This window comes from Vulpes lagopus, chromosome 3, assembly GCF_018345385.1.
Source record: "Vulpes lagopus strain Blue_001 chromosome 3, ASM1834538v1, whole genome shotgun sequence".
In the NCBI taxonomy this organism is placed as follows: Eukaryota; Metazoa; Chordata; class Mammalia; order Carnivora; family Canidae; genus Vulpes; species Vulpes lagopus.
This window is the reverse complement of record NC_054826.1, coordinates 12,305,177-12,449,355: the sequence shown is the minus strand read 5'-3', so window position 1 is coordinate 12,449,355 and position 144,179 is coordinate 12,305,177. Positions and strand designations below refer to the sequence as shown.

The window sequence follows — 144,179 nt, the reverse complement described above, 5'->3', positions numbered from 1 at the left end:
CAATATATTCAAACTTCTGGAGTTTTGGTAAATTAAGTCCCAATCTCATATTTTGACTTTAACCCCATTCTCAGTTTGATGTTATTAGTAGTGTGCAATGCATTCCTTCAGAAATGATATGCGTGTTACAGGATATACTCTGTAACGTATGTGCTTCATTCAGTTTGAAGATGGAAGATTGAATACATATTTGCCTTTTGACATTTCCCAAATACCATTGGGGGAAAAAGGATATAAGTAATTAATCCATAGTGAGAAGACCAGGTTAAGGGGAAAGAGAGATATGTCACCAATGGATAAGAAAGTTCAATGAATTTCTAGGAGATAGAGAATGGAACTGTGTGGAAGGAAGGAAACCCAGAACATGCTATGGAAGGTAGCAGTGCAAGTAAAAACCAAGAACCTTGAAAAGACTCCAGGTTCTGCATCAAATTGTGGGATAAAACAGGAGAAAAGGCCATTAGTCTAGGATAATATGGAACAACTGAACCGGTGGGTCCCACACTTCTGTATGTAGGCTAGGACTTATCTGTAAACCAAACCAACCACCCAGCCAACCAACCACCCAACCAACCAACCAGCCATCCAGTCCACCAATCCAACAACCAATCAGCAAAAACAAAAAGCTTTTTTCTAAAACAATTATAAACTCAGGAAAAAGTTAAGGTCCCAGCTGTTAATGCCTAGAGTAGACCCCCCTTCATTCTGCCCCTGGCTAACTGCAGGCCAACAGAAGCTGACCTTTCAGTCATTGTAAAGCAAGACTGGCAGCTGACATATCTCATCCATGTGAACAGACTTCCCAATCAGAATTCCCTCAGAAAAGGAGAGGGCCTCTGAGAATATAGCTCTACTTATACAATAGCAGGAAAGCCATACCAGTCATTCTGGTTTCTGCTCTCAAATGTGAATTTACATTATCAGTCATTGAACAAAATAGGACAAATCATCAGTCCTGGACAAAAACCAGTCACATGGAAAAGAAAGATCAAGTAACCTCTATCAGCTAGGATGCATCCAAGTGTGAGTAACAGAAAAGTCAACTAAAATGGACTGGAGTAAGGAAGATGTTTATTTTCTCATATAAAGAAAAATCTGGAGATGGAACAGTTCTTAAATGGAGTATCTCCACAATGTCATCAAGGACTTGGGATTTTCATCTTTCTACTTCACTCTCCTCAGCATGTTAGTGATCTCTTTCTTCATGGTTATGGCTGGCAGGAGGTATTACATGAATAAAATTGCTTTTAATTTTTTTACCAAGTGTTACTTATTATTAGTGATAGTATCTTTCCCATAAATGTTGAAGGAGATTTTTCCCTAGGGTCACATTGGAGCTCATGAATTGGGTCTCACCCCTATAAAATCACTAGAAATGGGAAGGAGAGTATTGTGTATGGCCTAGACCAAATTCTCCCAGCCTTGGCACTATTGACATTTTGGACCAGGTAATTCTTTGCTGTGGAGGGTTGTCCTGGACATTATAAAATATTTAGCGTCATTCCTTGCTTCTACCCACTACATTCTAGTAGTACCTCTACCTTGTTGTGACAACTAAAAATGCCTTTAGACATTGCCAAAGTCCTCTCGGGGGCAAAGCCACTCCCATTTGAGAACCTCTACGTGACAGTAATTCCCAGACCTTTGATTTTGCACTGATAGGAAGTAGACTGCAAAGTTCTATATCATTCTAGAGGAGTGGGTTCTCAATGAGTCTCAAGTAGGCCATGAAACACAATGAACAATGAGTTTCCTAGAGAGCAGAACCAAGGGTAGGAGAAGGACCATCAAAGCTGCATACAGAAAGCAGAGCCAAAGATCAACTTTGCTATAGTAGGATTTGATATACACAGCAAAACAGTCACCTCTGTACACTTCCCATTCTGCCATTTTCCAGATGGGCAGTATTTGTCCTGTTTTGTCTTGTTTTTTGGTTTGCTGGTTTTATTTTTATTTTTCAGTTATTATGTTTCTTCTTCTCCAGTGTGTATCAGGTGTACTGTTTCTTAGCATAGACCGCTTGACCCCAAGGAGAACCCTCTACGCCTGGCAGAGAATAATCACTTAGGGACTGAGAACTTCAAGCTTGACACAGCATCTGAACGACACTCTGTGTATGTCTCCCGTGGTGAAGGGATGAGTGTGTTCTGCTAGTGTATGTGGATATTGATGAGCCAAAGGGAAGACTTTGGCAGATGCTGTAAATTGAATTACTCAACATTTATTTCCAACCTCCTTCACTTTATAGATTTAGACAGAGGTTGTAAATGTACATACTTACCCAGTCACCCACACAACTAATGGTAGCCACATGACACAGTTCTGGTCAGTAAGACATAAGCAGAAGTTTATGGAGGGGACAAAGCATTTGCTTTGTTGATAAAGGAAGCAGATGCAGATGGTCCCAGCCCTTTCTTCCCTTTTCCACTTCCTCCTGCCTGGATCCCAAATGTGATTCCTGGCTCTGCAATCACGTTGCAGCCATGGGACCACAAGCCAACATGCTCAGAATGGCATGATGGGAAAACAGAGTCTGGATTTTCTATGATCTCATTACTGTTCTATCGGTTCTGGCTTGTCTTTGCTGGACTTATTGATAATTGATTTATAAGTCAGATATTTGAGTCATTATAAGTCAGGTGTTCTGTCCTTTGAAACTGAACAACAACTGATCAATGGCATAAAAGAAGGTCGAGTGAAGGAGAAAGGGTGTAATGAAGGATAGGGATGCTAATAGCTTCACCTTATATATGGTGGAATTGAGATATTGACTTCTGTCTTTGGAATCTGGCCCATGATAATATTTGGTAATTCCCCATCTACCCTCACCTTTTTTTTTGTTTTTAATCTCAAGATCTTTTCCCTATTAAATATAGTCTATTTGGCTGAGGCATTCTGGGCTTATTACCTGGAGGAAGGCTGACATAGTCAAGTGCATCAATCAAGGTCTTGGCTTTTGAAATTCTAAGTATGCTTTTGAAATTCATTTTCTTGAAATCCAAAGATTTTCAATTTGTAAGAGCCAGACTTCTTGAGAAAGAACATGTAGTTAAATTCCAGAGGCTGGGTTTTAATTATCCAGAGAAAAATCTCTGAAGGAATGGGGACATAAAGGAGGGTGTGCCTGAGGTAAGAGGGAAGGCCAGAGGTTTAGGGAGTTAGGAGGAAAGCAAGTACTTGGGAAGTCACCTGCACTCTGCCCAGCACTCTTCACCCTAGTCCTGGAGGGGGAGAGGGTGGGTTTGAAAATGTAAGAGTAAAAAGAAGCAAAGCATTCTTTTATGCATTCCAGTCCTGGCAGGCAGCAAGCCAAACAGCAAACCTCACACAAGTCCCCTTAGTGCCTAAAAGAAAGATGCTTCAGCTGTACCGTGGGCATTGTGGGAGGTCAGGCCAAGGGAAAGAGTTAGACAGCCTCATTGGGTCTGCTCTGTCCTCATATATCATAGAGTCAGAAAACTGCTTACGGCCCCAAAAAAGGATCAGAAAAGGGTTAGGATGGCTAGTAGATCTAAAAGGATCTTTTATCAGAACACAGATATACAGTCCATGTGAACTAGTGATCAGAATTTCTGCTGTTGCCTGGATTAGCTCAGTGGATGTTAAAAGACATGCTGATGACCAAAGATCAGGAGATGCCAAGGAGGACAAAGGTCAACCATAGATGGAAGGCTACCTACTTGGAGAGCTTTGGTACCACATAAATACCTTAGGAACAACGTTCACTCCCATGAACATAGGCAAGAGAGGAATGAAACCTGAAACCTGACTACATAAGAGTTTACATGTAAAATGATTGAGTTTGCTTGGAATTGATAATGATTAAGGTTTCTGCCAGCTGGTGCAATAGGATCTTTTAGTTATAGAAATGAAGTTAATCCTATTTATGCCCAAGAACACAGCCTGAGGAAATTGAAACTCTCTATGTAAGAAACTGAGGCATGAGTTTGTTACTGAAAGTAGTTAAGATATAGAAGTAAATAAATAAAAATGATAATGCACAAAATATTTTAAGGAGGAATGGGTGGGAGAGAAGAGACAGTGGTTGTAAAAGTTAATTAAATCCTCATCTTTCATTTCTGAAAGACAATAGACTAACTATAAATTTGATACATTCAGAAATCACATATTCATGTTGTTTAGTATTTTGAAGGTAACAAGTGTAAGAATAAAAAAAAAGAATCAGATTGGAGGTTGCTTTCTGGGGGAGGGGCTGGGGGTAGGCAGGAGATTTTCTTTTCATCATTAATTGTGCTTTACTATTTGATTTTTATTCTTACAACATACTCATGTTACTTTGATATAAATTAAACTAGATAAAAAACAATCATGAAACTGTGTGTGCTTGTGCTATATACTGTAGTGGCATATGCTAGTAGAATACATACACGAAAGATAACAGCAACATACGGAATATAATCAATGGTATTGTAATAGCGCTGTATGGTGACAGATGGTAGTTACACTTATGGTGAGTTTGTCATAGGGTATGGGGATGCTGAATCACTATGTTGCACACCTGAAACTAATATAGCATTGTGTCAACTATACTCAAATGAAACAAAAATTAATGATAAAAGTACCCTTAAATTTTCTAAGAATATGGAATATTATGCACTAGAAAATGGTTTTGCAGAGCCCTGTAAGAATTCCTAGACTCTGTGGGTAAATATGGCAAACACTAGGCCATGAGGAAATGGATACTATGGATCAAGAAAGAGAAGGATAAATATGTATGAAGTTTAGATAGGGAGACTTTTCAAAACAGTTATTCCGAGAGAGATTGTATCAAAGGTTGTGTCCTGGTAGCTGGAGCTGTGAGATAACAAATGTGGAATTCGAATGGTCTTGTGTGAAATGTACTAGGAGCATTTAAGGCATAAATATACACATGTGTGCACATCCACCCACCCACACACACGCATACACACACACACTCATATTGGGTTTAGCTTGCACTGTAGCCCACCAATCTTCTTTTTCTCACTTGACCTTCAGATCGGATACTGGGAGCCCCATTTGAGGCCTCAGAAATAAGTCTGTGATGCTCTCTGATCTCCCTACTTCATCCATGGCCCCACACAGACAGAGGGCTGACAGACAAGGGCTAGGAGGTCATGACTGCAATCAGTGGTCACTTGACCCATGCTGAAACATGCAGTTCCTGGAACAAAGGACTGAGACTTCAAGGGGGTCTAGGAAACAGACCAGCAATCTTTGTAGTGTTAAGCACATGACCCTGTGCAATCAAATCTCTCTCTCTCTCTCTCTTTTTTCAGTTTGGGTAACTTTTGTACCAATAACTTCAGTGAATAGCCTTCATTATTATTTTCGGGCTGATGGAGCCGTAAAAGTAGAGAAACATTCTGGGACAGGTGAATTAGTGATGTGGATGGCATCTGCTAATTGCTTTCTTCAGGGCAATCAATGCAAAGTAGCATCTTCAACATGCTACCAAGTTCATTCTCGTAGCGTCTGAAAAGCAAGTAAGGGTTATATGTATTTGGAGCCCAAATCAGTTCAAGTTGATTTATGTCTGGTAACAACAATTAGTGGGACTAATTAAAATTTTCAGCCTGACAAATTTCCTGAAAGCATTTGCAGAAACTCTTGAAAATCAGAGAATAAGCCAAGATTTGTTTTTTAAAATTGATTTCAACTTGTGACACCAAGGGTATAATCATGCTGTTCACAACTATATTAATGGTCCCACCAAAGAAAAATTCTATTCATGTGGCTACAGAGAGGTGAATGGGAACTTCTGACCTCTAACAGTGCAATTTTGCTTTCCCAATAACAGCATCCTAGAAGCACTGGGGTAGATTGCTTTCGCTGGAATGCAATACCTGAAAACTGGCCTTTGCTTTCTGGCCATTCATTTGACCACCTAGGAGAGGGCTTATTCACAGCTGACAATACAGAAAGAGATTTAATCAAAATCAGGCTCCATGCACATATTTTATACCTACAACAGGGTGCTTTGGTTGAAATTCAACCCTAGGATTTTTGAAGTCTTGATGGGTAGGAGTTGGAAAACCTGTCATTTAAAAACTGCCAGCAGCTGTCTAGTTCATTGGAAGCGTCGGAGCTCCTTTCTGCACAAGATGGTTCTTTTGTTCTGGGTGAACCACCTGAATGGACTGCCTAGTCGACTAAGCACAAATACACCTAACCCTCTTCTATCAATTTGAATTCTTTCCTGAAACCCCTGCCATTACGTGAAAACCTGCTACATGAAAAATACTTCCATTAGTTGTAATGAATTCTGTCCTCACCTAAGGTTCTCAGTTTCATCTGAGAGAGACATATGTCAATTGGATAATTAAAATAAGATTCAATAGTTAATGAACAATTATAAAATACACAGAATTTGCACATAAACTGTAACATAATGGAGGTTTATTGTACTTTTTCTTCTTACACTATTTTCTCCACCAATTTTTCAACCGTTTTAGAGCTCATGGTTATCTGGATCTCAAACCACATTTAAAAATAAATTTAAGCACAGAAAAATATCTTTAGGGAGAAATAAAGGCTAAACATGAGAGAGTACTTTGAAAGACATGAAAGTATGTAAGACAGACTGAAGATCAGCAGATGCCACCTTTCCATTTTTCTTGCTCTATGTGGTCACACAAAGCAAAACATTGAAGCATACAAATATGTGTGCAGTTCAGACTTGTTCCAGATAATATTCTCTAACCAGAAGCTATTGGCCTAAGTAAATTAGTGAATGTGTCTTTGCCTGAAAGTAGAATTTCAAAATATCACTACTTATGGCTAATTTATTTAGCCTGTTTTGGGATATGAAGTCATTATGCTGGAAAAAAAGAGTATGGTGGGCAGTATAATGGCCCCCTCTCCAAGATATTTAAGTCCCAACCCTCCAAATCTGTGAATATATTACCTTACAAGGCAAGAGATTTGCAGATGTGATTACATTAAGGATCTTGAGATGGGAGGATTGCTCTGGATTATGTGGTTGGGCCAGGTGTGATCATGAGGGTCCCTACTGCGGGGAGGCATGAGGGTAAAGAAAGAAGTGTGATAATGGAAGCAGAAGTCAGAGTGATGCAAGGAAGGAACCACCGGACAAGGGGCAGACCAGTGGCCTCTAGATGCTAAGTAAAGGCAGGGGGATGGATTCTCCCCTGGAGTCTCCCCCAGAAGCATAGTACTGCCTGCCATTCCATTTTAGATCTCTTGCCTGAAAAGTTGTAAGAGAATTAGCAACTTAAGTGTCCATCAGTGGATAAACACATGAAAAAGGTTAAGTATAGCTAAAAAATGGGATATTCTTCTGCCAGGAAGAAGAAGAAAGTTCTGCTATTTGCAATAACATGGAACTTGAAGGCATTGCACTGAGATAAGCCAGAGAAAGACAAATACTGCATGATGTCCCTTGTATATGGAATAATAATAATAATAATAAAAAGACAAACTCAGAAACAGAGAGTAGAAAAATGGTTGCCAGGGGCTAGAGGGCAGGGAACATAGGGAGAAGTTGGTGAAGGGGTGCAAACTTTCAGGTATAGATAGTCAGATTTTAAGAATTGATTACTGTTGTACATTAGGTCAGAGAATCATCTTTCATTTTAAAGACTTCTAGTTGAACACAAAGGGTCTGCTGATTACTTACCTAAACAACCAGCAATTTAAAACATGGTTTTGAAAGCTATTTTCCATAGCTCTTCCTGGGCTTGATACAATGTGGGCTTGACAAGTAGCAGTGTATCCAATTCGGTTCAGCAAACCTTTAGTGGATATTTGTTCTATTTTCCTCTTTCAAAATTCTGTCTCAGGAAATTCATGGGAACACTTTTCCCCATTGCAAAAATCAATCTCATTAAAAGATGTCTGTTAAAAAGCTGCTATGTGAGGTACTATGAGATCCACTACTGTAACTTTAAACCTGGCCCAAGGAGAAGATACCATATGTCTGGTACGAAGAAGAAAAAAATTATTGTTGGAGTCAGAAAACCAAACTCAGATAGGCTTAAACAAATTTAGAAATTTATTGACTTAACTGAAAAGTATAAAATTAGGCCTGGCTCCAAGCACTGTCTTCCCAGAGTTTCAAAATATCACATTTTCTTCATGATTCTTTTAGTTGTCCCTCCTTTTTGTGCCAGATTTATCTTCAGGCTGGCTCCCCTCATGTTAGCAAAATGACTTCTACAATTCTAGACCTCACACTCTCAGCACACCATCTGAGAGAGAGAATATGTCTTCTTGGAGTTCCTTCAGAAGATAAGGGAGACTTCTGTTCTCAAAGCCCCAGCAGATACTTCTTAGGTCTCAAGGGCTTTAACTGGATCATATCTTCTTTTCTGAACAAGATATCAAGACTTCGGGATGGAGGGCAGGGTGGGACTATTGGATCCTTTATGTTCCACTTGAACCACAAAAGAGGAGTAAATTCCACCCAAATCACATGGCTGAGAACAGGACGGGAACAATTGTCCAAGGAAAAATGTGGGTGCTGCTCGAGGGAAGGGATGAATCAGTATGTGTCTACAGAGGAGAGTAAACAAAATGCAGTGAGATAAGCACAAAGTGCTATGATGCTATGTTATCGAAAAGAGAAGGGCTCAGTCTTTTGTCAGTGCTGGGGAGATAAGAAAAGATTTCATTAAATAGCTGTGATTTGCCTATTGATTCAGAGGTCCATCTTAGAGAGGGGAAAAAAAGACATCTTTTGAAGTAGGAACACAGCAGCAAAAGGAAGGAGGCAGAAAACTGTAGAGTTGTGTTATGGTGACACTAATTAATGCAGCTTGACTACAATACAAAACATTGGAAGACAGCTGAAAAGGGAAGCTGGAGCCTTATTGTGTAGGACTTCCCTTGAATTCCAGCAGGAGGAGTCATATTTAATTTAGAAACCAAAGGGGAGCCATTGACAGGTTTTGAATAGGGGAAAGATATAACCAAATATGCCTGCTGGAAATATTAATCTGCCAGGAATGAATTGGACGAATTGCAGCAGAAAGAGACACAATTCATGGAGAGCAGTTAGGAGGCTATTGTAGTATTCTGATTAAAATAATGAAGTAAGGTGGCAGCTAAGAAGTGGGAGGAGAGGCTGGGCATGAGAGACTTAAGATGGTGGGATCTTCATACTTGCTAATAAATTAGTGGTAAAGCGTTAAAGGAGGAGGACTAGCAAGTGACACAGAGCTCTGATGTCACCGTGATTAGCAAGACAGTGGTATCGTTCATGAAAATGGACAACTCAGAACCTTGAGATGTTGTGTGAGCAACAAGCCCCCCAAGGAGGGAGCCACAAGACTGCCTACCCCTGTGCCAGTGGATCCTTAATTGCTTGAAAAGCAAAGGGCCCCTCTGCTATAATTCACTTCTTTTATGAGCAAAAGTAGTTAACTCTGACCTTTTTTTATTGTGTCGATTCATTAGCTCTTAACATCACAGAGCCATAACCCAGGGGCAGAATCACGAGCCTCCAGGAGTGTTAGGGTTTGAGTGGGTTAGAATGACATCTGTTTTTTTTTTTTTTTTTTCCCCCCGAAGCAGCTTCAGATTTGAAAGTCTAGACTCAGGAGATGGAGATCAAAATATTATCTCTAGTGCTGAATAAAACTGTAGGAGAATGAGGCTTAGTGTGAGGGTCAAATGGACTTCCTTAGAATTGCCCCTGAGAATTAAAGCAATTGCCTGATATACCGTCAGTGCTCGGGATCAGGTTTTCTCCTGCAGGGACAGAGCCTCTGAATGAAGACTTACTCCACGTCCTAAGAGAATGACCCTTTCTCCATGAGCAGACAGGTCCCAGAGAGAAGAGGGAGACATACTAGCCCATTTCTTTTATTCAACAGTAGATCCTTCTTCTTCCCTTGGGAGGAATGGGTGAGAGGGGCAGAGGCAGGCCTGGGGTTTTGTTCTCACTGACAATGGGACTGTCTTGTGACCCTGTGTAGAACTTGTCTTCCTTTTCTTCATCATCAAAGACTGATGTCCCTGACTCATGAGGGGCTCTGGATTCTGACTGCCCCTGGCCTCAAAAAGATGTAGAGGAAGCCAGATTAGGCAGATTTCCTAGTGACTATAAGGGGCTTGAAAGATTTGAATTAATGACCTGTTGTGCTGAGGTCGGGGTTTTAGAAGATTCACTCTGGTGACAATGTAGGAGAATGGCACATGGTGGACAAGCCAGTTAAGGAGTTTGGGATGGGCGGTGCCTGGGAGCTCAGTTGCTTAAGTATCCAATTCCTGATTTCAGTTCAATGATCTCAGGGTGGTAGGATCCAGCTCTGTATAGGGTTCCTTGCTTATTGGGGAGTCTGCTTCTCTCTTTCTCCTCTTCTCCCTCTGCCCCTCCCCCAACTCGTGTTCACTCTCTCTCTAATAAATAAATCTTAAAAAAAAATTTTTTTAAAAAGGAGATTGGGCTGGAATCCCCAGGGAAGGTGACAAGGAGATGTACCAAAGCATTGACCATGGAGTTGGAGCTGGGGAGCCGATTCAAGAGCTAGTTAAGAAGAGGAATCCACAAGAATACAGGTAGACAGAAAGAAAAAGTGAGATAACGCCAGGTGACTGCCTTGGGCCCATGGTTGAACAATGATGTCACTATTCAAGAAAACTATAGGAAGATGAACATATTGAAGGGGGGCAAAGTGAGATTTCATTTCGTGGCCTTTTAGCTGCATATGGTGTTTCCAAATGAAGATGACCAGAGATGACTTCGCTTCTTTTTGAAGTACAGATGAAAAAGCTTGAGATGGCTTGAAGTGGGAGTATGGAGACACTTATTTTTCTTTTCTCTTCTCACATTTCCATAGAGAGGAGGGAGTTACACTGTCCCACCCAGAGGAAAAAAGAACACTCCCAACCTCTCTCTAATACTTTACTCACTCCTTTGAGGGCATCCTCCCTCTTCCTCACTGGTTTTGTATCCTCTTTCTTTCAGATCCGTCTGCCTATCCAGATAGTGCTTCTTCAGCTCCTTCAGCCGATGTTTCCAGGCAAGGCCTGCTGCTTTGGTTTCAGTGCAGGCTCTATTGACTACCGATCCAAAGCCACATTCTTAAATCAGTTTTATCTGTATTATAGCTTTGATCCCATCTCTGTTTCCTGTCACTTGTTTCTCATTTGGCTCAGAACTCTGGAGGAGCATGTCTTAGCTTGCTAGGGCTGTTATAACAAAGTATCACAGACTGGGTGGCTTCAACAACAGAAATTTATTTTCTCACATTTCTAGAGACTGGAAGTTCAAGATCAAGTTGTTGGCAGGGTTGGTTTCTTCTGAGGCCTTTCTACTTAGCTTGTAGATGGCTGTCTTCTGTCTTTCTTCACATGATCTTTGTTCTGTAGTTGCCTGTATCCAAATTTCCTTTTCTTACAACAAAATAGTCATATTGGATTAGGACTCACTTTCATGACCTAATTTTTAACTTATTTATTTATTTATTTATTTATTTATTTATTTATTTATTTATTCATGATAGACATAGAGAGAGAGAGAGGCAGAGACACAGGAGGAGGGAGAAGCAGACTCCATGCCGGGAGCGCGACGTGGGACTCAATCCCGGGACCCCAGGATCGCACCCTGGGCCAAAGGCAGGCGCTAAACCACTGAGCCACCCATGGATCCCTTAATTACCCCTTTAAAGACCCTCTCTCTGGGGCACCTGGGTGGTATAGTTGGTTGAGTGTCTGCCTTGGGCTCAGGTCATGATCTCAGCATAATGGAATTGAGCCCCGCATCAGGCTCCCTGCTCAATGAAGGGTCTGCTTCTCCCTCTCCCTCTGCTGCACCCCCTGCTTGTGCTCTCTCCCTCTGTCAAATAAATAAATAAAATCTTATAAATAAGTAAATAAGTAAATAAATAAATAAATAAATAAATAAATACCCTATCTCCAAATAAAGTCACATTCTGAAGTACTGGGGGTTGGGGCTTCAACATATGAATTTGGGGCATGGGAGAGAGGTCACAATTCAGCCAAAAACAAAGATTGGTATTTATTGACCCTCTAAAACTGTATAAACCACCCCTATCTTGTCTTCTTTCTTAAATACAGTCTCATACACAATTTTGAGACAGATTTTTTTTTTTCTCCATTTATTTCAGTGCCAAGAACTAAGAAAATTTTAATCAGGGCACTGTTTAGTTTCATTAAAGAAAAAGCAAGGCCGTAATGCTCAAAGGCTGGTTCCCAGGGTGGGGGTGGGGGGGTTTGCTAGGTTGTGTATCACACAGAATTGGTTCAGGATAAGACCTGGTAAGAACCTGATCCCCTGATAATCAAGGCATCTGTAAACCTTCCCTCAGAAACAGTATGGAGCAATGAGATCATTGTTTGTACAACCGTATGGAATTTACAATTTGCCAATATACTCACGGTCAGTATTGTTGCATATTTAGGTTCATAAGTAATTATAAGGCTATAATCCAAGACTGTTTCTCCCATTAGTTTTGCTCTTTGATATTTCTCTCACCAAGTTTGAGCTTGAATGGTTTTCCCAAGGGGAATATGCCTCTGGGGTGATGGCTGATTTTGTGGAATTCTGTTAATATCCTATGTGACTGAAGATGGTCATTCAGAGCTTTGTTTCAGGGACATAAAACCTTTAGGCATCTTCGCACAATGAAAGGAAGAAATGACAGATCTGTGGCGAGGAAGCACTTTTTTTGATCAGTGTGATTATATTAGAATGCTCAACTTGGATATATTGATTTGTCTTTGAGAGCGCTTTGTGCCACATAAATCTCATAGAAATATCTTTAAGGAGCTGCCCCAGAAGGCCACTACTTCCCTCCTCAGCAAAGAGAAGCAAAGCCAGGGAGTCATTTGTCAAAGTTTCAAACGGAATGGTCCATTTATGAACTGACACTGCATGGTTTCCTATTCTGACATTCATGGGATTTTAAAACAAAGATGCATTTTATGATTAACCTCGGCATATAGAAGCAAAGAGCTATATTTGTCTCTTTTGAGTTCAGCAACCTGAATTTTTAAAAAATCACCTTCAAGGAGAATCATATTTATTATACTTCAAAAATTCAGTTTATATGCACCATCGTTCAGAGCAATTTCTTTTTTCCTACATTTAATAGCCAAGTGGTCATTTGTTTTGAAGTTGCATTCATGCTTCGGAAGATTTGGCCACCAATGGAAAAGAACATTCTTGAGGGTGTTTTTTTTCCTCTCCCACTGCCTTAGTACCGGGAAAATAGGTCTAAAGAATTATACATGAATTTAAAAATATTGATTAAATGTTATCACTTGCTTTGTATTCTGGGACATATAACCTTAATTTTCTAATTTTTAAGAGCTGTCATGAAAAGATCATCTTTTTTCTCTCTCTCTTTTGAATTGGATGACCTTGAGCAAATTATTGAATTGAAATTTACTTTTTTCCCCTCATAAAATGAGTATTATGATGTTCGTATTACTAAGCAGGCAATATTGGAGAAAGAGGAGGGTAGGTTAGCACATTATTTATTTAGGAACATGGATTTTGAGCCAGTGTGGCTTGGCAAACCTGTTACTTACTATTTGGATGATGCTGGACATGTGACTTCACCCCCTAATCCTCAGTTTCCATATCTTTGAAGTAGGCATAACATTGTTCCTTCTTCATGTGGTTGTTTGAAAAGAAAATGAAATTATTTACAAACATAGTGCCTAGCACACTATAAATGTGAGCTTATCATCATCATCATCATCATGAATATAACAAACAACTATTAACTGGTTTAATTATTTTATTTCCCTTAACATAATGAGTAGGATACAGACCCCAAAGGAAAGTAACCATAAAATTAAAACTATGTGCTGGGCAGAATGGATTGAAACCAGATTTATATAATTTGGAATATATCTCTTGAATATCTACATTCATATATACATATACATGTGCACATATATATACACAGATACATACATAGATACTTAAATAGCAATATGAAAAATATATCTATTTATAGTCAGTTGAAATTTCACAGAAGTTTTAAATAACATCAAACGTATTTACCGAGATTTTATATTACAAATACATTTCCGTTTCTAATGCAAAACCATTTTCTAAATAAAAAAATATTTAGTCACAAGTACAAAATTGGAATAAGATTTAATAATCTCCCCCTAGGAACTGATTTTAAGGTTTAAACTGTCCTTTTATGAACACTGCATTAACTCTTAAATCCTTCTTATAATGTCTTCATATTTAAGCTTCAGTGGAGAGAGGGGCGCACCGTTCTCTCACTTATTTAAAAATATTCCTGGATTTAAAAATATTAAGAGGTGCTTGGAGATGGCAGCATAAAGATAATTGTATTAAGCTCCACTCTCTAATATCAACTGAAAAAACGACAAATTCTAACAAAAGAGTCCATCTTTAATGAAACCAGGAGACAGATACAGCCCCAAACTATGAAGAATTGCTTCTAAATATAGGGCCATTTGGCCCCAATTCCAGGCGGATGCCAAAAGTGAATGCACACTTTACAGTCTCTGCACACTCTGCAGAGCGTTCCAATAGCAGGTGCCACAGCTCGGAAGCATTCACCAGTTATCCCTTACTGGAAACCATCAGTTCCACATCCCACACCAAGGCAATGCACACCAGATGGGATTGGCAGGAAAGGAAAAAAAAAATCCATTAACTTTGCAGGAATCATCCTGGAGGCAGCATATATACTGGGAATGGTAATACCGCAAATAACAGTATCAACAATAACAGTGGCCAGTATTTGTCAAGCGCTTACTGTGTGCTAGGCCCTGCTCTAAATGGCTTTCATAAACCAACCCAGGTGATTCTCAGTGACCTGATGAGGCTACTATTACTATGCCAGTTTGACTCATCAGTTACAGAGCCTGCACTTTGAACCCTCACGCCCTGCGGCATTTCTGCGGTGTGTACAGAGTCAGCTCCCACCAGTGGCTCAACATCAGTTGAGGAGAATGAAAATAAATGTCCAGTCCTCACAGGAACTGAATTCTTCCAGTAACCTGCATGGACTTGGAAGCAGATTCTTCCCCAGAGCTTCCATATGGTAGCCCAGCCCGGCTGACCCCTGATTCCAGCCTTGTGAGACCCTGAGCGGAGAACCTGAACATGCCATGCCAGATAGAGAGAGAGAGAAAGAGAAAGAGAGAGAGAGGGAGAGAGAGAGAGAGAGAGAGAAAGAGAGAAGCAGACTCCTTGCTGAGCAGGGAACCTGACGCAAGGCCCGATCCCAGGATTCCAGGATCAGGACCTGAGCTGAAAAAGGCAGGTGCTTAACCGACTGAGCCTCCCAGACCACCCTCACCATGCTAGACTCCAGGCCTTACAAAACTCTGAGCTAATAGGCGGGTGGTTCAAGCCACCAACTCTGTAATAATTTTTAGATAGCCGTGGAAAGCTAATACATAAACATTTTCTAACTTAATAGGTCTCAGAGAAAAATATGATGGTAAATTCTAGATGGGAAGAGGTTAAGGGAACACTGCAGTGCTTTTGCAAAGAGTGCAAAATATAACTAGCTCTTTTCCTTCTTGCCTGTCCATTGTCCTCATGGTCACCAGACCAGAAAAAGCTGGTAGTCTTCAGAGCCCCTGCTTCTTTCTGTTCCTCTCTCTTGGGCAACTGGTTCTGTCATGTGTACACCCAAAATATTTCCTCTAGTTCTTATTCTCACTCAGTGGTCTTACTTAGAAAACTTCATTACTTTTTAAATTTTATTTTTTTATTGAGACATAATTGACATATTATGTTCTATTAGTTTCAGGTGTGTAAGATAGTGATTTGATATTTATGTATATTGGGAAATGATCGCCACAATAAGTCTAATTAACATCCATCAGCACATATAGTTACACCTCTTCTTTTCTTGTAGGGAGAACTTTCGTGATTTATTCTCTTTGCCTTCGTTACTTCTTGATTAAATTAGTATAGTAACCTCCTAACTCAGGGCTATACTCAATTCTCTATCTTGTTTTTGTTTTGAGGTTTCTGAATCCCTAATTTGATTCCATAACTTTTCTACTTCAACTCTTTTAAGGACCTCTTGTAGCTTTCAGATGAAAATTCAAACTCCTTGGCATAGTATTGCCAGCTTGAATTTCTCCCACACTTATCATTGGCTGTAGTCATACTAAATTACTTGCTTTTGCTACAGTGAGGCATATTTTTGCACCACTCCATGCTTGGAAGACTACTGCCAATTCTTTCTGGAAAATTGCTATTCATCCTTAAAACTCAATTTGAACATCCTCCCTTCCAGAAAGTGGTTTATGAGCTAGATATGGACACTTCTTTCACAGGGTCTTCTTCATTAGATAGTTCAGTGCCTTCTCACTGGGTTTCTTCCCTTCCTCATTCACAGATTCTGACAACCACTTTCACAACAGGCAGAGGGACCCTGAATTCAGATCAGGGTCACACAGATGTGCATCCAACAGGGTCTAGTCCAGGCCCAAAAGTGTAACTCAATCTCTATTGTTGTCTTAGGGTATGACCAGCTTTGGAGCAGAGATGGGGAAATTTGTGTAGGCAACTCAGAGGTGTTGGGAAAGATGGTCTAATCATTCCTCCACTTCTTTGCACTGAAATTTGATTTTGTAGAGACATTAGGGTTGATAGGCTTTACCTGATGAACATCTAATGATAGAGAAGAACAGAGAGAGTTGTGAAAGGTTTAACACAAAGGAATGGTGGTTCTGGTCTAGTAAGTGCCTTGGATGGGTTCATGTGCATTACGTGGGAATGGAGAGGATGGTGATGCAGGCCCAGCAAGGCATGGCCCATCTTGATAGACAATATGGATCACCTTCCCTTGAAGAATGTCCTCACAAGCACCACCAAACAGGATGGTCAGCTGCTGCAGCCATGCCTTGCATTTTCACTCCAGGATGGCTCTTTAGTCTGAGGGGGCAGCCTTACACCCGTGTAAGTGGCTGAAGAATGGAAAGAAAATGGATGCGACCTGAAGGTCTTGGCTGGTATCCTTCATACTGAGGGAACATTGGGGAATAGGCAGGCCCCCTTGAGGAGCTATTATTGCTTTGATAGTTGGTAGCATGGGGTCTTTGTTCTACTTGTGGTGCTTTGGACATGATCTGCCCTAGCCAGCTTCTACTCCTGAGCCATGTTGCAGGTGGGAAGACACAGTGGACTTCCCTCTGCTGTCAGTATATTAGTGTTTGAGCAGAGTGCTCTGTGACCTAACCATTGCCTATTGTCACCCCAAACTTACCACTTTTTATAAGTTTTCTTAGTAACATTTTGTTTGATTAACAGAAACAAAAGTCACCCTTTTACTTTCCTCACTCCATGCAAAATAATACCAATAAAACTATGTAAGTACCTCTGTAAGTAACAGAAACAAAGCTTGAGCCGCCAAAAGCAAATGTCTAACCAACTATGGGAAGGAGACCTTAGTTGTGCTGAGGTGGAATTGTCAGTGTTCAGCCAGTCACGGCTGGGCACATGTCTCAACAGGTGTCTACGAGAACACTGACCTATATTCATTGGTTTGCCTGTTGGTTTACCCAGCCAACTTTTTAGCATTTTAAAGTCATTCATTTTTTTCTATTTCTAATGAGTATCTAATTCACAATAGGCAATTCAAAAAATGTCAAACCAATTTAAAAAATGCGGCATTTTATATCATGTATTTTTGTTCTTATGTTTTATTATGATACCTGGTTTTACAGACATAATATGCATTCTCAAAGGAAGATGAACTCTGATAATTAAGTGTGCTCCTTAATTACAAGTTATTTTGATACTTGAGAAAAATATTTGATGCAGATTTGTTGGTAACATAATTTTGTTTAATCAAATGAATACCATGAAAGTTATAATAAAAACACTGCTCTATTAACACATTTAAGGTGTACTGTTTTCCTCCAACTTTGAAAATTATCTAAAAAAAAATACAAAGCTTTCCTCCATAGAAAATATAGAACAAGTTAGCAATAAAAAATACATATCAAATGATTGTAGTCCTAAATGATATTTAGTTACATCAAATGCTATCTCACACCAACAAGAAATGTTAAATATTTATTTTTTATCATAATTTTCCCTCGATTTCTGTGAAAGGAATTAGTAATTCAAATGATAAAGCAGGGACACTAGTGATTTGGATTATTAATCTCTTAAAAATTTTACTACAGATGCGAAAAATACTTTCCATATAACCTTTTCCCTTTCCTCACACTAAGCAAAATAATGCAAAGTAAAAGGCTTTGAGATACTTAGAAGCATGATTCAATGTATCCAATTCTACAAATGGAAAGGTAGCCTATTAATTTCTCCTTGGGAGTTTATTAACTCAAGCCACACAACAGACTAGTTAGAAAAGCATCCATTATAGGTAAAATAGCTAGAGGTATCAAGTAATTTTTTCTTCTAACTGGTAAGAATATATACAACCATTTTTAATGAACAATGCTGAGCCATTCCCAGCATGAAAATATTTAACAACTCTTTCAGGATAAACAAGAATCCTACTCCCTTTTTATCTCTGACAAGGCTTTCTAAAGAACTTTGCATGGCGCAGGTGCATGACAAATGCTTTTAGAAACAAATAAATAAATGTATGCAGAAACAAAGAGAAGTTAGTACAAGAGTTTGCTTAAAGCAAAACCCACATTAAATATCTTGGATGTTTGGGATGTTGAGAGTAAACTTAGAACAAAATACTTTTTGCATGTAAAAGTTTTCCATTTCATTAATGCTCCTTTGGAAAACCATTATTTTTATTATTATTTTTAATCTAAACCAGTGATTTAAAACATCTTTTTTTCCTGGCCTGAACTTTCTGGCATTGTGCCTCAATTGTTTCTCTTTGTCACACTCTCCAACAATAGACCAATAGACATAGTTAGTGAAATTCAGAAAACAGTGTTTTCTTTTCACAGAGGGCCCCAAATTCAGAAACAATATTCATCCCAAATCTTTAAAAGAAATAACCTATTTTTGAAATTTCAAAAAAGTATTTTCAAAGCTTCTAGATGAGACGTTTTCCCATCAGCTTTGATTGTGCAGCATTTTCCGTGGTCCACACGAATATCCTAAACATTCTGCTTGCTCAGCACCATTCTCCTCTCCATTATCATGTATTCAGAAGAGATGAGCATTGCCTTTCAGTGAATGTATAACACTTGTCCCCCAGGTATTCAGCCTCTTTTCTCTTTATTAAGAGGCCCAGCTGCAATATTCAACATTAAAAAAAAAATCTAACGTCTTTTTCTGAGTCACCATCCAACATTGTGCCCAGGGATTTCAAGGTCAATGTGTGTGATAGCCCAACACACACACACAAGCCCAATCTGGATTTGGGAGATCATTGCAAACGGGAAAAAAGATGCTTTATGCACTTGCTATCTGAAAGTGAATGTGAAAGCATGTAAAATTTAAGGTATAAAAGCTTAAGAAAATATTACAGTTGTCATACTTGATTACTTTTAGACACAGCTTGATATTCCTGAAGAATAGGTATTAAAGAGTAACTCTTCTTCAAAGATATAAAAATTCACTCATTCAGGTATTCAATAAATATTCATTGGGGGCCAAATGCGTACATAACACAGCAGGTACATTGATGGGTAACAAAGATGTATAACGTATCGTATTGACCATGCGTATCATTTCCTAGAGGGCTTTTACCAATGAAGCAGAAATAAAGAGGACTGATTACGTATTGTAAATGGTGTTGAAAATTATTCTTTATGTACCATAATAACATGACCAGGCATACCTTTAATAGCCTTGTCCCCCCAAAGATACATTATATACTACTCACCAATAACAAAGGAGAATCTTAAATAAAGACTCTTTGATGATGGAAGTAGATCCAAACCAAATTTGATTGAGGATAGGTAATCTGAGCACCAGTGCTTTAAAAAATTTCCAAGTGAAATGAGATAAGCCTGACTTGATTATAGAGGTCATCTGTTTTCTGAGAATCATACAGATTTAAAACAATAAGGTGTCAGTGCAGTGCAACATTGGGATTCCAAGATTAGGAGGGGGATTTTTGCCATTTATAGGAAGCTGCTCATTTCTAAGGACCTAATGAATAGCCTTTGAAACTAAGGGAGCAAGAATAATCAAATAGGTTGTTTAAAAGAATCATTTAAAGCCTTTCCCCTGAAGAAATATGATCTTTCAAACTGTGAACTAGTTTGTCAAGAGACTGAAATTTTAACACTGTTGAATATGTCACTGGATTGTTCTGTAAAATACAGTATTACTATTTCCCTAAAATTTCTATGTAGCTTACAAGTTTGATGGAAAGGTGAATGGCTTTATATCACCTTCCATCTTTTAGGCTTTTGGAAGTAAGGAGATGGTTCAAATTTCACATCAGGCTGGAGACTGGAGCTACTACAAATTCATGGTCTTGAACAACTTGGACCTTAACGCTACCTGGAAAGCTTTCTCTCTTCAGTCATCTCTTTCTCATATTCTCTGTAGAAACTCTAGAAAGCTCCTGACCCTAAATTTGTCGTCTTAGCAGTACCTCACATCCTTGCCATTATACTCTCTCACTACTCCTTAATTTCTGGAGAGTTGGTAAAGTTAGGACTTCACATCCTTACCCAACAACCTGGCTAATGTCCCATCTCCACTGCAACTGCTGTATCCAAGGTCATCTACTCCCTCTTTTTCTCTGTGTCCACTGGAAACTTGTCAGTTCTTATTTTAGTTAAACCCTGGGTAATATTTTATACTGTTGACTTTTCCATCTTTATTATAACTCTTTCCCTAAATTGGAAACAGTGACACCCTGATTTCTTCCTAGTTCTTTTTTTATTAGAGATTTTATTTATTTATTTATTTACTTATTAGAGACACACAGAGAGAGGCAGAGACATAGGCAGCGGGAGAAGCTGGCTCCTCGCAGGGAACCCAATGCAGGACTCAGTCCCTGGACTCCAGGATCACACTGAGCTGAAGGCAGATGCTTAACCACTGAGCCACCCAGCCGTTCTTCCTCCTAGTTCTTGAGAAAATGTTTCTCAACCTACATAGCAGGTTCTTTTGTTTCTGTCTATCTCTTAATTGCTGGTATTCTGATAGGTTTTGTCTTGTCTCTCCTTCCCTTCACAATCTACAGACTTTCCCTGCAGTCTCATCCATTCCTACCTTGAAATTGTTGCCTATATACAGCTGGCTCTAAAAGCTACATCCGTATCCCAAATCACTTTTCTTAAATTTCAGATCTATATATTCAACCACTGCTTGACTTCTCCTCTTGTCACATGAATGCCTTAAACTTAGCGTGCTTAAGTTGAACAGGTTGCCTTCCTTCAAATCCCTTCATTTTATGGGACCTTGTCTCTGATGGTATCACAAGCCATGTAACTTAGTCCAGAAACATGTAGGGATGGCCCACAATCTAGTCATTCAGCAAAACCCTTCTAAATCTCTCAGGAGTCTGTGGACGTAAACATAAAATCGTTATTACCCCCATGCTGGTACCAGCTGTTTTCACCTCCTGTCTAAATGACCACACTAGCCTTCGACTGTGTCTACTTGCTTTTAGTTCCATCTGCCTTTCAAGCCTTTTTCCATGCTAGAGCCAGAGGTTTGCATTTCTTTTTCTTTCTTTCTTTCTTTCTTTCTTTCTTTCTTTCTTTCTTTCTTTCTTAAGAAAGCTTCCTTCCTTCCTTCTTTCTTTCTTTCTTTCTTTCTTTCTTTCTTTCTTTCTTTCTTCTTTCTTTCTTTCTGATTTTATTTATTTATTTATGAGAGACATAGAGAGAGAGGCAGAGACACAGGCAGAGGGGGAAGCAGGCTCCCTGCTGGAAATCCAGTGTGGGACTCCATCCCAGGACCCTGAGATCATGACCTGAGCCAAAGGCAGACGTCCAACCACTGAGCAAGCCAGGTACCCCAAAGTTATCTTTCAAAAGAAAATCTTATCACTCCCCTTTTCTAAGTCTTAACATGGCTTCCATTACAGAATACAGTCCAAACCCTTTAAAATGTCTTCTGCTCTTTATGACCTGGCCTCACTCCCCTCAACCTTTCCTGTCTCAGTGTGTGGCTTCTCCCTCACACTGTGCTCCAATTATACCACACTTTTAAAGTTCTCTAAATGTACCATGGCATCTGTCAATTTTGAGTCCTTTCATAGGCTGTTCATTTTGTTTGGCTGTTCTTTGTCTCATCTCATACTTCTTTTTCACTGTTTAGCATAATCATTTATTCCTCTCAGAAGCCATGGTTTATAGTATCCATACCCCCCATACTTCTATCATAGCTCTTTATTACAGCTGCTTATTTATCTTTTCTCTGTTATACTATAAACCCCCTATTTTTTATGTTCAAAGTTGTAGTCCCAAATATTTATCTTGATAAATATGTATTCATATTCACTGATTGAATATAGGAAAAACACGTTTAGAAAAACTTTAAAAAGATGAAAGGAAGATAAATGAGTGGCAACTTCCTTAGTAGAATGGAGAAATTGAAGCCTAATTCCTAGCATGGGGTGCGAATCAGATAAGAAGCAAGCTGATCCATAATGATCTCAGGCAAGGTCAGAAAGTGGAGGTGCCGGGACCTCTGACTGCCAGGGTGTGGGGTGTAGCTGAGAACAGATTAACTGTAAATCTGTATCAGGAGCAGGTAACCTCAAATCCTTTTCCTACCCTGCATAGCCAAGGTGACTTTTCTTCACTATTGTTTCTCCATCCTAGAAGAAGGCAAGAGATTTACCCTCTAGAAAAGCTGAATCAAAGAGATTGCACTCAGGAACAGCAGGTACGGTTGAGAGTCGGAGGGTAGCTGTACCTTAAGATTAAGTGAAAAATCTAGATTATGAACATTGAGATCCTCCCACTTCCTACCCCACTTAAAGCTCTCTGAATATTGACAGCTAGGATTGGACCTTCAGGGAGAAGATGAGAGGTACAAAAGATTTACAAATGCTGACACATTTGGATGCCCCAATGAAACCATCAGTGTCCTTCGTAGAGCCTGTGGTCAGGCCCACCCGCTGACAGCCAGAGCTTCTAATGAACTTTTCGGGAACTCATTATTAAGTATGAATAGACAGCTAACAATCACTAGACATTTGAGGAAGACTTTTAATATGAAAAAAAAATGCCAAAGCAAACACTGAAATGAGATTCAGAAAAAATAGAGATAAGCGGCAGAGAGCAGAAGAAAATGTTTTAAAAAATTATTCATGACATCGGAGAGATGGAGAATTTCTGGAGTCATATTGCAAGCAACAGAAAACTAGTGGAGATTACGTGGTTTAGAGGAATTTTAGAATCACATCAGGAAGTTTTTGACTGAATTATGACAGGTATGTAAAACATTAAGCAATTTTTTTTTAAAAAGAGGCAATTATGAATTTCAGGAAAAAATTAAGTTGAATGAGAAAGAAATTTACATTGCAGTATAGGCTCAACTGTGAGCAATATTTACATAGGGCAAATGTAAACTCTTAATTACCAATTGTGCTATAACTATATTGGAAGGATGGGAGAGAAGTGAGCAATATGTATGCGTGTACATATTTAGGATGTTGTAGTAAATCTAAATTTTTACTCTAGCAGGAAGAGTAAGGTAGACAATGTTCAAAACTGTAAACCCAAAAAGTGGTAGCTTTAGTTTGAACTGAGGTTGTTGATATTCACCACATTTTACCCACAAAAATGACCATTTCTTATGATTCAACCTAATATGAACAGCCTTATTTAGAAATGTGGGAGTAAATACTAGAAGAACTATCTGGGAGAGTTGAAGGAGATTACCTCTGGGTAAGAGAATGGGATCGAGTGGTAGGTTTTTGCTATAAGCTTTCTAGAACTATTTGGCATTTTAGACACCATACATATATTAATTTAATAATAATTAAAATTAATAAAAGAATGAACAGGTGGCTTACTTCCAAATTACCTAATTGAAAAGACCCAACTTTACTTCCAGGAATGATTAGCAGTGGTAATTGATCTGATTATGCTCACCTTTTCTCCTTTAAGGATTTTTACCTTTTAAAAAATGACTATTAGGAGAGCTTTCTCTGAAGAGACAAAAATAGCTGTTCTAATAGCTCCTTTAGAACTTTAATTGGAAATTTGGTTGTGTCTTCTTCCAATTAAGCTAATTGAAGTGGAACTCTGATTGGGCCCTGGGAGAGGAGGTACTCCCCAGCTGAGGCTCATAGAATAACAGCTGACTTTAAGAAGAGAGAAATAGAAGCAAATGCTTGGGAAGACTGGTGAATCAACTCTGGAGGGATTTCAGTTATTTACTTACTGACTGACACATACAGGGAAAGTAGCCAGAAAAGTTCTGGAAAAAACGGTGGGGGAGTGGAGAGCTTCCCTTGAGGCTTTAAATAGGTATGTATGGACTACTGGCATTTAACTGAAAAGTTGCAAACTTTTCTAGGGAGGGCTCCTGTGTTAATCCCTTTATCATTTGCTAGACAAGTACATGCTTTGCATCCAGTAGGTAAAGGAAAATCGGAAGGCATGTGTGAGAATATTAGCACTTAATCTGTCCTCATCCCTTGCAGAGTCTCTGTGCTAGTCAGACTGACCTACCTCCAGTTGCTCGAGTACAATTTTGCCTTAGTTACTTCACTAGCTTCACGTCGATCTTGAATTCTGGTGTGTATAAAAATCACTGGGGAACTTGCACTAAGTGCAGATTCCCAAATCCCTTCTTCACTTTAGGATGTCTTTGCATACATTAGGCACAACACACACAGTACCTATTTGTTCTCAAATGAACTATAACCCCCCAAACCCAAATTTTAGAAAGGGAGACTTCAAAATACACAAGGAAAATTACAAAAAAAAAAAAAGCCAATAAAAGTCTAATGGTGTATATATTATGTAAAGTAGTAAACTGCAACTTGATTCATGTCTTTGAGGCAAAGTGTGGGTACATTTTAATATGTTTCCTATAATGAAAGATGGAGAGCCTCCAAAATTTGGAATGGCCTATGGTCAGTGAAGAACATAAAATAGCCCTCATTGATTCTGGAGTGGGACCGGGGAATTTACATTTTCGAGAAGCATCCACATGACTTTGCTGTAGGTTCCAATGCTCCTTTGGAGGCCCAGCTCAAGTCTTTTTTTTTTTTTTAAATTATTTTTTTTTTAATTTTTTATTTATTTATGATAGTCACAGAGAGAGAGAGAGAGGCAGAGACACAGGCGGAGGGAGAAGCAGGCTCCATGCACCGGGAGCCTGATGTGGGATTCGATCCCGGGTCTCCAGGATCGCGCCCCGGGCCAAAGGCAGGCGCCAAACCGCTGCGCCACCCAGGGATCCCGCCCAGCTCAAGTCTTAATGCTGGAATCAATCAGCCTCTCAACCTTTCTCACCCGAGAGCTATCATTTGAATTTTGGTGTCATTTTGTCAAATTCTTTTAAGGTAGATATATTTCTTTGGCTCCAAAGGGAACCAAACAGTCTGGATTTAACATGCTTATTGTTTTCAGTATAAATCATTTGTTAAATATACATTCAATTGTGATTTAATTTTTGTAACTTTGTGAGAGTTTTCATGTAAATGTATTCACAAATCAAAAAACACTTTGTCATGATCTTCTTGACTTATGGTAAAGAAAAACTATATTTTACATATAAAGTAGGTAGGAAAGTTCTCATCATGTAGTTGTTCAGAAATCATTGAAAACTGGCTCAGTCTTAACATATTATTTAATATATTTTAATACTATAAATGAATACTTTTTGTAATGCTTGAGACAGTAAAGCAAAAGAAAATACCATTATAAATTCCCATTAAATTTGAAATAGTGACATTCCGTGGTAACTTTCAGCTCTTTCTGAACCTTTGCTGCAGCCATAAGTCAGGAGACAATCAGGTGTCTTTCTTAAGCTTTTGATCCTGACCTTCTGAGAATGAGAAATAATGACAATAACATAAAGAAACATTTCTGATCAATAAACTTCAGCCTTCCCATTTTGTGATAGGTGGAAGGACCAACAGGGAGGGCTAAGAGAATTCTTCTGGTTTTTTGTTTTGTTTTGTTTTGTGTTTTGTAGAATCCACCCACCCTTCCCAGATCCCTGAGCAGGTTGGCTTTAAGCCCTGACTGCCTTCTCTTCCTGCTATCCCCAACTCTCTATGTCACCATAGCTTCTTAGAATTAGTGGTAATATCAGGAAGGCTTGCAGAAAGAAACCCCAAATGACTAAAGTTGACTTTCCGCTGCTCGCAGGAATCAAGGTTCAAAAGAGAATTGAGCTCAGTTATAGAAAAATATGGAAAACATTACTTGTTTATAAACAAAGATTTGTAGCTACTGTTCTGCAACAGGGACACCACCTCACTGGGCTGGGGATTTTCTGGGGCTATCACAGACACCATATTACTGGAGAGGGTACCAGGATTTAATGGGTGCTCGAGGCCAGAGCAAGTCCCTCTCCTTCCACAGCTCCTGCTTCAGTTATGGAATCTGAAATGCTTAAGGAGTGCTAGGAAGTCCTCATTCCTTGCCTTTTCCCTGTCCTGTTAGAGGGCATTGCTGCCCTACAGAGGGCTTACCACAATTTGATGTCTGAAATACCAATACTGTCAAGATTATTATCATAGGAACAGCTACAGCACTTGCTGTCTCGGGTGGAATTTTATATTTCTTGGGAATACTTTTCTTTGGGAACACTTCTAATTTTATGATGGAAATCAGTTGGATAATTGGGATTAATAGGCAGAATTTTCTCAGGCTTTTTTTTTTTTTTTTTTTCCTTCACAGAGCATTTGGACTGAACTTATAGGTAGAAAGGCCTTTGAGGCTACTACAGCCATCGGCGGAATCCAACCTCATCTGAATTTGTATAAAGAAAAAAGAACCCTTTTCCACTCCCAATAAATATTTCTCTCAAACGGATGAGATTGGATTATGTATACAAAGAGGAAAATGTAGGGTCCAGTGGCAGGCTTACAGCGCTTGGGTTAAAAAAGTGATTTTGATTCTAATTCCTGTGATGAGACCTCAGGACAAATGACCCCACTTTGTTTGTTTGTGTAATGGGAATGATACAGCCTATTGTGCAGGGCTTTAGTGAAAGTTATATTAAGTCATATATATAACAGTTATTTCTAAAGTGCTATATAAAAGTAAGGCATTATTATCAGGCAGCTAAGCAAAGTTAAAAGCCTTAATAAAACCTATCCTTTACTGACTATAAGGAGACATTTTCTTACCAATGTGCAAACAAGACATATTTGCCATTAAAAGTTTAGTTTTTGCGACTAAATGGCTCAGGAAGCAATAAAGATGATCTAATATGTCAAGAAAGACATTTAAAAAAAGGAATAAGTATATTATAGACAGAAGTAGGAGACAATCTACTTTTTTAAAAGAGCCATATCTATTCATAGCATATTTAGAAAAGTATTGAATTCAGGAATATGAGACCTAGAAAAGCGATCTAAAGAATTAGGGTGTCATTCAGTATAAAATGTTTAGTCAAGCAAACTAAGATTAATAATGGGAGATTAAATCATGGCAGTCCTTGAGAGAAGGGTATGCATAGAGCAGGGAGTGTATCTGTCTCTTACCACTATAACCCTATCACCTTGATTTGTGCCTGGCCCATTATAGATTCTCAAATGAATTTTGCAGAATGAATGCAGAAATTCAGGAGTATCACTGAGGGGATATGCATTCCCCAAGCTGAAATTAATATCTGAATTGTTCAAAGAGACATATGCTTGCTGGCTCAGATTTATGAAATAAAGATGTGGGCTACTTATAATGGCACGTGAAGCCTTTTAGCTTCCTTAATTATTTCAAATTTTTGACAATCTCAGGATCGTAATTCTGTTCCCAAATATCACTGGTGGGTAGTCAACAAAACTTAGAGTGAAAGAAAACTAGTCTTTCACTGGAGAACTTAATCTCTTAGGTTTGGGGTGCCAAATGGGTCAATATTATTCTATGGTGGGGGCATTCCTGTTAGGTGTTCTAATGCTATATCTGGAAGATCTATGAATGCACTGATTAGAAATATCTGCCATGGGCATTGAGATCAGGGATGGTAGACGAACTTCCTTTAGAAGGGTTTTCAAGTTGAAGGTTGAATTTGTGCATGATTTCCTAACTTTCTCTTTTGATAACAACCTCATGATTATTATGAGATGTGGCTTATTAGGATGACTGAAACTGGAGGGATTTGGGAACAATACTGCAAGACTGACAGACACTGAGCCTGTAAGTGGCAGATGCATATTAAGTATATCTTACATGTAATAAAAAAAATTAAAAAAAAAAAAAAAGGGATCCCTGGGTGGCGCAGCGGTTTGGCGCCTGCCTTTGGCCCAGGGCGCGATCCTGGAGACCCGGGATCGAATCCCACGTCAGGCTCCCGGTGCATGGAGCCTGCTTCTCCCTCTACCTATGTCTCTGCCTCTCTCTCTCTCTGTATGACTCTCATAAATAAATAATAAAAAAAATTAAAAAAAAAAAAGTATATCTTACATGTAAGTTACACTCACCAGAATGTATCGCCCAATACACAGGTGTTTGTCTACATCTCCCAGCCTCTGTCCATGTAGTGTGGGACCATACGACTGAGTTCTGGCCAATGAACTGTGAACAGAAGTGCTATAAGTGATGACTAGGTCCTGCCCCCTTAGAAATATCTCATATGATCACCCAGCAAACTCTCCTCTCCTGCCATGTAAACCCTGGAGGCAGTGTGCTCCAAATGGCAGAGCTACAAGGAGAAAGGCTCACAACCAACCCAAAACACCATAAGGGTAAGACAAACTTCATGGAAATTTTTTTTTATGGAGATTTTGGATTTTGTCTGTTGCAGCAGCTAGAGTGAATTATTCTAATACATACTAATACAAACCACTGTTACGGGAAGTGGTTTGTTTTGGTGATGGGAGATGGGTTAGGCTGTCTAAATGTTTGCAGGAAACCGGTTCCTGATCTGGGTCCTTGACAGCACATTGCCCTTCCTGCCTACCTTACCATCACATCAAGGAAGTTTCCTAGGTCCTGCAGATTCTGCTTGCTTTGCAGTGGTGAAGAGCTGGGTGTGTGTGTGTGTGTGTGTGTGTGTGTGTGTGTGCAGGGGAGGGGCTTCGCTCTAGCACATTGTGCATACTACTGTGCAATGTACATATCCTTCAAAAACGTGTATTTCTAATACCATCATTACTTTCCACGGGGTTCTGGCTCCCACCAAGTTAACTTTAAACCCAATGGCAAAAGCCCCACAAAAAACAACAAAAATCAGCTGCTATGGTAAGTGACCCTCTGTGTTCTGGTGCCCCGTGACTTTTCCAAGCTTCTTCCCCTTCGAGGGAGCCTCAGCTAAGATCAGTGGCATTGCTTAAACATCCCTCTCTCTTCTTTCTTTCCCCTGCCATTCTTCTTTATTTCTTATCTCCCTTTATCTCATTCCTATGAATTCCTAAACCTCCCACACATTCCTCCACCTGGGCAGAAACAGTTTCTTCTTCCTGTGAACATTTGCATCTCTCCCTCTCTGAAGACGTCTCCCCACCACCTTCTGGTGGACACTATAGTTAGGAGTTTGTGGCAGCCCTTCCTCCTGGACCATGAACTTCTGAGGAGAAGGGAAAATATATCTATTTGGCTTACTGTAGAATATTTCATGGCACACAGTGGATTGCCTACTACTGAACAAATGAATGAATTAATGAAAGTCTCCTTTGCAAAGCTATGAATTCTCTCAGTTAAAAAGTTACGAAACAGCCTCTGTAAAAATAGGAGAATAGGAGACAGCTTAAAAGAGAGCAAGCATATGAAATATTATAGTTCTGAATATGCTAAAAACATTTTATTTACTCATAGTATCAGAATTCTGGAAGGATTTTATCCTTATTTCCCTCTGGTCTGGCTCTTGCTTTTTCTTTTTTAAATCAGAGATCCATAGACATTTTTTTTTTCTATGGGAGTGAAATAAAGGATGGAGATTTGGGATGGGCAAAAATATAGAACTGTCTTTTTTTATCTAAAGCAATTACCATGAGGAAAAACAGCTTTCTTCTTAATACAGCAATTCCATAAATAACAGTAAAATTCTTGATGCCCCAGCAGTAAGGAGTCTGCAGGGCAGCACCAATGATGTATATTGCTGGTTGGGAGAAACTATTGTTTACAAGCTAATTATCGTATAACAAGTTGGCTTTAGTTAGCTATTTGAGAGGTTCAAACAGCAGATTTGGAAAGCTAAAGTGTGTATCGGCAGGTACATTTTTTTGAAATCTCTGATTAAAAACAATAGCTTGAGAGAATTGGAAAAAACAACTTAGAAAAAAACAGTTTATTAAGTAATATCATATAAATAACTTGTTACAAAAATTGATTTGCAAAAGGCATATTTACTCTTTGTGAGAAATCACTTTTTAAATTGCATTCTTTTCAAATTTATAGTCTAAGAAAACAAAGGAAAATAAAAGAAGCCATTTCAAGGAGCGTGTATTTGCCATTTGACTACACAAAAGGCCCGGCCACACTGCGCTTGAAGGTAATCATCTTACCTCTCCTTCTAATACAGGAAGCTTTCTCATGTAAACTGTGAAGTTATGAAAATCTCCCCAACTAGAAATGTTGATGAAAGCTGAGCAGTGGTGGTTTCTCTCAGGTGTTCTCATCGCCAGATATAGGAGATACTGAGAAAAACTGTATGACTGAGCATTCCAGCCAGTAAATCTTCAAGGGTGGCATCAGCTTCAATTTATACTTGGGAGTATTTTTAATTAAAAACAATCAATACCAAAAAGCTTTTATTTTCTGGATTTAAAATCACAAATTACAGTAGGAGAATGCCAAATTGCCTTAGCTTGGTACTACTGAAGACGCACGTAGCATTTATTATAAGGCCTATTCTTATGCAGTTTACTTTCAAAGCAATGAAAATAATCACAAACAAAACAATATGGTGGTTTTGAAGTGTTCCTATGTTTTTTTTTTTTTCCGAGAGCAGATCGGTTTGTTTGCTACACAGCATTCCCCCTGAATGCCTAGCAATTCTATACATCTGATTCCTTAATAAACACTAAACTAATAGATCATAGAAAACTAAAAGCTTATAGAAGGTGCCTCTAGACATATTTACATAAATAACATAGTCTCGCAAGAAAGACCAAGATCTCATTATAGTGGAATGCTTTTTCCACAACGCTGGGTCCATGCCTCATTTGTCAAATTAACCCCATTTGAAGAGAAATTTGAGTTTGTGGTCCATGGGTTTAAAAAAAAAATGGAATTAGGCAACTTGTAAAAGCTCTTTTGAAATTAATCTAATAACCCAGTGGCTCTCAGGCTAAGTGCCTCGGTCCTGTCTGAAATACAGTGGGTAATAGGCTTTGTTTCCATTTGACCTCCTTTTGGCACTTTCATCTGCTGGCTTCTGTCGGACTAACGTTCCCCCCAAATTAAAAAACGAAAATGCATCATAAATAAGGTATTACAAAATGGGGAGTAGATTAAAGATCGTCTCAGCAATGCTTAAATTAAATTGACGATGCAGAGACCATAAACTTCTGGCTTTAAAAATGAGCTATTTCTTTATTAACTTTTAACAAGTGTGTGAGTCAATGTCTTTCCTTTCTAAGAGGGTTTTCTTCTGCACATTGAATATGATCAGGGTCTGATGTTTTTTAGTAGAGAACTGCCCCTTTAGAAAACTATTCCATAAAGATGCCAAAGGGAGATGAAAAATGCTGCAAACGTAATAGTCACTGAACTTTTAAGGTGACCATACTGTAATTCTGTATTCTCTGGAAAAGAAAGCTGCTTGTTGGACTTTGGAAAATAGTTCGTCTTCCTGAAGGTCTGTACACTAAGTCTTACTCTTTCCACTCTTATAATCTGATAAAGGAGGCTGGGTTTTAGTGTTAAATGTAAATGCTTGGCTGTTTAATCCCCTGTCACAATTCAAAAAAGATTTCATCTAGATGAAATCATAAAAAATAAAATTACACGAAAATGATCCTTTTTAATAGGATATCTTTCAAAATAGTGGGGCATCATGACTTTCTAGAGTGTTCTTCCAAAGTAATTATATTGCTTCAAAACTAGTGACTAGGGTAAGATAATTGATTTGGTGGTTTGGTTCCTGGGGAAGATGAATTTGGGTGATTTAATACTTAGTTTGTGTCCACGAATCAACTCTGTTTTTTCCTTTTAACTGCATACTTTTATGGCCCTCAAATATGTAGAATTGAGGAATTCTTAATTCTTAGTTTATACATGATTATCTGCAATGAAATGCCCATTTCAAGGCAAAGTGTTCGATGGAAGGTATTGCTCAGTAAATCAGGACATCTAATATTTATGTACTTAGAAATGAAAGTAATGGAAATTTTCTGAAGTTAATTTGGTTTCGTAAAATTTGGATGCTTCCAAGATAGAGATTCAACTTTTAAAGAATTTTTGTACAACTTTTTTGAAGCTAAAAATGAACACTAAGCCAACATTTTTTTTTTTAATGAGTTAAAATTGAATTGCCAGGTTTTGTTACATTTGAAAATGGAGTCAATTTGTATCTGAAACTCCCTGTATGCAACTAAACTTAAAGCTAAGAAAGCTCTGTAAAAAAAACATTTATTTACTGTGCTCAGAGCTCCTGTCAGATGGTTCCATGGAACCATCTTTTCTTTTCTTCCATTTGATTTCATTTTTTTATTTGGGGACAAATGTTTAGGTCTTTCAGCAGAAAGTGGCTATGAAGTGAAGAGGTTGTACACTTATGCACGATAGCTTAACATTTAAAAATCACAGCTTGTTTTAGGGAACATCTTGAAGAAACTCTCCCCTTTGAATGGAAGGGAAAAAAATTTCAGAAGGGCCTCAAAGTCCTTGAAGCAATCCACTAAAGTGATCTGCTTATAATTAATGAATTTTAGTTTCTTATTTACTAAAGCAGATATTAAATTTTACCTCTTCCCATTTTCCCTCCATCCTTCTTGTCACTAACATCTGATATCAGGACAGGGACTTTGTGAAAACTGAGCCAAAAACTAATTTTTTTTTTCTCTCCAGTAATCATTCATGTTGACTGGGGTCTTTGACTCAATATCTTGGTGAGAAGGAAGTGAGACCCACTCAGAATGACGGAAGTATGGCTCTCATGATCTCCATGACATCAGAGAGTTTTAATTCTAGGAAAAATACTTATAGGACCTTGTACTAAATATTCAGCTCTAGTCTTAAATTGTCCAATTTCTTAGAGATTCACTTCATCATCAGGTTTTGTGGCAAGAGATTAGGCAGTTATTTCAATATTTAGTCATATTAATTTGTTCTTGGTCCACTGTACCATCTTCAAGATGGGATAATATACCCTGCCAATTATATCTCGAATTCCATTATAGAACTGCTTACTTTCACTTACGGGGAAAGAATAAACCTTACCCTTAAACAGTGGAAGTTGCTAGTGTCGACCCTCAGACATTCCAATTAACCCAAAAGTTCAAAAGGAAGACTTCTGATGATACCTTTCTTTTTACAGTACTATCTTTCTTGATTCAATTTATTACATGACATGAAACATAAGGACAGAGAGCTCTTTAGTTTTACAGTAAGTCATGTGATTAAGGTGGTTTTCTATTGCTATAAATAACTAGCTCTTACTAATTAACTTCCCTACGCTACCTTTTTTGCAACACTTAACTGTGACTAAGATATTCATTATAGTGAAACCCTCCTGTAGTATTTTGTTTGCATTCCTGCATGTGTAGGAAGAACTAGCCAAAGTAAACCCTGAAAACATGAAATACTTGTTAGTATGTATACAGGGAAGTCTGTTATAAAATAGGAAACCATTCGGTAAATGCAGGGAAGAATATGGTTGTAAAACTTTTTCACTCTAATTGAGTGACCCAAAAGACTACATTTCTCTTATTTTGAAAGTGCCGTCTACACTTCCTGGGTAACACACCTATTTAAAACTTAATAAAAGTGTGTTTCCAAATAGAAGGTATGTGCTCATATGACAGGATCTCCAAATGGAAATGACATTAAGATTATCTGTAGGAAATTAACATTAATTGAAAATAAATCCCTAAGACTAATAATTGAAGTCAGCATATTCTTAAGTACATAATATGTATATATATATATATATTTATAAGTATACAGAGCCTGGGTTTGGTTTTTTTTTTTTTAAGTTTTCAAGACAGCTATGTTTTCATTACAGTACTTTGGAAATTTCTGATGATTGAACAATGTAGGATTCTAATGATACAAATCATTAGAACAACCATATGAAAAAAATGACTTGAACCTGCCAAAAGGATTAGTTCAGTTCAGTTGGGTCCTCTGGATAATAACTATGATGCTAATTGCATACTTAGAGAAATAATAGATTGGATGGATTGTACAGTACTTTTCCGTTGTAGTACGAGACCACTACTTTATCATTAGTTCAAAGACAAGGATGGCAGGGTTGCCATAGCAACAAAATTAAAAACAATGAAAAAATATTAATGCTTTTGAAAGTCAACTATCATTTTAATACAATCTTAAACACTCTTACTGAAGAGAATCAAATTTGTCCCTATGTAAGCGTCTTCCAAACATGTAATACGTAGTTTTGCACTATGATCTCAACAATATATCTAGATCTATCATGTCATATAAATATATAGATGTTCCCAGATGTGGAGGACAGGATATCAAGTTCAAGTGTGGCCGGCTCTCATTTCCCCATTAAACTCTGAGGGCGGGATTTGAGTTTTATTTAATCTATCTTTACTAATGCAACTTAATTGTGTACGAAGTATCTGAAGAATATGGATTATTGTACTTCACGCTGCTACTTTCAAGTATATTAGAATAATACTGACAACAACTACAGACAAGGAGTTAAAATTTGTCTCAGAAGAGTTCCTTCAAGAATTTTTAACAATTAGACTTATTTGTAATTAGCCTACTGATGGTTGAAATAATTTTGAGTGATCTGTGGTACTTTTGGTGGCCCGAACTTTAAAATATGCCAAATATTTCCTTCGTTAACGTCATTAGCTGTTTTCCCTTTCTCTTTATATGGTGCAAGGGCAAACTTTTGCAGGTATCGTATGTGACAAAGTATGAGTTAGTGGCAAGGAATGAGGTACTATTACATTTTGTTTGTTTGCTGTTTTTGAACGTCGCCATTTAATTTGCTTCTGGTCCTAAAGAGGACCAAGAATCTTAAAACGTCAGTGGATTTGATGCTTGCAATAGTCGTTGGTGCCAGGTAAAGTTCTTGAAGAACAAAACAGAACGGGCAAGTGCCATCTTAAATCCTTTGCAACGCAGCCATAATACACACCCACATTCAGTGCATTCGTCTCCTTGTGAGCTGATGTGCCAGGGCAGGACCAACCTGGCCGGTGCCCCCCCACCCTCGTTCCTCTTTCCGAAACTCTGCCTTCCCCGCCAGAGCACGGCCCCTCCCCGCGTGAGCACGTGGAATGTGCAGTCAGAGCGGCCAGCAGACCTGAGCCCACGGGGCAGCTGACCTGGGCCCACGGGGCAGCTGACCTGAGCCCACGGGGCAGCTGACCTGGGCCCACGGGGCAGCTGACCTGAGCCCACGGGGCAGCTGACCTGGGCCCACGGGGCAGCAGACCTGAGCCCACGGGGCAGCAGACCTGGGCCCACGGGGCAGCTGACCTGGACCCACGGGGCAGCAGACCTGAGCCCACGGGGCAGCAGACCTGAGCCCACGGGGCAGCAGACCTGGGCCCACGGGGCAGCTGACCTGGACCCACGGGGCAGCTCACATGGACCCACGGGGCAGCTGGCCTGAGCCCACGGAGCAGCTGACCTGAGCCCACGGGCCTGCTAGACCTGGGCCCACGGGGCAGCTGACCTGAGCCCACGGACCAGCTGACCTGAGCCCACGGGGCAGCCGACCTGAGCCCACTGACCAGCCGACCTGGGCCCACGGGGCAGCTGACCTGGGCCCACGGGGCAGCTGACCTGAGCCCACGGGGCAGCTGACCTGGGCCCACGGGGCAGCTGACCTGAGCCCACGGGGCAGCTGACCTGGGCCCACGGGGCAGCTGACCTGAGCCCACGGGGCAGCAGACCTGAGCCCACGGGGCAGCAGACCTGGGCCCACGGGGCAGCTGACCTGGACCCACGGGGCAGCAGACCTGAGCCCACGGGGCAGCAGACCTGGGCCCACGGGGCAGCTGACCTGGACCCACGGGGCAGCAGACCTGAGCCCACGGGGCAGCAGACCTGGGCCCACGGGGCAGCTGACCTGGACCCACGGGGCAGCTCACATGGACCCACGGGGCAACTGGCCTGAGCCCACGGGGCAGCTGACCTGGACCCACGGGGCAGCTCACATGGACCCACGGGGCAACTGGCCTGAGCCCACGGGGCAGCTGACCTGGACCCACGGGGCAGCTCACATGGACCCACGGGGCAGCAGACCTGAGCCCACGGAGCAGCTGACCTGAGCCCACGGGCCTGCAGACCTGGGCCCACGGGGCAGCTCACATGGACCCACGGAGCAGCTGACTTGAGCCCACGGGGCAGCTGACCTGAGCCCACTGACCAGCCGACCTGGGCCCACGGGGCAGCTGACCTGAGCCCACTGACCAGCCGACCTGGGCCCACGGACCAGCTGACCTGAGCCCACGGGGCAGCTGACCTGAGCCCACGGGGCGCAGCAGCGAGCCCAGCCAGGCCAGCCCAGGTGCTCTGTCCTCCTGCAGGGGCGGTCGGGCCTGCGGACGTGGGTAAGTGGGTGCGCTAGAAAATCCAGCCTATGCGTCTCGGAAGCTCGAAAAGTGTGCTAGAAAACGGTCTCTGGGGCGGCGCCCGCACTGCGGCCGGGCGGGCCGGGAGCGGGCGCGGGGCCCTGGGGCGCGGGGGCCCGGGGCGCGGGCGGGCACTAGGAGCCCCGGGGGCCGCCGCCGTCCCCATCCCCGTCCCCGTCCCCGTCCCCGTCCCCGTCCGCCGCCCCGTACAGGTCCGCCAGCTTGCGGAAGCGCGGGCCCCACTCGCGCAGGTAGTCGTAGCTCTGGTCGCCGTCCGAGGCGGCGGACTCCAGCGAGCTCAGCGAGGCGGCCGCCGAGCCCGCGCCCTCGTAGGCGTAGGTGGCCAGAGAGTCGTAGGGCGGCGCGGCGGGGTCGCGGTCGTGCTCCTGCAGCCGCTGGCGGAGGAAGTCCCGCACGTCGGAGCTGGCGCTGGCGGGGGCCGCGGGCCGCGCGGGCAGGAGCGCCTCGGGCGCCACGTCCCTGCGCAGCTGCCCGTCCTCCAGGGCCGCGGGGTTGCGCAGGGTGCCGATGTCGAAGGCCTGGGTGTCCTCCTCCCCGCCGCCCTCGTCGTTGTAGCTCACGATGTTGTCCCTGATGTCCTCCTTGGAGATGATGAGCGGTTCCTTCTTGCGCTGCCGCCTCAGAGCTGCGAACAGCACCACCGTCACTGGGGGCAGACAGAGCAGAGCGGCAGGGGGTTAGGGCCCGCGACGAGCACCGCGCCCGGCCAGGGCACACCCCGGGGGCGCCCAGTGCACACCCCGGGGGCACCCAATGCACACCCCGGGGGCGCCCAGTGCACACCCCGGGGGCGCCCAGTGCACAACCCGGAGGCGCCCAGTGCACACCCCGGGGGCGCCCAATGCACACCCCGGGGACGCCCAGTGCACACCCCGGGGGCGCCCAGTGCACACCCCGGGGGCGCCCAGTGCACACCCCGGGGGCGCCCAGTGCACACCTTCAGGGCGCTGCACACCCCGGGGGCGCCCAGTGCACACCTTCGGGGCGCTGCAACCCCAGGGGCACCCAGTGCACACCTGGGGGCGCTGCACACCCCGGGGACGCCCAGTGCACACCTTCGGGGCGCTGCAACCCCAGGGGCACCCAGTGCACACCTGGGGGCGCTGCACACCCCGGGGACGCCCAGTGCACACCCCGGGGGCGCCCAGTGCACACCTTCGGGGCGCTGCAACCCCAGGGGCACCCAGTGCACACCTGGGGGCGCTGCACACCCCGGGGACGCCCAGTGCACACCCCGGGGGCGCCCAGTGCACACCTTCAGGGTGCTGCATACCCTAGGGGCACCCAGTGCGCACCTTCGGGGCGCTGCAACCCCGGGGGCACCCAGTGCACACCCCGGGGGCGCTGCACACCCCGCGCGCGTCCGCGCCTCAACCCAGGAGCCCCCCCCCCCGCCCCCGCCCCCCCCCCCCCCCCCCCCGCCCCCCCCCCCCCCCCCCCCGACGCGGGGCAAATATCTGCAAGAAAGTTACGATTTAACTAGAGGATGAAACACCTTCCCGGGTTGTCAGGACTTAGTTCCCTTTGGCTCTGAAACGGCAAACTAGTTTCAAGGGAAGGGAAGAAGAACAAAATGACAATGATGATCATAAAAAGGCTCAAACGCAGCGAGAGTGCAAATTATGCTGAACACCTAAAATGCTCTGAAACTGCTTACAAGCACAAGGCTGGCACCTTCGGGATGTGTTGAAGGTTTGCATAACTCCGCAGCTAAAATAACTTTTGCACCATGCCTCCCTTTTTAAAATTTTTTTTCCCCTGAGAGAACTGTAAAATTAGTTTAAAACCCAAAGTAGAGATGTGAATGTCTGCACGCCTTTCTACATGGAAGAAACACTATTGCAGATAATACCTGGAGAGGCCCAGGTACAATTCAGAAAGCCATTCTGACCTTCAAGATCAGCCCACTTGAAAGGGGGCAGGTCCTAAGACGCGCACCAGCTTGTTTCTGTTGTAGCCAAACAAACACATGTAAGAGGGAACTTTAAAAAAGAGAAAAAAAAAAAATCTTTCAAAGGTTCACATTCTCCAGGTTTGTTGCCTGGAATGTTTGTTCTTTTGATTTTTTTCTCCCGCCCCCTAACTCAAATTAGAGGCCCAACAAGAATTGTGTCTAAATAACTCCTGATGGTTTTTCACAGCTGGCTGGGTCAAATGCAGTTGGCTTCCTGTAGAGAGACGCATCTACGAATGGACAGAAGGGTGGGGAAATCAAAGCATAGCGACAGCTTAGAGAGGAGACAGCCATGCAGGGCAGAAAATGCACCTTTAAACTGGGTTGGTCCAGGGGTGTTTATTACAGGAAGTACTAGTAACTGTTTTTACTTTCTCATCCATGTCATGGTCCTGATTTTATGAGCCATAAAAATGGAAATATTGTAGTAAGAGTTACAGAATAATGTCTTTTGGTGGATATGTATATCTACCTATATAATGATGGATATATCCATACCCATATATATCTATATATTAAAATTTCAGGTGTTAATAGTATTAATAATAATTATCTATTGAGAGAGTTCTGTGTGCCAAGCACTGTGCTAAGTGCTCTATATACTGAATCTCATTTAATTATCACAGCAGACCTACAAAGTAGGTATCATCATTTTATTATATATGTTATATATTATATAATATAGTAACCATCTTTCATAGGAGAAATTGAGTTTTAGAGATGTCACATATACAAACAACTGAAATCCAAGTCAGACTAAAAAGCCAACACTCTTAATCACCATGTGTTAAAGCATGTTTGGATTATAAACTACCTTTAAAGGATATCCAGTGTTGCCATTTCAAGTGCGTGGTTGTATAACATCCTGTACACATCCTCTCTTGCTGCCAAAGAGCATCCTCATGCCTCATTTGTCCCAGCCATTCAGGGCATTTATATATTTATTTATTCACTAAATATTTATGTAGTTCCTACTCTGTCTGTGCCAGGGGCAGTTCTAGGCACTATCAATGGAAAACATTAATCAGGAGGTGGGCAGGAGCGGTGGGGGTGGTGGACAGAGACAAATAATGTGTATAATAAATAAGGAAATTATTAGAAGGTGATATGTATACCATAAACAAAAAGTAGAGCAGAGGAAGGAAGATGAAGAGTGCTTCTGTGTATGAGTGAGGGACTGTATATGTTTTTTAGGAGGAGATTGCATCATTGAGGAAGTGACATATGAGCAAAGGTGTGGGGAGTTATTCAAGGAGCTGTCGGGTGAAGTGGACAGAGCTAGAAGAAAGGCCCTGAGATGGCAGGGTTCCTGGAGTGCTTGACAAACAGCCAAGAGATGCTACAGCTGGACCACAGGTCAGGGGACAGGAAGGGAATAGGGAAAAGCCATGTATTTTGGGGCTTGGAAGCCGTATGTCTTCATTTTACCCTGAGATGTGGGTGGGTGGGTGGAAAACTGCAGGGCTTTGGGTGGAGGGAAGCTTAATAATCTATTCTTTATGGTGGATTCCAGTGTGACCAATGAGAAGGATTTGCAAAACAGAGGACTATCACTAAGGATGGCCTCTGGGGTTAGTGAATAGAATCAAGATGACTGTCTCTCAAAGCATTAAACCCTATGTACAATGGTTCATGCCATCATTTAAGGCAAGATAGCGGCATTTATCACTTCCTAATTCTGCCCCAGTTTAAGTTATCTGTATCTTTTGTTTTAGTCCTTTGCACACCCGAGAAAGTGTAATGTCTAGAAGAGAGAGGGCACATTGGATAATTCAGAGGCATTCATTCACTGCCTAATTCCTAATTCCCCTACAGCTACAACTGCCTGTATCTTTTCTTTTTAGCCCAATGTACATCTGAACAGAAATTCTAGAAGGGAGATCTTTCTTAAAGCTAACTTTTATTGACTTGAAGACGTGAGTTCTAAGCACATGGAACAACAACAACAGAAATACATTCTGAGAAAGTAATAGCTTTCTTCCCAGTAACTGATCTCTTCCCTTTTCTCTACCCACTGAGGCCAGAGGACAGCAGTGAGATTTGGGGTGAGGGATGCTTGGACCAATTTGTGCTCAAATCCCATTGTAAAGTTAGAAGAGAGCAAGGCATTTGAAATCAGGCTGCCTAGGCTCCCTTAAAGAATTTGACCCTTTTAAGTCTTGTTTCTTTCTGTAAAAGAGAGGCAATAACACAGTGCCCCATGTTGTCATCAGGAATGAGTTAGTAGGGCAGCCCCCGTGGCTAGTGGTTTAGCGCCACCTCCAGCCTGGGGTGTGATCTTGCGGACCTGGGATCGAGTCCCACGTCAGGCTCCCAGCATGGAGCCTGCTTCTCCCTCTGCCTGTGTCTCGGCCTCTCTCTGTGTCTGTAATGAATAAATAAAAAATCTTAAAAAAAAGGAATGAGTTAGTAAATGTGAAAGTTTTGTAGATTCTTAAAGCACCATAGAGACACGAGATGTAGTAGTTGTTTTCACCGTGGTTTTATTTTTGTAAATAAAACAAGAGATGCCACATGATCCACTTTATTGACTGCAGATTTCCTCCTATATCCGTGTGGCTTTCCTTCTCTTACAAAAATCTCAGGTTTGCTTCCACCTTCTTCAATTGTTTCATTTTCAGTTCGGGCTCTCTTTCAGCCTGGAAATTGCCCTGCCTTCTGTAAGCTCACAAAGAAAGTACAGTGCAGTGTGGAAGCACCAAGGCTCAGGGGGAGAAGACCTGGGTTTGGAACTTTGTCCTACCACCTGTTGGCTGTGTGACTTGACTACATGACTGCACATCTTGGAGCCTTGGTTTTCTTATTGGAGATGCAGATACATGTATACCAGATGGTTCTGAGGGTTAAATGAGAAGAACAGTTGTGAAGCATCTTGGCCAGTGTGTAGCCCACAGTATTAGTCTAGTAAAGGGTCAGTCCCATTTAGCTCCTTTTTTAATAGGTACAGAATTCCAAAGAGACTAGACCTGATGTAGGGAGCATGGAGACAAGTTAGGAGTAACTTAGTTACTCCTTAGTTAGGAGACAGTGAATTTATTAGAGGAAGAAAATGATAAAGAGAGGATAAAGGGAGTTGGTGAGGAGGAAAAAAAAACTGGGTGGTGGTGGTGGTAGAGAACATGGGTGAATGATGAAGGAAAGGAAGCATCACCTCTTTGAGATGAGAGTCAGCTCGCCTTCTATACACCACAGAAGAGTCCATGGAATTCTCACTGACTACAGCCCTGCCAATTCAGCCCTTCTAAAAACAACCTTTTTTTTTTTTTCTAATCAAAAAGAATATTCATATCCTCCTCTTCCAAAACAATTTTTACAGACTCACACCATTAGAAACACTGATTTGTCTTTGCATACTGTCAGCTTTTATTTATCCTCATATCTTAAAATACTTTTCCCCAAATTTTCGTTGACAAAGAGAATCACAGTTTTGTAGTTTAAGTTTCAAGACTTATAATTAGCAAAATTGATATGGAATGTGAAGCTCTTAAGCAGGGATCCCTAGGCATTCTCTTCTTGGAGAAATGTAGGTCTTGTACTCTTTATTCTTCTCAAAGTCGCTATACTGTCATTTTTAAAAAGAGGTTTCTCCCCTGTGCAGTCCAGGTTGACGCTTAACCTCGTACCTTTCTTCCCCTTGCGTAGGCAAGCTTACTTTGATTTTTGGAAAGACTGAATTAACTAGCATTTGATTTCTTAGTTCACAACAGTCAATGGCCTATTGAACATTTTGAGCCCAACCTGTGTATTTAATTCATGGGCTGGGGGAAAAAAATTTCATTTGAATCATTGCTGGACCTCGGTTTTTACTTTGATTGCATTCATTTCCTTTAGGTCTCAGATTTATTTCCTCAGTCACAGAAGTTGTTTATTATTCAGTCTGAGAAATAATAGACATTGTGTATGTGGCAATCAGGGAGCAATGCTAAGAAGGTAGTTATTCAAATGGGTAGAACAAAGCAAGTTGGCTGGGTGGAAGAAAATTTAATCGCTTTTTATTTCCTTATATGAGAGAGAAAAAGTCATCACATTTCTCTTTCCACTTTCCCATTGATCTTTAAACTTTACCTTCTTAGAAAGGGCCATCACCACACCCTCCATGCCAGATGACTTTCTCTCTTTAAAATTTAACATGTTTGCCAGGTTAAATAGTAAACAACAAACGAAATGAAAAGGGCATATTGACGGTGCCCTCAAGTCCCCCTGGGATTCATTCCCAGTCTGCCAGACGAGAGATTCTTTTAGTGGAATGATTCCCTGGGTAGGTAAAGACATGGGCAGGTTTCACATCTGTTCATCCTCTAAAGCTATTTTCAAGCAAAAACTAGTTCATGAGTGAACAAAACAAATTCTCAGCATATAACTCTACTCACCTAGATTGGGCTGTATGCCTTAATGGGGGAGGCGGATAAATCTAGAGTGTCACAGTAACAGTGTGTGCCCCTCAGCATGGGGAGATAGGATGCAGGGAGAAGCAGTTTACCTAGTAGGGTCACGATGCACAGAAGGATGGCAACCAGAGCCCCCGTGCTCAGTCCCGTGGGGTGGATGAGGGCCTCCGCGTGGCAGGACTGCATGTTCCCATGGTGGTCACATGCACAGACCCGGACAGTCACTGTCCCAGTGCTGCTTTGGACTGGGTAGTCGTTGTCTGAAATGACCACAGGCAGGAGATAGGTGCTCATCTCGTGTCTGTTATAGCCATTTTTCCGAGTTAAGATTCCTGCTGTGTTATCTGGAACCAGAAAGCAAAGTGGTGAATGTTATGTTCTTACCACATCATGGATTGGAACAATTGTGATGCTAATAGATAGACAGAGGTATAAATGTATCGAGATGATCACTTGGACTCACCTTTGTTGTCTTGAATGGTAAAGTTTGAGCCACTGGCTGCTTCAGGGGCCAAAGAGAATGAGAACTGGTGCCCGCTGTAAGGGTCGTCTTTGTCAATGGCTCGTAGGGTCTGAATCAACTAAAATCAAAACCATAAAGCTGCTATAAAGTTTTGCTAACTCAAAAGTGTTCCTTACGGTTTTGCAGTAAATTGCTTGAGTAAATGATTTCTAATTTTAACTTAAAAACAATAGCCTCTAGAGAATTTTCAACGAATCTGCTTTACGCAATGAACTGACGGGTTTGAAACAGAGCTAGGAATAATGCTTTGTTATGGGCTGTCCTGGGTCCTGTAGGATGTTTAGCAGCAAGCCTGGCCTCCTCCCACTACGTACCAGTCGCATTTTACACTTTGTGACGATCAAAAATGTCCCCAAACATTGCCAAATGTCCCCTGGGGGCAAAATCACGGGAGGTGGGAAACACTGCCCTAGAGTAATACAAAGCTATAAAATATCACAATGATTTACGATAACATTTCAACTAAAAAAAATCCAGGCATTCTTTGGACACAGCCTGTTTAGAAATGCAGTCTTGACAAATATGTAAGCCATTGACTTGCATAAAAGCTAAAAGAAAGTTTGCACATAAAATACAAGTTCAGCTTCCCTCTTTCACATGTATTTTAACAGTGCCCTTCTATTTCGACAAACTGTAACATAATTTTTATATCGCTGGCAGAAAAGACCTACTTCAGGTAGGGACAAATGTATAAAACAGGAAAACATTCATGAATTTGTATTACTTGTACAGATGGGCAATATAAATAAGTGAAACTATGAATTATAGGCAATTGTAAAATATGTTCTGGTTATTGCTTTCCAGTGTATATGGTAATTAAAAGTATCTGCTCACCAATTAAGATTTTTCCAATAAAGCTGTGACTAATCTATTTTAATGAAAACATAAGACTGATTTGAATCAGCATCAGTCTCTGAGAATGATGAACTTCCAGTTCTTAAAAACTATTTGTTCTCTTATGCAAGTTAAACATTCATTCTGGCCCTTATTTATAGTATTAATTTTGTTAGCATTTGCTTCATAGATAATTTAAAACTCACCCTCAGCTCTCCGTATTAGAAGATCTAAATTAATCTGACTAAATTAATTTACTTTTTTTTTTTTTTTTATGAAACTCACCTGATCTGCTTTTGCTTTCTCACAGACGAAGGTTTCATAGAATTCAGCAAATTCTGGGGCATTGTCATTGACATCTAGAACTTTTATATATAGAGGGACTCGGCTGCTTTGCTTCGGATTATCTGCAACATGTCAAAAAGAAATGGGCATTTATATATTGATCACCAATCCCCTTTAAGATAATAGTCACTCACTCCTTTCATACACAGTTTCCCCAAGGCTGCTCTGAGTACCACACGGCATTGTGTACCAACTTAGCCACAAAAAAGAATTAGATAGGTACTTCTGGGGTTAGATACACCTGCTGGAAATACCTGGGAGACAAAGCTACTTGTGTCAGTGTAGTGCTATTTTGTATAGCAAACCCCGGAGTCACAGAAAATGAAGAAAAGCTATCTAGGAAAGGCAATTTAGAGGCAAATTTTAAGAGAAGCCAAAGAAGCAGGGAGATGGGGAAAATTTGGACAAGAGAAAGAGCAAGGGGAAATGAAAGAAACCAACTGGTTGTTTTGGCCTTAGTTCTTTAGTTTTTATGCTAAATACAAGCTAGATATGGGGCTCAGCCCTTTGCTATACTATCCTATTTAATCCTTGCAAACTTTTGAGGTAAATACAGTTATTGCCCCTACTGTATAGATGAGGAAACTGAAGCACAGATCTGTTAGGTAAGTTGTTCATCTTCTCAGAGATGATAAATAAGAAGTAGAACTTAGATTTCAACTTAGGTCTGTCTGACTCCAAGGCCCCAGGTGTTCATCCAGGATAATGAGAGAGCAGCATCCGTGTTTGAAGATGAGGGGTGGGGTGGGGTGTAAATGAGTATTTTGGGTAGTGTGGATGACAGATTCCCGGTCTGAGAATCAGGAGTTGGAATTTCTGAGCTCAGCGCTCTTCATTCACTTCATTTATACATCTGTTTGTTCACATCATAAATATTTAGTGAGCATCTAGTGTCTAATATGTGCCAGCCACTCTTTGGGGTGCTGGGACACGTGGGGAACACGACAAAGATCCTGCATCTCAGAGCTTTATTCTACTGGGGGCACACAAGCTGTAAACACATAAATATATAATGCATGAGATGGTAAATGCTGTGGAGAAATTAAACAGAGAAAGGGACTGGAGAGAGGTGGAGGTGCTACTTTGAGTGGGATGACCACTCGGGCTCATCTGATGGGATGCCATTTGTACAGAGACACAAATAAAGAGAAGAATTAAGCCATGTGACTATTTCTGGCTCTCCACATAGAGGGAACAGCAAGTGCCAAGGCCCTGGGATGGGAGTAGGCTGGTTTTATGTAAGCTCTGGGCTTCTGTTGCATCAAAGATAGTTAAGAAGTTTAGACAATAAGATTCTTAAGCTCCTTTGCCTCTAAAATGTTGCTCACATTATTCTTCCAAAGTTAGAGCTGCCGAAGAGGAGGTTTTAAAAGGTCTTTATCGCTAGTACTTTCAAATATATCACAGAAACATTAAATCTTAAAAAAAAATTTTTAGGCACAAAGCTTAAAATACACACAAAATGACTACTTCAATAAAATATAAAATTTCATGATGTTATAAAAAATGGTCCTTTTCAATGTGAAAAATGATTTTGTGATTTTAAAGCTTTAAGTATGCTCTGTCATTGGTATTGCATTAGTCCCTCCACATAAATTCTGAAGAGCAAATTCCTACCTAACAAATTTGTAATTAGGAGTTCTTAATGCTATCACAAAGCGATGCTTCATTTTGTCCATATTGGTTATTTATTATTCTACTCAATATTCTTCAGACATTTCAAATCTCATGAGTAATGTTGACAAAGAATACTACTGTAATATACCATTAGATATGGAATATTTCACACTAGATACCCAACTGAGCTAAAAATATTTGAACTTTTAAAATCAAAAACAAAAACTAAAAAATGAGCTATAATTTGGAAGCCTATTTTTAAACATTTAAATGTTATTTTAAAAATACTTTTTCTTTCATGTACTTAGGCCTACACATTGTGTTTACATTACACAATTTTCTCTGTGTATAATCATTTTATTTGAAGCATTCATTTGGCACTATTTTTCTTTGCCTTTAATTTCATGGGGACTTCATAAAATTCGCTCTAAACATTTTATTGATTACTTGGTGGTTTGGATTGCTCACTTTGGTGTACAGTGGAAAAGCAAAAATTTATATCTCTTACTTCTGTAATGATTTTGAAATAGAAATTCTGTAGAAAGCTGGAGGATAGATCTCTGAAAGACTTCTAAGTAATGCCTACATTTTTAAATGTATTTGATTCCCCTCCCCTCCCAATTCTAACCATGAGCCCATGTTTTTCAGCTTCTTCTGTGGTGTTCTGATTTATAAAGCTTTGTGGAATCAAATCCAGAATGTACCAATTCAACCTCATTTGAGAGATGCATTCTCATTTCATTATTTGTGAATTACAGGTCATCCATAGGTACCTCTGCATTTGTGAATGAGTTAACACATGCCTAGAAGAAACATTACTGCAAATCGTTATGGGGCTCTTTCCTTCAATATGTATCGAGTAGGCTATCAGTACATGGTGATGAATTTCAGCCTTGCTTCAACCCGCCCTTGCCGGGACACTCACTCCGTCAATTGGGGGACAGTAGCAGTGTGAGGTTAAACTTACTGATCTCTGTTGCTATCACTGTAATGTTGTGCCACAGCAATGTTTCTCGGTCAAGAAGTTTCGACGTAAAAATCGAACCATTTCCAGAATCAATGTTGAATATTCTGTCCATATCTGTGTGTCGATCAACAGAATACCTAAAAATGCAGAGTAGAATTTAGAATGGTTTTCTTTTCTTTTCTTTTTAAAATGAAATATAGTTGACACACAGTTACCTTAGTTTCAGGTGTACAGCATAACGATTTGGCAAGTCTACATGTATGCTATGCTCACCACAAGTGTAGCTACCATCTGTCCCCATACAATGCCAGAAAGGTTTTCTTTGTATTTGTTATTCTCGCATCCTAAAACTATTTCCAGAATGCCTGTTACATGATTTTTTTTCTACTTGTAGCACCTATTGCATATCTATAAGTTATAAGTTAATATTAAGCAAAATATTCTGGGAAATTCTTTACAATTGAGGTCCTAATGGTAAACCCATTAGACAAGTTCCACGAGTTTGAGAATCACCAATAAAGTTTCTTTTATATGTAATTTTTTATCAAGTTTATATAGTAATGGTCACATTTTAACTCAAATTTCTAGAACCTTAGAACTTTAATGTGTACACGAGTGTTTATGTACATAAGTAGGGTTATTGTCTAGTTTTCTGTTATTCACTTTATTTCTAAAATCATTATGTAGAAAGAAGCAAAAACTGGCTAGTGTGGCTGCAGTTAGTGAGGTGGCAAAAGGGAGAGAGATAATGAGGTTGGGAGGGACCTGGGTGGCTCGGTGGTTGAGTGCTTTGGCCTGGGATCAAGTCCCACAGGGAGCCTGCTTCTCCCTCTGTTGGAGTCTCTGTCTCTCATGAATAAAGAAAATGTTAAAAAAAAAAAAAAAAGAAAGAAAGAAAATGAGAGATTCAGAGTCTGGACTGTAGAAGAATGGGCTGACCATGGCAAGGAGTTGAAGTTTGTTCCAAGAGCAATGTGAATCTACAGTGGATTTTAAGCAGGGAAATGTTCCAATCTAAGTCACGTTTAGCAAAGATCACTGGTTTGAATTGAGGAGAATGGTTGGTTGGTGTGACCACACACTGATAGAAGAGAAGAACAGAATTTGGGGAAGATCCTAAGTTTCCATTTTGATATATTGAAGCTGAAGTGTCCAAGGAAAGTCCGGGAAGGAAAAGATCTGGATTGACAACTTAGATTTCTCATTTGATTGTTTAGGAAGAAAAGGTCTAGGCACAGAGAAAAACATTAAGGACCTGATCACTTAAAAGATGATGGGAAAATGTAGACCCACAGTGCCCAAAGCAGTGCCCAGAGCAGAGTAGGCACTTGATAACTATTTAAGGAGTTTTGAGAATTCAACGAAAACTGAGAGGTGTCTTAGAATTCAAAGGAAAACAGAGTTTTCAACACCGAAATTGATGGAAGACTAGGAGATTTTGAGAAATGTTATTTTCTTTATACATTTATTACCAATTTTTGGAATAGCTATATATGGGGAAAATATGTTTTCACTCTACTTTATGTAGGGGACATTAAAGAGAAAACTCAGGAGACATTTGATATGTTAAGGTCATTAGAGGAAAAAAATTGCTCATTTCAGCTGGAGTCTCAAAATTTATGTCATGATGGGAGATTTAAAAATGTTGGCTCAGTAGAAATACAATTAAGTAAATGACCTAACTAGTCATATACATGTAGACTTATTATGAATACTATAAGAAAAATAAGCACATTACTAACTTGTAATAGTGTACCATGTTCAAGGTTTTATTTCAATTGATTATTTTGCTTTAAAATGTAACTGGTAAAAAAAAAATAAAACTGGTAACTGATAAATTATAATAAATATATTTTATTATTTATATTTATAAAATACAAATATATCATAAATAATATATATTTTATATAATATATTATATTGTAATAAAATATATTTTTGTCATCTATCAGGGCAAAATAAAATATATATTTGATTATTGGAGGCTATTTGAACCTGATATTAAAGAGAATTAAGAAGTTCAAAGAAATATATTGGGCAGCTCTGGTGGCTTAGCAGTTTAGTGCTGTCTTTGGCCCAGGGTGTGATCCTGGAAACCGAGGATCGAGTCCCACGTTGGGCTCCCTGCATAGAGCCAACTTCTCCCTCTGCCTGTGTCTCTGCCTCTCTCTCTCTCTCTCTCTCATGAATAAATAAATAAAATCTTAGAAAAAAAAGGATATATATGTATATATCTCAAGTTAGGTTAGAATTTTAATTTTAGTTTATGTAAACCTAATATTATTATTAAGGGTTCATCTCCTGCAGATAAAACAGCTATTATTTTTGCCATTTATGTCATGAATCAACGTTTATTAAGAATTTAGGCAACTCATTGAACTTGATCACCTGCCTTCATTTTTAACTTGAGAATGATAAATATTTATAGCACATAACTAACTACCCCAAAAGAAATTTCAATATTCGGAGATGTTGCAAGAAATTTAATAATTGCTACAAATATTTTTTTCCCTCATGGAAAAGTTCAAGCTTAAGATGTGCTGCTTACTGCCTTTATAAGCTGTTACAATTATATACAGCAGTAATCTTTCCTTGTTCTTTGTTTTCTTCCTGCTATAATTTTAAGTTTTACAAGTAATCATATTTTCTTGTTTAAGCCTTTGAAATAAAGAGTATGGGGTGAGGAATTTTTAGTTGGAGCCAGCTTTTGATTTTAAAGAGAAAGTAACTATTTAGGAAATACCAAAATTGTACCTATTTCCCTTAATTGGGAGATTTAAAAATTAATAGGAAATTTCAGATGTTTACATTGTTTAGGAAAGATGTTTGTATATGAAGCCTTATCTGTTTTTTTGTTTTTCTTTCCAAAGTCATTTCAATTCATATCTAGTATATTTACCACCCAGTCACATTAATTGTAGTCATAACAGATAAGGAACAAGGTAATCAATCTTAACATGATTATAGCAGATTATTTCGCTAGGTAGCTCTTCCCCCCCACCCCCCGGAAATTTATTATATTCTGTGATTCAATAATTTGTCTTCTAATGTAGTCTCTCAAGTCAGGGAGATTTGTGGGTCATGAAAGGAAGTACGTTTGCATATAATTTTTCATAATGTCTATTCAGAGTGACATTTTATAAGACTCTTTCATGGAAGTCAAGGGCATTTGTGATAAAGTTACTGGAAGAAAATTATTTTATGTAATTAAAGAATTAAATATTTGTGTCTGCATAACAATACATCAGTGTTCTGGGAAAGATTATCTAGTATTAATTATGTACTTAACATATTGTCTAGCACCTAATTGTTCAATATTTACATCTTGGATAACCAAAAACTATGTGTGGATGAACTTTCCCAATATAAGAATCCCGTTTGTCCTAAAAAAGGGCTCATTGGAATACAATTTATATACCAATATACCCTTATTAGTATTTTTATCCTTAAATCTATATCTACATATGAAATCCATATGTACCAAGAAAAGGCTGGCATAAAAAACTTCAAAATTAGCTGACAGCCAACCCAGTCTGACAAGCTAACTACTTCTTTTAATAAAACATAAAATAATGCAGTGGTATTCATTATAAAAAATAAAATAGACAAAAATGTAGCCTGAATTCCCAGGAGACATTATCTCTTTCAATTAAAAACATGTTGATTGATTAAGGAGTTAACAAAGCTCATATTTATATAAACTTCCAGCATTAACACTTTTAAATTGGTCTTGACATTGATTTGCTAAGATTTTTTTTTTCTCCATACACTTAGGACAAACTTCAAGTGAGAGAATCATTGTGAAAGTACTTAAAATTATTTGTGTTGCACAACAAAGTCTGTTATTCATTTTCCTTATTAATAATATTAAATGTATATGGAAGAACACTTGATCCATGGAGCTTACATGTGGCCACTTTGGGTTGACCATAGTCCAGTTCAAGGAGTCTATAGATATTCCAGTAGAATGATAAAACAACCGAGTCTATTTTCCCAATGATTTTAAACTATTCCCTGAGAATAAGCCAGCCATTTTTGTGTTTTAGATGTGGGACTTGCCATCAAGTTTCATTTGAACAAAGAGCTTATGGCTGAAAAGTTAGAAAATGATTGCCTTAGAACCTCTAACTCTTTTTATCTGCAATAATATTCTTCATGCAGCAGCCAGTGTGATCCTCTTAAAAAGTAGTTTTAGATTAGGTAATACTCCTTTTCAGAGCTTTGCAGTGGCTTCCTACCTCAGTCAAATAAAATCCAGTCTTTACCAAGAGCTACAAATGCCCATAGGATCTGCCACACTCACCACCATACCTCCCTTTTGCCTCCTACCCTACCAACCACTCCCCGCCTTGCTTATTCTTTGCTAGGTAAGCCTCCTTGCTACTCCTTCATGCCAAGCAAGCTCTGCTATCAGACCTTACCCTCCCGCCCCCCTTCTTGGAATGTTCTCTCAGGTATCATCGTGGTTCATGCCTTCAATGTTTACTCAGATGAATTCCTACCAAGGGCAGGCCTGATTACATTATGTCAAATGGTACCCCATTTCCATGGTATGGAAACCCTTTGTTTCAATATTCTGTCCTGTTTTACTGCTTGCAATGTATTTTATCTGAAATACTGCATATTTGTTGCTGGCCTATTTCTGTCTGCCACAATAAGAATGTAAGCTTCATGAGATCAGGACTTGATATTGTTCTCTGTTAGATCTCTAAAGCCTAGAGCATAACTGGCATATGGCAGGTGCCCTGATTGGAATTTATCCATGGGCTCACTGGCAAGAGTTCCGCTAGCTTGTCAGTCTGCTGCCCCCCGGCCTTTTTTTTTTTTTAATGGGGGCAATTGATACAATGATATTTTGATTTAGCAGTTTTCTCATCTAGTCAACTAAACTACTGACTCAAGGCTGGAAGTTGTTGACTCCGGCGCTTTCATGATAAAATTCTAGAATACTAAAGCATCTATGGTTTCAAAGATCAATGAGGTTTTCTTGCAGTGTGATTTACAGCTAAGGTATAAGGAATATATAGGGAAAATAGAGCTTGCTTACACAGTATAAATTATGATTCAGCTCTATTAATTTCCCCAGGATTTCACAGACATAATCATGAAATGGTTCTTATTTTTATCCATGTCTGAAAAAGAAAAAAAATTACGCGTCCAAATGGAGCATAATTCTGCCTGTAAGTGTTACATGAGAGGTTCTTGCAAACTTGAGAAACAGACTCTCAGCTCTGTGTCTTGTTTGTTAAAAATCACAGAGCTCTCTCCATGTCACTCTTTGACAAATCTAAGACCTTAGAGAAAAATTCCAGGCCATTCTGTTGTATTTCCTTATACCATTTTTATGTGAGTAGTAAACTCCTATAGATCATTTTGTGTTTTCCCCTCAAACTTTGTGTTCTTTAGATTCACACTGCTGCCAAAATAATGTTTGTGTTGAGCAAAGAGAGTGAAGATGCTGTTTAGAGTAGTTTTTCAGGAAGACACAAGTGTTTCGTTGGAAAAAAGGATTAATTTTCTAACTTGTAGATGATACTTGCACAGCAAGTGGCTAAAGCTTATGAAAGAGACGTGTCGCAGAAGTGTGCTTACTTGACAGGATTCCTGGCAGCATCTGGATCTTGGGCTGTGACTGAGCCTATTGTTGTGTTTATCTGAGCATCTTCTCTTATTTGTAGGATGTAGGCCAGTTTGCTGAAGACGGGAGGCTCATCCACATCTTCCACCATAATTCTGACTGTAGCCGCATCTTTGAACGGACCCAGGTAGAGAAAGCGGGGTTCAACATGAGGATTGGAGGCTTCCACTTTGAGGGTGTACACTTTCTTCTTTTCAAAGTCTAAGAGCTTGAGGTGGGTAGGAGAAAGAGACATATTTGAAGCAACCAAGACACACAGAAAGACAACACATGAGCCATTTTTAGTGCAAATCACATGGGTAAATGAATATGACTGTATTGCTTAGAGACATCACCCCGTAGTGTGATATTGGGCAAAAGCATGGGAGTTCAGATACTACACCATCCTGATTAAAAATGTGGGCTGAAACTGTTGCCTTACAGGTGGGTGCAAGGGTGCAAGGTATCATGGACAAGGAAGGGAACCTGCAAGGGAATCTTGTAAGATCTCCTTTAAACATTTCTTTTTTAAAGATTTTATTTACCTATTCATGAGACAGAGGCAGAGACACAAGCAGAGGGAGAAGCAGGCTCCATGCGGGGAGCCCAACGCGGGACTCGATCCTGTGTCTCCAGGATCACACCCTGGGCTGAAGGTGGCGCTAAACCGCTGAGTCACCAGGGCTGCCCTTAAGATCTCCTTTAAAAGGTTCTTGTAGGGATGCCTGGGTGGCTCAGTGGCCTTCGGCTCAGGGCATGATCCTGGGGTCCTGGGATCAAGGCCTGCATCAGGCTCCCTGCATGGAGCCTGCTTCTCCCTCTGCCTGTGTCTCTGCCTCTCTCTGTATCTCTCATAAGTAAATAAATAAAATCTTAAAAAAAAAAAAGTTCTTGTATTTGGAGGGAGCCATGTCAGGGGCAAGTTGGCAGATACATAGTATGTTATTCTGTGTCATATGCTGTCATATCTGGCTGTAATTGAACACTTAATGAGTGTTTAAAAATTTGCTAGCATATGGACCCCACCCCGGATCATTAAACTAAAATATCTGCAGTGGGGGTGGAAATCTATACCTTCAAATACCTCCCTGAATGATTCTGATGCACACCCAAAATAGAGAACCACGTGTTTGTACCATGACCCCCTCTTCCTCATTGAGATAAAATAGATTTAATATGGTTTTGGTTTTTTGTGGGGTTTTTTTTGCATGTGCATGAGTTGATAAAATATTCCAAATGATATCCTGATAAGGGCATTGGGCTAATTACTTGCCAACGAAAGTAATGATCATTGCTGTCAGAGGTCTTTAGGAAAAGTATCTCTACTTCTGGAGACATAGTGAACCCAAATGCTTATTGCTGACTTTTAGTTTTAGATGATGATATGACAAGGCTCACTAGAAACACAATTAATCAAGGCATTAGTGAATGTGATTTAGTCGGCTAGGCAAAATTTCAGTTTGAATCTGATAAGGCACTAAGAAAATTAAAAAGGTTAATGCACACTAATGGGCTTCCTAATTATATTATAGTATAAAACATTGGTCTGAATGTCGCTTAAACATGTTTTATTGTGTTTCCAGGTATTGAGACATGTAATCCAAAGCTTAAGAGGAAAGAATTTTCTTGTTATTTATGTCCACCTATGCTTATATTTACCAGCAAAGATAACAGTGTGTTAAAGGAGAGAGAAAATATTATACCACACATGATAACAGTGCAGGGATTAAAAAAAGTGACCAAAATTAATATATTTTTATATTGAATAAATATTTATATTGAAGCACACAGTTTATTGGTTTTAAATTTTTTTCACACTTCTGTGTACTGCTCCGTGGTGCTAGATAAATTTGAGGAGTAAATAGTGAATGAGTACATAGGGCAAAAATTGGAATTCAGAAATTAAACAAAAATTATTATTGTTGTTCTAAAAAGTAGCTACAGAGCTCATTGGAAATTTGTGTTAATTTATTTTTGTGGTCTTTTTATAGCCTCTCTCTTTCTAATTCAGGCCATCTTTATCACTGCTTGTGTTACTCTCTTCATTCAAAGCATGTAGCAGGATTTATAACTATACATTTGTTTGTTTATTTGTTTCCTTGTCTCTTTCTGCCTTAGATTGGCAGCTCTGCGAAACCAGAGACCATTCTGCTGAAGGTACCATTGTACCTCCAGCATCTAAAATAGTGCCTGGCACACTGTTCATTTATTATTCATTGACAATATTTATTTTATGTACTTTAATATGTATTATTTATATCATTTATTTATACTTATTAGAAGGTTCTTAACATTTATTAAAAGTATGAAATTAATGAATGCATCAGATTCTCAAGGACTTCTAAAAGCCAACCATTAGACTTGGTGTTTAAAAAAAAAAAAATTAGTAACAGAAGAACCTAGAGGAATGTTCATGTGAGGTGTAATTGCCCCACTTACTCGGGGGGGGGGGGGCAGAGAAAAGAGAATGTCTCATTTGCATGGTATTTAGCAAACAGCATTACCTTTTTGACAGTAATAACCCCTTCCTGGGTTTCCTGGTCGGTGATGACATCAAACATGTCCAGCCCCTCTCCCTCTGTAATGCTGTACTCAATTTCAGCATTTTCTCCCATGTCAGCGTCGCTGGCTTTGATCCTGCCAATTGGTGTACCCGGTGGAGAAGACTCGGGGGTCTTAAACTGGTATGTACCTATTAATCACCAGACAGATACAAGTCAAGCACAGATGAAGGATACTCGATCATAATAAAGACAAAACCTATTTTCTAACAGTTCTTGCAGACATTACTGGGATGCAGGCAGATTGGTACTTTCCTCACAATAATTAATGGTGCTCTAGCCTCCTTACATCCTTACTTTCATGATTGTTCAGAATATTTCTTCTGTCATGACCTGTCTCTTTGCAAATGGAGAACACTTTTCTTGTCCTGTAAATAGGCCTGCAGGTTCACGGTGTGATGGCAGGAGAGACTAAGCGGCTAGAGGGGGGTGCAGAAGGTTTCAAAGCCCCCGTTAACTCATCTAGCAGAAAGAATGGGGAAGAATTTAACCTGACCTGTGACTGAGCCAATTACGAGATAGTTCTTAAAAGGGTTCTTTGTGTCATTGCTAATAACAACTGAAGGTGAAAATAAATGACAGAGATCTGGAGGGTGTAACCAAGTACTGTCTCTCTCATAGAGGGAGCTGGTCTGGCTGTAGTTAGGGATACAGATAGAGGCATGGAGAGAGAAAGCTCCTAATTGTTTCCTTACTAATCCTTTCTTTTACATTTCAATACAGTATTTTTTCTATGCGTAGGTTTCTCCCATTCTTGTATCTGTACTGCTGATTTGAAACCTGTATTTTGTAGATGTGCATTTTTCCTTTTTTTATGATGCACATTTTTCTGATGTCCTCATGTTGCAAAATGAGTTTAAGGAGACTGTGTGTGGGTTTCAATTTATATATGCCAGACCAGCATGTACTTAGGACAAAAGAGAGAGAGAGAGAGAGAAGAACAAAATTATTTTGGAAAAGACATAGACTATGACGCCACTAGAATATAGTCATGCAGTAGTGTTAATCCATTCAGTAAGTGTAGGGCTCATCCTTGGCAAAATGATAACACAAGCCAAGGTTTTCCTCTAGAGTGACTCCCTTCTGCACATTATTCAGCAATGATCTCGGGCTCTCCAAGGAGAGGAAAGTGAGGGACAGTCCTGTGGTTTTCTAGGTGGTGGCGAATACTTTTGTTATCCTCCCCCAGGGCATTCCCATGTTGGAAAGGAGGTTCGTGGGCAAACCTGATATTGTCATTTCAGGCCTCTGGGGGTGGGGCTGGGAATTTTAGGGCCTGTAAATTCTTTCTCCTACCCATTTAATCAGCTTGATATTCTGTTTTTTGCATTTCACTGTGACTAAGTGCTTGAAAAAAACTAAAGAAAATTCAACAATTTCATGTTGATCCATGTGTATCTCCATTATAAAAGAAGCCCCTGTTAGCTGACCAACTTTAAAGAAATGCCTTGATTGGGTAAGTGGGCTTTCTTTTTAATGGTGGGCAGCTATTTTCTCCTGGAAGACAGGATTCAGCTAGTTTTCTTAGATCACGGTCAGAAATGAATTTTGTTCCTGGAAGAGATATTATATTACAACCAGTACCCACTTGAAGTGCTCTCTATGAAGGGCTCTAGTATACTGCTTGATACAAAGTGGGCATTTAAGAATGTTGTTTTTCCTTCTTTTTTTTCTACGTAGTCATGAGAGTTAATGATTTTAGAGATGACTTTTTATATCTCAATTAACCATAATGTAGAAAACTATTTATGATTACAAATGGATTAAGTACATGACTATTTCCCCAGTTGTATTTTTAGAAACAGTAAAATGATAAATCCTTCCCTTATAAAACTTTGTGAGGATTTAAAAGACATTACAGGACTGATTAAATTCACAAAACATAAAGTCAGTTTTTTTCTAACCAATAACAGCACGCTTGTGTACATATATTCTGCGCAAGCAAATTTATGTCTGTGGTAGTCTTTTTAATAAGGAAAAATAAAACAATTGTGTTGCCTTTACAACAATAACCATAACAGAAATTGCCCATCTAATAAAGGTATGGTTCTTACTATGGTCACCAATATTGATAATTAATAACAATGGAAAATAAATATCATTCTTAACGTTAGAGTTTTACAAAAGTGCACTGAAGAAGTTCATTCAATCAAATGTTCCTACTCTGGGGAAACCGGGGAGGGTTGTCGTTGACGTCAGTCAGAGTGATGTTCACTGTGGTGGTCCCCGATAATCCCCCCATCTGGCCACCCATATCCTTGGCTTGAATCACCACTTGGTACTGCTCCCTGTTTTCTCGATCCATGTTGAGCAAAGCTGTCTTGATGATGCCTATAGATGTGAAATTCAGAAGTAGAAAGGGATGTATTAAAAATACTTTATCAAATTATTTATTTATACAAACATGGTTTGATTGTAGATAGCCTTCATGCTGAAGGAAATTACAACCACATGGGAGAGATAGTCTATTTAAAAAAAAAACAAAAAACACCTATCGTACAAGGAGAGTTAAGTGCAAGTCAATTCTACAATGGGATAGATTGTAGGTAGTACAAATATCATGTGTTATAACAGAGCAAAATGTAACTTGGCATGTGGTACAATGTTATCCTCCTATAGCTGCTTGATAAAAGACATTTAAATGTACCACGAGGAAATTGTTATGCCATTTCTTTGAACTGAGCTTGAGTTTTGCTTTATCGAATCAGCTAATTGCTCATCAACTATACCAACCGTAATGAATGTTGGGAGGATTTTCTTTTTCTTTTTTTTGGGGGGGAGGATTTTCTAAACTACAAAACTATGGTCTTTAGAAAACACAGCATCAGTTCTCCCACAGTTATCATCCTGTATGATCCTAGAGAACTTAAGTTTTCCTAAAGCTGATGTGAGCATTAGTTCAACTGGTCCCAGCAGTGACCAATGTTCTTATGTTGGGTTACATTTATCTCTGTTGTCAGGTAGTTATAAAATAAGTAGTTGAAAGAACTTCTCAAAGTTTGCCTAATCTCTATGTAGGCTTTATACTTAAATTAACAACATTCTTTCAAAAATCTTTATAGGCTTTAAAGTCTTTGAAGGCTTTAAAGGCTTTATAACCTTCTCTGGTAGCACATTCCAGTGCTTAACAACTAATGAAGCTGAAAATATCTTTTTTTTTTTTTTTTAAATTTTAAACATGAGTAGACAACAGGTTAATCTTATTCCTGTAGTCCTGGCTTCAGTGACCATGCAGCTGCACCCCCCTTCTCCAAGGACAGTACTTCTCCATTTAAACACAGGAGATTCCCCTTAGCCTTTTGTCCTTTACATTGGATATTTCTAATTTTTCATCCTTATTGTTTATCAACTCAACATTTTCTTTTTCCTTAGGCTTCTTTCCAAGTTCATTGCACCTCTTAACACATCGATTTCCAACTGGATGTAGTAATCTAGAAAAATTTTGATTTCTACTAACAGTAATGGATACTTGAAAAATGTACAAAAGGAACCCGACTCCTATTATGGTAGCAAAAATATATGTAGCATTTACTGTACAGCACAGGCAATATTTCCTAAGAAACAATTCATCATAAGATAATATGCCGCTCTGTGGAGAAAATGCAGAAAAATGAGATGTTTAAAAAAAGGAATCCATTAAGGAAACCATTTTGTTGATTAGGATGGTATCAGTGAGGATGAGCTAGACAATGTCATAACAAACCATGCAAAATCTTAACACAGCTAACATTAATTTTTTGTTCATGCTCTGAGTACACCAGCAAGAAGCTCTGCTAAGGATAACAGACATCCAGGCTGGAGACCAGTGTCAACATTGGTTTCCATTCATGATCTCTGTGGCAGGAGGATAGGAATGTGGATTGTGCACCAGGTCTAAAAGTTCTGCTTGGGAGTGACTTGAAATACTGCCCAAACAAATCTCGCAGCCATATCTAGCTTCAGAGGAGGAAAAAGAGATACCAAATAACTAGAAAAAGAGGAATTGGAATATTTGTAAATAGCCCTAATGGCTATCAGAAGGGATTGGTCTTTAACCTCAGCCCAAACCAGAAGGCAAAAGAACATTGTAGAAGTTTTTCTGAATCTACCCTATATAAACAAAATGGATGAAACATCTATTGTCAGATTTCTTGGTTGAAATTATGTAGATATCATGTTTATAAGTATATTGTTGATATCTGGCAGATGACTAAGAAAATTTAATTACACTGACTTTTTAAATTAAGAAATATGCCAGCTCAGCTGAACATGTTGATTAACATTATAGATTGTAAACAGAAGATAAAAAAGGAAATCTAACCTGTTTCTGATTCAACTGAAAAATAGGGCTGCCCCTGTAGGATACTATACACAACTTTAGCACTGTTCCCATAAGTTGGATCATCAGCATCAGTTGCAGTGACTTGGACAACAAATGTGCCTGTAATGACAGAAACATGAATTGAAAATGAATTAAGGGTTCGTATGGATCCTTGATGCATAGCCAGAAAGAGAAAGCATGATCTTACTTTTGTACAAAACTCTCACGGCAAGGGAATGGAGAACTTCAGGACAGTATTAGGTTAAATAGCCTTGGATTTCTCTGAAGGAGTGTGATCAACATTTCTAAATGTTGTAAAGGTTAAGTTAAAGAGAAGCATGGGGATGGTCATGACCTTGGGTGGAACCAATACCAATCAATCTCCAAAGGATGAGATTCGATTGGATTCTTGGTACAGTCATCTTTGGAAGTTATCCAGACCTAGTCAGTCAGCATCTTGCATTACTTTGTCTATAGGGATTACTTTTGGGGTTCTTCAATCAGGAAGCCACTTGTTGGGAATTCTGTGTCATAGGTGCTTTTTCTCCTATACTGTAATGTGCTGATCTAGACCCTGTCAGTGCAGCAGCTATTTTGTGACCTCTGAGATGCCTGCCTGAGGACAAAGCTGAGTAACAAGAATGCTTTTCTAAAATACCATAGCCTTTGTGCTTTTTTTTTTTTCTGGAATTACAGTTTACAGATGCGAATGCTCTAGTATTCTAATTTAATCCAACACTATCTCTTTTAAGGTTACTTAAAATTTCAGAGGAATAGTTGAACCCAAACCAAACCATGTCTGAAGCCCACTTTGCTTTTGACTTAAGTATGACTTAAGTCAATAAATACTTGTATTTGTTTAAACTAGTTTATTTGGGTTTTCTGTTACTTGCAAATAAAAGTACCCACTGATAATTCTAGGAGATTGAAAGACCTTAAACCTTAAAAGAGATAGTGTTGGATTAAATTAGAATACTAGAGCATTCGCATCTGTAAACTGTAATTCCAGAAAAAAAAAAAAAAAAGCACAAAGGCTATGTATTTTAGAAAAGCATTCTTGTTTTAAGGACCATTGTCACCTAATGATCATCAAGATATTCGTAACCCCCATGAGATTCCACACAAGTTTGTATGTGCATGCTTACATGTATATTTCATTGAAGAGGAGATCTATAGATGTTACCTGATTCTCATGGGGATCTGTAACTTCCAAAAAGGGTAAGACCCTCTGATGAAGATCATTTCATGGCTGACTTTCGATATTCATATCAGAGAAACAATAAGTTTACTGTTGGAGGTCTCTGGTCCATGGAAAGGGCAGGGAAGGTACAATCAGGGAATATGGAAGTTTTACATTGCTTTTGTAATAGCTAAACAATCCCATTTGTTGGGCAAGTATATTGTGCTGTGTTAGGGTTGGATGCTCTGGGTTTAGCATGTTGATGCATGAGATAGACCACCCATCCTTGTAATATGGGAAGGAAGGTGGGGAGAATGAAAGCATTTATATGATTTTAGAGCAAGAGCTAAGAGTAGAAATGAACAAACACCCACATTCTTATTTGACATCAATATTAAGTTTGAATGCTTTAGAATATGATTGTCTGGATTTTAAGCCCCTGTTAGTTGCCAGATATTATACTGGGGGCTCTGCACCTGTTTTCTCATTTCATCTTCATGATAATCCTTAGGTGTTGACCTTTATTATTTTTGTACATATGGAACTGAAGGATCGGAGACATCGCGTTGCTGCTTATTAGTAGAGTTTCAAACTCAGGTCTGTTTAACATCAAAGTGCATTTATACCACCCTGCTGCTGTCCCCCAGTCATGATGTCATTTCTTAAAGATGGCTTTTTATATCATAATAATGACGTTAATTTATGGTAATGGTTAATATGAATATAACTGTGCCTGTGTGCAAATTAGAAAGACTTTCCTTCCTCAAGACACGTTAATTCTAGCTACCCCAAATATTTGTAATACATACTTAATTCTATAATGGCTTCAAAAGTGAATGACACCCCCATAGTTGTGCAGGGACACCTTGCACATCAAGTTTTGTTTTCTAGAAACTGTTTTTCTGGGTGGTGCTGACAATGAGACTATCTTCCATTAATGCTTCCTGCCTTTTACCGCATAGAGGAAAAATACTTTTTTCCTAACAAATCTTCCTTTTAAAATCTTCCTTTTAAAAGAGTTCTAATCCCTCTTTTTTGCTTTGCTGATGGTTTGTGGTTTTTCTGAAAATACAGAGTGGCTTTAATAATGAGATGAGCAACTTCTTGATGAGAAAGATTTAGAGGGTTTACAATAATTTCCATGGATTAGGTTTTTCCAAGTCTTGGAACTGTGACCCAAAACGCCTGATATCTGACTCATAGAATTATAGAAAAGTTATTATTATGTAATTTAGCCCTTCTGAGTTTGATACTGAATGAAAATAAAAATAACTCTTGGTTCAAGTAGCTTAAAATTTATCACTGTCTCCCATGAAGTATTTTAATGTGGCTAAGACTGATGTCAGTAGGATTTTTTAAAATTTAAATTCTGTTGACCTCCCAATTTAAGCAAATTAGAGGCAAACTTTATTAACTTTGAAATTGGTAGAACTGTGCACAAAATATTAATTCACTGTATTAATGTCATGAAAAAATCTTTTAATATCCATCACTTAATAAAGGATATATCCCCTAGACATCATCATCTGCACATTGTTTATGGATTTTTAAAAAAAATTTTCTTTGGGGCTCTTTCTCAAATACATAGTTAATTAAAGCAACTGTCATTACTCTTGAGTCTGGATTGTAAATTAGGCTTTTGTTTTACACTGGGGAGATCTTCACCTCAGGCCCAGTACCAATATGTGCTAAGAGAGGTGGAGAGGGCTGCTGTCTCTCAGCGTGAGGAGCAGAGTGGGCACTTGGGGGGTAGGAAGTGGATGAGGTGATGTCTCTTTCTTCCTCCTGTTCTTGCCTGCCATTTTTCATCCCTTTATCATTAGAGGAAATGCTATTTTCTTAAAGATAATGATAAAATGAGACTAAAGTAACATTAGGAAACGCAGGTGCACTTACAAAAAGGTCATAAAGGAATTGTTTGAAATATGATAGTTTTAGAATTTAGCATCTAAATTCACGCAGCTCAGCAAATTTCACTCATAGGATATCCCTTATTCAGTTGATGTACTAGAGGAGAAACATTGTGTGGTTGAAATTGCATCTCACTCACCAACATCAGACATTTCGGGAACAGTGGCTGTGTAAACATCCTTGGTAAATATTGGTTCATTGTCATTGATGTCATGGATCTTGATGATGAATTCGGATTCAGGCTCCACGGGTCTCCCTGTCCTTCTGTTTATAGCTTGAGCTCGAAGGATGTAAACAGGTTTTTCTTCCCTGTCCAGCCTCTTGGTGGCCTGTATATCCCCTGTGTTTTCATTGATAATGAAGAGATCTCCTGCTCCATCTCCTGAAAGGATATATTTAAGTGATCCATCTCCTCTATCCTGGTCTGAATGTAACTAGTGTAGAAAAAAAAAATTAAAGAAAGTAAAAGTCAAGCATGTGATTCTAAACTGTTTGTCTTTATGATGCTTGCTATGTCAACTTTCATTCAATCCTTTCTGAGGGATACAGGTTTGGAGGTTTTCTTTTTTCCTTTTACTGTTTAATTAAGTCCTCAATAGTAATGCCATTCATTAAAGAATATGTTTCCTTACAATTATAGAAATTTCCAGAACTGGAACAGAGCTTATAGAAAATGCAGTAATCTTTGTTTTGAAGAAGGGAATTCTAAAGGCCAGAGTAATAGCAATTGACCCAAGGACATATTAGCCTGGTTGGAACAAAACTTTTTTCACTATATTCTTATTTTCATGACAGCATTCAGATTCTACAAGTACACTCTCCTCCTCACTTTTATGTATCTGGACATACGAGAGCAGCGATACGCTCTTGAGGAAAGGATTTTGATTTCTGAAACAGAGACCTGAGTACATTCTGCCTCTATATATTCCTATCTTGGTGAATTTAGGGAAGCTACTCAGTCTCTTTGAGTCTTTCTTATATGATGGGAGTTTATAATCACTTTTCTGGGAAGATATGATATTTATTTAATTATGTATGAAATTCAACTCAAAGCACTTGAGAAACATCTTAAGTGTTGCCATGAACAGTGCTTTGAAAATCCCTTGACTAGGTAATTTACAAGGTCACTTTGAACAAGAACATTTAATACTCAGAATTTCATTTAATATAGGTGAGGATATTCTAAAAAGTGGAGCCAGACTAAAATGGAATAGTCTGCCTTATGAAGTAGTGGGTTCCCTGCTCCTGAAGGTAATCAAGCAGAGGCTCTGATGAGATTAAGTGTCAATGAAATGGGTCTGGGTTAAAGGTTGAATTAAGCAAATGCTCATATACCATTGAAGTAGAAGATAATGATTCTATCTTGGATCACTTGCCCACGTTGCCTATCTCAGAGATGGTTTCAAGAGTGTTGAGTTCCTGTTGTGTCCTTAAATCCCCTTTTCTCTAACTAAGCAAAAGTTTAGAAAGTATTTTGCCTAGGTCTTCAGATAAGCTAACCCTATTCACGAATTTGCAGAAGTGAAAATCAAGGAAACTATTTTAAGGTCACAATTATAAGTATCAGCTACATACAGGCCAGATAATTTATTGGGAAGGCAGGTAATCCTTAAACCTTATTTTAGCTCTGTCTAAACAGAGTACGGGTTGTGTTACAAGAGCGGCAACACTAGCAACAGGTAAGCCAACTGTGTCCTGTTGATTCATACTACACAAAATGCCGAGAGTAGTGTCTTTGAGACATTTGAAAACAGACTCTCAAGCCAAAAAGGGACTCTTAAAATAAGCTCATCCAGTCTTTCTAAAAGTATATTTCATAGACTATCGTTTATACAAAGTGCTAAGGAAAAGGGGTTCTTTGCTCCCATGTTTGGGAAATACTTCATTCTCTGTCTTTGTCTTGGGAGTCACCCAGTGTACATTAACATATTAAAGGCAGTGAATGCCTACGGTTTAAAACTGTACTGGATTTTATTTAATCTAGGTTTCCCAACATTCTTGTGTGAAGAAAACCTTTCTGGGTGTTGGCATTCCTGAGGACGGTTTTCCAACACATTTTGGGGAATGTGAGCTAACTGAATCCATCATCGTGGAGTCAAGAAAACCAAGGCTCCGGTTTATGGAGTGTTTTCAAAGTCATATACACACCTTGTGTGAAAGTCAGAATATTAGAACTTGAGCACAAGAAGAGGCCCCATAGATTACTCGGTGCAACCTTCTTGTTTTTAGAGATAGGGATACTGTGTCCAATGCCACACAGCTAATGCTGGTTAATAGCAGAGTTTGAGGAAGAGAATATTATTCATACAATTAGTAGCCTTGAAAGCAATTTGGCAGAAATAATGGAAGATAAATGGCAACGGGGAGGGAATTGCTTAGAAGTGAGACAAACGCAATAAGAAATGTAAAACAAAAGAGGACTCCATGATTTGTGTAATGTGATATGCTAAGGAAATGTTGAAACCATGATTACACAGAAAGAGCCACTGGGGAAACTTTAACTCTCAATTGTCAAATTCTAATGACTGAAGAGAGCTCTTAAAAAGCTATTTCATTAAGTCATGAGTAATGAAACCAACATCACTGCCCATTGGATCTGGCTTCCGGGCAGCCATGGTTAGCAAACCTGGCACAGTGCAGGGGGCACCGCACCAGAGTCCCAAATAGGCGTTGTGTTCATTCTCTCTCACTCACCAAGTGTAAGATCATAGCAGAGTCAATTAGCCTCCCTGAGCCAAGATCCTTATCAATAAAATGAGGTTAATAGAAGCACAGGACCAGGCTATCAGGAAGATCTAATTAGAGTCCATGGCCAAATACTATAGTAATTCCTATATAAACATGCAGCAAAAGCGCATTTTAAGATATCATTCCTATTAGCCCCTCGTTCGTAATAAGAACGTTTTGGCTCTTATTTTGACTTTGAGAAGTTTGTTGTGAGGACCTTGAAAACCCAATTTTACAAACACATGGTATCTCTAAGGTAAAATCTGTCATCAAAAGCTAGTATTCTTCTACCGGGTGGCAATTGCTGTCTTGCCATGTGATATATTAGATTCCACCTTCCACAAGATTGTAGACTTCCCTTGGCCGGTTCTTTCATCACTCTCAATATTGTAATTGTTGCAACTTAGTAGGTGAATACCACATCTGGTCACAAGATTTATTCAGGTAAAAGTAATCAGAAACTTATTTTTAGCTGTCAGGAGAGACCATTTCGATGACTTATAGAACAAACATCCGAGACAGTATGAAAGGGCAGTGGAGACACCAACTAAGAGTATGAACAGGATTGCTCTCCAGATCCCAATTCTGATTTATCAATATTTGAAAACTACTGGGAAAATGCATCTCTTTACTCAGGCATTGTCTGATAATAAAACAGTTTAACCTCATCCCCCTCGAAGTGCAGTGCCTATGTCTGATAGAGTGAAGAGAGCAGAAACCTCCAGAAGCCTTTATGTGTTCTTTCTCCTTCCACTGAATTCCCCTGGGGCCAGTTCTTGTCTCTCTCTTCTTGGAGAAAAGAGGAAACAACACATCAGTGCTAGTGAACGTGGTGGTGGCAACCAGACATTAGGGGTTTATTGAGCACTTAGATTTTAATTGGATTTTTTCTTTTGTGATGTCATTCATCATGGCCACTGTAAAAGGCAGAAGTTAAACAACAACAAATAAAAGGTTGTAGGCTGCCCGAGGCATGTTTTTACTAATTTCAGTTTAATGTGGCTGTTCCATTAAGTTTAATCATCTGGCTCACTTTTAACGATTCACCATCAAGTAAAAATTATCCACTTTCCTCAGAAAGTCACATCTCATCTGGGGCTGGCAGGACTTTTTACTACTGTACCTGCAACATTTTGTTCCAGAAGGAGCTCGTGGTCTTTGTTTTTCTGTTGATTTATTATTATTTTAAAGTGCAGCACCTTGACAAATAAATACAAGGATTTGGGGTTGTAGACATGGCCCCACGGAGGGCAACACCAAAGCAGTGCCAGCCTCTTTTTACCCGCTACGTGTGCCAGCTCTCATCTGGATTTTGACTCCAGTTCAAAAGTATAACACTAATTGTGCAGGTTTTTCATGGTTTATGAAACTAGCTAATGCTGCCCTATTCCTCCCATTACCTATGGGTCACCAAGTAACTATCTGGCTCGGTAATCAAACTGAATCTTCTAAGCATATGAATCATCGAGACAGAAAACAGTGTAAACCGTAGCTTACCTCTGTGGTGTGCCTGGAGAACTACCCACAACAGCCCGAAAGGGGTTATGTGATTTTTTTGCTTAAGTAAAAAATTAGATTATGGCTGATAGGCTCATAGAGTATAGTGCCAATGTTATGTGGCCATTTAAGAAGTAGTTAAAGGTTGATAATCAGGTATGTCATAGGGCAATGAGAGAACAGTTGTGAAAAGGTGTCTGAATGGGGCTGAGACAGAGAAAGGAGTTACAGCAGAGAGAGAGAACATCTTTCTGCTAAACAGATTGAATATCATTTTATTTTTTTATTTTATTTTATTTTTTATTTTTATTATTTATTTTATTTTTATTTTTATTTTTTGAATATCATTTTAAATTAAGAAAATAAGTCTACAATTAAGTTAGGACAAACTGAGGCTTCACTGAATTCAATATATACACACACATATATATTGAGTATATATGTGTATAATACATACTTCGCTCTCTGCAATGCTAGTGAATATTCTTAATTTTGTGAAGGCTGTAAAGAGCTTATGCCAGGAAGAAATTCAGCCTTGCTTGAAGTACATGGTGGGGATTAGAAGTAGGTTCTGTATTAGAGATTATAGGGTCAGGTAAATAAATCTCTCCAAGTCTCAGTTTTCTCATCTCTATGTTAGGAATAATAATGATACTTAGTTTACGGGGACATTGGTCTGAAAATTAATAAAATAACATATGTAAAATGCCTCAAAGGACGGCTCAGAGAAATGCTTCAATAAATCATTTTCACATCATAAACATGAAGTATTCAGAAGGTGGAAAGATTTGGGTCTGAATTCTGACTTTCCTGCTTAATTAACTAAATTAATGACACTAGCTTAGTTTAATTCTGCCATCCATAAGATAGAACTCAGAATAAGGAACATCACCAGCTATTCGTCCTGTACTTGCTGCTTAACAGTTGGTCACCCTTAAGCCAATGTCTTAGATCCTTGTCTTTCCTCATTTCACATATTTTTCCCCCGATGAGATCATCTCTCTATTTTTCTACATTGAAATATTATCTGTGCGCCCTCGATACCCAAACCTATAGATGACCCCAGGGCAGACCATCTTCTGGAGATCTAGAGTCAAAGATGCATCTGATTTCCAGGTGAGTCTTGTGGACAACTTGTAGACAACTTACACTCAGTACTTCCCAGCTTACTTCATCACCTTCTCTCCAAACCTGCTCCTCTGTCCCATCTCTGTAGAGGCCACCACAGTCATTCTAGACCCTCCCCTCTGCCTCCATCATCCACTTCATTAAGCCACCAAACTCTTGTCAGTTCTACCTCTTGCATCTATCTGGAGTCACCTGCTTGTCCTCATTTCCACTCCTCTGGTCCAAGTTACTGCCATTTCTCCCTGGTCTATCGCATTGAGGCCCTCCTCACACATACTCTGTCTTGCTTCCTCTCAGTCTATTTTTCTTTTCACAACTGGCCCGACTTAAACAGTCACAACACCAAGTCTGAGGATGCCATTCTAATTCAGTCCTCCAGGGTTTTCTCTTTACTCTCAGGCTAAAAGTGCCCAGCCTCACTCCTTAACATGGCCTCCGAAGTCCACAGTGGTCTCTGCCCCTTCACTAGCCTCCTCAGCCACCTTTCTTTTCCTGACACCCATATTCCAGCATACTCTGCTTCTTCCTAAAGGATACATTGATCTCTTTCATATCTAGGCCTCCTTGCATAACGTCCCCTTGGCATAAAGTCCTTTTGAAGAACTTCACCTGGTTGATCCCACTCCTATATCAGGTCTGCATAATCTCTATCTCCTCAGGAAAGCCTTCCCTAAGCTACTAGTCTAAGTTAGATTCCTCTGCTATACATTCTCAGTTTATTCCCCACTTAGCCATTAGTGGATTCTATCTTTTTGATGACTCATTTTCATGTTTTATTTTATTTTTTTTAAATTTTATTTATTTATTCATGAGAATACACAGAGAGGAGAGAGAAGCAGAGACACAAGCAGAGGGAGACGCAGGCTCCATGCAGGGAGCCCGACGTGGGATTCGATCCCGGGTCTCCAGGATCGTGCCCTGGGCCAAAGGCAGGCGCCAAACCGCTGCGCCACCCAGGGATCCCTCATTTTCATGTTTTAATCAGTAAATAGCTATATTGGAAGTTGCGTGAAGGAAGGTACAGTTCATTTCTATATTCTTAGCACCTGACATACTGGACATTATAGGTCCTCAATAATGAATGATTTTAAAGAATGAATGAATGAATATTGTAAAGATAAAATTCGACAAAATATCAATAATCAATGAAGGTTCTGACATATAGAAAGCAATCAATAAATCTTAGTGTCCTCCATCTCCCATCTCGCTGGATTTTAGTGTGACTCTATGTACCAAGATTATACATTCCTGAAGTTGCCAGATCACTTAGCAATCACTACCAAACACTAGGCACATGGTGCAATCTGAGCAGTCTGAGGGAGGAGTTCAAGGTACTGCCTTAGATCTAAAAAGATTTATTTAATAATCAATTAAATCTTAGTACAATAATAAAGCTAACATGTATTGGGTTTGGTGAAGAAAGTAGACAAGTTATAAATATAGTGAGTGCACTGAACATTATAGGTACACTGAGTGTTGGGACAGAAGTCATCTGTTAAGGGTGAAGGAGCTTCAAGACTTATGGTGCTATATTTCAAATATCCTCCTGTTGTAGAAACTAATGGATAATGAATGGAAAATGCTCCATTTCACAGAAACATTATTCCAATAATAAAACTAATTTAACTTTATGAACCAAGACCATTTGAAAACATATATGGGCCTGAAGAGCTGCATGAGACAGTGAATAAAATAATAATAATAATAATAAAAAAACGCAGCACACGTGCCTTCTATAAACTTGCAGTTTGGCTTGGAAGTACTGACTCTGAATAAAAGCAGAAATTAGACACTTGAGTACTCTTATTAAGTATTAGGAATAATAAGATAAGTAAAAAGCTGGAGAATAGCATAGAAGGCACTTCTATATTGGATAAGTTAGAGTCAGGGAACATGTCAACCTTTGATGGTTTATGGAGACTTCCTGGACAAGGTAACATTACTGATGGAAGAGAAATGATTTAGCATCCAGCATGAGCACGTGGCATGGTTTCAAGGCTCAGTGTGGGAGAAAATCAGAGGAGGCTTTGAGAATGTGCCTGGGGTAATAAAAGCAATAAAGTCAGCTAAAATAGAAACACTGCTTCCCTTGAGTTGCTGGGCCACATATTTTCGCACACTGCACTCAGATGTGCAAGGGAAGATGCAGCTTCCTTTTTTTTTTTTTTTTTTATAGTTTATCCCTTAAGCTCTAATCCTATTGAGTATTAGGAACTCAATATTAGGTTGCACATCGAGTCAATAATTTAGTGCAATCCAATAACGTCTACCTGATTCAATAATAGAGTCTCTTTAGATAACTCTTTTAGATAAATCTCAGTCTTTCTGGCTTCTGCTTTCTCCCCTTGCCCCTGATCCAGTCCAAGATACCATCTGGGTGTATAAAGAAAAGAGACTCACATGGCCTGTTGTCAGAGGGAAACTTGGGGGCTTTTGGAGTCAAGGGCAGTCCTTGTATTGCCCTCTGGCCCACTGGTTTCTTGGAGAGATATCTCTCATCCATTACTTTCCTCAGTGGCATCTGTGCTTTTTGGCAGGTGGAAGCATGATATCAGTTTTCCAAGATCAAAGCTGAGTAGCTCCATCCTGTATGCCTCATTGCCATCAAAAAAGCTCCTGATGTCTCACTGTGACTTCCACTACCCTTGGCTCCTGTGGTCTCAGCTACTGGGTTGCTTTGTCTTTGATAGGTACCATCTATGGGATCATCCATCCCTTCCTTGCCCTGGAGAAGCCTGGGAAGTCTCCTGGGGGCTAAGAGGGGGTTCTCCTTCACCACATGATTGCCCCAAAAGGAAATAGACAAAAACCAGTCTACTTTCACCTTTAACCCATAAACCTGCCACTGCTCCCTGGGGACTTCAGATACATAATCTCAAGGCTATATATAGAAAGGACTTCAGGTCTGTGGAATCCCTCCCTTGATTTTAGAAATAGCAAAATGAGTTTTGGTGACAGGAAGAGCCAATTTCCAGTATAAAAAATTAAGAAGTCAGTGGGAATGGAATGGAAGCATGACCTGCAGCCAAGAGCCTGGAACCAGTAATTTTTGGTGACTATAAATGGAATTCATGAGTTTTATTCTAGTTGGTTGGGCCCATCTCGTGATACATTAAATGGGCTTTAAAAAAAATCAAGAAAAATCTCTTTTTCTCTGACAAAACCTAGGATCAAGCTGCCTCCATATCCCATGTTCTTTTTCAAGTGGACTATGTTGCCTTTTTATAATGACCTGAAAAATTATATTCTTCTATACAATATAAATAATTTGATTGATTTTTATAACAGTGGAAATATTTTATCTTTAAAGCATTCTCTTATATGATTCATCTGTTTGACAACTGGTCTGGCTGGGTTTTGGGAAAATAATAGCAGACATTTATTAAGCCTATTCTGTGGGCCAGGAAATGTGCTGAACTCATAACATAGATACATAAATTGTTACGCATCATGACACTCTTCATATTTCCTCCTAACTGATGAGGAAATGGAGGCAAAATAAGAGTTAAGTAATTTCTTAGCATCATACAACCAACGAGCAGTATTTGAGTCCGTATGATCTGATACCTCCATGTATTCTGTTAACTACAACACAAATATTATCTCTGAATGTTTGCATTCAGATCTATGAACGTTCATTAAAGGATTACTCTGTACCAAACAATATTTTGTTTATTTTTTAAAATTTTAAAAAAATATTTATTTATTTATTTTAGTGGGGGGAGGGGTAGCTATAGAGAGAAGCAGACTCCCCACTAAGCACGGAGCTGGACTTGGGGTTCAATCTCATGACCCTGAGCTGAAATCAAGAGTCGGATGCTTAACCGACCAAAATCAAGAGTCGGATGCTTAACCAACCGAGCCACCCAGGCCCCTCCCAAACCGTATTTTAAGTGGTGAATTACAAAGATCTATCTAATCCAGGATTTTCAACCTCTGCAATATTGACATTTTGCGCTGAGTAACTCTTTGTAATAGAACCTATCCTATGCATTATAGGATGTTTAGCAGCATTCCTGGCCCCTGATGCCTGTAGGACTTTTCAAGTTAAGACAATCAAAAATGTCTCCAGATGGTGCCAAATGTCCAGTGGGGGACAAATTGCCTCCATTGAGAACTACTGATTGAATTCTGTTTGTCTATCTATCCATCTGTCTGTAGTCTATTGTCTTTCTATTCTTCCATCTCTTTCTCGTTTGTGTACTTTGTAAATTTAAAATACATTCAAATAATACTATACAGATTCTGCATTTGCAGAGATTCTACACGACCCCACTCCATTCAATTTTTATCTTTTGTTAGATTTAATAACCACTGAAACAGACCTTGTGTTATGTGGAGGAGAATTTCTGACAAAGTGCTAAAAGCAAAAGAATTTTAAATCTAAACTCAGGAGAAAATTTTTAATTCCCTTGACATTTATATTTTATACTCAATACCTTGAATTTAATGTCAAAAGTACCAGAGTAACTATAAAATGAACAAAACTTTAGTGCTATAATAGTTGTGGGAGGTAGGATAATAGCTCTCCCAAAGATGTCTATGTCCTAATTTCTGGAACTAGTGACTAAGTTACCTTACGTGGCAAAAAGGACTTTACAGATGTGATGAAGATAAAAGGTTTTTACACAGGGAGATTACCCTAGATTATCCAGGCAAGCCTTATAAGGGAAAGAGGTAGGGGAGAGTTAGAGTCAGATGGAAATGTGATGATGGAGCAGAGTTCAGAGTGTGTGTGTGAGACACAGAGACAGAGTTTGAAAATGGTAGGCTGCTGCCTTTGAAAATCGAGGTGGAGACAATGAACCAAGGAACACAGGCAGCCTCTAGAAGCCCAAAAGTCAGACGGATGCTCCCAGAAGAACATCCTGCGGACACCTTGATTTTAGCCCAGTGAAACCCATTTCAGACTTCTCACCTCCAGAATTGTAAGATAATAAGACTGTACTCTTTTAAGCCACTGAGCCTGAGGTAATTTGTTTCAGCAGCCATAGGAAACTAAGGCAGTAGTTCCTTATCCTTGGAATTCAAGGTGGTCTGAAATTGAATGTGGTCATTCAAGAATCCCAGCAAAGAGTAAGGACACTCACCTCTGGTGAGCTCTTACTATGTGTCACATACTGCAAGAAAGTGTTGTGTGTTACATCAGTTAATGCTCATGACTCCAGAAGCTAACATTTACTCTCTCCATTTTTTTTTTCTTTAGGAGAAACTGAGGTCAGGGAGGTTAAGTAACTTACCCAAAGTTCAGGGCATGGGCAGGAGGGATACCAAGATCTGCCTGTCTCCAGTGTCTATGCTAATTCACACCAGAGCATACTGCCACACAGCACTCCCCAGGATGATTACAGAGGTTTCTGCATTCATTGTATTTATTATATTAGACCCCAGGCTAAGTTATTTGTAAATTCTATTGGCACAAATGATACAAACTGTAATAGATGTTATTGTTCATTTGGGATTTATCAATTAAACAAATGCCTTTTGGTTTATTCATCACATGAAGTTATTTCCCCAAAAAGGCATTGTTTACTGCCTTTAGCTTGACTCTGGATGGCCAAGGTCTTTGGCAGACTGTGACATTAGTCTCAGCTCTTGCTTAGTCTAACATTTTCATTTTCAAAAAGCCAGTGGTAAATCAAGCTGAGAGCCAGATACCCAGTCAAAAGTTGATTTAGTAAGGCACCGTAACTCACTGGTTACAATCCTACCTTTTTGCCTGATGGTATCATCTCTTTAGTAATTGTCAAATCTAAGGACACATGCCCACACAAAGGTACATGGACGCTCCCTGGGTCCCTTCTCTCTGATTTCCCCTCTCACTCTGACACATACACTTTGGAAGAAAATATTAAAATATAAATGCAGACATTTGAGACATGATGACTCAAATGGCAGAAATTTCTTAAAAAAGGTTTCTCACTAGCTAATGGACTTTTCCTAAAATGTGTTTTTCTTCAGTGGTAAAAGATATGTAGGATATAATATTCTTATATTGACTCTTAGAATCTAAGAAGTTCAAGTTACAATTTTTATAAAACAAGTAGTTTGTTTGAGAGAGGGACTACTTCTTGTTCAAATCTTAACTCTCAAGCATCCTGAATGTACTCAATAAATGATGACTAAATGGAATTCTGTAACCTACTCATAAAGTTCTGGTGACTGATTCTAGGAGAGAACATTATAAACGCATTCATTTATTAGTTTTCCTTGCTTGGGAACCAGTTTATAAGTTATGATTTGAACAGTTTTTTTCTTTTTTTGTTTCTTTCTTTCTTCCTTTCCTCCTTCTTTCCATCTTTCCTCCCTCCCTCCCTTTTTCTTTCCTTCCTTCAAGAGGCCAATGAAACAATCAGTGAAGAGAAATGTGTAGGATCTGGATGGCCAGGCTGGAGACCGTGTTCACAAGTGAGCTAATGCCATGAATTTGAGGGCTCTTCTCATACAGTTCCAACTTCTAAGCAATTATGCTTTTGTTTCATTTGTCCTCATCTCTAAAATACTTTCTGCTACTCCAATAGCTTAATAATGTGGTGTAAGGCAAGAGTATTAGACTCAAACCTATAAAAAACGCTGGACACCAGCCCCAGCTTTGGCACTCTGCTGGTAATGACATTGGTCCCTTAACCCTTTGGGGACTGTTTTCTCACACCCAAAAGGATTTCATCCTGCTCAACTGGACTTGTGCTTGTGCATTCATTCAAGAACACTTGTACGCAGCAATTCTTCATAAATCATAGCACCTGATAGAAGTGTAAGAAGACGTTATCACTGCTCTTTATCTCATTACAAATATTCTGGAATACGCTTTGCCTGCCTGGCACTGATTCCTTTTGTGTTGTGTTTTCTATTCTGTCTCTTTATCCCGTATCCTTCCTTTCTTTAGAAATTACTTGATGGTTTGCCATTGTAGTAAAGTTTCAACTGCTGCATTATCATTTTAAAACTGAAGTAAGTGATGTCTAGACTGTGTTGAAAGGGAGATAAAATGGAGTAAAATACTGCCACTCAAGTTGGACCAAGTCTCTTAGTTTTCTTGATTTGGCTCTAAAAATATTTTCCTTAAAAAGGAAGGTGGATGGGTGATGACCAACATCAGAGCTTTTGCACAAGTTAAATAGCCCCTCCCATTTTTACTCTTTTTACATAATACCTATAGTTGGGAAGATGGATAGGACACTCAAGATACAAATCGTCTCATTACAAAAATAATTTTTTCCTTTCTTTTTTTTGTCTATATGAGAAGATGAATCCTAGTCACACCAAACCTCATGTAGTAATAGTTGTTTCAAAGCATGTAAATCAAGACATCATACCTTACACCTGAAACTTAAATAGTGATGTATGTCAATTATTTCTCAATGAAAGTGGAGAAAAAAGATGCAGTTGGACAAGAAGGTAACTTTTTACAGTCCATTCTGCTTTACTTGACTTCTAAAGTGGAAGTTTGCTTTCTAGAAGGTATTTACCCTCACTGGGAGGTGAGGTGAGGAAGGGGGTGAGGGTGAGGAAGAAGCTGTAGGCTGTAGATTAAGTAAGGAAATGAGCCAGTCTCATGCTTCACAATTTGTAGAAAGAAAACAATAAAGCATGCTAAAATTTTGCATGACTGTATGTTAAAGCCGAATTTTGGGGCATCTTTTTTTCCTGTTTCTCTTCTGAATTGTGCTCATCTATAAATGGTAGAAAGAGTTAAGATGAGATTATTTTCCAGAAATGATTATTTTTCCTCTGAGAACTCAAAATATGTTGATTAGGAGAACATACAGTTGGTAAAGAAAAGAATTGGTCATTATATAGAATTTTTCTCTTCCTATATTATCACATTTTCCCCCATAGTTGATTTTCTGTGTGTGAATCATTGCAATCAACATTTTCAGGTCTTAAATGATTTCTTTTTTGCCAGGCCCTTGAATTGTCTGCACAATGTAGCGTTCTAGGAATTTTAGGAAAAATGTGCTTTCTATTGGTCAACTCTCACTTTTTCCCATTTTTGCTTCAAACTTTCTTATACTGAGACCCTAAATGATGTCTGGTTTTCAATTGTAAAAGTCCTAAAGGAACGAACTTTTATGATATGATATTATTTGCTGTATATTCTCTTTTTATCTTTCTTGTTTATGCACATACAACTGTGTTGTCTTCAGTTTCTCTGGTTTGCACTAAGGTAGCTTGAGCTTTTTCCATTGTATCATAAAATATTTGTGTCATTTTGATGTGAAATTTCCAGAGGTAGCTTCCATGGAAAGACATAATAAATTTAGTTTATATGTTTACTACCTAATATATCCTTGAACTTTAAAGACTTTAGATTTTCAGTTGTCAACCCAGTGACACAAAACACTATCAGTGATATCCATATCAAACTATGCACACCAATAAACTGGGAAACACTTCTAGATTACATGGCAGGTTTTTATCTCTTTAGTCATTGCAGCTTAATTCAAGTAATATTTGGTTGTTTCCACTGTGCATATCTGTGCCAGGCACTTTTAAGGATACAAAAATGAATAAAACATGTAGTCTAGGGTCTTGCAGAGTTTACAAAGATATAAGTATGTGAAGATTCAAATTCAATATCTAAAGTACTAATTGAAAAAGGAGCCCTGGGACCTGACATAAAACACTACTCAATATATTGAAGGTCAGAGTTGAACTTTGAACAAAGAATTAATTATTTTGCTCTTAAAAAGGTGAAGCATTCAGGGCAAGAAATTAAGTCAAGAGTGATTTTCCCTCAGTAAAACTTTGGTTCAATAACACAAGAGATTATGATATTAATTCCAACCTAACAACTTAATTACGATTATTCCAACTTAAAACATGAGTATACCCTAAATGCAATAGTCATTTCTTGCATTGTTGGATGCATTCAAGTCTGTATTGAAAAAATAATGAGACCTAATCAGACTTTTACCATTTCATAGCGATTTAAATAATATGAACTCCAAATTGTGCCGTAAGGGGATGATGTTTTAAAATGAAATAAGAAATAGCCTTACTAGGAGTATCTACAAAAGTTACCAGGATCATCAAACAAGGTGAAGAGTAGTGCACATTTTATTTTTAGTTTGGTTGGGATAATAAGGAAGACTTCATATTTTTATACATGTGTAGTTCTCGGAATTGCTGTTCTGAGTCATATCTGCAGCTGCCTTAGCGGCTTGGCACCGTCTTCTGGCCCGTGATACTTGACTTCACGGAAGGAGACTGAACACTAGTGCAGTAATCCGCTGGGCACCTTTACTTCTTCCTTCTCTTCTTTGGTCCCATTCTTTGAAGGCACACTTGATTGCAGAGTGACTTCCCTTCTTAGGTGGTCTTCCCTTTGTGAGTGCCATACCCCGTTCTAAGCCTTTCTGTGTATTAATTAATTAAATCCTCACCTCAATAACTTTCTTACTCCCTCATGTAACACTCGAAAAAATGGGGGGCAGGGATGTTAACTACCTTGCCCAGTATTACCCAGGTGGTCATAGTGTAGCTGGGGGCACAGACACAGGCAGCCTCCTTGGCTATTAGCTTAACTCTCTAGTGCATAATTGTCTAATGAATGAAAAGCATTTTCTCTCCAAACCTATTAAAAAATGTCGTAGCCGAGATAACTTCTTCAATTGCCTCCTTATCTCCAATTTCTGTGTCCTATAGTCACCATTAAATCCCACATCCAGCCCCATTCCTGCCCTCAGGTCTTCTGAAACATATCAATTCAAATATTCATATATTTCACACATCTAGACATTTTGATCTTTCAAAATGCCCCTCTTTAAGAAAAGAGTGTGTATGTATTCTCTGTGAATGGAAAACTGGAAGAAGCTCTGACTATTTTCCTGGTGAAATATTTTGTCATGCTGCTTTTCTTTTTTATTCCAGGTCACGTAATTTCAAATCTGATTCCTCACATTGACCTTTGATAATATCTATTCTTTCTACTTATTTATCAAAATAGCAATAAAAAAAATCTTTTTGTCTTAGGAGAATTCTGTACTTTCTTTCAACCTCTTCTTTAATTCCAGATGGAAAGATAGGTTGCAAAGAATATTGATATATTTAGCATGCTCATGAGGATTGTATCACATTGTCATTTTAATAATTGACAACATAAAAGCTTATAAGAAGGTGGAATTTGCTACTAGCAGACTACATCTACGCAACAAAAGATGCCTTCTTTAGATTCCAATGACACATTAGCACATCAAGATAATGTCTAAATTTGATGAAGGTTATCAAAGGCAGAACCTCTACCAAAAAAACCCTGTTTATTTTGATAAAACAGGGCAGAGCATAAGGAAGACATCTTTTAATTTTGACGGGAGAGATAAAGCCTTCTGAAAGTTAAACTTATAACTCTGGTTACAGTATATTCTTGGCTTCTCATGTTGAAATTAATATCATTTGAATCAGTGGAGATGAAAAAAATCAATAAGTCAGGGATATTTATCTGAATTTTGCAATAAAATTTAGCCAAAATGAAAAGGATTTTGATTTGAAAGAAATGTCAACTGGGATGTTTGCATTTTGCATATTTAAATTCCCATCTCGTATGGTGGGCTGATAATATGAAAAAAAAATATTCTGGTGCAAATCAAGTATTTGTATTACTTGATAATTGTACAAATAAGTTAAGGTAATCAGTAAATAAATACTTAGGAATGCCTATGGTATAGATTGGAGGGATTTGTTATAATGAGCATGTAGAGTGCCTATAACTTTCCAACAACCTCTAGAACTGTTCAGTTTGTGGAGTTAGGAGATAATATAGCTCAGTGGGAACAAAAAGGATCTGACTCCTTAACTCTCTTTTATTCACCTTGATCCCTCCATTTTGTTCAACAAATTGAATTACAAGCAGGAGGATATGGGATTCCACAGACATAAATGACATGGAAGTTGGAGGATTTGGGGTTGGGTCCTTCTTTGCCTTGCTATATTTTACTTTGGTTGTGTGACCTGGGCAATCGAAGTGTTGCCTTTGGGTTTATGACCAAGGTCAGACATTCTAACCGTTTTGCTCTCCACACGAGCAGCTGTGCAGAGAGGGAACGTTTAAGACTCAGAGAACTGCCGTCACACAGTCACACAGGACATCTTAGCATCAAATAGCAAATTGAAGCTTACGTCATTAAGAAAGGGAACTCAGTTGGCGAGAATGGAAACACAATGAGGATTACTGCCAATATTGGCAGTTGGGAAGTTACTTTTTGAAATATTTCTTTCAAAGTACAGTCGACCAGCTATTCCACGGTCTCTTAAATACACTAACCAATTGAAATATAAAAATGTTAAGTGGCTGAGCATTAAATTTAAATGATGAAGAAGAAAGATGTGCCCAAGGCACTTGTCCTGACTCAGGGAGAAAAGATTATTGCAGGTCACTGAACCAGAATAGAAGTTTAGAGGTTATCAAGGGAAATAAAAAGAAAAGACACACTTTCACCACAATGACCAAAAAGACGACTGCTAATTGAAGATCTAGTTTTAAAATGCCCACACGTAACTATTTTGAATATCACTGATGTAGTCTGAAAATTAAGATCAAGAGAAAGTAAAGGGAGTGTGCGTAATCATAATGCAAACATATTTGTGTAGCTCTTTAACATTAGTCTTAATTTTTTTTTCCCTTTCTATTTACCCTTGGGTTTCACACATCAGATTCCTAGCAGATATTTCTGGCATTGAGCCACATGCAATCACTGAATGTCAAAGCGTGTTCTGGGAATGTTTTTTCATTCGTGCCTTGCAATGGCTCTGTGAGTAGTGGACGTACAGGGGAAGGACTATAAGTGAGCAGTTGTGAGGTCAGCCAAGCTCACTGCCAAGTCTCGCAGGCTGAGCACTTAGGCGGAAATACTTGAGTACTCTGAGCCTTGGTTTACTCATCTGTAAAATAGGGATATAAATCATATCTCAGCATTAATGTTGCTATGAGGATCAATGAGATAAGACACTCGAAGCCCTGAACAGAGTGTCTGGAAAGAAGCAATAATGCTCAGGAAATGTTAGCCGTGACGATGCTTTTAATCAGATGCTGCTGTTTGAAGTCACGGTGGTGAAATGACTCTCTGAATCACCCTTCAAATTAGTGCCAGGAGGTTTCTATACTGAAACTTAAGAGGATCTTTTCAGAAAAGAAAAAAGAAAAAAAAAAAAAGGAATACAAGAAAGCAGTATCTTAAGGATAGCATCTTTTAAGTGGCCTTCCAGGATGAATATCATATTGCTTCGTGTTTACTGAATTCAGACCATGTGATTCAAAGAACAAATAACTGTTCATTCCTAATTTTAAGGGGGTGTATGGGTGACAACTTTTATTTTTACACGCTGTTAAAACATTACTGTTGGGCAACCCTGTCGGGACCCCTCTCACTTTTGAGAACTTTCTCTGTTTCTCTGCTTAATAAACTTCTATCGCTTGGCTCAAAAAACCAAAAACCAAAAACCAAACAAACAAAAAAACCCAAACCCACAAAAAAGCAAAAAACAAAACAAAACAATAAACAAAACAAATTACTGTCTATCCTTTGTTAAATGGGGTAGACATTAATTTTAAAGACTCAGGAGACAGGCATCTTAGGAGGACGTGTACATTACAGCCTCAAACAGAGCCCCAATTTTCATGTTGTTTAAAGAAAGCACAGGGCAGCCCGGGTTTAGAAGAGAGGTTCAGTGTCTCCCTTCTGCCAGGGGCCTGATCCTGGAGACCTGGGATTGAGTCCCACATTGGGCTCCCTGCACGGAGCCTACTTCTCTCTCTGCCTGTGTCTCTGCCTCTCTCTCTCTCTCTGTGTCTCTCATGAATAAATAAATAAAATCTTAAAAAAAAGAAAGCACAGCATATCTATTTTTTTGGGGAAAACTCCACAAGAGAAAACCATCATCAACTTCCAAAAAGGCAACATCAGAAAATATCTATGAAAATGCACAGTTTGTCAAATGAAAACAGAACTCCTGGTTTGCCGGTACAAACAGAAGTATCGAGATACTTCTTCTAATGCTTCTAATGGAGATTCATCTCATGTATACATATTATGTGGAAAAAGAACAGAGAGAACATTGTAAAGAATAAAACGGAGAAGACCAGGGAATTCCACATTGCTGTGGGCAGTTTAATGAGCATGTGCAAATCTTTTGCCTAAAACTGGGCCAAGGTCTGAGGTTTTCAATATTTTCATCCTTTTTTTTTTATAAAGATTTTATTTATTTATTCATGAGAGACACAGAGAGGGGGGGGGTCAGAGCCACAGGCAGAGGGAGAAGCAGGCTCCATGCAGGGAGCCCCACGTGGGACTGGATCCTGGGTCTCCAGGGTCACGACCGAGGCCGAAGGCAGGTGCTCAACCGCTGAGCCCCCCCAGGCGTGCCTCGTCTTTGTATTAATGATGCCCACATGCCCAGGATCTAGTCTCTATGGACCTACGTTCTTCTTTTGGTATTGAACTTCGTCTCTACCGCAATCATCATCGAGCAACTGCGACACTGGCAGCTGGCAGGGCCCTTCTGCCAATGACGATGCTGCCCCCTTAGTCTTCTAGGAAGTCTACTCAAGCCAAGGGTAACCTGGGCGGATTTCGAACGAGATCCACCGCCTTCCTGTCCCCCCTTGGCGGGAGGGCAGGTGCCTCTGGGTCTTCTGTGCCCGCAGGGGGAAGCGGCGGCCTGTGGGGTCGGGAGGGTCTCGGCGTCCGCCCTCCGCCCCGGGAAGCCCTGCCCGGGTCCCTCCGCGGGGCGCTGCCTCCCCGTGACCTTGGCCGTGGGGCTGCTGACCTTGCCGCTGACCTTGCCGCCTTCTCACCATCGCGGCCCCTATAGGCGGCCGAGTCTGCGGTTCTCAGATGCTGCCACATATCAGAATCCTAAACAGTGGAAAACCAACTAAGATTGTCTGGCGGAGGGAAGGCCCTGGCCAAGGCATTAAAAAAAAAAAAAATCCGCGCTCTTGAGATGTTACTGTGCGTACACACGCTTCACTGGGCCAACTCGTTGAGATGCAGGTTACAGACCTGGGGTGGGCGTGGGGGTGGGGGTGGGGGCGAGACTCCGCATCGCTGAGCTGGCCCGTCCTCACTTATCACCGATACTTCGGGGAATCCAGGGGCAGAGGACATCAGGGAAAGGATGACGAGAGCCTTTGAAGTCGCCGAAAGTCGCCCCCAGATGGTCAGGTGTTCGAATAAAGAATCCCATCGCTTATCCCGGTCTGTAAGTGTATCTGGGTCTTAAGCCCAGGAACTGACCCATTCGGGTCAACCCTCCCTCCCTAGCTCGCTTCCCAACCTGCCACCGCCTTGTTCTAGGGGAGGCGCCTTGGAGACTTTGCTCCTAAACCAGAATCTGGACGGTCAACATCTCACCCGTAAGGGGCCTTCCCCACCCTCGGGCGCAGGAGGTGTGCCCCCCCCTCCCCTGCCCCCTCTCCTTCCTCCTCCCTCCCCTGCCTTCCCCTCTCCTTCCCCACTCCCTCCCTTCCTCCTCTCTACCATCCCCCTCCCCCTCCCTCCTTACCTTCGCCCCTCCCTATCCCCTTCCTCCCTCCCCTCCCTCTTCCTCCCCTCTTCCCCCTGCCCTCTCCTTTCCCCCTCCCTTCTTCCTCCCTCCCCTCTACTGCCCTCCTCCTCCCCCTTTCCTTTCTCCTTCCCCTTTCCCCCCTCCCCTTCTCCTTCCTCCCACCCCTCTTCCCTTCTCCCTCCCCTTTCTACCCCCTCCCTCCTCTCCTCCCCCCACTCCTCCCCCTCCCTCCCCGTCTCTACTGCTCTCCCCCCTTTCCTTCCTTCCTCCCCTCCCCCCTTTCCCCTCTCCTTCCCCACTCTCTTCTCCCTCCCTCCGCCTTCCCCCATCCTTCCCCCCTCTCCCTTCCCCCCTCCCTATCCCTCTCTCCTTCCTCCCTCCTTACCTTTGCCCCTCCCTACCCCCTCTCTCTTACCCCCTACCCTGCCCCCTCCCTCCCTCCCTCCGCCCTCTGTGCCTGGGCTCTGAGCTCGCCTCACCGGCCACGGGACCCAGGGACAGGCCAGGGTGCCCAGGGGTCTGGTCGCCTCGCCCCGTGTTCCAGGTTGTACGTGTCCCCTGGTCTCTCGGCGCCATCATCACCCCGGCCTCGGGGCTCCCTCCCTCCCTCTTCCCATCGCGGGCCCCCGCCGCCCTCCTGCACCTCGGGAACCGGGATCCGCCCTCCTGCACCTCGGGAACCGGGATCCGCCCTCCTGCACCTCGGGAACCCGGGATCCGCCCTCCTGCACCTCGGGAACCGGGGATCCGCCCTCCTGCACCTCGGGAACCGGGGATCCCTCCTGCACCTCGGGAACCCGGGATCCGCCCTCCTGCACCTCGGGAACCGGGATCCGCCCTCCTGCACCTCGGGAACCCGGGATCCGCCCTCCTGCACCTCGGGAACCCGGGATCCGCCCTCCTGCACCTCGGGAACCCGGGATCCGCCCTCCTGCACCTCGGGAACCGGGGATCCGCCCTCCTGGCACCTCGGGAACCCGGGATCCGCCCTCCTGCACCTCGGGAACCCGGGGATCCGCCCTCCTCTCACCTCGGGAACCGGGGATCCGCCCCTCCGTAGCACCTCGGGAACCCGGGATACGGCCATCCTGGCATCTCTCGGGAACCCGGGGATCACGCCCTCCTGACCTTCGGGAACCCGTAGGATCCGCCCTCCTGCACCGTCGGAACCGGGGATCCGCCCTTGCCTGCACCCGTTCAGGGAACGCGCGGGATCGCCTCACTGGCACCTCGGGAACCCGGGATCCGCCCTCCTGCACCTCGGGAACCCGGATCCCGGCCCTCTCTCACCTCTGGAACGCCGGATCCGCCCTCCTGGCACCTTCGGGAACCCGGGAGCCCCTCCTGCACCTCGGGAACCCGGGATCCGCCCTCCTGCACCTCGGGAACCGGGAGCCGCCCTCCTGCACCTCGGGAACCCGGGATCCGCCCTCCTGCACCTCGGGAACCCGGGATCCCTCCTGCACCTCGGGAACCGGGAGCCGCAGCGCAAGGCCACCCGCCGCCCCCAGGCGCGGCCGCACTTCTCCTCCCTTAGGGCCTCGGCCCTCGGCGCGGGTCAGGGTCAGTCTTCACCTTCTTCGTTCCGGGCCCCAAGGATAGACTCTGGGAACTACCACTTAATTGGGTCACAGCAGGGCTTAAGGTTCCCTTGGCCCCGGGACACCCCTTCCCGCCGACCGAGCGCGCTGAGCATCGGGGAGCCCACGGGGGCCGGAGGCATTTTCGGATTTCTTTGGATTTCGGGCAAAACAGCGACACTTGGGCTCCGTGGGGCTCCGGGTGGTGCACAGGGTAGTTCACAGTTTCAACAGTAGGTGGTGCTACCTTCCTTTCGGTGATGTCCTCTGTCCCCGATGCCCCACAGTGTTTGTGCTAAGCGGGGACAGTGCAAAACCAACGTGGAAAGGAAATACGGGGCAGGGTCTACCCTTAGAAGTTGTGCAGTGCCCAGGAGATGCCCGCATCCTGCAAGTAAGGAACTCTGATTATTTCACAATAAGATCAAAATATTGTTTTTTCTGTTAATTGCTGTGTATCCCCCCCCCCCCCCCAAATAGCTACTTATTTGTTAGAACAAAAATACCTATTAAGTTGTTTGGATCTGTTTCTTGTGTCCTGAGCACACTGTGAAACCAATTATTGAGATAATAAGGGTACCGTGAACCAAGAACGTTTTGGAACCTCTGCTATAGTCTAATCCTATTTTTTCTGGTTCTTTTCCAAAAGTTTCTTAACATCAGGTATATGCTTTGTTCCAGATCTACTTAAAAGTAGACCAACCTGTTGCCACGTGAGGAACAGACTTTCTTTTTTCTTAAAAAAAATTTTTTGGGTCTATTTTTAATTAGTAAAAGTATGTTATACTGAAATCCTTTCATGTGTTGATAAAACATAACCCCAAAGGTAGATTTGGGGGGAAATGCCCTGTTAATAGAGCAAGAACACCTCTTAAACACATCTGACATAGCAATGCTGGGGACCACGGCAACCTCAGTGATTTGCCCTGGCCTTTTTTTTTTTCCCCCAACAGATATTCTCTTATGTGTCACAAGGAGGTGGAATGAGGTAAGGATGATAGTGAGGTAGGGAAATATGTCTAGCTGCCAAAAGAAATATCCACCTCTGACTAGTTACGTTGAAGTTGTGATTGGGAAGGGATTTTGCCACCATCCTCTACATTTCCCACCCACTGAGAGATCCCCTAATTACCTCATTTTACTTCTGCAGTGATATAAAAATCAATATCCCACTTCAATGCATTACAGATAACCATTAATAGAGTGTAGACATGGATTTTGTCACCAATAATAAGAACATCCTTATGCACCTATGTGCCAGCCACTAGTTCTCTTAGTTTAACGACACTGCGACTCCATGACGCAGGCACTGCCGCCTGCATCTTCTCGACGAGGAAACTAAAGCCTGGGAAGGTTAACAACCTGGCTGGGGCCACACAAATGGCAGTGCAGTGACGCAGCCTCAGATCTGCTGGAGTCCACAGCTCAAAACTTTTCCCCGTGGCAAGATTACCTCTCACAATGATCATGGTAAACTGATTCCTATGCAGTTTCCTCCATTTCGGCTTCTAGCATCCTCAATATCCTAGCCTTTCTTTAAAAATACGTAGTATTTTTGCTATAAAATGGCATCACGATTTTAGAAGAAAAAATGGAAAGAAAGGGGAATTGATTACTTAGATAAAGCATTTAAAACGACTTAATCTTCTATGACAATGTTATTTGTACTATAGAAAATGCTATAAAGATTGCAAGATGATGATTATTATTATTTACAACCATTGCTCTGTTGGTATAGTGCTTGCCAGTCAGATTTCCCAAGGAAACGGAGTGAGGTACAGGTAACGGGACTGTCTTTCTCCAGCAGTCACACAGCGTGTGGGTTTCACATCAAACACAAGGCTAAACCCTTGGGGAATCTGTGTTGACGTTCACCCCTTCACTGAATACTTCCTCTCCTACTTTATTCCACATTAATAATTCATTCATTGGAACAATGCCTGGTTACCTCAGCCCAAGCCATGGATGGCTTTCCTTCATTTATAGTGGTAAATACTTAAAGAGAATATTTGCACCTCCTTATTTAGGGATATCTGATAACAGACTGGAATGTGAACATGCAGCCCTTGGAATCTGCAAAATTTACGCTATTTGCATGATATCCCAACACAGTCGTTTCAAAATCATAGCTGCAATCATAAACAAAGACATTTTATCATTTCTATTATGCTCATCCTCTGTTTACATAAAGGGTATGTGACAATTACATTTCCTATCAATACCATATTATGGAACACAGAACCCTGCAAAAGTGCAAATCCGTGTCTCTATTTTTTCCCCCATCTTTGCAGTATGCAGATACTCTGCAACAAGAATGTAGCTGATGATAAAATTTCAGTGAAACTCACGATGACAGGCTAACCGAGCTGTTTCCCTGACTCAGCTCCAGTAACCTCGAAGGGCTATGATAAGTGATGCCTCCTCATTCTACTTTCTAGAGTCAATAAAATGGTCAGATGATATTTGGAACTAGCACCTTTACATAACCATTTGTCTCTTTTGCGAACCTTGCCACAATTGAATCACAAGTTTGCGAAATGCCTGGCTCTTGCCAATTATTTGAGACAAGACAAACCCAGCGGCGGTAGCAACAGTAACGGCAACCAAATCTGAGGCAGCGGTGGATTTTGAGGACAAAGGGCTCCGTTTGGTCAGAGAATGGATGGCACTGTCGGGAGCAGTGTTAAGAAGTAGTTAATTTGAACCTGGCCAAAGGACTGACGCTCAGAATGTTTGCTTTCAGAATGAGAAAAAGGAGCCTTCCTTCCCTTACAGCTTAATCGCTCTATTCCTATTTTTAATACCATCCTACTTTATAGAATAGCCGGACCACATTTTTCAAGCTAAAGTAAAAATTAAAGGATTTATGATAATCCTATGTGGATGGTTGTGGGCGTTTCTTTTTCAACTGAAGCATTTCTTTCTTTGTTGCATTGCTAACATTTCCCAGCTTCTTGCTACAGTCTTCTTCCCGAAGCTACTCAAGTGAAGGGAAAAAAAAAAGGTCTTACCAGATAAGCAACAATTCTTACTGTATTGGGGAACAGTTCACATCCTCCCCATCTATTTATTAGGAGTAACTTCTTCAGGCTTTAAAACCAGAATGTCAAAGCGCCCAATGGAATCCTACCTTGCCCACATACTGATAATCGGATCCCGTATATTCCTCCAGGAGAAAGAACTGATTCCACATCCAGCTCCTTTTCGAACGGTTCAGCTCATTTTTGCTGTTTCCAGAGAGCTCCAGGGCCCGTTTCTTTGCCGGGAAACCACTAGTCCTCTTGGATAACGGGGTTGAGAAAGTTGGGTAGGGCTGACCAACCCAAAAGAGTAGCAAGAAGTACCGGTAAGTTCTCATTCTGATGACACAGTCCAGTCTCTGGGTAGTGGGTACCCTGCTCCTTGAAGTGTCTTTTTTCACTGCACTGTTTCCAGCATCATTCCTCCTTTCTTCCTTAATGTTCTTTGCTTGGCTCTCAGAGGATATCTGGAAAGAATAATAACATATCAAACATTTTTAGAGATGCTTAAAATTCAGTGTTAGAGCAAATAAGCTCTGGAAAAAGAGGACAGAAATTTGAATAGCAAAACAACAAAAATAAGTTGGCTATCAATTTTGAAGTGAGGAAACCGTTCTTTCAGATATGCTAAATGGAAGGCATGTGCCGAGTCGGAAGCTGCTGCTTTCCTTTCTCCTTTTCTATCACTTAAAAATCCTATTTTAAGTCATAGCATTGCTGTAGGTCAACATGCCAGAGTCGATTATTTCACTACTCTTTTTCCTCTCGCGTATGTGGGCCGAGATCTAGTTAGAAGGAACGAGTCTGTGTTTCTGATTCCATTTGCATATTTATCCCCATGAACAAGGCTGAGGCAAAGAATATCACAGACAATTTCGATTCGATTGAAAGTGGATAACGTTGAAGTTTCACTAGAATGTATTGAGTACCTGTGATGCATCAGCCTAAGTCAAGACAGAGCCTGTTCTTCAGACTCTTGGCTTCAGAGATGTGTTGGGTGGAAATAGACCGGCCTGTAGGGTCTAATCCCAGGTCAAGTAAGGTTGGAAAGAAAAAAAAACCACCACACACCATCTTCTCTTCGGAATGCATACTAGCATATTGAAGTTTCTGAAGGAAAATTTTGTAACAATGATGCAAGCCTACATTTAATAAAGGGTTTCCCAAACTTGACCAGGAGGCTTTTTTCCCCCTCATATGGCCTAATAACACTATAGGATGGGTTACTGAACAACCTATAGGATTTGTATATAGCAGAATATAGGAGTTAAGTGAGCAATTCTGTTTAAGTTGCTGTAGGAAATCCTGGGCTTTCATCTCTAAATTTTCCTTGTATCATAAGTCATCAAGGATATATAAAAAAACTAGTCAAATAATTTCTAGGTAATTTCCACAGGTACGTCAAATATATGTCAGTATCACAGTGAGGAGAGTCGACTACAAGATCCCCAGAAAAGTCAGCTCTTATACTGGTGTATAATGATTTTCCATGACAAATATTAATTTTCAAGACCATAACCTCATATTAAAAAAAATCCTTGGGCCAGACTGTCTAGCAAAGATGTTACGGTGTGGTTTACTATTTCTTGTAATTAGAGCAATACATACCTATATTTCCATCCTAAACTTTTCCACATTTCTTGGAAATCCAACAAATTACTCCTTCATTGTACTATTCGATATGAGAAAACTATTTTCTTAGATAATACTAGCACTAAAAATGAAGCACGTAGTAATGTAGAACGTAATAGTAATTAACTTGGTAGCTTCACCGAATAAATGCAGATAAAGAAATCTGTTTTAGGTAATCTGATGAGAATTGTTTTTTTCTCTATGTCAGAAAAGATTTGTTCACTTGTCTCCTATTATTCTACCAAGTAAATGTATATATGACCAGTGTTCTGATTTTTTTTTTTTTACTCCAGCAATGAGTAATTATAGTCAACTGAACATGCGGTTTAGTGAAAGCTTTCTATTGGAATATCAGTGAAGAATTTCATAGTGTTCAGCATTTTTAAACCTTTATTCCATTACTATGCATCTTCCTGACAGCAGGCGGGGGGGTGGGGGGGGAGTTGAAAATTCCACAGGTGAGTAAATTAGTACTGTGACAATTAGTCATCCTGGAAAAATGCCAGGCAATCGTATACTTGTCATTAGATAGCCTTGGTACAGGTGTGGAATAACTGATGATCAATTAGGCCATGACAATTCTTCTCTTCTCCTGGATAGTATATAAAGGGGATTGGGAGAGCATATGGAGAAAAGCCCTCTGAAGACATCTATTCATTTTTAGTAGTAGAGATTACACTGAGGTCGATTCAGTGGAAATTACATTTTTCTTAATTTCTCATATTCTCCATTATTTGCATAGACAAATCGTGCAGTGAAGAATTACATGTCTGCGGCTGCACTCAGTGTGTGCCCCATGGTGCTGGCAGGAAAGAGGGATTCAGAGAATGGAGGTGTCAGCTGTTTAAAAGACAGACTCCTAAGGGCCATTTTAAAGAAAAATCGATCCCTGTGGGCATTGTGTGGAAACTCTACAAGCTGTTGCCACTTGAATATTAAATATTAGTTCTTTTTAATATCACAGATACCAAAATGTCAAATACTTCTTTTCTTTTCTTTCTTTTTCTTCTTTCTTCTTTCTTTCTTTCTTTCTTCTTTCTTTTTTTTTTTTTTTTTGCTTAGTTGGTAATGAGCTTTTAAAATGATGCAAATTTAAGCAGTGTTTCTAAGTGTGTTAGAACATCTAGATTTGCCATAACCCAGCTCATTTTGTATCAGCTTGGCAGGGTGTGTCCTTGTTAAAAACTCAATATGCAAAATTACTAAAATTACTGTGATCCACTCATATTTAGTGTTAGCTTTTTAGAGGGATAGACATCTGTGTGAAAATCATAGTTTAAAAAACTCCAACGAACTCTGGACTATTGAATGTATAACTTAGCAATTCTTACTTAATACTTCGTGATAGGCAGGATTGCCAGTGGTGAAGATTGTCAGTGCTGGAGCCAGACTGCCTGGGTTTAAATCCAGGCTCTGTTAGTTGCTGTGAACTGCTTAATCTCACCGTACCTTACCTTAGTTTCTTCTGTAGATGAGGATAACGACAGTGACTACCTCATAGGGTGTTGTAGGGATTAAGTCATTACATGCACAGCACTTATAACAGTGCCTGGCATTTAGTAAGGTATTAATAGGTATAAGCTGCTATTATTATTATAACTGTTGTTATCACTATTGTTATTGTTACTGTGATGCATGAAGAATCCATCTACAGCACACCACAAAAGTCTGCAAAAGCTAGCATAGGTTTCCCTCTTCTGCTTGAATATTTTTCTAGAAGCATTTCTGAGCGAGACAAATTATTTTAAAATTAAAAAATAGAAGCACTTTAAAAATCAGAATTATGCCATTTGTTGATCTTTTTCCTCTGTGTAGACTTCAATTCGGGATTTCACAGTCATAGTGTAAAAACAGAGAAGGTGGAAGCTTTATGCCTGCTGGCTGCATGAAGAATGTGGGCAAAAAGGAAAGTTCACTGGAGGATGGATTCATTCATAGAATCTGTGTTTTTTTTCCCTTTCCATTTTGTTATGTTAAGATTTTAAAATCATCTTTACTTCATTCACATGAAAAAAAAAATCAGAACCATGGGACGCCTGGGTGGCTCAGTGGTTGAGCCTCTGCCTACAGCTCAGGGTGTGATCCTGGAGTCCCAGGATCGAGTCCCACATTGGGCTCCCTTTATGGAGCCTACTTCTCTCTCTGCCTATGTCTCTTTCTGTGTCTCTCATGAATAAATAAATAAAATCTTAAAAAATCAGAACCAGTTTCAAGGTAGTAATTTTGACCTTGTAAAAATGGTACTGGACAAATGTGTCTTCTTATAATTAACATGCTGTTATTATTCTAATGCTATATGGGATAAGAATTTGCTAAAGTTTAAGTGAATAAGGAATGAATGATGTATATATATTTTAGACTTTACTTAATCTAAAAAATATGATGAAAAAAATATTACAAGCAAAACCTCAGATGCAAAATACAGGATTCTTAGGAGGCAAAATGGCCATCGGTCAAGGAGGGAAAGGGCCCCGTGTAGCATAACTTTGAGAAATATGGTGAAGCTGCTGAATTCTGAGCAGTCGAAATACAGGGGAACTACATGGCAAGTAGTAATCAACTGTGCTGGGTCATTTTGTGGACGTCAAGAAGTAAATCAAAAGGACAAAGAAGTAGGGCACACATAGACAGTGAATTTTAAAATAGCAGGTGTGGTATTCAATCAGGAAAGAACTAGAAGATTAGAGAGTGGGAGGGGAAAGAACGAAAAACAAAGTGGATATTGGACCTTTACGCCACCATCCCCTCATGGCACTCAGAGCAAGTCATTTAGAAATATCAAAACCTCTATAAAAATAAAACCTGAACTGCCTAATTGCAGCCTAATGATCGTTTAGCAACGGACTCAAAAGATTACTTAATAGATCACACCTCTACTTCTTATTTTCTTTTTTGCTGGCATCTGGCTTTTTGGAGGGAATTTCTGTTTCTTATAGGCAGTCATTTGTATACTCTGAAATTCGATGTGCAAAAGTGATTGATCCAGAAAAAATAGTTTGCATCTTTACAGTAGCCCCTTTTCAGTGATGTGTAGAAGGTAATTAAGATGTTTATGGATGGGGGTAAGGCCCACACAGGGTTAATTGCATACTTTGTAACTTTATTTCCCTGGCAGCCAATATGCACATCCATCTTCACTAGAATACATACATGGTCAAGTCCAGCTCTTTTTTAATCCATGTCATTTAGGAGGAACCTAGACCTCATTAATTCATGATCTACCAGTTTAGAATATGTGATAATTAATGCAGAAGCTGGGGTAAAGTTTTCCTTTGATTAGCAAAACCTTTTCCCTTAGATTGTTGGAAATTAACAATGTAAAAATATTTCATAGGGATATATAGAATAAAAAGACAAACTGCAATGTATTCAAGTTCCCTGGAGTACTCTGAAACCACCTTTTATTTGCAAATAATTAATATGCTAATTAGAAAACTTCTCTATTGATTGAATCGCTTCTCTAGTGACTTATGTTTGATAATAGTCTAAATGACTCAACTGTGTTATCTAGGTTTGAGATACTGATTTTATTATACTTTTTACAGACAAACAAATAAGTAAATACTAGGCAGATTTAAAAGCAATATAATTACTTTAAAGTTTTAGAATTCAGACTTAGCATACATTTGTTCTAGTATTCTTGATTAATTCTAATCAGTGCAATGATACTATAATACTATCTAGGCTTACAAATTAGACCGAGCACATTCATTCTTTGGTATGCAGAACTTTAACCTGGGCATTGAAAGCACAGTAAGCATTTAATAAGCAACATTATTAATATACTTTAACCATTTACCATAGTACGAGAATGTTTTAAAATCTGGTAGGAAATTGTTTCTTCAAATAAATGGTGTTGCATATAAATGCTGTAGGATGGTATTTTGCATTATGCTGCTCACAAAAAACATCTCTGAAAATGCCGTCTACACATAAGTCATCCTAACCATTGGCATACCCCATTAATAATACGATGCCCTTATTAAGGGAATATAAGTATTATAATTCTCTTATTAAGTTTTGGTATATTTTCTCACATTATATCATTAAAGAAGTAGAAAACAACTGGTTATTTACAACTTTTGAACATTTCTCATTCCAACTCTAAACGTGAAATTGCTCTAGTCCCACAGTCTTTGGGTGCAGTGGGCATGAAGAAAATATTTACTCCATTAAAACCCAGCAAATTCAAGAAGCAGAACTGTGAAATCAGAGCGAAGCCAAAGGTATACATGCCTTTCTACAAGTAAATCTTTAAAAATATATATGTTCTTTATTCTGAGAGAAGAGTTTTACAATCAATTAAGTTTGTTCAAGATCGATTATCTGATCTTCCAAAAAACTTTGTTTTAAGTAAGTTGCCACCTGCTGTGAATAAAAAATCTATAGAACATGGCTGATCTAGAAGTGGTGGCATAAGGACAGAACCAATTTGCAATTTTTGGTAGAGATTTCACATGAAGTCTTCATTTCTAAACCTCCATTTCATTTTTCTGTAAATGTCAAAGTCACTGTTGAGTAAAATTGGTTCTGTTTCATGTGTGTAATGAACTCCATTGAAATGTGTCAAACAGCTTTGGCATCTCTCATCACGTAGCATTTCTCTTGTGCCAATGAATCATTATGGCAACAGCCATCAAATGATGCCTGATTTTTTTTTTGTAAATGTTTATATTTGTGGATAATATGCCAATCTGTTTGCAAACTGATGTATTTCCAGATGAAGCTATTTTAACAGTATTACCCTTGTTCTAAAATCATATTCCACACATTGCATTAATGAAGATAAAATCAAATGTGTTACAGCACATAAAATGGTGTTTTATGTGTAGTCCAGGCTCAAGGAATATTTGTGGATTTGAAATACTCATTTGGGACCAAAAAAAAAAAAAAAAAAAGCAACACTAACAACAACAAAAACCAAAACCCAAAACTTGAATCAGAGAATAAAGATGAAGGTCTTTTTCCACATATTGGGAAAAAATTCCAACGTATTTTATCATGAGAGAAAGTATCAGAGTGTGGTTAGGAACAGACTCTGGCATGCCACACATTTGGATTAGAAGCTCAACCCTATTCAACACTGGCTGGGGATCAATGCGTGTCTCAATTTGTTTGTCTATAAAATGGAATGATATTAACAGTACCTACCCGATAGGATGGCTGTGAGGATAAAAAGAATGAATTTATGTGAGATCCTACAATTAAGATGGCCAGGATGACCTAAACTGTAAAAAAAAAAAAAAAAAAAAAAAAAGGCCTTAGCAGAGGACACACATTGGCCACCCAAGGCACAGAGTTTGCGTCTTATGTGTTTCTCATTTTGCCTTTCACAATTAAACTGAAATCAGCTATCCATCTTTAAAGATCAGGGCTTGCTCATTTTTGGATCAACTGGAAACATCAGAAGTTCTGGTGACTTTTTTTTATTTCTGGAGCGGATGGAGCTCCCTCCCAAAGCACTGCAGGTATTTCCCCACCAGTCCCTCATGATGCCATTCAATTGCTCTCTTCATCCCTTTATGCATATTGCCTGGTTCCCGAGGGTGTCTGGGCTTGTGGATGCTGTCTTTTCCCAAAAGCTTTACTCAGGGAAACAGAGGAGAAGAGAATGCACTTTACACCTTTAATTAGTCATAGCATGAATTTCAAACAATTTCTGTAGCAAACTATACATCTAGGTTGCAAAAATATGTGAAGGACTTGGTTTCATACTACTTCCTGCTTGTAAGTCAGGCTCCTTGGCAGCTCCACTAATTCTTTTAGATGCATAACCATTTAAGACAATGAAGCTTCGATAAGACTTCAAGATGTCAAAACCCACTGGCACAGTAGTGTGAGTGATTTCAGTGAGTTTGCTCTTTCAATAGCTCAATGAAAGGGCAGCCTCAGAGTACTGGGCTGGCAGGAGGCTAGGGTTCCTTAGTGGGTGTGAGAAGTTCAAAACGATTTAAAATTATTTATTTATTTATTTATTTATTTATTTATTTATTTATTTATTTTCAGATTTAAGTTTATTAAACCCTAAAAGAAGTCACGTGGTTGGGTTTATCAACATGTCATTGCAAAACCTGGCATATTGCAGATGATTTTTAAAGGCTCATTCTGGTACAAAATGTTATGACGAGCGGAGATGTTGTTATTTATTTCTCCTGATACAATGTCTAAGCCTTTTATCACCTACATGAAGTCTAACTCATAAATGATAACACTGGTGAGTCTGCCCTGTTCCATCCCTGACCTTACCCTGTGCTAGCACCGTGTTAAACATACCACAAACACGTCTTATTTTAATTCTCATGCCCATTCTGTGAGGTGGCTAATCTTATAATTTCTGTGGATGAGAAACTGAAGCTTGGAGAAGTGGAATGACTGGTTCAAGGTCACACCAGGAGTGTGTAATAAAGCCAGGTCTGAGCCTCGGCACCACAACCTTCAGTCCTTGCTCTGAACACACCCTGAGGAGTCACAGCCCAAGATCAGAGCTCAGTGTGGCTGTGACCTTAGACTCGAGTCTTCATGACTTCCCTAACGTGGTAACAGCAGTCCAGGTTTCTAGAGGTAAAAACAGTTGTCACAGATATATAAAGCTAAATAAGAACAAAGGTTTGCTCTGTGCCCTGTAATGGGATAAATGCTCTATCTATATGTAAGTCTTAACAATCCTCTGAGCTGGAGACTGTCTTCCTCTTTCTCTGCCTTAGAGAGGAGAAGTCCAGGTTTAGAGGGACTGGATCCTTTGCCCAAGGGCACGTTAGCTACTGGTTGTCAGAAGCTGGATAAAGCCCAGCTAATCTGGAGGCTCCTTCTTAACTATAACTTTCACTGTCTCATTTGTATTTCACTCATGGAAGCAGCATCTAGGTTTTATTTACTCTCATTTCAGACAAAATTTGAACAAATGTATCAGCAGGTTTCTAAATCCCCAACACATTAAAGGGATGGTGTCAGGAGAGCTGGAAGCTGGTGTAGCCATATGAGTAGGAGGGGGCGCTGAAAGGGGCAGAGGGTGGCAGCAAACGGGCAGCAGAACTAGACGGAAAGGATGGAGTCAGGGGCTGGCCTGGTGGGTTAGTGATGCTCTGTGTGCCTAGGCCAAGAGCAGCGCCTGAGCCTTGTGACGGTAGGTAGGCATTTGTAAAGTAAGGGCTATGGATGAGGGCACAGGTGACCCAGTAGAAGTGCCTGAATTAATGACAGGATGACTCATGGCCATCAGGGTGAGCGTATGAATTCTTCACAGCACTTGAGGGTATTACCATGTTGCAAATCCAGCAATGAATATTTATAATGATGACCTCGGATCATTAAGAAAGGGTCCTCTCTCTCTTTTTTTTTTTTTGGGGTCCACATTCTCTTGAATGTTTGTGAAGGCACAGATCCGTAGAGTTCCTCTGAACCCCATGACTGTCAAAAGTTGTTATGGGGGTATTTAGAAGGGCTGGGTTTTGGGCCTCATTGTGTTTCTTTCACTTCCTATTTTATCTCGGGCAAGCTGCTCCATCCCTCTGAGCTTAGGTCTGAAATTAGGGCCTGTGTGCTATCACAGGGTTAGAATGCACTGTGGTTGGAAGCACAGCCGCTTCACCCATGTGTATCCTGACGTCAGTACTCATTGTCTTGAGTAGTTGTCAAGTGAGTTGACATGATGTGCTTCAACTTTCTCATCTTCAAATTGGGAATAGTAAACTTTGGGGTCTAGGTAGAGGCACTTGATAAAGAGCACCCAAAATTCCAAAGAAATTAAGAAATAAAGCAGTGCTAGATGGGGAGTCAGCTATCACATTATGACTAAAATAATAAAAGGCAGATTGGAAAGGTAGCTCAGTGTGAGCACAGAGCAGACTTGCTGAGTAACACCCGCCCCCCCCCCCCCCCCCCCCCCCGCAAAAGTCAGACGCCCTCTGGAGTCAGGAGTCAGGGTTACATCTTATTTCACTTTTTCTTTTACAGAAACCCAGAGTGGCTCCAGTTCTATGGTACAGAGCCAGAGGGGGTGACTTTCTGCTCCCACCTGCGGATGGCTAAGGTACAGAGCCCAAGGGTCTGAAGAAATGATCCCGAGAAATCTGTTTTAATCCTCGCTAATTAAAAAAGATCATTAGAGACATTCGTGATCTTGAGGGCCAGTAAGTCACTTATTAATTACCAACAATTCTTGTATTTAGAGATTTGCTTTTTGGAGTTTACAGCATCACTAAAAGGAAAATGTATGAATAATTTACAGATAGGGAGTTTGAAGCTTCCCTTAAAATATCTTTTACTTCAGGACAATCAATGCATTCCTGCAAAATGAATTCTTTTTCCATCTCTCTTCAGCTTTCCCACTGCGCGGGCGCAGACACACACACACACACACACACACACACACACACTCACACACACACATGCATAGTGGGGAGAGGACAGAGGGAGAGAGAGAGGGCGCGAGCAAGCAAAAAGGGATAATGATCTAGATGTTTTTATGTGCTTTGGACATTTGCCTGTTAGCACCGAAACTACATGCTATTCTCACCCAGAGGGGTAGCACCATTTACAGAGGTGTAACCCTTTACATCAAGTTATAATGGGAAAAAATAATCGAACCCCGACTTGATGTTTGGGTAGCTTCGCTCATTCAGTGAGGTTTATGTAACACTTGGCTTGTAGAGGATTCATAACCTAAATTAGATGCTTCTCATAATATCCTGGTGTAATAACTTAGAAGACATGTAATTAAATAAATACTATATAACAACCTGAAGGGGGTACTGCAACCTTTGGAGGTTTGCTCCCTGAGCCTGACTACAGTGGAAGGAGGTCTGTGCAGGTAATGGCATCTTAACTAATCCCTAATGTTAACTGACCATCAAATTAAGCTTGCACAGACAGGGAGACAATGTGCTTGAATGGGCTGCTGGGTGTTTTATCAATTTTGATTGCCTTTATTTAAAAACTTTAATTAGAACCTCTGTTTACTTGAGTCAAATTGCGCATAAAATATCATGCAAAACATTTTAAAAGGGAATTTTAATTATACCACTAAAGAAATGCCCTCATTCAATGTTTACTAAACACTTGCCAGAACGAGTTAATTAATACATGTTTAAATAAGTGAAAGAAGGGAAACAAACAAACAAAAAAAAATCACATTCATCTTTTGTCAAGTTTTCCTGCAGTTGTCAAAGAAGTTCAATTTCTAATTTAACAACTGTGCTGTTACAGTGTACATGTGTAATTATAAACAATGGGGCACCAGAATGCGATGAAGGCCAGTGGAAAGCTAATTCCCACTGGAAGTTGTTGTTCAAAATAATTGTGCATTGTTACTTGATGTTCTGCAGTCTGCAGTCATCAAATCAAACACTTTTCGATTTTGTGCATCTATTTATTTACTCCGTGGCAGACGACTGGAATGTTCAGATGGTACTAAGGTGGCCTTTTAATTGTTTAAAGCTACAGAAAAATGCTTTTTAATAGAAGCAGCATAATGGGCAGACAAAGAAAAAATTTAATAGTATCGAGTTTTTAGTTCCTACTTTAATATACCACCAACTCTTTTACTTTATTTATTTTTTTAGAATCCCAATCTTTCCTGTTACTGTAAACCATGCTTGCGTTAGTAAAGACCGATATGGGAAAGCATTTGATAATTTACTAGAAAAGCCAAATGAAATCAGTCTTTCTGGGATATGCTCTATATTCGTAGCTTTGTGAAAAATGAGAGGAAGTACCCGAAGTAATTTTGAAAATCTTCAGGGATAGAAAATGCACGTATCCCATTAATGATCTCTACCATAGTTAAGAAACTTATTCTTTTAAATAGCATAACCCACACTATTATCGTTTACTCCCATACTGCTGAAACGGATCACCAAGTTTCTCAAATCCTGTAAGAAGCCACCCTGTGCTCACAGTGTGGGAAATGACAGAGACTTAGGATCAGGTCTCCCTTGGGTGTGTTATTTGAAGTTCCACTGATGGGCCTGGCCAGGCCAGTCGAGATGGTTGAATTAAGCCTGACTGGTTTGTTATAAAAATTAAATATGATACAGTATGCACAACGCTCAGCATGTTGCCATGTAAATGGGCATTGAATATGAGCTAGTATCCTTTTTGGTAAGCTCACTCATTGCTTACAGAAAGCCAATCTTAAGCAGTGCAAGAATGGCACATGTAATAATCTGCAGTCTTTGGGCCATTTAATATTAGTAAAGAGCATGAAGTCAAGATGTCGTAAAAGGCAGCCTACTTAAAAAGCAAAACAAAAAATGTTTTCTTCTATATGTTATTTTAAAGAAGAAAACTTTATTTCTAGGAAGAGGCGTGTTTGATACTTAAACATGCCACTGACTTGCTCTGTAATTTCAGCTGGCAGGGGACATAGAATGTCCTAATGAATTTTTCCTAATAAAATAAGAACCTGAAGTGCCAGCATGTTTGCTCACCTACTAATTATGAAATGAGTTTCCCTGGATATTAAAACTAAGCCAAAATATAATTTAGTCTTATAAACTACTGTCAAACTCAGCTATAGTTCCATTTGAAGGATTAGAAATTATTTGATTAGCAACTGATTAACGGACTTTAATGTGACTGATTTTTTTCCAAAACACAGTAGAAATTCTTTTTGTAAAATGAATATATGTACATACACATATATGTATAGATGTATACTTAAACACTTTAAAGGCATCTTTGAGATTTGAGAGTCAAGTGCTTCTGACATCCTGACCTTAGAAGATGTTGCAACTCCGTCACTGATGTGTAATTTATTTCAGATGACTGTAAATAAAAATCAAGTGTCCACGGTTATAAATACTCTAGTTCCACATTTTCTTTTAGCAACAGCAAAAAATTTCAATTAATTGAATCTCAGCCAACTACAAATAATGCCAGAAGTGCAATACTTGGTGCACCAGGTCACGGGCAACCATTAATTAAGATGCAAAGGATCAGCATTAAAGGTCCCCCAATACAGGATTTTTGTCCCAGAATTTTTTTTTTGATGGGTATGGACTGAAATATCTATAAAATGCAGTTTCAGCTATATGGGAAAAGAGGGAATTGGGTACAATCTTTATTTTGCTTGCTCTGGAATTTTTGATAAAGTTCTGAAGTGTCATTCTTGAAAATGAAGATGAAAATAATCTTACTTAAGGATTTTTATTTATAGAAAAGAAAAGCCCTTAACGTTCCATGTTATCTGTATTTTAAAGGAGCACCGATTCAGTGATTTCCCTTTGGAGAGATGAAGGGGGAAGGCAAAACATCTTTTTGAAATGGTTAAAGCCACCAAATGTTAAATTTGTAAACTATGACATACTTTATTTTGAATTTTTTCCCCAAATCATTTACCAAGAGGCCAATAGAAATTAATTATTTTCAAGAGACAAACTACAATCTGTCATGATATCTAGATTCGGGGTGGGAGGGAGGCAGTGTAAGTGTGTGTGTGTGTGTGTGTGTGTGTGTGTGTTGCTTTCCAGAATGTAGATATTTCTTCATGTTGCTTTATGGTGGTTGAGTTCAAACAAGAAGAATTCTCAGAAAAAGATCAGTACAACTTGTTAGCCTCCAATTTATCACCTACCTATCCGAGATTTAATGGCTGTGTTAACCCGGAGTCTCAAGAATAATTATAGTCTAAAACAAGTCCTTAAAGTAAGGAGATGAAAAGAATCATATAAAGTGAAGGCTGTCATGAAATAGAAATTGGACAAGCAAGGGAACTTTCATCGTGTTGAGTAAGTACTTTACTATGGGATTCTTTTTTAAATTAAGGTGCCTGGTAAGTTGGGTGAAAATAAAATATGTATGATTAGCAGGGAATACCTGGGCCCAGAGAAGTTGCATAGGAGTGGAAAAAGGACAGAGAGGTGTTTTCTTCCCCCCCGCAAGTCATTACCAGCTTAGTTCACAGAAAAGTTATTTCAAATACTTTCTTTGAAAGACTGCTTTGAGGTCTGCTTTTAATTTGAACAGTTAAATATCATATTCATGCCAATGAATCTTTTTTCCTCGTTTTAATATCATTAAGAAGAAAGCCTCGCAGGCCAGAGTGAATAGTGTAATTGCTTAAAAGAAGAGATATATGCCATACATATTTAATTCAGACCTTTAAAACAATTTCCTTATGGTTGGCTTGGCACCTTTGTTTATGTAAGACAGTCTTTTAGTTTTTAAAGTAACTAAACTACATCGAACCGTATGGAAAAGTCTCTAAAATAAGATTTTAGCAAAATAATTAATCTCTCACGACTCTTTCTCTGGTTGTATCTGACTTCCCTGGTTATATCTGTTTAGGCTGCAGGTCAGTTTTATAGGATCCTTAATTTTTCTAATACAATTAGAGTAAGCCACACTCTATAAATTTGAAAAACTCCTAAGAGCAAGACAGGAGGCACCACGAAACTTAGGTCATAAATTCTATAAGCAAGTGCTTTGAAATCTCCCGTGTCTTGAAATGCTCCCACCAACTGAAGAATATTTGTTTTTGTGAAAACTTTCTAAAAAAATAGAACGAACCGCCACTTTTCATAGCTCAACAGATTGCTGTCTGCACGCACGACATTTCCCACTGCTTATAACTAAAGAGAAATGACTTTGGCACTTTATCTGTTTGATGAAAGACTGTTATTGCAATTGCCCTGTGAGACACCAAGCCACCTGCCACAGCATCCCTGGCTATCTGAGGCAGTCCTCTCCAGTTGGTGTGGGAATAGCAGACCAATATGCCACCAGACAGAAGTAGCCAGAGCATTCCAGCTAAGAGAATGGACTTTGGAATCAGCCAGGTGGAAGCTGAAATTTTTATTTACTTACATGACTTTGGACCTGTTAGATAACCTTTTTAAGTTTTAGCCTTTTAACTGTTAAACTGAGAATGGTCATGCTCAGGTCCTAGGGTATTAACGTGGGGATGAAATGACAGGGTGTACAGAGGGAGTAGATACACGGTAGCTATTATGAGGTCATATTTTGGTAGAGACCTAAGGGACTGATAGCTTTAGAGATGCTTTGCTTTTCCATCATAACCTTTCAGAGATGGTAGCAACTTGCTCCTCAATCTCCTCTGCAGACATGTACTGAGGAAAGATCCCTCGGAGGTATGCAGTCAGGACCCAATGTATTCATGTCTTCAACTTTATTTTAAATACTTAAGCATGTTTTGCATTCTACTCAATAATAGATCTAAATTGTTTTATTACCCAAATCATGATTTGTCCCTCAAATCTTATAAATCAGAGGTTCTGGTGTTACCTTCACACTGTGGCTTTGCCCAGCCTCTGGTACCTTGTGGGGCATGAGAATGGCCGGCCTGGGGCACATAGGAGAAAAATCAGACAACCTAGACTTCTATAAACTCTGCTTTCTAGTGCCCTTGTACCAGTGGTAGGTGGAGCTCCCTCCTTCTGACCACTCCATCTCATTCTGAATTGAAACATAGGCAGGGCAGGTTCTCTCTTATGGGATATCCTTGCCACTTAAATGTAAAATTTTGGCTGATTTGTCTGAGAAATAGATGCATTGGGGTGGGGAAAGGGCATGGAGAGAACAACTTTTCATTTCTTAGTGAAAAAAAAAATAAGACCAAGATACTAAATAGTAAAACATATGCCCACTGTACATTGGCCCCTTACCCATCCCTGTTTTGGTGTCCTTTTAGAAAATACTAAGATAGCCTTAGAGTCAGGAGTGTCGCTCTAGAAATTATGACATATGCCGAATCTCATCCTCTCGGAAAAACTAGTGGGTAGTTTTACAGATTAAGTGGGAAGGGAGATTAAAAACATGCTTTGGGTGGCTGGCAATATAGATAACTGAGTCTTTGCTGAGGCTAAATAACATTTCCTGTAAGTAAAAATGGAAGATGAAAATAAATCATAGTTTCATTCATGAATAAATAAATCCTTGATACAAATTATAAAATCATTGTTTATATTAGTTCTCAAACTTCTGTCACTCTGATAGATTAAACCACTATCCAGCTTTTTTTTTCCTTTTTCAAGTTTCGATTTAAATTCCAGTTAGTTAACATATAGTGTAGTATTAGTTTCAGGTGTAGAATTTAGTGATTCATCACTTACGTACAACACTCAGTGCTCATCACAACAAGTGCCCTCCTTAATATCCATCACCCATGTAGCCCATCACCCTGCCCACTCCCCTTCCAGTCACCCTCAGTTTGTTCTCTTTAATTAAGAGGCAGTTTCCTGGCTTTCCTCTCTGTTTCACACACTCCCCCTCTCCCCCCATTTTGTTTTTTAAATTCCACATATGAGTGAATTTGTATTTATCTTTCTCTGATTGGCTGATTTTGTCTGGCATAATACTCTCTAGCTCCAACCATGTCATTGCAAATGACAAGATTTCATTCTTTTTTAATGGCTGAGTAATGTTCCATTGTGTGTGTGTATGTGTGTGTGTGTGTGTGTGTGTGTGTGTGTGTGTATACCACATTTGCTTTATCCATTCATCAGCTGATGGACATTTGGACTCTTGCCATAAATTGGCTGTTTGTCAACAAAACTAAAAAGCAACCTATGGAGTAGAAGTGGATATTTGCAAGTGATATACCTGATAAAGGGTTAGTACCCATAATGTATAAAGAATTTATAAAACCGAATACCCACAAAACAAATAATCCAGTTAAAAAATGTGCAGAAGACATGAACAGACATTTCTCCAAAGAAGACATACAGGTGGTCAACAGACACATGAAGTGATGCTCAGCATCACTCATCATCAAGGAAATACAAATCAAAAGTCCAATGAGATATCACCTCACACCAGTCAGGATGGCTAAAATAAACAACAGAGGACACAACAGATGTTGGCGAGGATGAGGAGAAAGGGGACCCCTCTTGCGCTGTTGGTGGGAATACAAAGTGGTGCAGCCACTGGAGAAGACAGTATGGAGGTTCCTCAAAAAGGTAAAAATAGAACTTCCCTATTATCCAGCAATTGCACTACTGGGTATTTACCCACAGGATACAAGAATACAGATTTGAAGGGGCATAGGTACCCTGATGTTTAAAACAACTATCCAGCTTAAAAATAAAACCCCATAGTGTCCTCTGTGCTCCATCAGCCTTTTTAACCCTGTGTTGCTGGGGCATACAGGTTGAAGAAATTACGGAGGTAACAATGGTACTTGTTAACTCTGCATCCTGGATAAAGGCCCATGAGGTAGATAGAAGAAGAGAGAGGGGGAGAAAGACGGGAAGAATAAGGGCAAGTTTTGTGATGGCTCAACTCACCTCCTGCTGTTTGTTTACATTTTATGCAGTGAAAGTAATATTGACTGTTGTTGGGGCTTATGACGTATTTGGCCTTTCTTACTTCATAGATGGGCTGTTGTCTCAATTCAGTGACGAGACTGTGTCACACACATGTGAAGATCAAACCAAACTTGTCTTAGTGTAAATCTTCCTTTCTCAGCGCAGGCTTGCTTCCTGCTGGAAGTGTGTGGTGGAGATAGGGACATGGCTCTTCTGCTCCCGGTCTCCCAGCCCCGAGCCCCCCGTTCATTAGCTTCAGTGTCTGCCTCCTGTCAGTGTCAAAGTTGTCAGTAGGGAGGAAGGGTAAGGTAATGGGATGGTACTTTAGGCTTTCTCGGCCTGTCAAATTGTTCAAGCTGATGTTTCTGGGCGGCTCAGCTATATGATTATAATGGACTTTCCTCTTTTGGGGGACTTTGTTGGGCTCCTCAGAGGTCCCTTGCTCCAGGCATATATGGTCTATTCAGGATGGCCTAAAAGGACCAATCACAGCCCTGAACACTTTTACACTCTTCTTGCTGAGGTCACCTTGATCCTCCAGGTGGCTCTATTGTATGGAGCCCAATGACTGTTGCCTCACCAGCTCTTTCCCCTTAGGCTCACATATATCCCCAGGAAGCACTCACATCCGTATCTTGATAAACTCCTTGGCATGCCCCAGCTCTGTTGCCTAAAGAGTGAGGCAGCCCCTTCTGAGACCTCAGTTGACAGCCTGCTCTCCCTCCCACCAGCATGAGTCAGGAACTAGCCTTAGCCTTCCTTATGTTTCGCAGCTGCAGAGGCACCTCTCACAACAATCTGGGGGGCTGGTGGATGTTTCTTTTAATGCCAAAGTCTCTCTTGATTAGGTTTAGGATTGGAAGATGGCAGCCTGTCTTACAAAGGAGGGTGGGGACTCAGGCAACCACAGAATCTGCCAGTAATATCCTGCCAGGCCCTCACTCTGATCCCCTTTTATCTTCTCTCCCAGGTGAGGGTGGCCTTTGAGCCATTTAGTTTAGCACCTGATGGGAGTTGAATCCACATCCTTGATGGGAGTTGAATCCACATCCTTGATGGGAGTTGAATCCACATCCTTATTGCCCATGTTATCTTGGTAGCTGAGTTTTTACTGGGTCAGGAAGAGTCCTCTTCCTTCCTAGACACAAATCTGGCTTAATTCAGTTAGGAAAAATAAGCAGGCTCTCCGTGATAACTACAATTAAAAAATGTATAAATACGTCATTAAAATTAAGTCACCGCAACACGTTTAACGTCTCTGGCAGGTAACCCAGTACTTAAGAGTTTGATTTGACCATAAAACAAGTCTGCACAAAATCAGTCTGAAACTGTCATAAAAAGAAATGAACTTTAAAACTGTATCAAATTCACATCGTGAACTTTCCCTTTAAAAGTGGTATTTATAGGCTTGGTGCCAACCCTGTAAGTGCCATCTGAGCAAACATTTCCTTTGCACATTTTCGTGAGGTGCCTTTGATTATGTTGAACAGAGGATGGGTAAGATGCTGGTTTGTTTTAAAGTCATGCAGCAGAGCCCCAGGTTTGAGCGTGAGCCGTGGTTACCTCTGGGATTCTAACTGGTCTACGTGTGCCTGGCAGGCCCTTGGGGTCAGCCTGCCCAGAGTCTGTGGGCATGAGACACCGTGATGCCTCCCAGGAGGGAGAGTGTCTTCAGGGAGGCAAGTGTCAAGCAGACAAGCTTAAACCTGTAATGAAGCCTCAGCCATCACACAAGAAGAACGATCCTGAGCACGGCATGATGCTGCCATTTGGATTTGTCCCCTAAGGGACTCAGGTCTGAGTCCTAGGAAGGAGGGAGCTGCAAAGAAACTGAAAGAGCTATTTTCACTAAAATCTTCTGAGACACTGAGGATTTGGATGACCTGAATATCCCCAAACCTCATTTGCCCCCTGTGCCTCCCTGGCTGGAAGAAGCAGCACCTCCTCTGTCTGGTTGGGACTGAAACACTCTTGCCTGAAGACAGCCTAGTAACCCCAAATTGGAATAGTTAGCCTGCAAGGGGATGACAATTCTCCTCATGTCCCCACCTTACCAAGCGTCATTGCCTCTAGACCTGTATCCAGTGGTAGACCTCAGTGGCTTCCATGGGACCAATTACAAAATCAGATCCAGCATAAGAAACCTCTCACAGAAAAGAACTGCAAGATTTTGAGGAATATGTACTTGAATGGATCCTAAGGGTGTTATGGCAGGTAAGGAGGCACACAAGTGTAGATTGGGCCTGTGTGCACTTACCAGATACTCTTGGTTCTCTTTGCTTGCTTGGTTGACTCACAACTGGCTTCAGCAGTTACCAGTGTTGAAAGAAGTTGAAAGGCCAGAGTCACTGGTAAAACACAGTAGAAGGAACCCAAAGATTTAGGGAGATAGGAAGTCAAATGGATTTGTATTTTGTTACTGTTCATCCTCCTTAACTAGACAGCTTCCCAGCCACCTCCAGCTATCCCGGAAAGTATTCCTTTCCTTAATATATTGAGAAAATATTATACCAGCATTGTTGCAGAGCGCCAAGGAGTTGTTCTCTGTAGGCTGGTGATGCATATGGTGATGCTACTCTTGCCATAGTGATTATATGCTGCCAGGATGGCAGAGGCAATGCGCAAGAGACAAGGTGGGAATGGCATCATAACAGACACTTGGGCCGGAGTGATGATCAAAGAGGGGTGACCTGCAGAAATCTTTGGTGGTGGCTAAAGGATCATAGAGATCTTAGGACTGAAATAGATAGTTTACTAAGATCTTCCTTGATCTGTAGAGCTGAAAACGGAAAAACTCCAGATTTAGCAAGCAGAGTCACTCCATATAGAGACCAAGCCACGAACAAAATTCTATGACTTAAGGCAATTCCTAAACCTAGTAACTGTGAAAGAAGAGGTTTGAAATCTTTGAGATCAGGCCTTCTATTGACCCCAGCATTCTCCGAGGGTTCTTGTAGCCATTTACCAGAGTTACTTTGTACAAAGAAAGAGAGAGAGATCCCAAATTCTTCACACTTTTAGTGGTGGCCTATCTCTGAAATCCCTCTGGCCACAGTATTGCTTTTGGTTTACTTTGTTAGAGAGAGGGGTCTACACTGACTTCCACTTGACTCCTTCTCTTACAATGCTCCCCTTCCAGGAATCAGGGAGCTAATGTAGAGGTTCGGTTCTTGAGTTTCTCTCTTCCAACTATATACTCAGTAACTAAATTGTGGTGGGCATGTGGACACTGGCTCTAAGCTGAAGTTAACACTGGGGTCAGGATGTGGGGTTTAACAAAGTCAATGAGAAAGTGGAATTAGCCCACGTTCAGTGGACCCGTTGGGTCCATAGGTCTGGGAACACACACTGTGGTTATTTTCTCAGTGAGAGTAGTAGGTAAACTTGAATCATCCTGCAAACTGATAGGAGTAGAGAGGTTTTGCTGGCCTTGAACTTCTTCAAAGCTTTACAGCTTCAGCAGAGAATGAATTGGAGCATTATGTTGAAATATGGTATATATTGTCAACAAAATCCAAAAAACCCTCTTTCCATTCCGTAAGGAGGACCAGGAAGCATCTTGGTTGCAGTTCAATTCTATCAGCTGTCTTCCCTCCAGTCACTTATCCTGGCTGTGGTTCTGCTTTCCCTGTATGCCATGATTCTGCCGCTACCACCGTCACCATCCGTGGGCTTACATTGCCGTATTTGCTGTCATCATAGTAATCCACCCTACACTGCTCTGAGTAAGAAACTTCTACAGGAACAACAACAACAACAAAAAGCCAAGCGATGGGTGAATGCCCATGGGATTCTCTGATGGTACCATGTACCTCATTATCCTGAAGCAGCTGGCCTTAAAGAAGGGCGGATTGGTCAATTGAAAACTCCGTTACAGACACAATTGGGAGACATCATTGTGAGACTGGGTTACGTCCTACAGGATGCTCTGATCTAGTGAATAATATATGGTGGTTTCTCCATAAACAGAATTCCTGGAGTAGGATGATAGCTCTCATTATTATGTCTAAATCTCACATATTATTTTATAATATTTATAATATTTTACAGCCTCACAGATTTGAACTTTGCTGGTTCAAAGATCTCAGGATGCAAAAACAAGTTGCCTCTACTAAGGGACATAATGATAGGTCCATTTAACTGAATGTTGAGACTGCCACCTGGTTATTGGGCTCTATATACCACCGGGCCAACAGGGGAAAAAGATGTCACCGTGTTGTGGGATAATGCCTGATATTCTAGGGGGAAATAGGTTGGTGCTCTTTAGAGAGGCTAGAGTGTTCCAGGGATTCTCTTAAATGATCCTCAGTACTGCCATGGAAGGTGGTAAAAGAAGTAAAGGAAGAGTGGAACAACCCTATAGCCGAGACCGTGGTATCACGAGAACACTTTTCCTTTTTCCTCCTAGGCCCTTGGCTAGATTATAGTTTCCAGCCTGCTTTGAAGCTAGATGTGAACAGGTGACTGGGATCTTTCAGTGGGTTGTGAGGAAAGCATTATATGCTACTTGCAGGCCTAGCCTATAAAAACCTCCCGTGCGATCTTCTGTGCCCTCTCTCCTCCAAAGCTGAATGCTGAGAACGGAAGGGCTGTAGAGGAGGGCAGAGCTCTAAGATAGAAGGAGCTAAGATACCAGTAGACGTCATCATCAGTCCAAGGGCAGTCTCTTTGGGCTTTATTTTAAAAAGGAATAAACGTCTTCGGGGTTAAACCAATGAAAATTTCAGACGTATCTGTTATAGCAGCTGGCATTACCCCAACTAAGTACACATGATTGTCCCATGAGTTAATGGCACGCTTCAGAAGAAAGCCTTTATGCCTGTATTCTACTCAAGGGGAATGCTTTCTGGATGAGGGGATCCAAACAGCAAGAACCACAAGGAGATCTAAACACACTTGGAAGAGGTTGAGCTGGAGTAGATCTCTCACCTGAGGAAACTGCGGTTGAAGAACCCTTGTTGGACACTTGAAGCACCCCCACTTGGTTCTTATGGGAGAGCTTTATTTGAATGTCTGCCCTACAGACAGTATCGATGGTCAAGGGGCACCATGGCCAGTAAGACAAGAGAGGCATGCTGCATCTATCTCTCTCTTCTCTGCACTTGGTGTTGAGGATTGAGAGCCAGAAGATTGGTGAGAATGAGGAGAAAGGAAATAGCTTGGGTCCAACCCATGTTCAGCCTGACTGAAGGCAAAGCAGTAGGAGAGGGGTTGAGGTCAGATCTCAGGTCGGACATTGGAGCTTCCGATTGGACAGGACTAGCCTGGACCGTAAAATAGCAAGGCGACCAGAAAGTTATGGAAGGTGCCCAAGATAAATAGGGTGAGGGAGAAAGATTCAAGAGAGCATGAAAGAATGTAGAAATTGAAGAAAAAGAAAATAATTTCCTACTGTTCGACTCTATTAAACACGAGTTAGAGTGACGCGATCGTTCCACACTCTCTACTTTGCACTGTGTGTTGCCAGATGAGCGTGGAGAATAATCAGAACGAATCATACCATTATGCTTTCTAATTGTGGGAGAAACTAGTTCATATTAGTTAACAAACATTGGTGTATTTTTTATCTGGCAGTTGGTGGGCTGAGAAGATTGAGGTTTTCATCAGGGAAAGAGGGAGGGAGGAGTTCTTGATGGAGTGTCATGGGATATAAGGTGAAGGTGTCTTCCATTCAGCATCATATTTTCTACTCTCAGAAAGACCTACATGATCTGGTTGTGTCCTTCCACACTTTATCTCTAAGTGAAGGTCAAGATGCCTCAGGTGCTGATGTTGGCGAATATATTCCCTCACTGCCCTCCATGAACCATTGTTTCTGGTCTGGCCTACCGCGTTTGCTTCTCCCCCTTTCCTCAGGTTGAAGAAAGAATACACAAAGCTGGCATTTCCTAAAAGAGCATTCCATAGGGCTCTAGTTCCATGGGATGTTTAGAGATGCTGCAGAGGAAAACAGTTCTCTATGATCAGTTCACTTGGGTAAATCTGAATTAAACAAAGGGGAAGAGTGTTTTTCTTTCTTTTTAATCACAGAACTTCTCTCTTAGCCTTTATGAGGCTAACGTGTGTGGTGGAGCCTAGGACAGAGATCCCAAGAGCACCATTTCACAGACTTCTACATCTGGGGACCCCTTTTTTTACCCCAGAGCACTGAATGTTCATCAGCCCATACTTTGAGATCCGCTGCTCCAATTCATTTCCCTTTTTGCAGAAAAATCCACAAGTAATGAATTGATGTGAATAAAAAGAGAAAGGGTGAAATTCTATTCATTTATCTAAGAGACCATTTGAAGAACTGTCTGTGTTAAAATCATGTGCTTTTTTTCCTGAACTAGAGAGAGCAGACTGTCCCTTGATAAAGTGAATTTCCAGTGAAACAGGAATGCATGTTTCATCCCAACGCCAAAGAGCTATAGATTCCTCTGTGACTCTTCTAATATATATCTTTTGTGCAGGTGAGTTTTAAAATGAATACTATGCATTTCCCTTGTCAGATTTTTCACTTTTCATCACATGCACCGCCTTTAAACTGCCCATGTGGACAAGAGAAGCAGCACCTGCAAGTCACACATTTTGTTATAATCAGAGCAGACCCTAAATTCACCTTGCTTTAATTTTTAAAAAGAGATTTACTGAGCACGAGGTCTGACATAGGGCTCGATCTCAAGACCCTGACATTAGGACCTCAGCCAAAACCAAGAGTTGGATGCTTAATCGACTGTGCCACCCAGGTGCCCCGCACCTTGCTTTTAAAGCTGGGTTTATTAACCATTCATTTATAAATATTTATTTCCATATACTTCAGGGGATGCTCTTCTTTACAATTTCACATATTTATATCAATGATTTCTGATGAGCTAAATTTTATTTAAAAATTCTGAATATAAGTGGAGTGATCATCTTCTTCTGAAGTAGTATGGGGAGATTAGAAATACGGATTTGGTAATTACTTAAAATACCGGAGCAATAACTAAGTCAATTCTCATTATTCAAAAAATAAAATAACTCTGAACTTGGGAGTCAGGAAATCTAGTTTCCTTTTCTTCTGTGTTTCTAATAAGTTCTGTGGCCGTTGGTATGTTTCTTTACTTTTCTAGGCCTCAGTTTCTTCGACTGTAAAATACTGAAGATGATATCCTCTAGGGATCTTTCAAGCTACAACATTCTATGATTCTGATACTATTTTTTCCTCCAGATTTCCACATTTAGCAGATTTCAATATGTATCTGTCATTGTGATGTCCTGCAGAGGAACAGTTATGATTTCTAGAACCACAGATCCATGGTATGTTGAAATAGATGACCTAACTGGAAACATCCTACCCCATTATTTTATAAAGGATGGAGCCAGCATGGTTCTTTTAACCATCGGTCAAAAGTGTGTTTGGATGTTTGGCTACTGAAGCATGTCCATTTTTTTCCCCCTATATGTAGATGGAGAAATAAATTGGTGGCTCAAAAATCAGACTAACTTTTAATTTTTGAATATGCTACAATGCAATTAAGAACAAAATTAGGGACATACTTCATATATTCATAGCACAGGGAAGGGGCAAAAATTTCTAGAGCTGTGCTGTCCAATACAGGAGCCATTAGTTACATGTGTCCACTGAGCACTTGAGATGTCACTAGTTTGAATTGAGATGTGACTAAAATGCATACCAGATTTTGAAGACTTTGGTTAAAAAAAGAGAATAAAATACATCACAATTAATTTTAAAAATATTGATTGCATGTTGAAATGATAGTACTTTGGATTAAATAAGTAATCTGATTAAATAAAAGATATATTAAAATTAATCTTATTTGTTTCCTTTTATTTTTTTAAATATGGCTGTTAGAAAACATGAAATTACACATGTGGCTCTTATTATATTTCAGGTGGACAGCACTGTTCTAAGGGATTCTGTTATGCTAATGAAGGGAAAGGTGCTTTAGATACCAACAACGAATTCTACTTTATCCCCATAGAAACATGAATCAATATAAGTAGCTCCACACTTTTAAGTAGGCTCTGTTTCAAATTTTTATGTCACTCTTCTCTCAATTAGAATGATTTAAAAAAATCAAAACATTATTATGAAAGACTGGTTAGTTTCCCATCTTAGTTCTAAAATTTATTTTACCTTTAATACAACTAAAATATTACATACAAGTAATGAAAATATTAGGATAGTAAATAAATAAATAAATAAATAAATATTTGTTGGGTTTTTTTTTTCAGCTTTTTTAAAATAAGATTTTATTTATTTATTCATGGCGACTCAGAGAGAAAGGCAAAGACATAGGCAGAGGGAGAAGCAGGCTCCCTGTGGGAAGCCTGATGTGGGACTTGATTCCAGGACCCCAGGGTCATGACCTGAACCAAAGGGAGACAGGCAACCACTGAGCCACCCAGTTATTTGGTTATTTAGGGTGAAATTAATGCTGTTCAGCTGAGAGAGAATACAGGAGATGGAAAATTTCATCGTGGTCCTTCAGAGGACTGTTGGGCATTTTCAGAGATTTAAATCTTTTATGTATCTCGTTACTTCAACAGTTGCCATTTTTTCTCTTTAAGACATATGTAATTCTTTCACTTCTTTTTTACTTCTTGCCAATAAACAAGTACAGTGATTGTTTTGATATGCAACATTAAAACAAAAGAGAAATAGAGACAGAATTTGGAGAGACTCCTTTCCACTTTCAAAAGGACCAAGGGAGCTTGCTCTGAGGTTGGATGTAAGTACAACTTTGGGGTGTTAAGGTGTGGGGACAGACAGGGGTTGAGAGCCACTCCTCTAGATGGCCTTTCGTTCTTTTTTTTTCTTCCCTTTTTCAAGTTTTTATTAAATTCCAGTTAGTTAACACAGTATAATACTGGTTTCAGAATAGAATTTAGTGATTCATCACTTACATAGACTACCCGGTGCTCATCACAACTGTGTATGGCTTTTCTTTAAAATGGTACTTTGCAATGAGTTCATTTCAGTTCTTAATCAATTATGCCTATGTAATGAGGCCTCCATTAAAAAAAATCAATTGGTTACTTATTTAAAAAATCAAATACAGGAATATTTGAATAAAGATTTAGGTGGCCCTAAGTTCAGAGTATATCTTTCTCTCTGCCTTCAAGTTTTTAGGGAGGGGAAGAGCCTGAGAAAAGGAAAGAATTAGCACCTATTGAGCACCTTCTCTGTACCAGGCATTGTGCAAGGAGATTGAGAATCTTCGGAATTTTTAGCTATTTCAGCAATCCTGCAGGGCAGACATTCTCATCTCCCTTGACTCATGAGGAAACTAAGACTTGGGGGTTTTCTAGAAGTTGCATAAGCTGCTCATGTTTGCACAGTGAGCAAACTGAGAGTCAGAAATGGATTCGGTATCTTGTGCCTTAAGAGCCCATTTAACTTTGTTGCTTCTTCTGCAGAAGAGAAAATGTGAGAGGAAGAACACTGCACGGAAGAGAACAATTGCAGGTGCGGAACATATTTCACATGCAAAGAAATATCGGGAAAAAAAGGTTGAATCCATTCTTTTACCTCTGTCTCAGGAATGAAAAGTCAATTTTTAATTATATGGGTAAGGTTGACCAGGGGCCAACTTATCAAAAATGCTGAGTTTAGGGTTGGAGATTAAATGTAAAAAGAGGTTCAATTTATTACTGTTTGGAAGAAATAAACATCCGTTTGTAAGAAAGGCTGGAATCTGTCTGCCTCCAGCCTGCCTTCGGCCCTGAGGTGAACAGCATGATCTCTGGGGACAATAAATGAATAGTGAGTGGAGAGTATGATCCAAACTTTCTGCCATATATTCTGAGGTGATATCAAGTGTGGGAAATCATGTGGCTATCACCATCTGCTGACACCATCCTTTTTGGGGACATAGATGTGCTCGGGTCATATAACATCCTTGGGAGCCTACTGACGGGTCCGTTTTGCCTTGTGATAACAGAGACCCTAAACCCTGTGCCTGATTCATGCCCTTCCAACATGTTTCTGATTGCTAACCATTTATTAAATGTTATTCAATATGTTCACCTACCTTGTTCAGCTGCCTTAAATCCTCTCCAGAACAAGACGAGATTTAAACAAACAAACTGGGTTCAATTATACTTAAACATGCTACCTTGCCAAACAGGTATTTTTCTGTGTCTTGAAATATGTAAGATGGCTAAATGGCAATGTACTCTTAAACAATACAAATCTAAGTGGATTTCCTTCGAAAATGAGATAAATTTTGTTCTTTATCATCTTATCAGCATGATTCCACAGTACTCCCCATGCATCTGAAATCACATTGAATAAGGTACTAACTATGATGAAAGACAGTTAGGGGAGAGAATGGTGCACTGGGACCCTCACTCTATTCAGATGTTGGGCACAAATATTGACGTGAAGTCTCAGCCCAGAGAGGCCAGATTTGCAAATCCTGCTTATCAAAACAGGTTTATTGCCAGCACATTCAAGTGTAGATAGAGGACAAAATGACACTAGGAGGCAGGGGGAGAGGGGAGGGGATTCCTTCCAAGCAGAGCCTTTCTCTTAATCCACAAAGTGTCCCAGTAGATGAAAAGCAGCAAGGCTGGCCGAAGAAGCTGGGAGGGGATATAATGGTGTTTGCGGTTGGACAGAGCATGTGGCCATGAGTTCACCACATAGGCTGAGCCTGGGAAGGGTTGTGTGCCCCTGAATACTAAGTAGATCAGATGGAAATTTGCCTCTTTCCCCCCTGCTTCACATCAGCCTCATTCACACTGTGTTCACATCATTTCTTAATTAGGGGAGTATATTATACTTCAATGGGTCATTACAAACTATAACTGAAATAAAGTTGAGTGATTTGTTTCAGTGAAAGACACCTTGATTGAGGTGGTTATTAGTAAACTATAAAGTACAGTGAGGATAATTGGTGTGAGCGCTATCATTATTTAGCAGTGTCTCAAATTTTCCCATTAATTTTCCGACGATTAAAGAAACTACACTTAGCCAATTAAATATAGAAAAGGAAAATCATTTGCCAAAATATAAACTTGCTATTTATACTTAAACCGTTAATAAAATTTATACTTCATAATAAATTGTTACATATTTTAAGACATGTGCTTCTTATGCAAAAGCCTGGCAACTGTTTTCTATTGTTCAAAACATGAATGGCAAAAAAAAAAAATGCTTAGCAATTAAAAGCAAATAAACTGAAAATATCAATTCTGTTAGTATAAACAGTAGGCATAAATTAATACAAATAAGGTAGACTAATGTCGCAAAATGTCCACAGATTCCCTTTTTCTGATCAAAGAAATACAAAACCTGTAAAGCAGGTATTTATAACAAATCTAACATGTAATTTTCTTAATTTTTTAAAATGTCACTAGCGTGTAACTTCTTGCATGTGTTACAGTATCTTCTTGGCCTTTCATTTTGGATTAAAAAAAAGAAAATATGTTTGGAAATGAGACTGTCTTTCATTTGTTCCTTGAAAACAAGATATTATTTATTTGGTTTTCATTTCTATAAATAAATTACTCATTTGAGGCTTGTTTCTCTAAAATGAAGGGTTTATGCAATCAGTCATGCATAAAATGTGTTATTTCCCCCACTCAGTCCAGTAGCTGCTTGAGAGAAATTGTATGAGTAGTTAGTTCTCACTGTCATTACAGCAAACCAGAGACAGAGGAAGGGGGGGAGAAGAGTAGAAATCAGATACAGGAAAACTCTAAATGTACCATGATGGCAGATAGCAATAAAACTGTCGACTTTGAAATGAAATCACAGGACAATATTTCCTTATAAATATATGAGCACAGAGAAAAGCCACTCAATCACAAAATTATTCTTTTGTTGTTGTCTTTGATATAATGTATTGACTAAAAAAGTGGAATTTTTCTAACTTTTCGGTAGAGCCAGAATATACTTGTTATGTAACTTCAAAACTATAAAGAGTACATATAACACATATGTGTATGTATATATGCATGTGTTACAGATCCGTGTGTGTGTGTGTATAAAATGTGGGTTAGTCATTGTGATACTGGAGGTCTAGGCCTGGGGCCTAGAAGAGAAGACATGTTTATATGTATAAACTCTGACTGAACACATGGGGGGTGTTGAGGAGAGGGTCGCCACAGAAGAAGTGAAACAAGCAGAAATGAAGGAATGCCAATGTTCAGGGATTTATGGTGAGATCCCCAAGCAGACAGGGAACACAAGTGCTGGATGGGAATGTGATTCCCCATCCACTTTCCCTTTGCTTCCAGATAAGATTCTTAATGGCAGACATTAGGAAAATAGCGTCTCAGCTCCTATTATTTGGTGTCATTACTCTGTGGATACTTTCCCATTCTCAACCTGTAATAGTTTTACTAAGTTAAAAGACGTAATTAGCAGACACATATACAATCAATATATGTGATAAGACTCTGAAGTCATTACACAATCCATTAAAAAATATAGACACAGCCCTTGAGTTTTCTCCCAGTGTATAGAAACATACAAATTAAAGCATTTCCTTTTCTGGTATTATTTTAGTATAATCTTTGTGTGTATTTAGAAACCTAACGTATCATTAAGTTTTTGTTACAATATCAGACAAGGTAACATTAACAAAGAACAAAAATATACTCTTAAATATAATTATTATTAGATTGGAGGCTTATACTTTTCTAGACTCTATTTATTTTATTTTATTTTTTTAAATATTTTATTTATTTATTCATGAGAGACACAGAGAGAGAGAGAGGCAGAGACACAGAGGGAGAAGCAGACTCCGTGCAGGGAGCCCCATGCAGGACTCAATCCCAGGACCCTGGGATCATGACCTGAGCCAAGGGAGACACTCAGCCACTGAGCCACCCAGGTGCCCCTCCCCTACATCTAGACTTTAAAATATAATATTCTGTCAAAATATTTATTAAGCACACACATAAAAAGAATAGCATTACAAAAAGGAGGTTTTGAGATATTGACTGTCACCATAATTTCCCATTTACCTAAAAGCCATCAAAATTGAATTTTATAATCCAATCATTTATTGAGAATTATTTTTGAGTTCTATTATGCCCGTGTAGACACAAAGTCCAACCTTGTGGGGTTTACATTCTGGTGTAGGAGACAGACTATGAACAAGTGGATGGAGGTAAATAACACATTTTGGATCACTGATAAGACCCATAGAGATAAAATGGACAGAATAAAAGGGATACTGAGCTATAGACAGTGAAGGGTGACTATTTCACAAGAGCAAGGAGGGCCTCTTTGTGAAGAAACTGGAATCATGATGAGCCGCTCATGGGAAAAACTGGTGGAAGTTTCTTGTAGAGGAAACAGCAACTGCCATGGCCAGAGGAGGAAACAAACTTCCAAAATCTTAATAAAACAAGGTCACTAGAAGGTGAGATAACCAGAAACTATAATGAGTAACAATAAGTAATAATAAGAAAACAGGATAAGCAGAGTTTGATAACTTTACAACACATTTCTCCTCTCTTAGCTTTTATACTTTAAAAGATTACATTTTTCATATAAAATATACTCCTTAAAATATACAGTCTCTTGAGGTGCCTGGGTGGCTCAGTCAGTTAAGCATCTGCCTTCAGCTCAGGTCATGATCCTGGGGTCCTGGGATCGAGTCACACGTTGGGCTCCTTGCTCAGTGGGGCGCCTACTTCTCCCTCTGACCTTCCCCGCCCCACCCTGCTCATGCTCTCACTCTCTCTCTCTCAAATGAGTAAATTAAAAGATATTCGAAAAAATATAGTCTCTATATGTTTGCGTATATATATTTAAATGTGTGTGCAGCATGTGCATATATGTGTGTACGTGTATACATAAATATATCTACGTATGCATGTATGTGTATTTTCATCTGTTCGTTTCATGTTAGGAGGATGGCATATGGACTTTGGGTTGCCTGGGTTTGCATCCTGTCTCTTCTGTGTTCTGGCTCTGTGATCTTTGATTTAACTTCTTTGTGCCTTTGTTTGCACATCTGTACCATAGAGATTATTAAAGGACCTGCTTCAGAGGGATGCGGTGAGAATTAAATGAATATATGTAAAGCTCTTAAAACAGTGCCTGGCACACAGTATATGTAGCAATCGCATGACTGCAATATTCAGGATTACTCTGATAATTTCCTCAACAGCTGACATTTTATCCAAATAAGCAGAATATATTGTAACTATTAATTCCAATTTACACTCCCACAGGCAAAATCAAGAGTGAAAGAGCTTGACTTGATATTTCCTCATTGGCCACTCATGTTCCTATAGTTGGCAAACTAGTTCAAACTTTATTTTTAGAATATTGCAAGCTTAAAGTGGAAACTTCTTCTGCATCTAAACTGGGGCAGTTCCAGGTTTCTGGCTTGACCAGAAGGTACAGCCAAACATGTTTTCTAGAGGGTAAGGGTGCATTAAACATGTGCCCACCTGAGGGAGCTCCAAGATCTCCGCGAAGCCCGTGTCTTAGTTTATTCAGGCCTGCAACCTGGTGCCCATGACGCTGGGCTTGGGTGACATTCATGGTGGAAGGAAAAATGTGTGAGTCCAGAGTTGAAGTTTGGGGGGAAAAAGGGCCAGGTAATAAAACTGATAATTATTTTTACTGTTTTCCAGTTATGTATTTAATTGAGGGGAACAGAAACACTTTTTTGAGAACTTCAAACAGCTCAGCTAGAAGCACAGGAATTAGCATAAAGTGAAATATTTATGGGAGCTTAATACTGTTTAAGACTCATTTTCTCCTTGCCTTAAGACACGGAGTCAAATTAACCATTTCTAATTAAAGAGTTGGAAACAAAGTAGTGGGAGACCAGAAGTAGAAGCTAAATGGTAATGTCTAAGCTGTGGAAAAGTCATTTGACATAGAGGTCAAGAATAGGAAGATACAAAAGAATTCCTGTAGAACGAGAGAAGCAAATCAGGGTGATTTAAAAATATATATAATTATGGCAGGCTTGGGATGCCTGGGTGACTCAGCGGATGAGCATGTGCCTTCAGCTCAGCCATGATCCTGGGGCTTTGGGATCGAGTCCCGCATCGGGCTCCCCACAGGGAGCCTGCTTCTCCTTCTGCCTTTGTCTCTGCCTCTCTCTCTCTGCGTCTCTCATGATAAATAAATGAAATCTTAAAATTATATATATATATAATTATGGTAGGCCTACTGCCACTCCTTTCTGCACGAATGTTCTTCCCTTGAGGGCAGAGTTCTAAAACTGGACATGATAATGCCCCTTTGTCTCTCTTTGTTAGTAGTTCAGCTACAAAGGAAGCACACATGCAATATTCAAAACAAACTGGGGATTGCTTTGAATATGATTTATGGGAATTCTGGACCAAAGGAACAGCCAATTATTAAGGATACTGAAAAGATAAGAAATTCTCCAAATCCAATGACGCAGTCTGGCAGGCTCCAGGCCTCTCTTTCTCTCTCTCTCCTTATTTCTAAACCACTGTATAGATACACAATGATTTACCTAAAATATCAATTTATGCATGGATTTTAATTTTTATTGCATCACGAGTAAACTATTAAAAATTTTTGAACATTTGGCCCTTAAATCACCATAGGCTGTCATCGAAAGATGAAAATAAGGCAATAGAGACTATTACCCAGAAGAAAAGGAAAATATTCATTAGAATATACTTTCAATAAATGAAAACTATAATTAAAATATAATCATGTGATTAGAAATAAATTACAAAGAACATATCATGCTTCTAGCATATTCTCTATATGCTTAGATCTTAAATTTTGAAGTTTGAAAAAAAAAAATAAAATTTTGAAGTTTGTTTGTCTTAATGTGGCTTTAAGCATTTCATACAGAGATTCATATCAATCTTTTCATTCATAGTTTCTGAAACTTCCTACAGTTGTTTCTCCATTAATTAATGTATAACATTTTTACCTGAATGGTATGCTAACTATATTGTTAAGCTACTTTTGTATACATCTCAAACATCCTGATTTTGACTAAACTGAAAGGATCTGTTGTGCTACTTGGGAACAGAATCAGGATTATCCTGCAGATGGTTTCTTAAATCTTTTTTTTTAAAAAAAATAATTTCCATTTCTCATGGAGCATTTGTTTCTTTTTGCTTTGCCTATAAGTTTCTCCTCTTGTTTCCATAAGTACATTACCTCATGTCTTAACCACCTTGTGTCGCCTGCTTGAAAATGAAACAAGACAGCATGCCTGTCGAGCAAGCCTAATGCTTCTGTAGTCTTTCTTAAAAAATAAATTGGAAGTGTATTTTAACGGTATTTAACGCAAAGAGTTTAATACATACACACAGAGAATGTTTCTCTGGCAAGTGAGTGGAAATGAGCCAGGCTTTTTGGAGATTTTCTCTGTCTGTGGTGGCTACACAGACAAGCCTGTGCACAATCTGTTTACACAATATCCGACATCCCTTAGGCACATTCCCTATGTCTTCTTGGAGAAGTTATCAAATGGTCAGACAGGACTTTCTCTCTACATATGTTGAGTTGATCTTTTAATTTGCAATGGAGAGTCTAAATGTTACCCTGAATGAGGACTTGGAGGACTACAGAGGCCCTAGGCTTCGTAACCACTGGTTCTACATTGGGACTTTAGTGCTTTCTGTGTGAGAGAAAAAGCAAATTCTTATCAACTGGGCTATTCTGCAATGAGTGAGATGACTGTTATCTTGACTTTGTTGTGGAGACAAGCCACGGTGGCATCAGAGATATAGCATCAGTGAATTAAACTCCAATACAGTGTTCAAAGGATATGGAAGATAGATTTTAATTATGAAACAGATGACACCACTCAATCCTAATTGTCATACCAGGATCCAAGTCAAGGGCCTGTTAATCACCAGCCAGGAGAATGGATAGCAAAACATCTTACGTCACCGAGGGCAAAAAGCATCAGGCCATAGTTACACTGCACCTTAAAATATTTACTAGGAACAAAACGACAAAAACAAATAAAAACTTCTCTTTATTTTCTGTAACATTAAGTACTGGGAAATAATTATGCCATTACTAAGATGGTAGGCAATTAAGTTTCTTTCTCATAGTTAATTCTTTCACTAAGAAATCCTTAGGTGAAACTCTGGAGTTTCTTTAATTCTCACAAGTATTTTGAGAGTTATGATTCTTTTTACATCAAAAATTAACCACACTTATTGGTTTAGCCAATAATATCAGGGGAACTAGAGACCTATAAAAGCTTCCAAATTGGCACCAGCCATACACTCATAAGAGCCAAACTGCCTTAACAACTTGTTACAAATGCCTAACAGCTCCAGAGAGAAAATATTTTCCTGAGCCCACAGTTTCTCATCTGTTTTGCTTTTCCACAAACTTCCCAAAGATACTGGGCAATATGCCTCACTTGCCATACACCAATCTATTTTGGCCAAATATCTAATCTCTAACCAGTATGATGACCAGAAGTAGAGAACAAGAAGTATGCTATATAGAATAGAAAAACACGGGACTTGGGAGTGAAAATGCTTGGTTTTCAGTTCCTGCCTTGACACTTCTTCCTTTTTCACTGAGTAAGACCCTGAACCTTCCTTAGATTCCAGTTTTGGAGATGGAGTAGAGCTCATGGATTGTTGTGTGGGTTAAGAAAGATGATTTGGAAATGCCATACAATTACTAGTTAGCATTACGTGAGACTGGAGCTGTAACATCAGAATGCACAGAACACCTACTAAAGGTCTGTCATTAGGTCCTTCTGCATTTTAATGCCCTAGTCAAAGTATGGTTTTCTCCATGATACAGGCAAAGAAGCAATTACGAGGAGATTAAGTAACATGCCTAAGATCATACAACTTTGTTATTGGCAAACTGGGGTGGGAATCGAGGTTTCTCGATTCCCCCCCACTGGGATTATACTTTTTTCCATTCCTCCCAGTTTGGGATCAAGGTGAATGGTGCTTCCTTCTTTAGCTGATTTAACTCATGAGTCCTGGGCAGAGAGAGAATCTATGTTGGCAGAATCATGGCCCCCAACGGTTTCACTTTCCAATCCTCAGAACCTGTGCATATGTGGCTTACGTGGCAAAGAGACTTTGCAGGTGTGGTTAAGTTAAGGATCCCGAGATAGGGAGATTATCTGGATGGGTCCAATGTAATCACAAGGGTCCTTATAAGAGGGAGACAGGAGGGCAGGGGGGACGTGACAGAGAGTCAAAAGTTGGAGAATTTTGAAGGTGCTACACTGAAGGCTTTTAAGTTAGAGGAAGGAGCTCTGAGCCAAGGAATGCTGGTGACCTCTAGAAGTTGAAGAGTTGAGGAAGCGAATCGTCCCCTAGTCTCCAAAAGAAACCCAGCCTTACTGACATGACTTCAGTCCAGGGAAATTTCTGATCTTCGAAATTGTAATATAATAAGCTCGTATTGTTTTAAGCCACTGAGTTGTGATAATATTTGTCACAGCAGCAATAGGCAACGAATGCAGGATTCCTATCTTTTCTGGGGCTGTCAAGCTTTGCTTATCTAGATGGAGGGTGGCTTAGCTTGAGTCCCTTACCTCGGGAGGTGGATGGGTCATGGAGGTAGGGCAGTTGATAGGTAAGGAGTGTCTGAGAAGTACAACCACATCTTGTGGCTGGGATGGGACCTATACTTGCCTTTAAGAAAATAAAGTTGGGGTCAGAAGCCACAGAGATGTAAATTCTGGAGGAAGCCTCAGCCTTTGAGGTTTAGCAAGAGGTGAAGGAACTAAGGTGTTGACTTCTGATGTTCTGTTGGGACAGGGATGGGGTCTGGTCTGCATTCTAGAACCTTGGGAAAGAGAAAATGCTCCTGTTCCTTAACACATAGAATGGCAACTTCCAAAAATTGTAAAGCACATAGCCTCCAAACACACAGACACACAGACACACACACACACACAATCTATGTACTTCTATACTAGCATACAGTATATGGTACTGAGCAAACAAAAAATATAAATTGAAAGTATATGTGACAAAAATAATTAATACAGAAGTTCAAATATCTTCTTCCCAAACTCCAATAGATTATCTTCCTTGGTCACCATGGAGTGATGTAGAGCATGAGGGAGGTTTTGAAATGTGATTTGATGGGTGGTGGGTGCTCCCTTCATATTTCTCTTTCCTCATCTCTTGCTCGATTTAGTTTAAGAAAGGAGATGAAGATGGAAAGGACTAGAAGAAACCTCCACTATTTTCTGAGTTAGCAGACCCCCCTACATAGACAGATTGTGAACTTTGAAGACTGGGGAGTCTTGCTTTAAGGGAAACGTGTCTGCAGGTAATATGCTCTGTTGGGAGAACAGGCACAGTTTCCTAGGAGGAGGACTTTTTAGGCTTTGAAATTATGTAGTTTGAACAGACTCACCATTTTCTTATGAAAGTCGTGAGATCATATTTCTTCACATTTGATTCTGAGGAGCATACAATACTGCAAAATCCTTAATTAGTTTTACGGAGTGATTTGACTGCATAATAATGAGGATTGTGGGAATTTACAGTTGTCATCTTTCTTCTTCAAAGGACTAATTTTCTGCAACATGTTTGTGGTCCTACACAATTTATGAAAATAATGAAGATAATGAGTTTGTGTCCCTAGTTTGTGAAAGCATTTTACCAGTTCAAGAGGAGGACAAACCAACAGGTCTCCTACCATCAGCCCCACTGCAGGGGGAGGCAGGTCAAGGAGGTGGGCATATGCAGGAAAAAGCAAAAAGAGACTGGAGGTAGGTGAGCTGGGCTCGGGCACTCACTTCCCCTAACTTGCTGTGCGAGCAGAATCAAGTTGCACAACCTCTCTGTTGCCTTGGTTTCTTTTCCCAGGAAGGGAAGCATCTGATGAGAAGAGATGATCATTCACACGCCATTCTAAACACTCTATCTTTATATGCTGTTTTTGAGATAGCAGAGTGTATTTTTTTGGTGAAACGAGAATATTTCTTCTCAAATTCTTATATCCAGTGGGCTACTCAAGTATCTCTAAACTGAAAAGTGTTAGTGTTTATTTGAGAAAAAAAAATCCCACCTTAGTATAGTAAAGAATTAGGGCAGAACTCAAGAGCTCGGCATTTCTCTTGCTAACATATCTGGAATATAGTGAACAGAGTTGGTATCTGAGATGTGAATCCTGGTCCATCTACTTACGAGCTTATACAACTTTAGCAGAGTTACTTAACCTCTGTACAGGTTCCTTATATCCAACATGGGGAAAATCATACCTGCCATGCAATGCCGTCAAGAGCACCTGAATATATAACATAGTTGGACAGTGTATGTCTAGAATGGGCTCTCATGTTGTGTCTATAGCAACAACAGTATCAAGCCCGAAGTCTACATTACTTCTACCCTCCATGATTCTAAGGGATGATGTAAGCCTTCTACATCTGTGTTATCAGTCTCTCCTACAAATACAAGACCCAGAGTCATTTATGGATTAAAACAGAACAGTTAGAACAGAAATCAAGCCATATAAAGACATGATTACCAGAAAACCCTTCACTGGGCAGCTCCCTAAAACAGGATTTTACAACCTCAGCACTGCTAACTTTTGGGGCAGATAATTCTTTGTTGTGGGGGCTGTCCTGTGAAAGGCAGGCTGTTTAACTGTAACCCTGGCTTCTACTCACTAGGTGCCAGCTGGACCTTCTAGTTGTCGTAGTCCAAATGCCTCCAGACATTGCCAAACATCACCTGGAGGGCAAAGCCCACTCTCCTCCCCCTTGAGAACCACTGCCTTAAACTTATGAGCTAAACAATACAGAGAACTACAATGCAATATAAATGTCATGAGATTACTTTTTATATTCATGAAGACTGAAAATACTAGCAAAATTGGTTGAAAGTTTGTCTCTGGAAACTTTCACTCTGCCACTAGCTATCTATGTGACTTTAGAGAATTTGCTGAACCTCTCAAAGTTTAAGCTCTCTCATTTGTGAAATGGAGACAATGATCATATATGTCTAACAGGTCGATGTGAGGATTAAACAAGATAATGCTGTGATGTCCGGCCCACAGAAGCAATTAGTAAATGTTGGCATTTGTTTTCATTAGTAGTCATCACCACTACCATCACCACCATTACATTATGGGGAGATCCCTCTCCAAGCAGCACTGAAGTGTTTCTTAACAGGAGACTACATATAGTTTTAAAAAATAATTATTTCAGAAAATACATTTTTAACTTCTTTATAGGATTTCAAATGTCAGCCTTCTAAATGAAAGGCTCATCAAAATATCTATTCTTTTTCCTTATGACTCATTCATTCATTATGAATCATTATACTGGACACTGTTAAATATGCATTTCATCCAGTGAGACCCACAGGGAACCCAATGCAACATACACCACCAAAACCAAAATGTAATGTTAATGGAAATTAACGAAAGACAAATCATTCCATAGCACACTAATTAGTTTTTTAAGAATTAAATCACCGGGAGCCGCACATTCTACAAATAATTACAAAAAAGAATAAAATAAGAATCTCATTAAACTATTTAAACAAAGTACTGGATTTATAAAACTCCTAAGTTCCACATTAGAGAGCACAAGTATGTTTCCCAGAAGGAGGGATAATGTTACAAAGCTTCCGTTTTTCTGAAATCCTAATTTTATTAGCAGCAAAGTAATTAATTTTTGTGACAACAAATTCTTCAAGGAGAAATAAATAGTAAGTTAGAGCAATGTGAGCAAAGCAGTTAAAGAAAGGGAGATGAAAATACATCAAGGAAGCCTTCAGAGCAACTTTTATCCTCTACTATGAAACTATGTCCTTAAATTCTGGTTCATTTTCAAAAGGGCTTCTAAACAAATCTCCACTACTCAAAAGATAAAGGTGGCATCAATGAGCTTGCAGAAAAGTCAACTGGGAAAGAAAATGGGGGGTATGTTTTTCTCAGGTACTGAAAGACACTATATAGATTGAAGGAGTGAAGAGATTGGTAAAAAGAAAGCTGTGTGTGTGTGTGTGTGTGTGTGTGTGTGTGTGTGTGTGAGAGAGAGAGAGAGAGAGAGAGACACAGAAAGAGGGAGTGAAAGAGTGAGAGATTGAGTTGAAGCTGTCGCAGAAGGACAAAAGATTTTATCTAAAAAAAAAAAATGAGGACTTTGGGCATTTGGGTGGCTTAGTTGGTTAAGTGTCCGACTCTTGATTTTGGCTCAGGTCACGATCTCAGGGTTGTGAGATCGAGCCCAGCACCAGGCTCTGTGCTGGGCATGGAGCTTGCTTGGGATTCTCTGCCCCTACCCCTGCTTGCTCACACACACTCTCTCTTTCTAAAAAAAAAAAAAAAAGGACTTCACAAAACGATATTGTCTCTCAAAATAACTAATGATCATGACATTAATCAGGTTAATTTACTAAAACTACTAAAAAACAGAAGATGACGTCAATTTATATTAGATTGGCTTAATTTTATTTCTGCCATGTGTAATTAATGATTAGAGGTTATGTAATTTAAGTTATAACACCTTCATTAACTAATTGTTCCACCTTAAGTATGTTTCTTCTTTGCATCTCAATTTTCTCATCATTGTACAGATGATGAGAAATCTAAATACTTATATATTTATACCTTATAAATATTGAGAGGATTAAGTAAGATAAAAGTGTACTAAAGTCTTAGCGTTGAACTTGGCACCCAAGAGGTGATTCTTATGGTACTGATGTCTGAGTCATCAGAAGAAAACACTTTCATGTTAAGCTCAACCTAATAGACTCTTTTGGAAATTTTTTTAATTAAAAGACGTTCCGTAGTATTATCCCAGGCAAAATACAAATTCATAAAGTTTGATATGTGTGACAAATAGAAGAATAAGGGACTTAAGATACTTACATCTAATTTGCTCTGTCTGATTTATGTGCAGGCCTAACTTTTATATCTGTATCAATCACTTTTACAAGATGGTGGGATTGCATTCTCAGAGTAAGGAAAATTGGTTTTAAAGAATGTTCGCGTGGTAGCAGTTTGGTTGTACTGTATCTCATATATCAGAAGCTATATATTTCAAATATTAAAACAGCAGTGTATATTTCTGTCCAAAAAAAGTTATTTGGGTCATTTTAAGATTTATTTCTCTCTCTTTTTATTTATTTTTATTTTTATTTATTTATTTATTTATTTATTTATTTTTTCTCTTTTTAAAAAATATTTTATATATTCATGAGAGACAGAGTGAGAGAGAGAGAGAGAGAGAGAGAGAGAGGCAGAGAGAGAAGCAGGCTCCATGCAGGGAGCCTGATGTGGGACTTGATCCCCGGACTCCAGGATCATGCCCTAGGCTAAAGGCGGCGCTAAACCGCTGAGCCACCCGGGCTGCCCAAAATTTATTTCTCTTAAAATAGAGATAGAAAATCTGATTTGGGAAGTTTTTCCTATTCCTAAAAACACAATGAGAAAGATATTTCATAGTTTTACTGAAAATGTTGACAGGTAAAAGAAAGGCAAAGTAAAATATACTGAGAGCTTACTTTTTGAGAGCAAGTGTCCCTGATGGTCTTGCATATGGCTTCTCATATACTCCATACAACAAACATAGAGCTTTTGGTCCCTATTTTTATAGATAAAAAAAAGTGAAGTTTAAAGAACTTGAGGAACTATTTATCTCAAAGACTCAAACTAATAATGGCCAAGTTGGAGGTTTAACTGTTTGTCGTATAATCCTCTACAACCCAAGCTTTTCCTACTATATCATGTTGCCTTTCCTTCACATCCCTCCCCTTAAACACCTCAAACATTCAGGTTGATTAACATGCCCGAATCTGTTAACTCCTATTCTCATAAGAGATATGACATACTGTATTTTACAATGAACAAATGAGGAGTAGAAGAAATCAAATGCAAGATGGCACACAGTCATCAAGTTCTGTTACTACACTAGATTGGGTCTTTTGATTTCTTCCAGTTCCTTCTGTGAGTCACCAATCTTTGATGGCAGCCTTCTCTCAGGTATATTTAATAAAATGTTCAATAAAGGTCAATAAAATACATTCAAAAAGGTAAAGCATTAATTAGTGAGATGAATTTTCTAAAAGTCTGGAGGACCATTCTCACTGAATTCTAAGATTCTATGACTTGGAGGTTTGATACCTTAATTCTTTCAGAATAGAATTAAAGCTGATTTCAGATCATCTGAAATGCAAGTGGGCTGAGTGCAAGACCAATAATAGGTTTCTGACTTTGGCTTCCAAAAGTGTTCCACAATCAACACTATTGGTATGTAAGGAAGAGAACTATTGATGCAACCCCTCCAGTCGGAAGTGTTTACTTCCTAAAGGGTTCTGGCAGTGAGTTGGAATGCTTGACTAGGGAGTGAAGAGTGGCCAGGGACAAACTGAATTGTTGCCATTGACAAAGGGCTTCCTCAAAGCACAGCCAGGCTATGCTTGCAGGATGGACAACCAAGACATCTAGTAAACTGAATTTTGTTGAAGAGATTCAATTTACACGGCAAACTACATGGTTGGTTTTTTTTTTTTTTAAGATTTTATTTATTCATGAGAGACATAGAGAGAGAGAGAGAGAGAGAGAGAGGCAGAGACACAGGCAGAGGGAGAAGCAGGCTCCATGCAGGGAGCCTGACGTGGGACTCAATCCCGGGACTCCACGATCACGCCCTGGACCAAAGGCAGAGCTAAACCTCTGAGCTACCCAGGCTGCCTTACATGGTTTTTATTTACATGTTTCCCACACCATCCTGCATACCTTGTGTCCAGGGTAGGGTAATATAGGCAAAGATCTTAAAGGAAAGAGAAAAATCGTGATGATGTCCCATGGAAAAAGACCCCTTCAATTCCTAAGCTGGATCAAACATATTTGTCCCTTTAGTCCTTACCCATACTGCCCTCTCTTCCTGGTACCCTTTCTCCATCTCCATCTCCCCACGCTCTTGGCTTCCTTCTCTTTGTTCTTCAGGGTGGGGAATAAACTATCAAAGAGATTTTCAAAGAAGAGTTTCGTAACTTTCCAATCAGGCTGTATTCTCTATCATCCCACCCAAGTACCCAAGTCTGTCTCCTTCATAGCACATAGTATAGTACTTACATAACATGTCTATATGTCAAATTATGTATTCATTTGTATTTTCTTTCCTCTATCACAGTGTAAGTTTCTGAAGGTCAAGGACTATGTCTATTTTATTCACCAAGGTATACTTCTCACCTAGCTCACTACCTGATACTCAGCGGTGCTTTATAATGCAACAAATGAACAGATGAAGGAATAAATGAATGATTAGAGAATTTGGCCACCCTCACAGAAATTAACTACATTAACTTGATAAGATACGAGATCCAAGGTGTGTGGTGGAATATATTTATATAGCAAAAATATTCTAAACACTTGTAAAATGATTTAGCATATCTGCTGGAGTTGGTCCTGCTTCCTGAGTTCTCATGCTTTAAAAAAAAAAATCAGTATTTGCTTTCGTTTTGGCAATATAGGAAATACCATCTCATTAATTCAAAAAAGAAAAAAAAGAAATTAGTGATTTCAGTCTTTGGTACTAGGTCCACACTCTGACAAGACCCTTTAGTGCTCTCCAGTAGGATGATTTGCCATGGGAAATATAAAGAACTGCTTTTAGTTGTGGAAGTTTACAAAGGAAGAATAAAATTATTGACTCAATTTAATCAGATTTATTAGATGAAACTATGCCAAAAAAAAGAGATTTAGGACAAGTTTGGCATAGAGTTGAGTTTTCCCATTTAAGACTTAAGTACTACAACGATGTGTGGAAATTAACAGAGGAACTACAACTTTTTCATGAGATATTTAATTAGTTTTCTACTTCATTATGTGGACTCTAGATGCAGAATGACCTCCTGGACTAAATAGAACCTGATGCTTGATCAACGGTGCCAAGAAAGCAATTTGAACTTTAACAAGGATGCTTTCTTTATTAATTTGTTCACTCATTTACTCAATAAATACAGCACGCTTACTATGTCCCAGGCATTGTTCTAAGTGCCGGGGACCCAACAGGGAACAAGATGTAACAGGTGTTTTCCTTGACAGAATAGAATCAGTCAGGGAGAAATAGATGATATACAAGCAAACAAATGAGTAAGGATCATTTCAGGTTGAGTACTAGAGAGGAAATGAAATGAGGTGATATAATGGAGTGTCTCGGAGAGCTATGTTACGCTGAGACATGAATGAGGAGGCAGTTATATGTTGAGCCTGGGAAGAGAGTTCCAGAGACAAAGAACAGCAAGAGCAAAGGAGTTCTCGTGAGAAAAGGTGTTCTAGTATTATAGGTGTCGAAGGTATTATAGGGAGAAAAGGTTTGGTGTTTGATGTGTTAGTCAGGATTCTCCAGAAAGAAAGAGCCAATGGGATATCTAGCTAGCTAGCTAGTTATCATCATCTCTAGATTTATTTTTTAAAGGAATTGGTTCATGCGATTGTGGGAACCTAGTGAATCCAAAATCTGGGGTAGGCTGACAGCCTGGAGACTCTGGAGGAGCTGCAGTGCATGTCCGAAGACCATCTGCTGGCAAGTTACCTTTTGCTGGGAGCAGATGCGTGTATTAGTTTTTGTTTTCTTAAGGCCTTCGAGTGATTGGATGAGGCCCACCCACCTGGTGGAGGGTAATCTGCTTTACTCAAAGTCCACCAACTTAAAAGGCCATCTCATCTAAAAATCACTTTCATAGAAAATTCAGAGTCATGGGTTTGGTTAGGAAATATGACATAAAATTAACCATCGCATACATGAAATTAACCATCCCATTTGGGGAAGAAAAAGAAGGGAAATGTGATTGAAGTGCAGCGTACAAGAAAAGAGGTGGTGGTGGAAAGGAGAGCAGGTAAGGGCAGTGGGAACCACTGGGGCTTTGGAAGCAGTATGTTTAACATGCTCTGTTTTAAATTTTACAGAAATTTCTGTATGTAGAGGCTGATTTCACAGAAGCAGGAGAGAGAATGCAGAGGGACAAGTTTGCTGGTTTCTGTGGTAGTCTGGGCAAGAAGAAATGGTGGTTTGGATTTGGGTTCTGGTAGTGGAGGGAGAGAGAGAAAAGGAGAAGGATTCTGGGCATATCTGGGAAGCAGATGTGTGACTGGACTCTGACAGACTAGATGTGGGCTAATCCCAAGGAGCCTCGTGCCTACTTGTGGGGCCTAAGTAAGATGGGGAAGAGTGGGAGGCACATAGTTAGGAGTTTCTGAAAATGGGAGTGAGTGTAATGTCTTTAGAACAACAACAACAAAAAAAACCCTCTGTTTTCTTATATCTACAATTTATATCAGTAAAATAGGTTCTTTGTTAAATGGATGAAGCTGCAGTGCATTTGGAATTACCTACCCATGTTTTTCTTTAATTAACTATAAATCTTTAAGACATGTGAGATAAACCTCTTTCAGATATAGTTTTCTTTTAGCTAGGATTTCAAATGCAACAATTGAGTATTGTGTACCTTTTTTTTGCTTTTTTTGCGTGAGTTTTTCTGCTTATAAAATGTCTAATTGCATCATTGGATAATATAGTATAATTAAACTTAAAATAGTAACAGTTACAAAAAGATATTGCAGGTATATTTCAAGTTAGTATTTCCACAATTACAAATGCTCTGCAATTTCGAATGTATAATAATAATAATAATATTACTTTTCATAATTTGGTTATAAAAACGAACTTAAAAGATTTTAATGATGATGGGAAAAACAAATGCCTTCTCTGCTACTGATGCAAACAAACTTCTAAATGCTTGTTCCAGTATCATCTATACTTACACTCAAATTATGTCTATATTTAAGCTAAATATATCTTAAAGTTTTTTCTGCTTTCAAAAGCTGGTTTAAATTTTGGGGGAGTGATTAGATCCATCTAAATAGCAGAACAGGAAGTCATGTCCTAAATCCAGTTAATTAAAATATTAGCGAAATAGAAGCAAAGCTGGGCCTGGGAGTTGGATTTCTTTACTTGCTTCTGGGAATTTGATGCTGTAATCTGGATATATCCTGGTTAAACTGAGCAGTGTTCCAACTCCAAATCATTTATTCTTTGCTGGTTACTTTCCTAACCAAACATTCAGCCCTTTGAGGTAAGGAAGGACATCTTTTCGATCATAATATCTCAGTGTCTGGCATGTGTCTGGTCCAGGCAGTTATTATGGTGCTCAATTAACAGTTCTCAAAGAACTGATTCATTCAATTCACTTGTGAGTATTCAGCTATTTATTTTGAAATACTGTAGACTCAGCTTTTCAAACCGTGGATTCTGACCCATTAGTCAGTCATGAAACCAATTTAGTAAGTCTGATGAGAATTTAAAAATAATTAAATGGAGTAGAATATAATAGAACAGACAACTATGCATGCAGAAAACTTTTAAGTTATAAATATATATAGGAATATGTGCATTAGGTCAATATATAAAATGTATTTTTCACTGTGGTTTGAAGTAAAAACATTGAAAAGTTGCTCTCGGTTTTAAAGTTAAAATGACCATGCTTTAAAAAAATCCGAAATTTATAAAAATTGTGCCTAATAATAAGAGACAAAGAGGGGACTATACATAATTGAGGTTATCCTGACTATTTAACATACATTAACATAGAATTAGTGGATCTCACCTCATTTAACAAGTATGCAGTATGCACTTAAAAGTGCTCTTGGCTGAATATTGTGAGGAAGATAAAAAATACCAATATCAGGTCCCTCTGCTCAAAGACTGTGGGAGCACCCAGCGAGAAGAGCTGCATGTTTTCAGTCAGGAAAAGATCTTCTCTGCAACTTATGCCTACTTATTTCCAAACTTCATAACTCAGAATCTTAAAGTTAAAATATATTTTAAGTTAATCAGCATTTGTGGGTTAGCCCAGGAATCAAATTGCCATTTATTATTTAATTCTCATGGACAACTGACTTCCAAATGAATTTATGGTCTGAAACCTGTTTCCGAAGAACCTGAATGGCTCAGTCGGTTGAGTGTCAGATTCTTGGTTTCAGCTCAGGTCAAGGTCTCAGGGTCGTGGCATAGAGCCCTGAATTGGACTCCTCCCCCAACAGGGAATCTGCTTCCCCCTCTTCCTCTCCTTTTGCTCCTTCCCCTGCTCATGCACACTTAAGTAAATACATCGAAAAAAAAAACCTGTTCCTGAGTTGGATGTTGCTTCAACAACTTTTTTTTTTTTTTTTTGGTAGCAGGGCTTACTAATGAGACTTGCTCTCTGGCCCTTTTTTAGGCTTTGTGGGCTATCCATGGATTCTGCGGTAACTACTCAACTCTGCTATTGTAGTGTGAAAGCAGCCATAGATAATACCCAAACAATCTGTTCCAATAAAATTTTACTTATGGACACTGACATTTGAATTTTATGTATTTGTCATGAAGTACTATTCTATAGATTTTTTTCAACCATTTAAAAATGTGAAAAATGTTCTTAGCTTGCAGGCCATACACAAACTGGCAGTGGCTGGATTCGAACCAAGCTACAGATTGCGAACCTTGTATTAGAGCAACAACATATTTTTTCCCAAGAGATTTACTGTAATGGTTTTGTACGACTGAATCAACAAAATAAGGCATTAGAAACTGTCTTAAGCCCAGAAACTGTCTCATTTATTTTTTAAAAACCTTAAGTTTAAAAAAAAATGTCAGATGATATATTTTAAGTTCTAAAAATGTACTGAATGTTTGCATAAATAAGTGATTTAAAAAATATAGTAGACTATCGGGTAGAATTTGCAACCACGTAAAATCCACACATCCCTGGTGTAGGAAGGCAGAGATTTTGAAAAAATCAAAAGCTTGCCTCCTGTTTTACAGTGGGAATTGTGTTAGTCATTGTCAGGAAAAACAGCTTTTAAAGTCATCTGTCTCTTGGTCCTCATGTAGAGCTTCTTCCTCCACCATCAAATTGGGACTTGGAGGATTCAGAAATCACAATTTTATTTGCATATAATATGCAATAATAAAAATATAATAATACTATTAATCAAAATGGCCAAGATTTATTGAGTACCTACTGTGAGCCAAGGATTGTGTGATGGCTTTATAATACATCTCACTTAATCCTCACGATAATATAAAGAGGTAGGAAATAGATGAAAAATGATTGTGATCGATTTAGTCAAGGTCACATGACTGGTGAGAATCCAGATAAGGTTCTGACTTGATCACCACCTGAAACTGCTTCCATACGACAATGCTCCTCAGTTGAGACGTGAAGCATTAAAATCACTGTTTTGGAATGAGTAACGCGTCCTCTATACACCATACACAGAATTCACAATTTACCTAACTTTATTAGAGCTATAGTATATTAGACTAAGTCTTCAAAGCATTGATTTGCTCCAATCAGCATGATTTTACATAGTAGAACTGAATTGGCCCCAAGCTGTTTGGTTTTACATTTTCTATTACCTAAATATTGATGGTTTCCCCCAAGTCTATCACTTTCACTGTCTTCTTAAAAGCATGTTTTTACTAACAGAGAATGTTTTACATTATTTCAGGGAGCCAGTGTAGGAAGTATATTGAAACATGAGTTGGATAATATTCACATCCATAAAAGTTTATTATAATTCAAGAACTACAGTATCTAATTCTGTGTGATATTTATATTTAAATATAAATATATAAACATATAAATATATTTATATTTAAAGGATTTAAAGATTCCGGGGTGCCTGCGTGGCACAGTCGGTTAAACGTCTGACTTTTGTTTTTTGGCTTAAGTCATCTCAGGGTCGTGAGACTGAGCCCTGAGTTGGGCTCCATGCTCAGGGCAGTTTGCTTAAGATTCTCTCTCTCTCTTTCTTGTTCTCTCAAATAAGTAAGTAAGTAAATAAATCTTTAAAAAAAAAAAAAACTTCACTGAATATTTTCAGTAAAAAAGTATTATATAAAGAATGCATCATTAAGCAGTTTGATTTGTGCTTACTGAACAACTTTTTTGTGATTATAGTTAAAATATATTAAAGTTAAGGATAGACATCATTCAGAAGAGTATTCTGAGAGTTATAGTAGAAAGGAGTTTCCTGTTCTCCTTTTTGCCAATTTGTCCTAAATTGGGTAAGATATCTCTTTATCAGTGGGACTATAATTTCAATTGTAGCAACTAGATAAAAAAACAATTAAATCTAATAATTAATATTGTGATGGTTCATTTCTATTAGATTTCATGAGTCAGTTAATATGAATTGTAGTGCTTTTTACATTAAAATGTCAAACTTTTTATTTTTTTTTAAGTAGCCTCCACGCCCAACGTGAAGCCGCATGTGGGGCATGAACTCACGACCCTGAGATCACGACATGAGTTGAGATCAAGCATCAGCCTAACCTATTGAACCATCCAGGTAACCCCAAATTTCAAACTTTTTGAAACTAGACATTCTGAAACTAAGAAAAGGAAAGTCATAGTATAAAATCATTTAAAGTTGGTAGTTCATAGGAGTTCCTAAAACTTTACTAAGATATGTTCACATTTTTCATTAATTTCAGGTCAGGACTCCTCTGTAATCAGTAAATAAAAGCTTACAGAAATGTAGTTCCATTGCCAAATGCTTTAGCTTCAAATGTGATTTTCTTTCAACGTGATTTCTTTTAGATACAACACAATTTCTTTCTGATCCTGAGCATATGTGTCTATGCTAATATGAAATGGTGTCTTAGAAAGGTTATTTTTGTTTTCTGCAGGGAGTAGTCATCCTTTGACCTATATTCAATACATGACACATATCTGATTGTGCAACAACCATTAGCTTCATCTGAAATCCCTAGTTGGAGGTCGGGGCTCAGGTCAGGGACCATTACTCCTGGGTGTCAGAGCTAAACTTAATTAATGCCTTTTAAAAATATATGGATGATATTTTGTTCTCCTTAGGATGTATGAAAATGAATTTAATCCTGAAAAATGTTGAAAACAAGAATGGTTTAGTTGTTTGACATGTCCCCATGACCTCTTTCTCAAATCATCAACATTGCCCAGTGCATTTGGCTTTTTACATGCCTCCTGACCAGTTCTTTCTTTCCTTTTCCTTTTCCTTTTCTTTTTCTATCTTTATCTTTTCTTTCTTTCTTTCTTTCTTTCTTTCTTTCTTTCTTTCTTTCTTTCTTTCTTTTCTCTTTCTGGCACAAATTCCTCTGTGCACCTTTATCATCCTCAAGGCACCCTCTGGTAAGCCATGGTCCATTAAAGATGGGCCCTAGCCCCTTGAATTGTTCCAGAACCCAGGAATGTTTAGCAATCATTTTCCAGTGAGAATTGGCAGTTGCCTGCCAGGACAGGATGTTATGTCAGCACAAGTGTCAGCCAAGGAGGGAGGTTTCTGAGAAAGTAACTGGCACATCATTTAGGGTCGGGAAAAAATGAAAGATGCCAGTGCAGGCGGGAGGAAGAGGGCAAGGTGCTCTCCAGCAGATAGCTTTAAAAGTAATTTTTAACCAACATTCTTTAAGAGCCTTTTGGAAAGCAGATCCCCCTTTCCAGAGGCATCTGCCAACTGACAGTACAACAGGAAAAGAGGAAACTACTTCCGAAAAGGCTTTAAAAAGAGACTTTTAGAGGCTGTTAAAAAGACATACAATCACATTCTGCGTACGTCTGTTTAAGCAGCAGCTTACTGCTCAGGCTGGGCTTCTTTCACTTTACAGCCTGCTGTTTTCCCTTTACCCCCCAAATCAACACCCACTCTCCAGAGCCCTTCACCCAGGAGCTAAGCAGCACCTCTCTTTTCTGCCTATACTCCACACAGGATGGGGGAACCCCAATAGCTATTCCCCTATGCGTGGCCTGGAGATGTGGTCTCAAATTTTACTCTTTCATTTTTACCGTAAAATGTATCTGTCCCACCTCTGAATATCTGCGACGTGTACTGCTTGGGAGATTGTGCGATGGTATATTGCAGCCTTCGTTCTGCACGTTCACTGTTTGCATTCTAATGACCTTTCCCACCATCCACTGTCCAGCCGGCGAAGTAGCTTGCATCTGTGTTTTTAGATTTAAGAATGTGTTCAGAGTAGACCCTATCAGTCCTTTTTGAGACAAAGTTCTCAGTGATGGCAACAGGAATTATGTTCACCATTGTATCTGCTGTAATTAGCATTTCGTCAGCAAGCAATCAGCACTTGCTGAAAATAAGAATGAATACATGAATGAGTGAATATGAATATCAGAAGAATACGAGCTGGGAATAGTGAGGGGAGGTGTTCAGGAGCACATACTTGGGCTAGAAAAAAAGCTCCAGCCAACCGGTAGCATTGATTTTAGACTTGTAACTCCCTCATTTATTTTTCATATGCAAATACCTTATTGGGGAGTGTTTTCCCAAAGAGAATTTTGGGGCAGCAAAGCAAGAAAGGAGAACCAGTTCAAGGAAGTGTTATCAAGTTGGCTACCACTTCATGAAATCATCCTAGAAACCCTATGAAATGCATCATGGGACAAACTGCCAGCACTTCAGGATTGTATATGGTTTTAGCATGAAACAAGTTCCTGAGGTGTCTCGCTCTGTGCCATCAACAGAGAAGCCCCAGGATGGAAGGCAAGGTGTGCATGACCCAGGTCCGACACAAAGCACCATCAGGTTGCTCCTGCAGAAGTGTCAGAACCTGTGAAGAGCTGGTCATCATGGCAGTGGCTGGAATGAGAGACAGGTGAAGCCAACCAGATGTGAAGTGGTACCTGGGTGATATCTGATACAGTCCCCCATATACTAACATACTACATGGAGCTGCTCATTTTAAGGAAAAAAGATGTAAAACATTTGAATTCATAGGTTGAAAACTAGAATTTTAAGTATGGTGTTTAGGAATGTAAGTTGACTGTGCTATTAGTAAAACCGTATCATTATAGAGGCAGAGAAATAGAGAATTAGACTCATCTGGCTCTGTGTGTGTCTTCGTCTACTCTTATTTTTGAGCGATATATTTTCAGGAAACTTGCCTGGAGGGACCTGTGGGCCTTATGTTTTCCCCACTCATGTTAGGGGAATGACTGCAAAGGAATTATCCTGGGCTTGGTGCAGAGTTACCTGGATTATATTTCTGGGAAATCTTAATGTCGGCTTCTGAGATGTCCCAACTGATGAATTTAGGGATGAACCAGAGCCTTGGAGCAAAATCACGTCAGCTACGCTGGTACCATGAATACATACGCATTAGTCTTCTGTGGTCTACCATAGCCTACCTCTGACTTCTTGCTTGCATGTCAATGAAAACAATACTGAAAAATTTATGTATTTCTTCCATTAATGGCTAAAATATTTTCCTCTAAATTTGTTGTTAAAAAATAATGCACCTCCTGGCCAATTGTGAATATTAACATTAAAACAAACGATCAAATCCCTTAAAAAAGATTCCAGTGGAATCTTAATGCAGTAGCAATCCAATAGCCACAATGTCTCATTTAAAAATATGTGAATAAGATCATCTTAATAGTCTGAAATTTTACACCATTGCTCTTCATGAATTCATTTCCATTCAACTTCCCCCACATATTTTAATGTAATGTAGTTTTTTTTTTCTTTTTATGCTGGAACATCTCATATTGATCACATATGCCTTGCAAAAATTATGTACATGAATTAAAATCTGAAATTAATATATTTTTCCTGGAAGTCTAATAATTTTGTTCTGAGCAGATTTAACTTTATCACGACACAAAGCAACTCTGCAAATTTTTTGTAGTTATATAATTCTATCTATACACATAAAAGTAACTTTATATGAAAAAGGCTCATGGGGACACCTGCCTGGGTGGCTCAGCGGCTGAGCATCTATCTGCCTTCGGCTCAGGGCGAGATCCGGGAGTCCCAGGATCGAGTCCCCCATTGGGCTCCTTGCAGGGAGCCTGCTTTTCCCTCTGCCTCTCTCATGAATAAATAAATAAAAATCTTTAAAAAAAAAAAGAAAAAGAAAAAGAAAAAGGCTCATGCAAATGTACAGAGTGCACAGGGGCTGCAAGCCGGTCCCGCCAGGCACCAGGCCGGTGCAAAGACCTGACCCCGGCCGAGCTGTAGCTGCTCCGTCGGGGCCCCGCGTGTGGCCCCCGAGGGCGCGCCCTAGGCCCTGGGTCTGCGCCAAGCACCCCCCCCCCGGGTGGCCCCAAAGCGCGGGGGCCACCAGAGCCGGGGGTCACGGCGGTCACGGGCCCAGGGCGCCGCCGGGTGAGCGGCAGAGCTCCCACGCGGGGACCCCGCGGCCCGGCCGGAGGGCTGCGGGGCTTGGGGCGCCTCTCCGGGGCGCGGGTGGCGGGGCTGGGGGACCTGGGCGGCGGGCGGGCGGGCGGGGCTGGCGCGAGGCACCCAGCCGGGGTGCGGGGTGCGGGGTGCGGGTGCGGGGCCCTTCCCAGGCCGCTGGGCCACGTGCGGCTGTGGATGTGGGGAGCTGGGGCCGCCGGAGCCTCCTCATCCCCGCGGTACTTGCGGGGTCTCTGCTGGTGGAGCCGAGGGGTGTGCAAGCGCGTGTGCAAGGTGCATGCAAGTGCCTGCATGTGCCGGTGCGTGTGCAGCGGAGTGCGCGAGGGCGGCCAGGACAGGGGAGGACCCGCAGGCGGCGCATGTTGGTGCCAGAGAAGCCGCGTCTACCTTTCTTTCTTTCTGTTTTTTTTTTAAAGATATTTATTTATTCACGAGAGACCCAGAGAGAGAGGCTGAGGCTCTCACAGGCCGAGGGAGAAGCAGGCTCCATGCAGGGAGCCCGACGCGGGCCTCGATCCCGGTCTCCAGGGTCACGCCCTGGGCTGCAGGCGGCGCTAACCGCTGAGCCCCCCGGGCTGCCCCTTGTCTCCTTTGGACCCTAGTTAGTTGGCACCTTTTGCAGCCTGAATGAGGAGCCCAGCTCCGGTTGCAGGTTTTCCTGGGGAACAATGCTGAAGAGGCTCTGAGGAAATTCCGAATTTAAGCCACATTTGGCACATTCACTGTGTCAGCCACAACACGATTCAGTGCGTAGAATTATGGGCACATTGCCCCCAGTGGCACATTACATTTGTGACATAAAAAATGTGCTTCATTCCAATCAGTGAAATTAAGAAAAAAAATAGCTTGCAGCATGTTAACAATAACCCCCAAACCTCGATTTGATTGAAAATTTGGAAGAAATAGTGGTAACAACAGTAGTAACAGCAACAGAAACCCCCTAACACATGGGGGGGGGGCCTCCTACACGCTGAGCGCTCTGCTGTGGTTCTTCTCAGCCTTCCCTTGGCAACTCCTCCCAACACCCTTATGGACTTGAAACTATCATTATCCTCATTTTATTGGAGGAAACTGCTATGAGAAATGTCCAACAGGGTCATCTGGCGTACCAACACAGTCAACCTGGGATTCTTTCTGTTAGGCAGAAGTAGGGCAGCTTAGAGGTTCCAAGATAAAGATGCCCCCTTTCCTTGATATTTCATTCATTACTCATCTCCTGATTAAATACAAAGCTGTTATGGTCTTAGTCCCTTAATTCTGCCCCCAAATTGCTAGGGGAAGAAAAGAGAGTGAGACATTTTCGTCATAAACATTTGCAGATAGGTGAACTCACACTGTGGCAAGGTCAGCTCTAAGGGAATACAAATAAGATTAGGAAAAAAATACAAGATTTTAGACTTTAGACTTTATTACAGGATGTTTCATAACATCCTGTTGTGTGGCATACATCACATCCACATTAATGCATTTGGAAAAAAAAAAACACAACACAATCTCAGAACCTTTTGCCTAAAATTATCCAGACAACAGGGGCAGAGCTCTGTTGGGTTTTCATTTTATGTTTTATAATTATTTCTTACTGTTTTGAGTTGGATTTAGATAAACATCTGCATTTCAGCTTATTTGCCTTTCAAATAAAACCTTAAAAAAAAGGGTTCTTAAGGAAGGATTCAGGTTATTTTTAGCAATAAAGAGACAAGAAAATTGTTTTGTGATGCTATTTTTAAACACTTTTAAAAATTTTCTTAAAGCTCCAGTGGTCAGGACAGTGCTAAAGGCAAAAATGTTGCTTTAGAAAACACTTCAGAACATGCTAGAAAAGTTAAAGTCCGAGTCAAGCCGCCGGAGAGGAAAGAAAGTGCTCACATGGCATGATGTCTTTTGAATCTCTTAAGATTATTTTCTAAATGAGACTGTAGGAACAAAATGAAATTATACTTTCCTTGCAGCTAGTTAAGCCTCAAATGGCTAGATGAAAAAAAATGTTTTCTTTTTTGGACAGTGATGAATTTCTAGTCTATTCCCAAAACAAATACACCAAAAACCTGCTTTATGCACAGAGTAAACTGAGATAGGAATAGAGGTCATTCAAATGGTTTAAATATCATTCTGATTGCCATTTTGCAGGTAACCCTCTCTTGGAATGGTGGATTTTGGTCTTATTTATTTTATTACCTTTAAAGCTATAGTTTGTGAAACTGAATCCCATTGAAGTGCTCACTTATATAATATAGTAGGTGAATCAAGGGAAGCTGATCCCAAGAATGGCTCTTTAGTCTAAAAAGCCAATTAGCATATGGGATTTCCATGCAGTTAATGTATTAAGAGTGGTTGCATGACCTAAACTGGCTTAATCGGACTGTCAGACCGAAGGGCATTACCCTTAATTCTTGATTGTGAGAGAGGTTTCTCTGTCTTCTGCTACACAAGAATAAGGAAGTATGTGGCCCCACTTGTCACCAGCAACCATGTTAAAGGCTGAGATTTTAAAATCCCCGGTTGAGTGATTTTGATGCCTCAGGTGGGGGGATGGAGAGACAGAAAGATCCTGAGTTTTTGATCACACCACTTAGGCGTGTGAGTCACTTGAAGCCTGCTTTCCTATGGACTGTCATGTAAAATGTAATTTTATTTATTTCTTAATGCAGTTTGAAATGGGATTTACTCTTACCCATAACCCAAAGCATCCTAACACAGGCTGAAAACACTTAGTGAGAAAGCGTACGAAGTAATCAGATCTTTAGGATGCTGAACATGAATTAGTATAGCTTGCTTTTCTGATCGCCTTTCCTCTGTTAATAGGCTTACTTATTGGCTTCCCCTTTACCCCCACTAGCTTAATCACTCCTGAAAATCCTTTAATTCTCTACTTAACCATTCTCAGGTTGGGGATGTGAGTATGGGAGAGGACTGCCCCTAAGCGGTGCAGATTATTTGTGTTAATGAGTGATGTTACTGATTGGAAGGTGTTAATCAAGAGAATGGTTGAGAGGCAGAGAAGAATCTTGGGAGCCACTGCTTTAATTTTTCTGAAACCTTAGTTTCTACTCCGTTTCCTCAGAAGTTACAATGTCCCACAGGTTTGAGATGTAATAGAAAAATTTGATAGGCTATACCACCATATCTATCCTAGTCTAGAAAATCCACTTCTATAAAACAAATCATTGTACTGTATTGATTAATAAGTTTAAAATTCTCTATGTATCTTTGACTTCAGGCTGATGGATATCACATTAAAAGGGAAAGTATAAAGAACATCATCCAAACCTCTCCCACTTCATCTCACAACTTTACAAAACATTTGGCATGCTCAGATAGAGCTGGGCTAAGTGCATATTTCATTGCCAAGCAATATTCATGAAGATTCTATCCCATGCATTGACTGCCACTTAAGGAATGAAACAGGACTACATAATCAGTTGAATTTAATTCAATCTATTTTGTGCAGCCATGTTCAAGGTTATAACAAGGTATGTAGAATCTTGTATTAAGCTTCGTCATAGAACCTCAAGGCACATTTCCAGGGTAGAAATTTAAGGGAAAAACTATTTTGCTCACAAAACATGTACACAAGAATGTTCCACAGATTGTTTTGTAGATTCAGTTTGATGTACTACTATGGGTGGATTATAAGCCAAAAGATAATCAAGGTTTATCATACTAGCCTACACAAAAGAGAGAAAATATATGGCCACAGTTTTCAACCTGAACACATAAATAAAAACTATAAACGATTCTATGCCTTGGTGTAGAGTGACCAAATGTCAACTTGTAGATAAGAAAACATCCTAAATAAAAACAACCTCAAGTGTTGTACTAGGAAACCTACCAGTTTACAGGGTCTGTAACTATTTCACATATTGGGCCAAAGTCACCAAGGTTGTCCTAGGGATATCACCCTTCTATTGGGTGTATCCCTTTGGTCTGGACAGTCTGGAAGGCTGGCACTGACTTTCTTGCTGCTTAAGTGTATTCCTACAATGTGGGTCCAAAAAGAAATCTGATGATAAGTAAAGAAAACGAACATCCAACATGAATAATATAAAAACACATAAATGTAGTCTAGAATAATGTGTTCTTGCCAAAAGTCAAAAACAGTGCTAGGCCTTAGTGGTAAAAGTAAGACCCAGAGGCCTCTCTCTCCAGAAGCTCACAGGTGATGCTTATAGGTGAGACCCAGATGATCATGCAGAGACTTTGGGAAAGATGCGTTTACAGTTGCATTGAGGTGAAGTAAGGGCTATTAGAGAATCATACAGTGAGAAGTCTAAGCCGAGAGCAGGCCAGCTGAATGAAGGTCAGGGAAAGCTTCTGGGAAAAATAGACTCTTGCCCTTTTTTCCTGAAGATCCAATAAGATTTGGCCACGTGAAGATGATGAGTGGGGCTGCCAGAGACAGCAACCTGAACGGTTGTCCCAGTGCGCACCAGCTGAATACTCTACAGAGTTTAGGCGTCAACCATTGAGCAAAAGGAGACCCTAATCTGTTGCGTGACTAAAAGACTCAATCCTGACAGAACATCTGTCTGTTCATTAGGTAAGTTTCTAAAATGGCATTTTTTTGAGCAGTCATATTTTATATTAAATACATATTGGAACCAACCTGACATCCTAGCTTAGTATTACCCATGGCACCTGAGACAATGCCTTGCACAGAAGTGTTAGTAAATGCTTCTTGAATTGAATTGAAATTCTATCATCTGAACCTTAATTTCAGCTGGTCTTCCTCTGTAAAGTGACTTCTTGCTGAATATATTTCTACTGGTCAATCTATGTAAGGCTTTCTGCTGCACACCAAGCTCATTGGTGAAACTGC

The 144,179-nt window shown here is 39.8% G+C and overlaps 1 protein-coding gene across 4 annotated transcripts; it reads right to left on the bottom strand.

The window, feature by feature from the left end:
• Positions 1 to 31,856: 31,856 nt before the first annotated feature.
• On the bottom strand, positions 31,857 to 87,862 carry CDH6 (cadherin 6). Of its 4 annotated transcripts, none has more exons than XR_005986825.1 (12): positions 87,484 to 87,862; positions 63,056 to 63,350; positions 59,826 to 59,945; positions 57,689 to 57,856; positions 55,469 to 55,656; positions 52,940 to 53,193; positions 47,348 to 47,484; positions 44,704 to 44,825; positions 43,525 to 43,642; positions 43,154 to 43,405; positions 35,467 to 37,365; positions 31,857 to 35,422 (listed from the first exon to the last, which is right to left on the bottom strand). XR_005986825.1 is itself a non-coding variant. In XM_041748910.1 (11 exons), the coding sequence occupies exons 1-11, from the start codon at positions 87,709 to 87,711 to the stop codon at positions 36,833 to 36,835; spliced, it is 2,415 nt and encodes an 804-aa protein (XP_041604844.1). In that variant the 5' UTR covers positions 87,712 to 87,862; the 3' UTR covers positions 31,857 to 36,832. The 4 variants fall into 4 exon arrangements, 1 of the variants encoding a protein (XP_041604844.1); XR_005986827.1 differs by having other exon boundaries at positions 31,857 to 36,193; positions 36,260 to 37,365; XR_005986826.1 differs by having other exon boundaries at positions 31,857 to 36,523; positions 36,590 to 37,365.
• Between the last annotated feature and the right edge of the window lie 56,317 nt (positions 87,863 to 144,179).

Bases quoted from the DNA above. Each gene is read 5' to 3' on its own strand.
- CDH6 (XM_041748910.1), bottom strand. From the start codon at position 87,711: ATGAGAACTTACCGGTACTTCTTGCTACTCTTTTGGGTTGGTCAGCCC. The intron at 47,485-52,939 runs GTAAGCACACTT...CTGCATTTTTAG, and splicing joins GCTGCCAGGAATCCTGTCAA to GTATTCTGTTGATCGACACA. The intron at 43,643-44,703 runs GTGAGTTTCATA...TTTTGATTTTAG, and splicing joins AGAAAGCAAAAGCAGATCAG to TTGATTCAGACCCTACGAGC.